General features: G+C 34.9%; 7 protein-coding genes across 9 annotated transcripts; 5 read left to right on the top strand and 2 right to left on the bottom strand.

The window, feature by feature from the left end:
* Positions 1–44409: 44409 nt before the first annotated feature.
* On the bottom strand, positions 44410–46706 carry LOC130946396 (uncharacterized). The gene is made up of 4 exons (XM_057875128.1): positions 46371–46706; positions 46100–46264; positions 45917–45987; positions 44410–44920 (listed from the first exon to the last, which is right to left on the bottom strand). The coding sequence occupies exons 1-4, from the start codon at positions 46626–46628 to the stop codon at positions 44614–44616; spliced, it is 801 nt and encodes a 266-aa protein (XP_057731111.1). The 5' UTR covers positions 46629–46706; the 3' UTR covers positions 44410–44613.
* A 1873-nt stretch (positions 46707–48579) lies between these two features.
* Positions 48580–64164, top strand: LOC130943841 (uncharacterized). 2 transcript variants are annotated; one of them, XM_057871883.1, is made up of 3 exons: positions 48580–49061; positions 56834–57963; positions 63845–64164. In XM_057871883.1, the coding sequence occupies exons 2-3, from the start codon at positions 57504–57506 to the stop codon at positions 63868–63870; spliced, it is 486 nt and encodes a 161-aa protein (XP_057727866.1). In that variant the 5' UTR covers positions 48580–49061; positions 56834–57503; the 3' UTR covers positions 63871–64164. The 2 variants fall into 2 exon arrangements, 1 of the variants encoding a protein (XP_057727866.1); XR_009071898.1 differs by lacking the exons at positions 56834–57963; positions 63845–64164 and adding an exon at positions 56113–56373.
* An 18172-nt stretch (positions 64165–82336) lies between these two features.
* On the top strand, positions 82337–84639 carry LOC130943558 (uncharacterized). The gene is made up of 6 exons (XM_057871481.1): positions 82337–82672; positions 82810–83009; positions 83509–83649; positions 83739–83819; positions 84156–84280; positions 84377–84639. The coding sequence occupies exons 1-6, from the start codon at positions 82447–82449 to the stop codon at positions 84423–84425; spliced, it is 822 nt and encodes a 273-aa protein (XP_057727464.1). The 5' UTR covers positions 82337–82446; the 3' UTR covers positions 84426–84639.
* Positions 84640–87914: 3275 nt separating this feature from the next.
* LOC130943559 (snakin-2-like) lies at positions 87915–88943 on the top strand. Of its 2 annotated transcripts, none has more exons than XM_057871483.1 (3): positions 87915–88124; positions 88244–88292; positions 88420–88943. In XM_057871483.1, exons 1-3 carry the CDS (start codon positions 88047–88049, stop codon positions 88599–88601), a joined length of 309 nt encoding a protein of 102 aa, XP_057727466.1. In that variant the 5' UTR covers positions 87915–88046; the 3' UTR covers positions 88602–88943. The 2 variants fall into 2 exon arrangements, with proteins under 2 accessions (XP_057727466.1, XP_057727465.1); XM_057871482.1 differs by having other exon boundaries at positions 87923–88124; positions 88241–88292.
* Positions 88944–105415: 16472 nt separating this feature from the next.
* LOC130946805 (gibberellin-regulated protein 11-like) lies at positions 105416–106042 on the top strand. Its single transcript, XM_057875656.1, has 3 exons — positions 105416–105578; positions 105668–105710; positions 105801–106042. The coding sequence occupies exons 1-3, from the start codon at positions 105495–105497 to the stop codon at positions 105980–105982; spliced, it is 309 nt and encodes a 102-aa protein (XP_057731639.1). The 5' UTR covers positions 105416–105494; the 3' UTR covers positions 105983–106042.
* Positions 106043–118576: 12534 nt separating this feature from the next.
* On the top strand, positions 118577–119083 carry LOC130946888 (snakin-2-like). The gene is made up of 3 exons (XM_057875781.1): positions 118577–118657; positions 118771–118816; positions 118902–119083. The coding sequence occupies exons 1-3, from the start codon at positions 118577–118579 to the stop codon at positions 119081–119083; spliced, it is 309 nt and encodes a 102-aa protein (XP_057731764.1).
* Positions 119084–120067: 984 nt separating this feature from the next.
* LOC130945259 (phototropin-1-like) lies at positions 120068–124311 on the bottom strand. The gene is made up of 11 exons (XM_057873990.1): positions 124261–124311; positions 123861–123912; positions 123428–123531; positions 123219–123299; positions 123006–123109; positions 122879–122928; positions 122683–122720; positions 122437–122571; positions 122300–122351; positions 121936–121990; positions 120068–120266 (listed from the first exon to the last, which is right to left on the bottom strand). The coding sequence occupies exons 1-11, from the start codon at positions 124309–124311 to the stop codon at positions 120068–120070; spliced, it is 921 nt and encodes a 306-aa protein (XP_057729973.1).
* Between the last annotated feature and the right edge of the window lie 19868 nt (positions 124312–144179).

The following is a 144179-nucleotide window of genomic DNA, read 5'->3' as shown; positions in this document are numbered from 1 at the left end:
CAGTTCCTGATCTATTTTACCAGCAAAACATTACATAATGCAGAAATTCGATATTCGAGAATAGAGAAGCTGGCCCTAGCCCTTATTTTCTCGGCCAGAAGACTCCGGCCATATTTTTAGAGCCATGAAATCCATGTTCGGACAGATCATCCTTTACGACAAGTTCTTCAGAAACCAGAGCTGGCTGCCGACTAGTAAAATGGTCGGTCAAAATTTCGGAATTTGATACCAAGTACGAAGGCCGATCATCCATCAAGTCCCAATTCTTTGCCAACTTCATCGCCGAGTTCTCAGTATCAGACACAACCGAAGACTACATCGAATGGTCTTTATACGTCGATGGGTCCTCCAACCCACAAGGATGTGGAGCAGGTATCTGGTGCACGAAATTGCAATCACACTTTTGCAATTCCGCACAACTAACCAGCAAGTGCACTGGGTCGTCCAAGTAATACCTTACGTGAGTAAGGGTCGATCCCACGGAGATTGTCGGCTTGAAGCAAGCTATGGTTATCTTGTAAATCTTAGTCAGGATATCAGAAATTATCAGGATTAATGGTGAAAAGTAAAAGAACATGAAATAAGTACTTGTTTTGCAGTGATAGAGAATAGGTTGAGGTTTTGGAGATGCTCCATCTTCTGAATCTCTGCTTTCCTACTGTCTTCTTCTTCAAGCACGCAAGGCTCCTTCCATGGCAAGCTGTATGCAAGGGTTTCACCGTTGTCAGTGGCTATCTCCCATCCTCTCAGTGGAAATGTTCAACGCACCCTGTCACGGCACGGCTATCCATCTGTTGGTTCTCAATCAGGCCGGAATAGAATCCAGTGATTCTTTTGCGTCTGTCACTAACGCCCTGCCCTCAGGAGTTTGAAGCTTGTCACAGTCATTCAATCATTGAATCCTACTCAGAATACCACAGACAAGGTTTAGACCTTCCGGATTCTCTTGAATGCCGCCATCAGTTCTAGCTTATACCACGAAGATTCTGGTTAAAGAATCCAAGAGATATCTACTTAATCTAAGGTAGAACGGATGTGGTTGTCAGGCACACGTTCATAGTTGAGAATGATGATGAGTGTCACGGGTCATCACATTCATCCGGTTTAAGAGCAAGTAATATCTTAGAATGGAAGCAAGCATGATTGAATGAAAAACAGTAGTAATTGCATTAATCCATCAAGACACAGCAGAGCTCCTCACCCCCAACCATGGGGTTTAGAGACTCATGCCGTGGAAGGTACACAAAGAAACGTGTAAAGTGTCATGAGGTACAGATACAATGTCAAAAGATCCTATTAATAGTGAACTAGTAACCTAGGGTATACAGAAATGAGTAAATGACGTAAAAATCCACTTCTGGGTCCACTTAGTGTGTGCTTGGGCTGAGCATTGAAGCTTTCATGTGTAGAGACTTTTTCTGGAGTTAAACGCCAGCTTTCATGCCAGTTTGGGCGTTTAACTCCAATTTTTATGCCAGTTCCAGCGTTAAACGCTGGGAATTTTGAAGCTGATTTGTAACGCCGGTTTGGGCCATCAAATCTCGGGTAAAGTATGAACTATTATACATTGCTGGAAAGCCCAGGATGTCTACTTTCCAACGCCGTTGAGAGCGCGCCAATTGGGCTTCTGTAGCTCCAGAAAATCTACTTCGAGTGCAGGGAGGTCAGAATCCAATAGCATCTGCAGTCCTTTTCAGTCTCTGAATCAGATTTTTGCTCAGGACCCTCAATTTCAGCCAGAAAATACCTGAAATCACAGAAAAACACACAAACTCATAGTAAAGTCCAGAAAAGTGAATTTTAGCTAAAAACTAATAAAAATATACTAAAAACTAACTAGATCATACTAAAAACATACTAAAAATAATGCCAAAAAGCGTATAAATTATCCGCTCATCACAACACCAAACTTAAATTGTTGCTTGTCCCCAAGCAACTGAAAATCAAAGTAGGATGAAAAGAAGAGAATATACTATAGACTCCAAAATATCAAGGAAACTTAGCCCCAATTAGATGAGCGGGACTAGTAGCTTTTTGCTTCCGAACAGTTTTGGCATCTCACTTTATCCTTTGAAGTTCAGAATGATTGGCATCTATAGGAACTCAGAATTCAGATAGTGTTATTGATTCTCCTAGTTGAGTATAATGATTCTTGAACATAGCTAGTGTATGAGTCTTGGCTGTGGCCCAAAGCACTCTGTCTTCCAATATTACCACCGGATACATACATGCCACAAACACATAATTGGGTGAACCTTTTCAGATTGTGACTCAGCTTTGCTAAAGTCCCCAATTAGAGGTGTCCAGGGTTCTTAAGCACACTCTTTTTGCCTTGGTTCACAACTTTATTTCTTTCTTTCTCTTTTTTTTTTCAAAAATTTTTTTCACTGCTTTTTCTTGCTTCAAGAATCAATCTGATGATTTTTTTTTAGATCCTCAATAACAGTTCTCTTTTTCCTTCATTCTTTCAAGAGCCAACAATTTTAACATTCTCAAAACAACAAATTCAAAAGATATATGCACTGTTCAAGCATTCATTCAGAAAACAAAAAGTATTGTCACCACATCAAACTAATTCAACTAGTTTCAAGGATAAATTCGAAATCCTGTACTTCTTGTTCTTTTGTGATTAAAGCATTTTTCATTTAAGAGAGGTGATGAATTCATAGGACATTCATAGCTTTAAGGCATAAACTTTAAATTTAATTAATTATGAATTAAGAAAAAGACTCAAAAATAGAAAACAAACAAAAATTTAAATAGGCTCCTGATGAGCGGATAATTTATACGCTTTTTGGCATTGTTTTTATATAGTTTTTAGTAAGTTTGAGCTACTTTTAGGGATGTTTTCATTAGTTTTTATGTTAAATTCACATTTCTGGACTTTACTATGAGTTTGTGTATTTTTCTGTGATTTCAGGTAAATTCTGACTGAAATTGAGGGATTTGAGCAAAACTCTGAAAAAGGCTGACAAAAGGACTGCTGATGCTGTTGGATTCTGACCTCCCTGCACTCGAAATGGATTTTCTGGAGCTACAGAACTCCAAATGGCGCGCTCTCAACGGCGTTGGAAAGTAGACATCCAGGGCTTTCCAGCAATATTAATAGTCCATACTTTATTCGAAGAATGACGACGTAACTTGGCGTTAAACGCCAAGTTCATGCTGCTGTCTGGAGTAAAACGCCAGAAAAACGTCATGATCCGGAGTCAAACGCCCAAAACACGTCATAACCTGGAGTTTGACGCCAAGAAATGCCTCTACACGTGGATTGATCAAGCTCAGCCCAAACACACACCAAGTGGGCCCCGGAAGTGGATTTATGCATCAATTACTTACTCATGTAAACCCTAGTAGCTAGTCTAGTATATATAGGACCTTTTACTATTGTATTAGACATCCTGGATTGTATTTTCTATCCTGTGATCACGTTTTGGGGGCTGGCCATTCGGCCATGCCTGAACCCTTTGCTTATGTATTTTTAACGGTGGAGTTTTTGCACACCATAGATTAAGGGTGTGGAGCTCTGCTGTACCTCAAAGATTAATGAAGTTCTATTTTCTTTTATCCAATTCCTCTTTTATTCTTATTCCAAGATATTCATTCGTACCCAAGAACATGATGAATGTGATGAGTTAATAACCCTCATTATTATTCTCACTTATGAACGCGCGTGATTGACAACCACTTCCGTTCTACATGCAAAGAAGCTTGAATGTGTATCTCTTAGATTCCCCAACAGAATCTTCGTGGTATAAGCTAGATGGATGGCGGTATTTATCTGGATCCGGAAAGTCCAACCTTGTCTGTGGTGTTCCGAGTAGGATCCTGGGAATCCGGAAAGTCTCACCTTGTCTGTGGTATTCCGAGTAGGATTCCGTTCATGAATGACTGTGACGTGCTTCAAACTTTAACCTGCTGGGCGTTAGTGACAAACGCAAAAGAGGAATTCTATTCCAGTAGGAGCGGGAACCAACCGGTGATTGGCCGCACTGTGACAGAGTGCGTGCATTAGCTTTCACTGCGAGGATGGGATGTAGCTATCAACCATGGGTGATGCCTCCAGACTGGTTAGCTGTGCGAGTGACAGCCGCACAGGTTATTTCCCCGAGAGGAATGAAAGTAGCCACAGCTGATAGTGAACCTCTATACAAAGCTTGCCATGGAAAGGAGTAAGAAGGATTGAGTAGAAGGAATAGGAAGGCAGGCGTCCGAGAGCTCTACAGCACCTCCATTCCGCTTATCTGAAATTCCTACCAATGAATCTACATAAGTATTCTATCCCTTTTTATTATTTATTTCTTCCTATTTTCGAAACCCATAAATCAATGTTTAATCCGCCTGACTGAGATTTGCAAGGTGACCATAGCTTGCTTCATACCAACAATCTCTGTGGATTCGACCCTTACTCACGTAAGGTTTATTACTTGGATGACCCAGTACACTTGCTGGTTAGTTGAACGGAGTTGTGAAGAAAATAAACAGTGCCCTAAGAGTAAAATCATACAAGACCAAAAAGTCAATATCATTGATCACAATTTCGTCCACCAGCTCCTAATGATAGAGGTTTTCACAGAGTTAGGACTCAACAACCTTGATTTTGAGAGGTGGATGCTCCCTCAAATTGAGGGGAGAACTTTTGGCGTTTCAGTTCTTGAAGTTCACGCCCCTGCTTCTCTTGTTCCTTCAGCAATTTGCAGAGCTTGCAGTTCTGATTCTGCTGTTCTTCCCTCAGTTGCTCCATAGTTTCTTGTAACTTGATGATAGATGCTTCTAGGCTGGTCCAGTAGTCAATTTTTGGGAATTCAGGGAGGAATTCCTGCGCCCTCCTCTTGATAGAGTTGTCTTGCATTTGTCCTTCCATTGACTTCTTGGTGATTGGATGTTCAATGGGTATGAATTCATCTACTCCCATCTTTACCCCAGCCTCTTTACAGAGCAAGGAGATCAAGCTTGGGTAAGCCAATTTGGCTTCAGTGGAATTCTTATTTGCAATTGTGTAGATCTCACAAGCAATCACATGATGAACCTCCACTTCTTTTCCAAGCATAATGCAATGAATCATCACTGCCCTCTTGATAGTGACCTCAGAACGGTTGCTAGTGGGCAGTATGGAACGCCCAATAAAGTCTAACCAACCTCTTGCAATTGGTTTGAGGTCTCCCCTCTTGAGTTGGTTTAGGACACCCTTTGAATTGGTTATCCACTTAGTTTCAGGGAGGCATATGTCCTCTAGAACTTGATCCAACCCTTTATCTGCTCTCACCATTCTCCTATTAAAGGATTCAGGATCATCTTGCAGTTGAGGCAATTTGAAGATTTCTCTTATTTTGTCCAGATGGAAGTACATAACTTTCCCTCTGACCATGGTTCTGTAAGTATGGTAAGTAGTTCCAGTCATTCTCTGCTTATCTGTTAGCCACAGATTTGAGTAGAATTCCTGAACCATATTCCTTCCAACCTTTATCTCAGGATTGGTTAGAACTTCCCATCCTCTGTTTCGAATTTGCTCTTGGATCCCCGGATATTCATCTTCTTTCAGATCAAATTTAACTTCCGGGATCACTGACCTCAGACCCATTATTTTGTGATAATGGTCTTCATGTTCTTTGGTTAAGAACTTCTCTTGATTCCAAAGATTCTTTGGATTATTCTCTTTTTTTTTCTCTTAAATTGGTTTGTTTTCCCTTAGGAGCCATGATTTTGATGAATCTTGGCTTAGTGATCACGGAAAAGCACACCAAACTTAGAGGTTTGCTTGTCCTCAAGCAAAAGAAAGGTAAGAAGAGAGAGAGGAGAAGAGCAAATTCGAATGGTGTGGGGAAAAGAGGAGGCCGAACAAGTTTTTATAAGGGGGGAAGGAGATTTTGAAAAAATTGAAAGGAGATTTGAGAAGATATGGAGAGAATTTGAGAGAAGGGTGAGTTTTTGAACAAGATTTGGGATTGATTTGAGAGAGATTTGAAGAATGATTTTGATTTTTGAGGATTTGAAAGTGAATGATGAAAGGTTGAAATGTGTTTATGTGGAAATGTATGGGTAAGAAAAGGAAAGTTTGAAAAAAATTTGATTGGAAAGCAAAATCTTTGTCCCCCACCTTTCTGGCGTTAAACGCCCAGAATGGCATCCATTCTGGCGTTTAACGCCCATTTGTTGCCCATTGTGGGCGTTTAACGCCCAGCCAGGTGCCCTGGCTGGCGTTAAACGCCAGAATTCCCTTTATCACTGGGCGTTTTGCTAAACGCCCAGGATGCTGCACACCTGGCGTTAAACGCCCAGAATGGTGCCCATTCTGGCATTTAACGCCCAAAATGGCACCTTTACTGGCGTTAAACGCCCAGAATGGTGCCCATTCTGGCGTTTAACGCCCAAAGTACCCCTTACTGGCGTTTTTTCGCCAGTAAGCTCTTTTTCTCTGCTTTTTGCACTGAATCCTTCTGTAACTCTGTGAATTCCTTCATTTTTGATACTTGCCTTTGTAAGAACAAAACATATAACCTTCTAATGACTGGGTTGCCTCCCAGCAAGCGCTTCTTTACTGTCTTTAGCTGGACCTTTACTGAGAATCACTCAAGTCTCAGTTTTGAGCATTCATGCTCAAAATTGCCTTCAAGATAATGCTTGATTCTCTGTCCATTAACAATGAACTTTTTGTCAGAATCAATATCCTGAAGCTCAACATATCCATATGGTGACACTCTTGTAATCACATACGGACCCCTCCACCGGGATTTAAGTTTTCCTGGAAACAATCTGAGCCTAGAGTTGAAGAGCAGAACTTTTTGTCCTGGCTCAAAGACTCTGGATGACAACTTCTTGTCATGCCACTTCTTTGCCTTTTCCTTATAAATTTTTGCATTTTCAAAGGCATTGAGTCTGAACTCCTCTAGCTCATTTAGCTGGAGTAATCTTTTTTCACCAGCTAACTGAGCATCCATGTTTAGGAATCTGGTTGCCCAGTAGGCTTTATGTTCCAGTTCCACGGGCAGATGACAGGCCTTCCCATACACCAGTTGGTATGGAGAGGTTCCTATAGGAGTCTTGAATGCTGTTCTGTATGCCCACAGAGCATCATCCAAACTCTTTGCCCAATCCTTTCTTCGGGCCATCACGGTCCGTTCTAGGATTCTTTTTAGTTCTCTGTTAGAGACTTCAGCTTGCCCATTTGTCTGTGGATGATACGGAGTTGCCACTTTGTGGCTAATTCCATATCTGACCATAGCAGAGTATAGCTGTCTATTGCAGAAATGAGTGCCCCCATCACTGATTAGTACTCTGGGAACACCAAACCTGCTGAAGATGTGTTTCTGGAGGAATTTCAGCACGGTCTTGGTATCATTAGTGGGTGTAGAAATTGCTTCTACCCACTTAGATACATAGTCCACTGCTACCAGAATGTAAGTGTTTGAGTATGATGGTGGGAATGGACCCATGAAGTCAATTCCCCATACATCAAACAATTCTATCTCTAATATCCCTTGTTGAGGCATGGCATATCCGTGAGGCAAGTTACCAGCTCTTTGGCAACTGTCACAGTTACGCACAAACTCTCGGGCATCTTTATAGAGAGTAGGCCAATAGAAGCCACATTGGAGGACTTTAGTGGCTGTTCGCTCACTTCCAAAATGTCCTCCATACTGTGATCCATGGCAGTGCCATAGGATCCTTTGTGCTTCTTCTCTGGGTACACATCTGCGGATCATTCCGTCTGCACATCTCTTAAAGAGATATGGCTCATCCCATAGGTAGTACTTGGCATCTGAAATTAATTTCTTTCTTTGCACTCTGCTGTACTCCTGGGGTATGAACCTCACAGCTTTATAGTTTGCAATATCTGCAAACCATGGAGCTTCCTGAATGGCAAAGAGTTGTTCATCTGGGAAAGTCTCAGAGATCTCAGTAGAAGGGAGGGACGCCCCAGCTACTGGTTCTATTCGGGATAGATGATCAGCTACCTGGTTCTCTGTCCCTTTTCTGTCTCTTATTTCTATATCAAACTCTTGCAGAAGCAACACCCATCTTATTAGCCTGGGTTTTGAATCCTGCTTTGTGAGTAAGTATTTAAGAGCAGCATGGTCAGTGTACACAACCACTTTGGATCCCACTAGATAGGATCTAAACTTGTCAATGGCATAGACCACTGCAAGTAACTCTTTTTCTGTGGTTGTGTAATTCTTCTGTGCATCATTTAGAACACGGCTAGCATAATAAATGACGTGCAGAAGCTTGTTATGCCTCTGTCCCAACACTGCACCAATGGCATGGTCACTGGCATCACACATTAATTCAAATGGCAATGTCCAATCTGGTGCAGAGATGACTGGTGCTGTGACCAGCTTAGCTTTCAGGGTCTCAAATGCCTGCAGACACTGTGTGTTAAACACAAATGATGTGTCAGCAGCTAGCAGGTTACTCAAAGGTTTTGCAATTTTCGAAAAATCCTTTATAAACCTTCTGTAGAATCCTGCATGCCCCAGAAAGCTTCTGATTGCCTTAACATTGGTAGGTGGTGGTAATTTTTCGATTACCTCTACCTTTGCCTTATCCACCTCTATTCCCCTGCTTGAAATTTTGTGTCCAAGGACAATTCCTTCAGTCACCATAAAGTGACATTTTTCCCAGTTTAAAACCAGGTTAGTCTCTTGGCACCTTTTCAGGACAAGTGATAGGTGGTTAAGACAGGAGCTGAATGAGTCTCCATATACTGAGAAGTCATCCATGAAGACTTCAAGAAATTTCTCCACCATATCAGAGAAGATGGATAGCATGCATCTCTGAAAGGTTGCAGGAGCATTACACAGACCAAAAGGCATCCTTCTGTAGGCAAACACGCCAGAAGGGCAAGTAAATGCTGTTTTCTCTTGGTCCTGAGGATCTACTGCAATTTGGTTGTAACCTGAATAGCCATCCAAAAAGCAGTAATAATCATGACCAGCTAGTCTTTCTAGCATTTGGTCTATGAATGGTAAAGGAAAATGATCCTTTCTGGTGGCTGTATTGAGCCTTCTGTAGTCAATACACATACGCCACCCTGTGACTGTTCTTGTAGGAACCAGTTTATTTTTTTCATTATGAACCACTGTCATGCCTCCCTTTTTGGGGACAACTTGGACAGGGCTCACCCAGGGGCTATCAGAAATAGGATAAATAATCCCAGCCTCCAGTAATTTAGTGACCTCTTTCTGCACCACCTCCTTCATGGCTGGATTTAGCCTCCTCTGTGGTTGGACCACTGATTTGGCATTATCCTCCAACAGGATCTTGTGCATGCATCTAGCTGGGCTAATGCCCTTAAGATCACTTATGGACCACCCAAGAGCTGTCTTGTGTGTCCTTAGCACTTGAATCAGTGCTTCCTCTTCCTGTGGATTTAAAGCAGAGCTTATAATCACTGGAAAAGTGTCACCCTCTCCCAGAAATGCATACTTCAGGGATGGTGGTAGTGGTTTGAGTTCAGGTTTGGGAGGCTTATCCTCCTCCTGAGGAATTTTTGAAAATTCCTTTGTTTCCTCTGGTTCTTCTTGATCAGGTTGAGCATCCTTGAAGATGTCCTCAAGCTCTGATTCTAGGCTTTCAGTCATATTGATCTCTTCCACCAAAGAGTCAATAATGTCAGCGCCCATGCAGTCATTTGGTGTGTCTGGATGCTGCATAGCTTTTACAGCATTCAACTTGAACGCATCCTCATTGACTTTCAGGGTTACTTCCCCTTTTTGTACATCAATAAGAGTTCGTCCAGTTGCTAGGAAAGGTCTTCCTAGAATGAGAGTTGCACTCTTGTGCTCCTCCATTTCCAGCACCACAAAGTCAGTTGGAAAGGCGAATGGCCCAACCTTGACAATCATGTCCTCTATTATGCCTGATGGGTGTTTAATGGAGCCATCAGCAAGTTGGAGGCATATCCGGGTTAGTTTGACTTCTTCAGTCAACCCAAGCTTTCTGATAGTGGATGCAGGTATTAGATTGATGCTTGCTCCAAGATCACATAGGGCTGTCTTGGTGCAAGCACCTTCTAATGTGCATGGTATCATAAAGCTTCCTGGATCTTGAAGCTTTTCTGGTAAGCTTTTCAGAATGACTGCACTGCATTCTTCAGTGAGAAATATTTTTTCAGTTTCTCTCCAATCCTTCTTATGACTTAAGATCTCTTTCATGAACTTAGCATAAGAAGGTATTTGCTCAAGTGCCTCTGCAAACGGAATCTTTATTTCAAAAGTCCTTAGATAGTCTGCAAAGCGGGCAAATTGCTTATCCTGTTCCGCTTGGCGGAGTTTCTGAGGATAAGGCATCTTGGCTTTATATTCTTCAACCTTAGATGCTGCAGGTTTATTCCTTACAGAAGTGGTTGAAGAAGCCTTTTTAGAGGGATTACTATCAGCACTCTCAGGTGTCTGATCCTCACTTGGCGTCTGAACGCCAGGAATGGGTGAAGATTGGGCGTTTAACGCCGACTTCTCCCCCTTTTCTGGCGTTTGAACGCCAGAACTGGGCAAGGAATGGGCGTTTAACGCCAGCTTTCCTATCCTTTCTGGCGTTTGAACGCCAATAGTATTCCTCTCTGGGCTCTTTCTGTCCTCAGAGGGATTTCGGACAGTGGTTTGGTTATCCTCTGTCAATTGTTCCTTATTTGGCTTTTTGCTACTTTGAGCAGAGCCATTTAATGTCTTCCCACTCCTCAGTTGAACTGCTTGACATTCTTCTGTTATCTGTTTAGATATCTGCTGTTTTGCTTGATTCAACTGCAGTTCTATGCTCTTGTTAGCAACTTTAGTTTCATGGAGCATCTCTTTAAATTCTGCTAACTGTTCTGTCATCAGGAGCAATTGTTGATTAACCTCAATCATCTGTTCTTGAGGAGTAGGATCAGTGGCTACCGTCATGACTTCCTCATTTGGGGAGAACTCATTGCTAGAGTACAAATATTGATTTCTAGCAACAGTGTCTATGAGTTCTTGAGCCTCTTCAATTGTCTTCCTCATGTGTATAGATCCACCAGCTGAGTGGTCTAAAGACATCTGAGCTTTTTCTGTAAGCCCATAATAAAAGATGTCTAACTGTACCCACTCTGAAAACATTTCAGAGGGATAGTTTCTTAGCATACCTCTATACCTCTCCCAGGCATTATAAAGGGATTCATTATCCTCTTGTTTAAAGCCTTGGATGTCCAACCTTAGCTGTGTCATCCTCTTTGGAGGGTAAAAATGATTCAGGAATTTGTCTGATAACTGTTTCCATGTCTTTATGCTTGCTGTAGGTTGGTTATTCAACCACTTTTTAGCTTGATCTTTTACAGCAAATGGAAACAGTAGTAGTCTGTAGACATCCTGATCCACCTCTTTATCATGTACTGTGTCAGCAATTTGTAAGAACTGTGCCAGAAACTCAGTAGGTTCTTCCTGTGGAAGACCGGAATACTGGCAATTTTGCTGCACTATGATAATGAGTTGAGGATTTAGCTCAAAGCTGCTTGCTTTGATGGGAGGTGTACAGATGCTACTCCCATATGCAGCTGTAATGGGGTTAGCATATGACCCCAGAGTCCTTCTAGACTGTTCAATTCCACTTATGTCCATGATGGATAAAGGGAAATAATATGGATTGCAAGTAGATAAAAATGTATTTTTATTTTTTTTTTGAATTAACCGAAAAAAAATAAAATAAAAACAAAAGGAAAATAAAAAAATTCGAAAATTAAAAGAAAATAAGATCAAAGCAAATTGAAAATTGAATCAATTAGTTAATTAAGAAGATTTTGAGATTAGCAATTAGAAAGATATGATTGAAAAATTTTTATGAAAAAGATTTGATTTTTTGAAAAGAGGAAAGAGAAAAACAACGAAATGACACCAAACTTAAAATTTTTAGAAAATCAAACACTAATTTTCAAAAATTTTTAAGGGGAAAACACAAAGAGGACACCAAACTTAGAATTTTTACGGATCAAAAAGGGACTAAGGACATGCAAAATCGAAAATTAAAAGAAAAGCAAAAGCATGCAATTGACACCAAACTTAAAATATGAAACTAGACTCAACTAAAAGACTCTAAACCAACAAAAATAAAACAGTCCTAATCTAAGCAACAAGATAAGCCGTCAGTTGTCCAAACTCGAACAATCCCCGACAACGGCGCCAAAAACTTGGTGCACGAAATTGCAATCACACTTTTGCAATTCCGCACAACTAACCAGCAAGTGCACTGGGTCGTCCAAGTAATACCTTACGCGAGTAAGGGTCGATCCCACGGAGATTGTCGGCTTGAAGCAAGCTATGGTTATCTTGTAAATCTTAGTCAGGATATCAGAAATTATCAGGATTAATGGTGAAAAGTAAAAGAACATGAAATAAGTACTTGTTTTGCAGTGATAGAGAATAGGTTGAGGTTTTGGAGATGCTCCATCTTCTGAATCTCTGCTTTCCTACTGTCTTCTTCTTCAAGCACGCAAGGCTCCTTCCATGGCAAGCTGTATGCAAGGGTTTCATCGTTGTCAGTGGCTACCTCCCATCCTCTCAGTGGAAATGTTCAACGCACCCTGTCACGGCACGGCTATCCATCTGTCGGTTCTCAATCAGGCCGGAATAGAATCCAGTGATTCTTTTGCGTCTGTCACTAACGCCTCGCCCTCAGGAGTTTGAAGCTCGTCACAGTCATTCAATCATTGAATCCTACTCAGAATACCACAGACAAGGTTTAGACCTTCCGGATTCTCTTGAATGCCGCCATCAGTTCTAGCTTATACCACGAAGATTCTGGTTAAAGAATCCAAGAGATATCTACTTAATCTAAGGTAGAACGGAGGTGGTTGTCAGGCACACGTTCATAGTTGAGAATGATGATGAGTGTCACGGGTCATCACCTTCATCCGGTTTAAGAGCAAGTAATATCTTAGAATGGAAGCAAGCATGATTGAATGAAAAACAGTAGTAATTGCATTAATCCATCAAGACACAGCAGAGCTCCTCACCCCCAACCATGGGGTTTAGAGACTCATGCCGTGGAAGGTACACAAAGAAACGTGTAAAGTGTCATGAGGTACAGATACAATGTCAAAAGATCCTATTAATAGTGAACTAGTAACCTAGGGTATACAGAAATGAGTAAATGACGTAAAAATCCACTTCTGGGTCCACTTAGTGTGTGCTTGGGCTGAGCATTGAAGCTTTCATGTGTAGAGACTTTTTCTGGAGTTAAACGCCAGCTTTCATGCCAGTTTGGGCGTTTAACTCCAATTTTTATGCCAGTTCCAGCGTTAAACGCTGGGAATTTTGAAGCTGATTTGTAATGCCGGTTTGGGCCATCAAATCTCGGGTAAAGTATGGACTATTATACATTGCTGGAAAGCCCAGGATGTCTACTTTCCAACGCCGTTGAGAGCGCGCCAATTGGGCTTCTGTAGCTCCAGAAAATCCACTTTGAGTGCAGGGAGGTCAGAATCCAACAGCATCTGCAGTCCTTTTCAGTCTCTGAATCAGATTTTTGCTCAGGACCCTCAATTTCAGCCAGAAAATACCTGAAATCACAGAAAAACACACAAACTCATAGTAAAGTCCAGAAAAGTGAATTTTAGCTAAAAACTAATAAAAATATACTAAAAACTAACTAGATCATACTAAAAACATACTAAAAACAATGCCAAAAAGCGTATAAATTATCCGCTCATCAGTATCATACATGATGATAGCCATGGCAACGTCATCGAACATTCCCTCCATTTTTCATTCAAAGCGAGAAACAGTCAAAGTGAGTATCAAGCCCTAATTGCTGGTCTTAGACTCGCTGCCAACCTAAACATCACCAAACTTAAGGTATACTGCGACTCCTTACTCATCGTTCAGCAGGTAAAAAACTTATACCAAGTAAAGCACCCTTTGCTTTCTAAATACCTTGACCTCGTATAAAATTTACTTTCAAAATTTTCTAAATACGAAATTCAGCACATACCCAGGGAGAGTAATGGCCAAGCTGACATTCTATCTAAACTCTCCAGTACTCAACCAAACGGGTCATCCCTTTATCAGTCAACATTGCTTAAGCCAAGCATTGAACTCACAGAAATCTTAAGTGTAACACAGGAAGCAGATTGGAGATCTCCATACATAGACTATCTTCGGATAGGGATCTTGCCAGGCGATGTAAAAAATGTTCGATACTTTTGCCGACAAGCCTCCTTTTTTACAATTTATAACAATTTTCTATATATACAAGGATGCTCTCATCCGTTACAAATATCAAGTCATAACTCGGCATTATGAGTCATAACTCAGCAGAACGTATCATAGTTCGGCGTTACGTCATTAATCAACAACTTATGTTACAACCAGACCTAACAGCTTATATCCTGAAATGCCCAATATAACGGAATGATTCATAAAAGCCTAATTATGGCTCTTCAATTCCGAATACTAACAGAGATATAACCGACCTTACTTCACCTATAAAGGTATAGTATTCTATCTTATAGACACATTGAATTCTCAATACTGACTTAAGCTTCGGAGTGCCTTTGCAGGTACACTCCCCCTTGTTCCTTGCTCATGCTTTGCGTAGTTGGACATCCCCTTGGAGTAAATCTCGGACTTCCACAAAGTTCAAAGGTCGGCATCGAAGATAACAACTCGGCATCAACTCCCAGGGACCGAGCTCTCCCTTCAGGTATCCATACAAGAACAGGATCCAAGCTTAAAAATTGGGGATATTGGATCCGATGATTTTAGTGTGGATCGGATCGAAATTTAAGCCATATCCGATTCAATCCAATCCGTGTTCACCCCTAGATATAATGTTACTTGTTTAAGGTTTTGTTCTATCCATGGAAGTTTGATCGAGTTGTAACGTCTCCTTGCCAGCCGCTGATGGATCCTTTGAGGAGCTATATGTCGACCTGAATGAGCACGATGAGATGGAACATCTGTAAAAGACACTCTGACGCTCAAGTTAATATATCATAATATCAAGAAAGAAAAGCTTGAGATATTATAATATTGTTCCAAATTGACCTGCCTTGCTTAGTATCACCTTCCTTGCTTATATAGGAGAGGGATTTAGTTTAATTGATGGAGTTCAACATACTTTCTTGATTCTCAGTAGAATTTGTTATCGTGAATATTGCTATTTCACATTTGGATTACTGTCTCGTTTATTTTGACTTAGTCGGTATAGGTTCATTATATCAGAGTTTGTTGCGTTTGTGGCAGAAGTAATAGGGATAGTGGCTAAATTATAACGTCCATATCATAGTTTCCAAGCTTTAACTTGTTCCGATGTAAGGAGGTAGGTCGAGCTATGTATACCTCGGCCACTTGTATAGCGTGTGTTAAGGGTATAAGCCCCTAAGCGCGACCTGTCATTGTTCATGGGGAATCAGAACAATTTTTTATTTCTCTCTCCTAATAAAAGTGGAGACGTTTCTTCTATCCATGATGAGTTAATGTATGTGACATGTGGCGCAAATTTCGATGTTCTCTTATCCGTTAGATGAAAAGTGTAGTGATAATTTTAAATCAATGGCATGGATTTAATACAATGGTAAGTTGGAAGTGTAACCGTTTGAATTTTTGATTTGATGTCTTAATGGTCCTTTCCCCAAGTTTTTATTTGTGATTTTAGTGAGGTAATAGTTTTGTAATATTGGTGAAAAATATGAGTTAGAAAGGTAAGTTTCATTTTTTCTTTTTTCGAGAGTTACCTGAAATTCGATTGTTTTTTGACCTGAACGTGAGGTTCAAAGTTCTTTTGGGCAGCGTCTGACTTCCGTTGGTGTTGAGGTGTTGCCGTCCAAGTTTCTCGTGAGACGGTGAGGGTGATACCTGCAAAGGATTCCGATACTTAAGTTAGCAAGAGTCTTAGACATGTTTTTAGTAGATTAGGTCCTGAATATATCTGAAGATGTCAATGTATTTATAATAGAATATAACTACCTTTTAGTGTAGTTTCACCTTTGATGGTGGATAACCGTTCTTTTTTTTTTAAGAAAGTTGTTGACATCTCCTTTCTAAATGAATGAGAGATATTTTAGGAGTTAGTTATTTATCTAGATAAGTAGGGTTGAACTACTGTCGTCACGCTCGACCTATTTGAGGCCAGATGGGTGTAGATAAGGCCAGCTCTCTTGGGTGGACTTTGATTCATTTTGGGCCTGGCTATGCTTTTGGGTCAGGGTATGAATAGTGCCACTGCTTAAATCCGAGCTTGACGAGGTTGGCCTCAAGCATTTGTAGATCATGTTGCTTCCTTATGCGCTTAATAGATCGTGTTGGACACACCGGCTTTTTGGGGACTAAGTTGGGTACTCGATGTGTTTTTGTGAAAATTTTGAAACGTAATGTCTTTTCATTGTCTTTGTATGTTACTTCTGCAGTTACCTTGGTAACCATGTGTGCCATAAATGAGGGGTGTGAAATTACTCCTTTGTCCCTAGCATCTTATAAATACCAAAATTCTTTTTTTTTCTTCTTTTTTTATTCTTTTTGCCGAATTGCTTTATCTTCATTTTCTCTCAAAAAGTTCTTCGTGACCCCTCTTTTTCTTTCAATATTTCTTTATCTTAAATTTCTATTTGGGTGTTTTTGTTCATGTATTGGAGGTTTTGGATCGTTTGTGCTATTGTTGTGCATCCTTTCCGCTTCGCATTTCTTCAAGGTTAGTTCCTTTAATCTTGTGAACTTCTTTTCGTGTTTTGGGTGATGTGATATTGCTTTATTTTTTTATTACTTTGGCAATATTTCATTGTTTGTTCAAATAATGAAATTTTGAAAGTTTGCTTCTTTTTTGAACTTGAACTTTAATTTGTTGTTTCCGCTGTGAATCTGAGTGTGGGATTTTAGTCAGTGTTGCCTCCAAATAGTGCTACTTTATCTTTTGAAAATGGCACCATTTCCATAGTTGATAATGTAATATGTTAGTTTCATATATGAGAGGTTGAAAAACTACAACGGCTTTGGTCTTATTGAAGACGACCCGACCTCTGTCTGAATACTTTTGTTGCTGTGCCCGACTTTCTGACTTGTTGTGATGATCTCCTTTTATTGTGTCGTAGGTATAGCTTTTATGTCTTGGTCAGTTATTATAAACATGTCGTCTAAAGTTTTGTCCGATCTAACCTGTGTAGATGTATCCGTTCTTTCCGCTGTTCCTGTTATTGATAATAAATATGTCGAAACCCTTTGTAGGCACCATAGATTATGTGTAGATTGGGATGACGAGCGTAAGTATGAGATTGTAGTTGTTGATCCCAAGGAGAGAATTTGTTTCTCCCGTCTTGATAAGTCGGAATGCCATTTTATATACATGTACGGATGTTTTTTTCACAAAGTTAGGGGTTGACCTTCCTTTTACCGACTTTGAATCTGAAGTTATTAGGCTTTGTAATGTTGCTTCTTTCCAGCTTCACTCTAACTCTGGGAATTTCTTAAAAATTTATCAACTTCTCTGCTGTGAACTCGGCGTCCTTCCTTTTTCTAAGGTTTTCTTTTATCTTTTAGGAAAAATTTCAAGTGTACCTGGAATACCGGTATTCCAGCTATTTTAACCGTTGATTTTAATTAATGTATATTATATATATTTTTTATAATTCAGATCAACGGTTAAAACAACTAGAATATCGGTGTTCCAAGTACACTAGAAACTCTTCCTATCTTTGATACTTACCAAACCCTTTAGTTCCAAGAAGCATGACTAGATCTCCTTCCGAGCTGTCTAAGGGAGGAAGGTCTTTGCTATTTTTGATGATTCTTTCCATGACTTCAAAAATTACTTTTTTAAAATTCGAGATGTTGAGAGTGTTCGAACTTTCTTTATGGATGAGAGGGATGAGCCTCTTTTTATCTTGTATTGGGAGGAGAACTCTGTAGTCATTAAATATAGTTTGAACGACTTGGATGAGATTGAAGAGAGTGTAATCGCCTTATTCCAGGAGTGTTGGGGCCAGTCTCCTATTCTGGACACCAAAAAATTTTTAGAAAATTCAAACCAAATCCAATCCGAGCTAGGTAGCATTCTTTTTCATTTTGTAGATATAATTTGTTGATTGTTTTGTTGACTAATGTAATCCGACTTTGACGTCATGCAGAAAAGATGGTTGAAAAGTTGGCTGCTATGAAAACTCTTTGTATTGCTAAAAAGAACGTCGTTGCCTGGAGTATACAATTGAAGGAGGCTGGCGGAACGAGCAACCTCTCTTCTCCTTCCAAGTCAGATTCAGGTGCTTTGGCATCCGTTAAGATTATACCTGACCCGACTTCTCCTCCTGCTAGTTCTGGTAAAAGAGAAGAGAAAGTGGTCGAAAAGTTCAAAATGATGCCCGGTCAAACGCTGTCAACACTATGAAATAAGCTTTCACTTATCTCGTTTACACTGTAAACGAGATATACACGTGTCACGTTCACGTGTCTTATCTCATTTATACTGTAAACGAGATAAGAGAGGATGAAGGATTTCAGTAATAAATTTTAAATTATTTAATAATTATTATATTTAATTTATTTATTAAATAAAAAATCCAATGTAAAAGACATCATAATATTATCTTTTTTATATTGCAAAAACTTTTTTTAAAGGATCCTAAACGGACAACATTTCATGAACATTTTATCTTACAAAATTATTAACTAACATGATCACTTAATTTTGTTGCAAATTTTTTTTATATAAATGTTATGTTTGTTGTGGTCAGTGTGACTTGTGAGCATTTTATCATGCATTGGTTAATTTATTTTTAAAATTAATTAAAAGGACAATAATTAGATGCCTTCGTCTACCAATAAAAAAGATGCATTTACCATTTTATTTCTTTTATCCTTAGTTAATTTCTTTTAACATTTCAATAATAACACAAGATATATTTGGTTTAGACCTCCAGGTACATATTCAAAACAAAATTAACACAAGACATGCCTAACTCAAGAAATAATTTAGTAGTCTAAATATATCTATAAAAATTTTAATATACTGACATTATAAACTAATAAATATTTAATGTCATTAATATATTTTGCCTAATTATTGTGTTCAACTGGGTAACCCAAACCTTAATTGCTGCAAGTGCAAGCCTGCAACTGTTGCCAATTGCTGCAGCAATGCAGTAACAAGTCATTTGATGAAGATCTCAACACATAATGTGCACAATTTATATCCACACCATACTGGGCAGAGCTACGCTCAATGTGTGGGAGGGGGCAAAAAATAATTTTATATTTAAAATAAAATAAAATAAAATATTTTAAAAGAGATCAAATTAAATTTTATGTATAATTTATAGAAAAAAATTGATGGTTGGAGGAGGTGTTATTATATATGAGACTCTGTTTTAGACACTATAGACTTTTTTTAATTGCTATACTAATTCTCAACACACCAATATTAAAAGTTTATTTGGGTGAGTTTTTAAGAAAAAAAAGTAGTTGATTTTTTTATTTATTATTTATATTTAGATACAATAATATAAAAATATTTTTTGTTTATTATTTATTATGCTAAAAAACTTTTTTAAATAAAAAGATATAGATTATAATTTTTTAAAAAATATTTTTTTAATTTTTTTAGTATTTTTATTTTTACTATTAAAATTTTGTCAAATACACTAAAAAATAAACTTTTTTATTGAAATAAGATCTATTTTCAACCACTTAGGGGGTGACAATATGCACTCTATATGCGGGTACCTAACTCGGTCGAATAGAGTTGCCAAATCAATCCGTTACGGGTAGTGAGTGCGGATTGGATTGGATGCGGGTTAAATCTCAATCCTACCCAACCCATCCACACCCTATATATGTATATGTAATGTTATATAAAGAACGACTTCTACCCTAACTTTTAACTAGTGAGCGAAGGTTATCATTTGGTAATTTAATGCTTTTGTTTATATAAAAGCCAATTGTACTTGTTGATATATAAATACCCAATTCTAATACACCAATAATCTCTTCACTCAGATCACTCCTACCCAATTGCCAGTTGGAGTCTCTCTTCTCATTCTCTCTGTGTCTCTCTGCTAAAAATTCGTGCTCCATACTCCGTGTGCTCCCCTCTCCAGCTCTCCGTGCCCGTGCTCGCATTCAGTGCCATGATCGCATGCTCCATTCAGGGCCGTGGTCGTCGTGCTCCATTCAACATCATGGTTGTCGTTCAAAGTCTTTGTTCCTGTTGAATTATGTTGTGTTGCCAATTATTATTATTGCTCGAGTTTCTTTTTGGATTTTTCCTTGATTATTTATCAATACATGAAATTCTGTTGTGTTGTGATTATGATTATTATTATTATTACTTATATTGATTAGGTGATTTTTATCTATACAAAGATCATAGACTAGTGATGGTGTTATTACAGCAAATAAAATACTTATGGACTTACATTGATTTTATTTGTGTTTGTGTTATTAATTTAAGTAAAACTTTTTATGTAGAATTGAACATTTAATGGTTATATTGTTTGTGAATTGATTGAGTTTTTGTGTTGAATTTATAATCAGCATGTTCATTAGGTTATATAATAAATTAATAATATTACATCTTTTTGCTAACTCGCAGGTAAGATCGAGTACCGCAAATTATATATAAATAGAATTAGGGTTGACATGTTCTCAATCCACAGGTATGATTAAAAATGGATCCAAATCTTACCTTATCCTATTCATTGTCACCCCTACAACCACTTAATGACATTCAAACTAACTCTAAAATCTTAAATATATCTGTATGTGAAAAAATTTGGGGCAATTTTTTTAAAATATTATTTATCATATATATGATAATTTTTAAAACTTAAATCTAAAATCTCTTAATTAGGATATAAAATTTTTCTTCTTTTAGCTAATCTAAAATTTTATTTTTTAATATAAATAGAACAAACAAAAGGATAAATTAACATAATCAAATTTACTTGTAGGAGATCAAAATATCTAATTTGAAATTTATTGAAAATTAATTTCAATATTTATTATTTTTATTATTTTTATTGAGTCATTAGTGGCCAGTGACTTGCCGCGATACTAGTGGAGGAGAAGGAAGAGAGTCGAAAAGAAAGAATGTGAATGTAAATAATAAAAGTAAGAGTGAAATCTCATTCTTATCTCTAACAATTTCATGAAACTCCTTTCCGTCTCTTAAGAAAAATATAATGCCATCGCTATTCCTAATGACTTACTCCGTGAGACTGTCTCTCTGTTAACGTCTCCGTCTAAACCTAACAGATCTTGCCTACGTAGACTGTTAAGTTAACACGGTCCCTAATAAATAGGTGGAGTATAACTCCAACTTGGCCCCTAATCATCATCCACATCTACCACCATTTTCTGCATTTTCTCTTTCTCCTCTCCATCGTTTTTGGCTACCATCATCACCAACATCTATCACTGTTCTCTGTTTTCGCTACACCACTCCATTGCATCATTCTTCTTCTTTTTGACCGAACCAAAACCACAAAGCCATATCTCTCCTCCTACTTTTCTGTTCACCATCGACAATCCCAATGATGCCACGGTTATTCTCCCTCCCTTTTTCTTTTCCGTATTCTCACAATCCTTTTCTCACTAGCTTGCCCCTTATCTCTATTTGGTTTCATACTAAATTTCAAATTTGCATCCTAAGTAGAGAATCTTATATTGAACAAATTAAAACACCAACATACCTCATAATCATTAAAGGAATTGTCTATGATAAAGAAAGTAAAAACTGGATCTTTAAGAAGTAAGCTCTCAGATTCTATATTAGTGGTGAAAATGACTCCGTACTATTATTTATGGTATTTGAAAGTTTATTTCAAGAAATATAATGAATTGGAAATATTCGTCCTTATTTAAAGATTTAATATTTTTTAAATATTCTGCAATAATTATTAATAATATAATTTTTTTGTGACTTATTTAATAATATAATTATGAATAGAATGACTGACATAGAGATATTGTAAATTAAGTTAAACAAATATATTGTTATTATTATTATTATTATCGTAATTGAATAAATTAAAAAAAACCATTAATTTTGCATCTAACTCTACTTATTATGCAAACTCTCTATTTATATGATTTATTTTTCATTATATCTAGATTAGATCTTATTAATAATTCTTCTTATAGATAATTTTTTTAATAATTTTATTTTAATTTTTAATTATATGTCAGAACTAATTTTTTTTATCTAAAATTAATGTAAAAAATAAAAAAAATATTCATATCAAGTATCCAAATGTTATTAATAATTTTCTCTAAAAATTTAAGTTGCATAAATATAATTAGCTCATTTTAATAAGAATAATATTACACATTTAAATTTTTTTATTAATTAAGTTGGTCTAACATAATAAAAATAAATTATGGCTAGCATTATTCTTAGTTTTATTATTTAATTTGATTGAAATTAATTCATAAAAAAATTTAGATGTGTAGCATTACTTTTTTAATAATTAATAAAATTATTAATAAATTTTATATAATAGTCTTGGATGAATATTAATAAATTTTATTATTAAATTATATATATAAATAATGTATATAAAAATATAACCATTGAAGTAAATAATTTAGTATTTTTACTTGAATGTTTAAAGAATATTTTATCATTTTATAGTAAAATTAAAATTTTAGCCTTTTTAAAACTCAAATTAAAATTATAATGTATAATATAATCAAACATTGTTAAACCTACAAAAATTTTAAGTAAGGTCTTATAATTATTTAAAATTAAGTATAATAATATTTTGTAATTATTTACCGTCTATTTTTTAATTTAAATCGCTAAGCACAGTGTGTAATCACCTATCCCATGAGGCCTGGGATTTTTTATTCTTTATAACGTTCGCAGACACACATAGGTTTAAATATATATGTGGCATAGGTAGTAAGTTAAAATTATAATTTGTGGTACTAAAACTTTTTAGCTTTTCCAAATGATAAGTTTTGGGTAATTAATTAATTACCATTATAATCAAATTTTCTTTATTTTATTAATTTATTAAGTTTACTGAATAATAAATTAGCAGAGAAACAATCCTAGATGTATCATCAATCAACAATTGGCACATGATCACAATTTCTATCATTAACTCAAAATACTCTTGCTATAGGATAAATCAAACTAATGCTTTATTCATTCTTATCAAAAACTCTAAGATCAACTAAACCATTAGTTCACCTAAGCCAATTATAATTTAATCATGATTAGAAGCGACAATGTCAGTCCTTTCTTTTCCATTATTGCCACGGACAGCACTTCTCCCCCTTCTCAAACCATGATTTCATCTCGTGGTTAACTCACCTAGTGAATTCTTAGTCATTAAACTCAAGTACATGTGTTGCCTTATTCACTAACATCAGCCACAAAATACACATGCAAGCTTACACCCGTTCTTCACTACATTATTCTCACTTCACTTATTCATTTGCTCACACACAATATGCAAAAAAAAAGAGAGAAAGAGTGAAGACTGAAGTGACCCAGCAAACACGGTTGGCTTGTCATCTTTCTCTTCCCTTCAATTTCGGTAGGAGCTTGAAGAATGTAGCCCTCCTCTTCTTCCATCAACCCTTGTAGCGTTAAAATTCTTTACTGGGTAAGCTACCCTTGGCTCCCCCTCTCTTTTATCCAATTCGGTTTCACCATTATTGAACAATTCAGCCTTATTTTTTCTTCTAGTTTGTGAAGCTCAAGGGAAGTTCCTCTAGTCTCTCTATTCCACTAAGCCATTCGGTCAGAGAAGGTGAGAGTTGCATCTCCTCTTTTCTGGTAGTCAGGATTCGGCCCCAAGGCCCTAATGATAATGATGAATGAAATTAAATTATAATGCATTAAATGTTGTAGTTGAGAAAGTGAGCTTAGGAGCAAAGCATATCAATTTTTGACATCACCAAGTAAGGGTTAGGATAATTAAATTGTTAATTTTATGGCTGTACCTGTGATAAAAATTGATGAATTATTATATGTTTGACTGATGATAAATATTAGTTCTAGTATGTGTTTGAATGATGGATAGGGTATATGAAATGATCTGTTTGGCATAATGCTGAAAGGTAAAAGCTTGGCTTAGTTTAGGTACTTAAAATTGTGAAAATTGTCGAGTTTAGATTTTTGGGTTATGTTGGCTGTGAAAGCAACTCTAGATAACTGAAGGAAAGTTGAAAATGTGATTTTGGAAGGGATATAAGTTCAAATGTGAGTTGTGGTATATAAGATTGTTGAAAAGGTCCAAGGCAGAATTTTCTGCATAATTGACAGTAGAATAAACCAGTTTTTAGGAGCAGACCAGGCCCTATTTTTAAATGAAATTATTTTTTCATGAAACTTTAATGTGTTATGAACGTCTCCTAAAAAATTCAGAATTTATTGATGAGTGATTTGGAAGAAACGAATTTTTAAAGATTGATGGATTCTGCAGAAACTTCTATTTTTCTATTGCAGAAGCACCAACTTATAACCTACTTAATTTATAATTCTGAAGAGTTTTTGAGCTGAAACCAACAGAAATTTCAATCCTTATGTGTCCAAAATCTTCAGTTTAAATTTTGTGTCAAAACTTTTTTTAACCAATTAGATATATCGCAAAAAGTGTGAGTTGCTCGCTGGATTTTGAAAACAGATTTTTAAAAGGTAGTGCTGTGTTTCTAACCTCATAACTTTTTCATATGATATGATAATGATCTGGAATTTGATTCGTTGAAAAATTGGAAGAGTCTTTCTTAAGATCATAAATTAGATTTTTAGGGCATTTTATAAATTTATTGCCCCTGCTGTTTTTCTGCACTTTTAAAAAAATCGTGACAACATCTTTTTAAAAGAGGTAGTACAAGTTTAAACTAGGAACAAATTACCTCAATACCAAGTTTTAGATTTTAAAACAGCATTATTAATATAGGCAATGAAGGTTTAAGAATAATTGGTGATGCGGAGGTATGTATAATTAGACGGTAATGCGGAGGTACGCTTTATAATATTGGTGATGTGAAGGTAATAAAGGAAGAGGAAAATAGAAAGTCATATATAAAATGGGTAACCGTAACAGATAACAATTTGAGAAAAGTATATATATTAAATGGGCCTTGTATCAGACTGCTAATGCGAAAGTGTCTGCCTAACGGATAGCCTGAGATTGCTAATGCGCGAATATTCGCCTAACTGATAGCACTGTTTCTTACTGTGATGCACATTAAAATGTTATTATAAGGAGGCCTAACTTACACGGATAACCGTGATGTCAAGGTGCCTAACTGACACAGTAAAGGAACCATATTTAGGATTCACTCCGAGTAATGTCGGGTTGCGGATAGACAAGACATGCATAATCTTGTTTGAACATATGAACTTCCTCTAAATTGTTTATTGTCATTTCCTAATTGTTTGTACTATCTACTTGTTGAATGTATATTTGTACCTTGTATCTTTATGTTTGTTCTTTTTCTGTTTCACTTAGAGATAAAGACCCTAAGTTCCCCGTTTACCTTGCTGAGAACTCTAGGTTTTCACCATTCTTCTCTTTCTTTCTCCCCTTCCCAGATGGGATCGACAGAGGAGTCCGTTGAGTTTCGGGTTTCGGTATATCGCCCACGTTTTGATCCTGACATGCCGTACGTGTTCATTCTAGCAGAAGACCATTCCGGAGATTGACCTAGCTGAGTTTTTACTCCTTTTGACGATTAATAGTATTACTTTTCCCTCGTTTTTGTAGTACTTTTAGATGGATAGGACCTCTTAGTAGTTGGTTCCAGTTTAGGAAACCCGTGTGAGGGTTAGGACTGACTTCCTCTTTTGTATCTGTATATAAAACTTGGAGTAGTACTCGACTTTTGATAAATGATATGTATCTCTAAACTTAACTCATGTGTATATTTATATATATGTATATATGTTATTTTCTATTACCATATATTTATCTATGACATAGCTTTAAGAACTAACCTTACGAGCAACTAAATGATATTTCACGATTAATGGTTTATTTATGCTAAGCCGATAAAGGCTTTTATTAATATTTGTTTACAAAATCTGAGTCTAGAGCGAGCTAAGTAGATCCTTACGACGAGTAACACCTGAACGTTTGGCATTGGTCATGACGAGTCGAAGGTTGGGGTGTTATACAGTGAAAATCAATGGATACTATAAAAGGACAGTATTGATCGACTTTTAAATGTAGAATATTTTTATTTTTTGTATAGTGATTATCTTCTTTTCATCAAAAGGTAAATTACAAATTTTCTATGTTTTTTTTATATAGTTCTTCATAGAGTTATGTATCTAATTGAAAATTCTAATTCAATCAATTATAGTTTAGATATTAATTTATTTTTTTATTCTCTTTATGACTTTATATATTTTATTTTATTCTCAATTTATTGATTTTTATTAATTAATTTTTTTAATCTTTTGTTCTATTATATGTAATTATGTTGCATATAAATTTTTAAAGTGAATTGATCAATTTATGAATATATTTTTTATTTTTAGAAATAATAATGAAAACATATTGTAATTACAATACATAATTAAACATATGCATACAATTTTTAAACTAACATTATATTAAAATTAAATTAAACAATATATAAAAAATTTAATTATTTTAAGAAGAAAGAAAGAAAGAAATTATAAATTAAATCTGTATTATTTTATATAAACATATTTTTTTATATACAAGTTTGCTTTTTCTGATATTTATATATAATTCTAATTTCAAATTATAAATATTAGTGTATCATTAGACGCTAACGTGCCAAGTGATTCAGTCTTTTATTATTAGATGTGTATAAAAATAAATAAAAATAATATTAGTTAGGATAATAAGTTATCTATAATTTAATTAAAATATTTTTAAGATCAAGTTGTAAAAATAAAAGATATTTTTTTATAAATTATATATAATAAATAATATTTTAAGAATAAAATTGTTGATTAACTCTTTTTAATTTTTATATCTTTATTATATTTTTAGTATAATTAATAATATTTAAAAAAATTATTTTAATATATAATTTTTGTCTTTATTCTTAAAATTTTTTGGATCCGTCACGAAAGATAGCACAACGACTTTTTGTAAGACTTTAAATTTTTAAAAATTAAATAATGAGTTATTTGTAATTTATTATTTTATTTAAAGAAACTTATTATTATTATTATTATTATTATTATTATTTCCCTTTGGCCGAAGCCTTAAGGGAATTAAGATAAAAAAAGCCAAAACGTGGCTTGCATGCTTAATTATGTACATATATATCATTCTTATTAATGTTTCTTTTATACATATATCATCATGGCACATGTTTCTTTATTTATTCTAACTTTGACACCTATAATGCCTAAACGCCACAAATCACCACTCATCATTAATATTTTTGTTTTGTTCTTCATGCATCACCGAACATGCATTTGGAGAGAAAGAAAAGAAAGAACAGAGAAGAGAGAAACCGTAAACTTCCTTGAGCTTCCGAGTTTGATTTCTTGTAATACGTAACTTCAGTAAAAAATCTAATCCGATAACAGTGTTTGTATCCTCTTTCTCTATATATTGATGTTATTGTTGTCTGGTAGAAGTTGACGGTGACGTAGCTCCTCTTCCCCTTGAGTTCGGCTAACTGGAGTTCTAGAAAGCATAGACGATTTCTGGCTTTCTCCTTCAGCAGCTCGGTCAGAAGGCTTCTCCGGAATTTTCGATGATTTTGATTTCATACGAAAGTAGGGGGTTTGTTTTTAAAATTAAATGTTTTAATTTAAGAATGTCTAAAAATCTTATTGAATAATTGCAAATAATTCATAAGTGTGTAGTATTACTAATCGATGAGGATTGGTTGATTTGTGGTTGTGAATGGTATTTAATTGGCGTGGTTTGTTAAAATGAAACATGAATTGAGTTTGGATTGAGATTGTGTTTGTTGCTGAAATTTTTAATCATGTTAAATAATTTCTTGGTTTGGTTGTTTATCTGAGATTTATTTGATGATAGTGGACTCTGTTGCAAGCTGGTTTGGGAATTGTTGTATTGAACTTTAAGGTGAACCGTTGGTTACTAAATTGAAATAAAGTAAGTTGATTATTGAGAAAATAAAGGAGCCCGAAGGAGTGTTGAAGTCTAATTTTTAAGAGGATGTTTTGTCTGAGTTTTTGTAAAAGTATACAAAAAAGTGATTTTGTTTTGAAAACCTGATTTAAATATGTATTTACGTTAAAAAGTAAATTTTGTATTAAAAATCTGATTTACAAGCTTATTTTGAGAAATGATTTTGAAATTGAATTTGGTTAGCTTTTAGATTTGTAAAATGATTTGGCATTGGATTTTGGACTGACTGATTTATCAAGGATAATTTTTGAGAATAAAAATTGATTTGGTTGGGACCTAGAAGGGTGGCATAGTCCGAATTTAAGAGAAAATGCTGGCAAAATTTTTATAAAACTCTAAGACTTTGTTTAAAGCGTTATTTAAAAGCAAATATGATTCAAGAATAGTATTTGATTTTCGATTTACTAAGAAAAGTATAATGTTTAAATTCAATCTTTTGAGGAGAGATTCTATTTTAAATTATGATTTGAGTTTGGTTTGTTAAGAAGAAGAAAGAAGGAGAAAAGAGAACACGGTACGTGCGATTTATGAAATGAGTAAAAGGTTACGAGAGGGTGACGGAACGTAAATGGTTATGGTGCCAATGGAAGAATGTTAAGTTGTGAGCTGTATATGTGAAACATTGTGCGGGGACGCCCGTGTGTATGGAATGGCTTCCAGGAGAAAGTGACACATGCTTCAGTTGGAGAATCAGCGCCTGCAAGTACTTGCAGAGGTTATGTTCGGCATACTTCAGCTGGAGAATCAGCGCCTGCAAGAAGTAGAAACTTGCAGAGGTTATGACGCTGGAATGCCTTATCTGACTTGCGAGTCGGATTGCGTCGGGTGCGGGTCGAAACCGACAAATGAGCTCATTACCTACGATAAGACTAGACATGCATCATCATTGTTTGCACATTTGCATTTGATTGTGTTTGCTTATCTTGTCTCTTTGTGATTGTGCTGTTTGTCTTATTGCTATTTGTTGTGTGTTGATCTATTTTATGTGTTGTTAGTTTGTGTATTGAGGTGACTGAGAACTGAGGTTGTGGTTGAGATTTGTCTTAAGTTCAGAAATTTAAAGAAGGTAAGTAATTATATAAAGTAATAGTAAAAAGTATTTTCAAAAGGTTTGATAAAAATATGGTTTTATTGAGTAAAGTTAATTATTTGCATTTTATTTCATTACTCTTTCGGCATTCCCACTCCCTACTGAGAACATGTGGTTTGTTCTCACCGCAAATCTTCTACCCTTTCAGTGACACAGGTTCGAAGACTAAGTTTGAAGCTGCGGAGGGCTATTAGTTTTATTGAAGTTGAGTTATTTGTTGAGTTACTTTCATAGAATTCCCCCGCCTTTGTTATAAAGATTTTATTTTTATACAGAGGGATAGGAATTGTATCTAAATTCCTTTTGATTTCTTTTGTACAATATTTATTGTTATTAATAATTATGTGATTGTTATTACTTAGTGTTCTTTGATTATTGGGTTTGATTAAATAAAAAAATACAAATTTTCGGCATATTCTTAAAATTGAAATGCGATATCGAACTAAAGGCTCAATATTAATTAGTAAATAAGGAAAATAGGTTAGTAACGCCTTATTTTTGGTATGATCATGACGTGCTAAAAGTTAAGGTGTTACATTATGGTATCAGAGCAGTTCGTCCCTGTTAGAGCCTTGGGAATGGACTGATTATGCTTCACTGCATACTCTGAGTGTCTGTCATGCAATAGGACTTGTCTTAATGACAAGAGTTTGAGTTTTAGATGCATGACTGTCTGTTGATTAATGTTGTTAGCTTACCATTGCATACCTCATAGTGTTAAGTCTGGCCAACTTAATACTAATGATTTATGTGTATGGGAACACCAACGGATTATCATAGACAAAGTAGAAGTAATAAATGATGCGAATCATGGGATTTAGGAATGATAGAAGTTATGTTTTAGAGATTAGTTCACTTCAACGCAAAATCTATATTCGTTCCAAAGTGACTTGGTGTTATCTCCTCCTTAATTGCTAGCAATGAAATTCTTTGTTTCGAAATATTTTTTGAAAAAAATGGTTCAAATATTTTTGACCATATCATATCGTTCATATATATATTTTTGTCTGATTATGTTCCAAGTCGTTGCTTGAATCTTTTGGAACATTCAACTTTGTCATTGTTCATAAGTTTTGTACTCCTTGACTTGACCTTGAATTTATTTTGGCGCGATAGATAAATGATCTCTGGCTCCTTAGATACATTGTCATTGACTTTGACTGCCGATATTTGTGAACCTTGTATTCCTTGAATTCAGTTTGAATTTGCTTTGACTTAATATACTACATTTTCTTTCATTGCTCCTATCAAAGTTCCTTACCTCATATTTCTTTCGTAAGGTATAGTTTAACTCTCCTTCCGACATACTTCATTATCTATATATCATTTTTTGATTGCAATTCTATTCATCCTTCTGAATTCCTATGACCATTATCTATGATGCTCAACTTTTCTTTCTAAATCTTGGATTTCCTTGTTCAAATTTGAACTTAATTGTTAAAATTTCAAGTTCTCATATTTTAAGATTTAATTCGCATTAATCATATCATACAAATTTTGCACCACATTGCACTTTTTATTAGTTTTCATGTAAGGTAATTTTTTTATGTTTGAAAATTAAACATGTCAAATCTTTCTATTTTTTTATATGTTTGAGAGTGAAGTTGATACAAATCTTTTTTATTTTATATCAATTTTTGAGGACAAAAAATTTTATAAGTGAAATAAGATGTAAGACTTCATATTTTTTAAAATTAAATAATGAATTATTTATAATTTATTATTTTATTTAAAAAAATTATTATTATTATTATTATTATTATTATTATTATTATTATTATTATTTCCCTTTGGCCGAAGCCTTAAGGTAATTAAGATAAAGAAAGCCAAAACGTGGCTTGCATGCTTAATTATGTACATATATATAATTCTTATTAATGTTTCTTTTATACATATATCATCATGACACATGTTTCTTTATTTATTCTAAATTTGACACCTATAATGCCTAAACACCACAAATCACCACTCATCATTAATATATTTGTTTTGTTCTTCATGCATCACCGAACATACATTTGGAGAGAAAAAAAAGAAAGAAGAAAAAAAAGAAAGAAGAGAGAAACCGTGAACTTCCTTGAACTTCCGAGCTCAATTTTTTGTAATACGTAATTTTAGTCAAAAATTTAATTCGATAAAAGTGTTCGTATCCTCTTTCTCTACATATTGACGTTATTGTTGTTCGGTAGAAGTTGACGGTAACGTAGCTCCTCTTCCCCTTGAGTTCGGCTAATTGGAGTTCTAGGAAGCATAGACGATTTCTGACGCTTTCTCCTTCAGCAGCTCGGTCAGAAAGCTTTTCCAGAGCTTTCGATAATTTTGATTTCATACGAAAGTAGGGGGTTTGTTTTTAAAATTAAATATTTTAATTTAAGAATGCCTAGAAAGCTTATTAAATAATTGCAAATAATTTATAAGTGTGTAGTATTACTAATCGATGAAGATTAGTTGATTTTGTGGTTGTGAATGGTGTTTAATTAGTGTGGTTTGTTAAAATGAAACATGAATTGAGTTTGGATTGAGATTGTGTTTGTTGCTGAAATTTTTAGTCATGTTAAATAATTTCTTGGTTTAGTTGTTTATCTGAGATTTATTTGATGATAGTGGACTCTGTTGCAAGATGGTTTGGAAATTGTTGTATTGAACTTTAAGATGAACCGTTGGTTACTAAATTGAAATAAAGTAAGTTGATTATTGAGAAAATAAAGGAGCCCGAAGGAGTGTTGAAGTCTAATTTTTAAGAGAATGTTTTATCCGAGTATTTGTAAAAGTATACAAAAAAGTGATTTTGTTTTAAAAACCTGATTTAAATATGTATTTATATTAAAAAGCAAACTTTGTATTAAAAATCTTATTTACAAGCTTATTTTGAGAAATGATTTTGAAATTGAACCTGGTTAGCTTTTAGATTTGTAAAATGATTTGGCATTAGATTTTGGACTGACTGATTTATCAAGGATGATTTTTGAGAACCGAAAATGATTTGGTTGGGACCCTAGAAGGGTGGCATAGTTCGAATTTAAGAGGAAATGTTGTCAAAATTTTTATAAAACTCTAAGACTTTGTTTAAAGCGTTATTTAAAAGCAAATATGATTCAAGAATAGTATTTGATTTTCGATTTACTAAGAAAAGTATAATGTTTAAATTCAATCTTTTGAGGAGAGATTCTATTTTAAGTTATGATTTGAGTTTGGTTTGTTAAGAAGAAGAAAGAAGGAGAAAAGAGAACACGGCACGTGCGATTTATGAAATGAGTAAAAGGTCACGAGAGGGTGACGGAACGTAAATGGTTATGGTGCCGATGGAAAAATGTTAAGTTGTGGGCTTTATATGTGAATCGTTGTGCGGGAACGCCCGTGTGTATAGAATGGCTTCCAGAAAAAAGTGGCACATGCTTCAACTGGAGAATCAGCGTCTGCAAGTACTTGCAGAGGTCATGTTTGGCATACTTCAGCTGGAGAATCAGCACCTGCAAGAAGTAGAAACTTGCAGAGGTTATGCCGCTGGAATGCCTTATCTGACTTGCAAGTCGGATTGCGTCGGGTGCGGGTCGAAACCGACAAATGAGCTCATTACCTACGATAGGACTAGACATGCATCATCATTGTTTGCACATTTGCATTTGATTGTGTTTGCTTATCTTGTCTCTCTGTGATTGTGCTGTTTGTCTTATTGCTATTTGTTGTGCGTTGATCTTTTTTCTGTGCTGTTAGTTTGTGTATTGAGGTGACTGAGAACTGAGGTTGTGGTTGAGATTTGTCTTAAGTTCGGAAATTTAAAGAAGGTAAATAATTATATAAAGTAATAGTAAAAAGTATTTTCAAAAGGTTTGATAAAAATATAGTTTTATTGAGTAAAGTTAATTATTTGCATTTTATTTCATTACTCTTTCGGCATTCCCACTCCCTACTGAGAACGTGTAGTTTGTTCTCACCTCAAATCTTCCACCCTTTCAGTGACACAGGTTCAAAGACTAAGTTTGAAGCCGCGGACGACTATTAGTTTTATTGAAGTTGAGCTATTTGTTGAGTTACTTTCATAGAATTCCCTCGCTTTTGTTATAAAGATTTATTTTTATACAGAGGGATAGGAATTGTATCTGAATTCCTTTTGATTTCTTTTGTACAATATTTATTGTTATTAATAATTATGTGATTGTTATTACTTAGTGTTCTTTAATGATTGGGTTTGATTAAATAAAAAAATTCAAGTTTTCGGCATATTTTTAAAGTTGAAATGCGATATCGAACTAAAGGTTCAATATTAATTAGTAAATAACAAAAATAGGTTAGTAACGCCTTATTTTTGGTATGATCATGACGTACTAAAAGTTAGGGTGTTACACTTCTCAACTTGAATAAAATTTAATACAATTACAAAAAACACAGTAATCGTGTATATAACATTTTAAAATAAAATGTATGTTTGCAAGTATTTGAATAAAGAAAATGTATTATATAATAATATATTTTTAACAAAATTTACTATAACAACATTTTTTAATTTTAGCAAAAAATATAATTATTGCTACGTGGTATGATTTGGAGACTCTTGCGGATGACAAAAAAGACTTTTCAACCCAAGCATTTGTGTGGAGCCACAGGATGTGGTTATGTGATAATGAAAATTTATGATAAATTGCCATATTAAAAATGAGCCACTAAATTTCTTAAAATTTTATAAATTACCCTGGTCTTTCAAGAATCAGAAAATTCTTTTTCTACATTAAAACTTTTCATCACCAAATCACTTTTTCACATAAAAATCGATACTTTAGGTAAATATCTATACTCAATAATCAAAATTCAAAAAGGCAAACTTGTAAAACTATATCCAAATCAAATTTAAGTATGTAAACAGATAAAATTACTCAATTGAAGAAGAAGAAGAAGAAATCCAGTAAAGGAAAACTCGTACGACCATATTCTAAACCAAATTCAAGTATTTAAACAGATAAAATTACTCAATTGAAGAAGAAGAGGAGGTGGCAGTGGGTTGGTGCAACGAGAACAGAGAATGTAGTTGTTCATACCCTAACCCAAAACATAAGTGAAGCCCAATTAGGCTAAGAGGCCCAATCCAAAAAGATTGGCCTTCATCGTGTATCCGACCTCTACTAAGAAGTCGGGGTCAACATCAACAAGCAGTCAGCACTTATCTAAGTGAATAACTGCTTCTTTAAATCTCTCACCCACTTCTAGAAGAGAGATCCCAACAATCTTAAGATAAAGGGACGGTTATCCACCATCAGAAGTGGAACTACTTTAGCGGTGGTTATTGGTTCCTTCCCTATAAATACACTGACACCGTTAGGTAAATTTAATTTTCAATACATTCAAAACCTGCTTAACCCTTGCTGACTTAGGCATCGGAGTGTCTTTACAGGTACCACCCTCCATTCCTCAAAGCATACAACTCAGACGGAGGCTCTCAAGCAGTAACAGCTCGGACACCACCCTCCTTCAACATTTGGGCCTTTCATTCAAGTCCAATCATCCGGTTCTAGGTAAGCCCTAGAACATTGGCACCGTTATCAGGGACTCGGAGATCAACACAATATGGTGGACAACCAGCATGAAGACAGACACACTGCATCAGAGTTTGATCAAGAGCATCAGGACGCGGTCAACAACGACCGAGCGATAATATCTCTACAAGAAGCGAAAGGACTACACAGTGAAGGCCCCTCGAATATCCAGGGACCGAAAAAAATTTCCTCTAAAGTTCATCAGTCCGGAAAAGACGGGCAGCCTCACTCTACTAACCAAATGGGACTATTACATGGCCACCAAGGTCGTCTCGAACAACTAGAACATGAGCTTAAACGATAGCGTGAAGCGGAGCGAAGCCTATGGAGAGAGATCGAGCGTCGAAGAGAGCTTGAAGAAAAGCTCTCGAGGTTGGAATCCAACCTCCGAAATAAGGATTCTCGCCGTGATCGAGAAGACACCCCGTTAGGGAAAGAATATCCATTTATTGAGGACATCATGAGGGCTAAAGTTTTCAGAAACTTTAAAAGTTCTGACATGGATCTGTATGATGGGACGAATGACCCGAAGCATCACCGCAGTAACTTCAAAAGTCGGAGGTACTTAGCTGACACATCGGACGCTACTCGCTGCAAGGCCTTTCCGATGACCTTGACAAAGGCGACCATGAAGTGGTTCGATAGCCTTCCCCCCAGGTCAGTCACCAGATTTGATGACCTCTCATGCTAGTTCCTCACACGCTTCTCAATCTAGAAGGACAAAGTCAAGCATGCACCTAACCTACTAGAAGTGAAACAGGAGGTTGGAGGACCTCTGAGAAACTACATGGAAAGATTCAACAAGGCGTGCTTGGAAATTCAAGACTTGCCTACTGAAGCAGTGATAATGGGTCTCGTTAATGGACTTCAAGAAGGACCCTTCTCCCAGTCCATCTCAAAGAGACGCTCGACTTCCTTGAGTGATGTACAAGAACGAGCTGAGAAGTATATCAATATGGAAGAAAATGCCAGGATACGAGAACCGAGCTGGCGGCTAGGGCACCCCCCACCAATCAAAAGAAAAGGAGAGAGAACCCAAGAAAAAGGAAGAAGTCAGATCTGAAAGGCCTAGAAGATATCACTCTTACACTCCTCTATGAGTTTCCCTAGTCGATGTATACAGGAAAATTTGTCACACTGAAAAGCTCACTCCGTCATGACCCACCAAGAGTAGAAAGGGGGGAGCCATAATGAATACTGTGAATATCACAAACTGTATGGACATTCCACTAATGATTGCTACGACCTAAAAAATGTGATAGAAAAGTTGGCCAGGAAAGGTTGGCTAGACAGATATCTCATGGAAAGGTCGGACAATCATGGGAAAAGAAAAAGAGATGATGAAGGTCACGGACAAAGAAGTCCACCTCCGTAAACCCCAGAACGACATATTCATATGATATCAGGAGGATTTGTGGGAGGAAGGTTGACCAAATCATCTCGAAAAAGGCATTTGAAGGAAGTCTATCAAGTTAGAAATGAAGGGTCCGACCTCCCAACTATCTTTTTCACCAAGGAGGACGGGCAAGGTATTATGCCCGAACTCGATGATCCGGTAGTAATCACTATGATTCTCTCCAACACTCATCTACATAGAACTATGGTGGATCAAGGGAGCTCAACTGACATCTTGTTCAAACCAGCATTCGATAAGTTGGGATTAGATGAGAAGGAGCTGAGAGCATACCCTGATACTCTCTTCGGACTGGGGGACACTCACATTAAGCCACTAGGCTTCATTCCCCCTGCACACAACTTTTGGAAAGAGAATGTGAAGTTTGTAGTAGGCTTAGAGAAGGGGGTTGAATCTATGTCTTTCTTTTAAGTTACTGAAATGACCCTTTAAAACAAACTTTCAATTCTAATTCTGTTTGAACTCAACAGCAAAAAATTTATGAGACAATTTATTTTTATCTCATGAATATCAGAAAACAGAACGTAGCATAGAAGAGAGAAGCTAACACCAGCATGTATCCTGGTTCGGTTGTCATGTGCTATGCAACCTACGTCTAGTCTCCTCCACAACAATGGAGGAATTTCCACTATAGTTATAAGTATTACATACACCAATTTCACAGGATTGACACAATCCTTTCACACTCAAGTTCTAACCTAACTTGACATTGGCTTTGCTAATACCTAACTCTTCACTCTTAGTGCTAATCCAACTAAGAAAGGGATACCTAACAGGTACAAGATACAAGACACTTAATCAACCTAAAAAAATCTGAAATAACTCTAGGCTTTTCTCTCAAGTGTATCACTCAGTCTTTTTTCACTCTTGGCTTTTACTTGAGCTCTCTCACTATGCCTTTTCACTCAAGAAATTATAGAAAGATAAATATTGAAAAGTAAATTACAATCTGTAAGACATGAAGGAGATTGACTTCATCAATAACCTCTTTGCTATGTGATAACCAGATTTGTAAGCCTCTGATTTAGTTCTTCAATATTGGCCGAATGCTTCTTTGAAAGAAAGCATTATCCAAATAGAGGAACTTCTTCAGGAAACTCTTCATAGAACACAACTCAATAACACTGGTTTTCTCTCCTTGGCTTCTGAACGAACAGCAAACCTCTTTTATCTCCTTGCATGTTGCTGGCCTGCTCTCTCTAGGTCAACTTCTTGAACTCTGTGCTTCACCAACCCATCCGTTCAGTTTCTCCCATCTTTACTCAAATTAGGGATTTTGCTTCTGACCATCTTTTTTACTGAAAGCCTCAATACAGCAACCACAACTAGTCTTCCAATGGTAAACCAGATCTCAGCCATTAAGAAACTACTTGGTCCCCAAGAATCACTTGTGATCGTAGATACACAGCAGTGAAGAATAGAAATCAACTTTTCTTTGTATCCCATTTCGGACTGAGCAGAGAGTTGGAAAGAGGAGAAGAACATATGATGCATGCATAAGGAAATGGGTTACCTTTTAGCTCCTAATCTTTTCTTGAAGTGGTTTGAAATGGTTGATTAGACCTTACCTTTTCTTGCCTATCCTTCTCTTTCTTCCTTCTTCTGTGAATAACTTAGGAAAGAAGCACTCTCTTTCTTTCTTTGAGTTCTGACCAAAGCAGGCAAAAGTGTACGTTGATTTGGTGAAATCAAGTGAGAGAGAATTTGCTTGCTGAATATCACTTTATTTGGCATGTTTTGATTTCTCATCTTTTTTTCCTTTTGGGCTTTATTTGTGTTATTAACCCACCAGCCTTGTTTCATTTTCCATTCAATTTGGGCTACGGTATTGATTTGTTTTTGGCATGTAACAATAAATAATTAGCTTCCTATAATTATATACAATCAACATTTAATTATTTATTTTGCCCAATTAAATAATGTTTGTCATCACTAATTAATTTAGTTAATTTCTTAACTCAACAGAATGAAATCCAAGACCTTAAGCATCGACTTCATTGTCATTGATGTAGCTTCTGCCTACAATGCCCTAATAGGCAGAACAACCCTAAATCGGCTTGGAGCAGTGGTTTCTACTCCCCATCTTTGCATGAAGTTTCCAACACCGGAAGAGATTGCTACCATCAGAGGAGACTAGAAGCTGGCGAGAAAGTGTTACAATGAAAGCCTAAACCTAAGAGGTAAAGGCAAAGAAGTCAATACCATTGAACTCGGAGGAGTCCTAGTTAAAGAAGAACTACGGCCACAGTCCGGAGGAAAGGCCGAAGAGGTACATATCGGGCAAGAGATAGGGAAGAACACCAGCATAGGAGCCAATTTAGCAGAAGACCTGAAGCAGAAGCTAGTATAACTCCTACAAGAGAATTCCAATCTCTTTGCCTAGAAAGCTTTCGACATGCCCGGAATAGATCCCGAACTCATATCACATAGATTGGCTATTCATTTGGGATCCCGACCTGTTCAGCAAAGAAGACGGAAGCTAGGACCTGAATGGGCTCAAGTGGTCAAAGGGCAAGTGCAAGCCCTCCTAGAGGTAAGCTTTATTAGAGAAGTCAAGTATCCAGCCTGGCTGGCAAATATGGTATTGGTCAAAAAATAGAATGGCAAATGGAGGATGTGTGTTGACTATACCGTTCTCAACAAGGCATGTCCGAAAGACCCATATCCTTTACCCAATATTGATACCCTAGTAGACTCTAACTTGGGATATCAATATTTGTCATTCATGGATGCCTACTCGCGATATAATCAAATCCCGATGTACAAGCCAGACCAAGAGAAGACATCGTTCATCACGCCCAGAGCGAACTATTGCTACATGGTCATGCCATTTGGATTAAAAAATACGGGGCCCACATATCAAAGGCTGACAAATAAGGTGTTTGCACCTCGGGAGAACTAATGGAGATATATGTGGACGACTTATTGGTAAAGACTAAGGATGACACCTGCCTCCTGAGCGACCTCACGCAAGTCTTCAACACCATAAGAATGCATGGGATGAGACTAAATCTTGATAAATGCATCTTTGCAGTGGAAGCTAAAAAATTTCTAGGATTTATGCTAACATAAAGGGGGATTGAAGCTAACCCTGATAAGTGTAAGCGGTCCTGGAAATGAGGAGCCTGACCTGTTTAAAGGATGTTCAGCAGCTGAATGGCCGACTTACAGCTCTTTCTAGGGTTTTGGTAGGATCAGCATTAAGATCCTTACCACGTTTTGCCCTACTAAGTAAAGGATGCCATTCTGAATGGACTTCTGAGTGTGAAGAAGCCTTTCAGGAGTTCAAAAGGTTTCTAAGCCAATCTCCAATTCTTACCCAACTAATATCAGGGGAAGAACTTGTGTTATATATAGCTGTCGCCGAGAAGGCCATGGCGTCAGCATTAATACGAGAAGATGGGGTTGGGTAGCATCCTGTCTACTTCACAAGTAAGGTATTACAAGGCCCTGAACTAAGGTATCAAGAACTCGAGAAGTTCGCATGCGCCTTAGTCGTAGCATCTAGAAGGCTTCGGCCTTATTTTGAAACTCATACTATAAGAGTTCGAACGAACCAGCCCATGAAGCAAATCCTTCAGAAAATAGATGTTACGGGTATAATGGTTCAATGGGCTATAGAGTTATCCAAATTTGACTTGAAATACGAAACTCAGACAACTATCGAAGCCCAATGCCTCACCGACTTCATGGCCGAATACGCAGGAGATCAAGATGAGGCCTCCACAACCTGGGAATTATAAATGGATAGCTCCTCCAACAAAGTCAGAAGTGGTGCAGGCATAATACTAGTTAATCAAGAAGGAACTCAAATAGAGCTCTTGTTGAAATTTGAATTTCCGGCCTCCAATAATCAAGCAGAATTTAAAGCCCTGATTGCTGGGCTAAATCTAGCCAAAGAAGTCGGAACTACCTTCAGTGACTCTCAAGTCGTGATTTCCCAGATTAATGGAGAGTATTAGGCAAAAGATCCCAACATGAAGAGGTACTTGGAAAGAACACTCGAGCTTCTTAGGGAGTTCCTCGAAACTGAAGTCAGACACATAACAAGGGAGTTCAACAGCAGAGCCGATGCCCTTTCCAAACTGGCAAGTACCAAGTCGGGAGGAAATAATAGAAGTCTGATACAAGAAACTCTCCAGGAACCCTCGGTCACAATGACGGATAACAGGCTGAACATCTTGCAAGTCTCCGGCCTAGACCTCGGGTGGATGACACCTCTGACCAAATACTTAAAATTTGACATCCTTCCTGAAGAACAAAAGGAGGCTCAAAAACTTATAAGGGAAGCATAGAACTATACCTTGGTGCAAAATGTTCTTTAGAGAAGAGGGATATCAACACCATTGCTGAAGTGTGTCCCAACCTCTAAGACGGCAGAAATCCTGGAAGAAATACATAATGGCATCTGCAAAAACCATCTCGGAGCCAGATCCCTAGCAAGGAAAGTAATCCGAGCCGGGTTCTTTTGGCCAACCCTACAAAGAGATGCCACCGACTTTGTGAAAAAGTGTCAACCATGTCAGATGCATGCAAATTTTCACGTCGCTCCCCCAGAAGAGCTCATTAGTGTGACTTCTCCATGGTCCTTTACAAAGTAGGGACTGGACCTATTCGGACCTTTCCCTCAAGCGCCAGGACAAGTAAAGTTTCTCATTGTGGGAGAAGACTACTTTACTAAGTGGATAGAAGCAGAGCCATTAGCTACTATTACGGCACAGAGAAGTTGGAAATTTCTGTATAGAAATATTATCACTCGATTTGGAGTCCCACACTCCATCACAACTGATAATGGTACACAATTTACTGACTCTACATTCAGAAGCTTGGTGGCTAGCATGAAAATCAAGCATCAATTCACCTCGGTCGAGCATCCCCAAGCAAATAGACAAGCAGAGGCAGCCAATAAAATTATATTGGCAAGGTTAAAGAAAAGGCTTCAAGAAGCAAATAGAGCTTGGGCTGAAGAGCTTTCTCAAGTATTATGGGCCTACCGAACCACACCTCATTCAACTACTGGCAAAACACCTTTTTGACTTGCTTACGGCATCAAAGCCATGATCCCCATAGAGGTCAATGAGAAAAGCCCAAGGATGAGATTTTACAATGAGGTCAAAAACGTCCAAGCACACAGAGAGGAGCTCGAATTGCTCCCAGAAGTCCGGGAACAAGCCCAGATAAGAAAAGCAACAATAAAACAAAGGATGGCAACAAGGTACAACCAAAAGGTCATTCGAAGAAGCTTCACCTCAGACGACTTAGTACTCATCCGAAATGACATCGGAGTGAGCAAGTCGGGAGAAGGAAAATTCGCTGCAAATTGGAAAGGACCCTACAAGATAGTTGAGGTCTTTGGAAAAGGCTACTATAAAGTGTCCGATCTAGGAGGATCCTAGCTTCCAAGGTCATGGCACGCTTGCAATATGAAGAGATATTACAGCTAGAAGCGAACCTCGCTCCCTGATTTACTATTTTTCCCGACTTCATGGTTTTGTCCCAAAAAGGGTTTTTCTAGAGGGGGTTTTAATGAAGCATCAAAGCGAGGGCTAGGGGTAGAAAATTCAATCCCTTAGTAGCAAAAGCACCCTTGTAAGGCCACAGTGCATTAGTAATAATATCTCTCTTTTAACTATTTATCTTTCTCTTTAGAAATTCCATTATTACTCTACGATATGCACTTACTTAAACTCGAAAAAGCGCAAAAATCCGTTGACCAACCTAACATAGTCGGCTAGATAAAGCCACGAGGTACAGGTCGGTGTAAAGAGGTTATAAAAGTCAATCATAAATAGCTCGGAAATAATATAGCTAATGACTTATAAGTCGGAAAGCCCGAGTAAAATAAAATGCATCGCAAGAATAACCTAAGTCATGAAAACGATTCAATAAATTAAGTAAAATTGAATGTATAACGTCCAAATAATGGAAGCTAAGAGATTCGAAGATTCTTTAAGAATTCAAAGGAAAAAAGGATTCCTTGGAGAAACTTTTATCAAAATCACTCAAGAAAAAGTTTTCTCAAAAACTTCACTGAGCAATGAAAACATTGTCCTCAGACAAACGTCTGAGCCTTCTCAAAAGCTTTACAAAACTAAAGCAGCAAAAGGTTTAACAAAAAGCCTCGACTACTCAACAAAGTTTCATCCTATAATAAAAAGAAGCTTCATAATAAACAAATTGTTGTTAAAAGATCCTATAAAAAGGACCAAGTGTCAAGGAACCACAGCAAAATATACAAACAAATATAAAGAGTTCATAAAAAGGACCCACAAGTCGGGCCTTTAAAAATATCATCACTTGGGACCAAGAAGGGGGTTTGAGTCATCGGCAGGAGAAGAGGTTGGTTCGGCCACAAAAGTTGGAGGGGTCGGTGGGATCTCTTCAGCAACAGGAGCTAAAATCACATCGGGAGCCGCAGAAGAAGACGACATATCTACCCCACGGAGAGGGGATTCAATGATGCATTGCCCCGCCATCTTCAGCTCGGAATCAGTCTCGGGACGAGGAGGAAATACTATCTCACCATTAATAACCACCTTGTCGGGATGAAGACGTGACAGGTCCAAGTCGGGAGCAATAACTCCGACCTGCTCTTTTAGGACCCTAAACGCCTCTTCAGTGCCTTCAACAATAGAATCCTCTAAATCCTGATAGCCCTCCCGAAGCTTCTCCACTTCCTTTTTCAAATCAATATTGGCCGAAAAGATCCTAACATAGTTCTGTTCAGCCTTCTCTTTCAGACCCTCCGCCATTACACGCTGGCCTATTAAATTTTTCTCCCCCTCCCTGGTCTGGGCGAGCTCTTCCTTCAGCCTGTCATTCTCCTCCTGCAACCTGTTTTCCTCCTCCTGATACATGACAATCCTCCCTTGAAGATTTTCTAAAGATTGTTGAGTAGCACTCAAGGGTGTCTTGTCAAAAATATCAAGGAAGGAGGTGCAAACCCCAGCAGTCCGAATTCCTCCTCGGATTAAGATTTGAAGATGATTTCGAATAGCAGCATCATCCATAGCAATTTGGCTGTATGGAAGGATGTGCTTCCTAGTAAATTTTGGCCCATCAAAGCCGGCGTCCCCGACACTAGAGGCACCGGCTTCCGAGGTCTTGCGTTTTTTCTTCTCAGGTTCCGAGGAGTAATGAACTGGGGAAGTAGGGGCATGAGGAGGAAGAGGAGGGAAAAGTATTTATGAGATACCAGGGGCATAATCGTAAAATGGTTCAATCATTAAAGAATACATCGTTACCAATGTAACTGCCCCCCACATATAAACGCAAAAGTCAAACGGACGCGACGGTTGATTAGACACGATGATTGAAAATTCAAAATCACTTCAGTGTCAAAACTAAAATCACGTCGGTTTTCCGACTTGAAAAGAAATATTGACTTAAGCGTCCCCGAGTTTAATTAATACTCGAATCCAACTCATAACTAAGAGATTGGACTCGAGTAAGGGCATTGTTTATACCCTGGTCCAAAACATAAGCTAGGTCCAATCAGGCTAAGAGGCCCAATCCAAAAAGATTGGCCTTCATCGTGTATCTGACCTCCACTAAGAAGTCGGGGTCGACACCAATAAGCAGTCAACACTTATCCAAGGGAATAACTGCTTCCTTAAATCTTTCACTCACTTCTAGAAGAGAGATCCCAACAACCCTAAGATAAAAGGACGGTTATCCACCATCAGAAGTGGAACTACTTTAGCGATGGTTATTGGTTTCTTCCCTATAAATACACTAACACCATCAGGTAAACTTAAGTTTCAATACATTCAAAACTTGCTTAACCCCTTGCTGACTTAGGCATCAGATTGTCTTTGCAAGTACCACCCACCATTCCTCAAAGCATACAACTTGACGAAGGCTCCCAAGCAGTAACAGCTCGGAGACCACCCACCTTCAACATTTGGGCCTTTCATTCAAGCTCAATCATCCGATTCTAGGTAAGCCCCGAAACAATAGTGGATGATGGTGATGATGGTGGCTAAAAATGATGTTGAAGAGAAGGAGAGAGGACACTTAGCCTGTGGTGTTCTAGTTCATAAAGAGGAAGAGAGGAGAAAAGAGAAGAGGGGGCGATCCGTTAACTCTAGACGGAGACATTACAGAAGGAACAGAAGGTCTCATAGAGTTAATCATTAACTTTTCTTAAGGAGCGGAAAGAAGTTTCGTAAAATTGTTAGGAATGGAGTGAGGTTTCACTCTAAAATAAAATTAAAAAATATCAAAATTAGCTCATAATCAATTGGTTCGCGTTCTAGTCATACTTTCAAGTAATCATCAAATCATGTATTTGATGAACAACCAAAGATAGTTTTGGCAATTGACCGTATAGACTAATAATTAGTTACTAGAAACCCTTCCAATAAGGGAAAGGCTATATAAAACTATCAATTTGGCAATTGACAGTTAAGAAATCCTTCAAATATGAATGCTTCTACGAAGTCATATATAACATCATCCACTCGAATACCTTACAAGTCTGAGATTAACCTAATCAATGGTGGTACAACTAAGAATTGGATAAAATTCAACTAGAGCACAATTAATTTGTTTTCAATTTCTTAGCCTTAGAAGACAAAATATAGTCATCGTCAGAGTCATTCTCAGAGCTTGCATCCTCCGCTTTCCGCTTCTTGGACTGCTTCCTTGTGGAGTTTGGGGTCTTCTTCTTAGCAGAAGGTACAGGGGAGGTTGGGCTTTTCTTCTTGACCGTGACGGATCGTGTGCTTCCCTTTGCTGATGCTACAGCTTTAACCGGAGAAGTGAGCTTCGGCTGCAGAGCTTTCTTTTGCTTCTTTTCAAATATTTTCATTGCCACCTCTTTAGGAAGTAAGCCTGACTCCATCAACCTGCAGTTATATTCAATAAGAAATAAACAATTCGAATCCAAGATTCCAGATTAAAATGCAACACCAAACTCTTCAACATTACGCTAGGTCAAGTTTGCAGTAAAGGGGGGGGGGGGGGGGGGGGGGGGGGTTGAAAGATAGTGATCAGTTCAACTGGATGGAAACTGTTGATATTGCAACTTTAAGGAATATGCTATGAATCTATGGAATCATTAATCTCTAGCAGGCAATAGCAAAAGAAAAACCAGATACACAAATGCCAATTTGCAGATGCATTAGCAGACATCCTACAACCAATTACTGGTTCTGGGTTCACAAATTAAAGAGGCAGTGCATGTTTATAAGGTTAGTTAAAATTAAACATACACATCCTCCAAAATTTGACACGATTCAACCTGATCTGGAACACTACTAAGACAACCTTAAGATACTTTGCTTTAAGGTCAGTATTGAAAGTTAGTTCATCACAATGACCCTTTATGAAGGATGCATGATTACTCAAGCACAATATTGCAGGGGGGAAAGACAGGGAAAGCCTACCTCTACCTTTTAAAATGGATTCTCAATGTAACTGAAATTTATATTTCGTATAAAACATAAATTATAACAATATTAAAGAGCATGGTGCTACTAATACAAACTCCAGTTGGTTAGCAAGGGTCTTGTATCTAGCCTAATTTCGTATCACTTGATGACGCTGCAATTTTATAGGAATTCAGGCAAATGAGGCCCTAAATGAACTTGAAATTTCAGTAGTTTGAGACATTGCTATATATTCCAAATATAAATTGTGACAAAAATTTTAAAATTAGAAGCATTCTATGTATTTCTTGCATACACAGACACAGACACAGTTGATTCGTCAATTTCCTTTTCAACTCTATACCGATCTGTTGCTTAAAGGCAAAACTACACTATCAGTAGTGTCTCAGTTGCATATAAACAGTAATGTGTCTCCCACCCTTGACAAATCATGGTAAGGAAAGAAAAACTCACCAGACTTGTGACATTTCGCTTGTGGGAACTTGCTCATATAAACTCTCATAGAAAATCCTGAGAGGATCTTTCTGAAATGTCACAAGGAAACAAACACAACACACTGATTATACAAAACTGGAAAAGCTATAAGGAATAGGAGAATAAAGCATACATGTATAATGTATATAATTGTATATCTACCTCCTCAGGTGGATCTCGTTTCTGGCCAGGTAAATCATACACCTTTTTCGCTCTCTTCTTCTCCTGTTGCTGCTGTGAAGCAGAAGAAGCAGCAGCATCTTCCCCTTTCTTCTTTGTCTTCTTAGTTTCTTCCTCCTTGACCTTCTTCCTTTTCTTCACTACTTCCTTCATCCCCAAAAAACAGTACACATTTTAAGAGAGTAAAAAAAAAAATAAAAGAAGCAAAAATGGCCACATAAATTGTAGGAAGAAAGCTTCAATATTGAGAAACCTTGGAATTGTTGGAAGCTCTTTTGGCAATGGGCACGTCGTCGTCGTCGTCGGAGTACTCTTCCTTCTTGGGTTTGGAGCGAGACACAGCAGCGGAAGGCTTGGGCTTGAGGGGTTTGAAAGAAGAATCATTGTCAGAATCTTCTTTCTTCACATTTTGAAGCTTGGAGGTTGTGGCTTTTTTGGAAGACGAAGAACTCTTATTGTTGCTGTGGTTGGCGTCCTCTTTCTTTACCTGCTTCGATTCTTCAGACGGCATTCTTCCGGTGAAGGTGGCAGCAGCGCCACACTTTCCCTTGAGCAATCGCAGCAGAGTTGGGGTTTCGAGCTCCAAAACTTTGCGTTTTGAATTTGTTTGACTTTGACTTATTATTACTGAATATAATTGGGCCCCCAACAAGGCCTTCAATTTGACCCATCACCCTTGGGACTAGAGTTTATTTTTTTTTTTCTTGAAAAAGAAGAAGAATGCAGAAGCATATTTAATTAATTTAATATTTTAAATTTTTTTATAGTAACTAGTAACTACGTGTGTGTTTGGATTACAGTTTACAAACGGGAATTTATATAAGATTGATTTTGCAAACTTAATTTTGATGAAAAGTAAGTTTGTATTGAAATGATTATAGTAAAATAAATATTGTTTGGATTACACTATTCAAAATCACTTTTAGATGAAAAATTACTAAAATAAACATCAACTTAAATAATTTTTTTTATATTATCCAGTTATTTTAATTTAGATATTTGAATAATTTTATTAATTAATTTTATAATAAAATTAATATTTATTTATTAAAATAAAAATAACATATAAAAATTAGCAAAATATATTTTATATTAAAAATAAGAAATATGAATTATATATAAGAGTATTTAATCAAATATATTACATTTTTTCAAATTTTAAATATTAACGTGAAAATATTAATTTAGTATTTTTTTACATTTTATTTTTGTTTTAATACTCTCAATAATCTTATTCTTAATATTATTTTGGAATTCAACATATAATTTTATTAATACATATGATTAATTTTTTTATTTAATTTATCTTTTTTTAATGGGATCATAATTTATATTATAAAAAATTACAATAAAAAATTATATATACCAGAATTATAATTATACAAAAGAATACTAAAAATAATAAAATTAAATATTTATCCTGGTAGCGATGGAAATAAATCTAAAAATTCTTGATGATATATTTTATATAGTATATTTTTAGTTCTTTTAGTACTCTTTTTTAGTACCTATAGTTTTTTACTATTATTATTATTTATGGTTAATTTTTTGTTTAATTTACTTTACCTAATGTGATCAATAAATCATATTATGAAAAGATAATAATAAATATAATATACAAAAATCACAATTATAAGAGTGTATAATGTTAAATAAAAATTTAACAAAAAATAAAAATAATAAATAATAAAAAAAGAGAGTTCATATATAAGGAGAAATAATAAAAATTCCATAAATAATACAATAACATGTTTCAAGGATAAAATTGGTAAAGAAAAATAGATGTTTAATGTAAATAGCTAAAAGCTCGTTAGTGAAACGCAGAAGCTAGAAATTGTTGCTTCTAGCAAACTTGGGTTTGACATCAAAATCACTTCTGCGTTTGCCAAATCAAAAGTTAGCCAAACAAAAAATTAAAACTTTCAATAAGTTTAAACGTGCTTTTTCTCTTCAAACGGGTTTGCCAAACACACCCGTACGTAACTACTGATGAATGATGATCATTCGTTATTTTATCATGACTCTAGTTTAATTGAAAATATAGGTAATTAATATTTTATTTTTATTTTTATTTTTTTATATTTGAACTAACGTTAAATAACTTTTTTATTTTTTACTAAAATTATTGATTTTTTAATATTCTCTGATTTAATTTGGCCAAAAAGAATTATGAGTATGAGTATGAACAAAGAGTGCATATTATTCTTCTTCTAAAATAGACGGGTACAAGTTGTTTGGTATCAATCCTGGGTGGCGAATGATATAACTCGGTGGGCAATTGGGCATAAAAGCTCAAAGGAGAAAAAAAAGTTAAAAAATAAAAGAGATGGTTCGAGTTTGAAGTGGAGATAGAATCAAGAATCTGATCGAGTCAGTACCATCTCGGAATCTATTCTAAAGCCAACATAAATCAGAGAGTGACACACAAAGACAACCTTTTTTCTTTTCTCTTTTGCCTGCATTATAAATTCCAACTAGAGAGACTTAGGAGTTAAGAGAAAAAATGGTGTGGCCATTGAAGGAGAGAAGGGGTCCAGCATGAAAGCAAGGGTGGACAATGAACACATTGTCATCCATATCGGCGCCTCCATTTCAACTAGTAGCCATAGTTGGCATTGTGATGTTTTTGCTATTACTCCCTTCTTACATTAAATTGAGGACAACCATGCAAACAGCCACCATCAACCTCAACTTTCTCCTCTTGTTTCTTCCACTTCTCTTAATACTCGTTGCACATTCCATATCAAAGCATGGCTCGCGCCTCGTCCTTCCGGCCCCTGTCTCGTCCCTTGCTCGAGCCATGGGGCGAACTTCGTCAGCAGGAACCGGAGGAGGGTCGCCGTGGGGCGTGGCCGCGCTGGTGGTGTTGCTCTTGGCATTGGCCTTCTTCCGCTCCAATTTCAGGTCTATGTGGTCGCCACTGGTTTGGAGATCCTACTAATTGGTAATATCTTAAATATGTTACTTTAATTATATAGTAATTATTGTATTGTATTGTATACACAAATGTTACTTATTCCTCAATCGGTCCTCACTATATTCATAATTTTTTTTTTTGCCTTTTTTTTTTAATGTTCATGTATTAGTAACGGTAGTCAGTTTAGTCGGACTAACTTTCAAAGTTTTAGAGTTAGCATTTTTATTAAAATTTAATTAGTATTTAACCATTAAAAAAAGAGTATATAATTTTACACTATTAAATATAATTTTATATTATTAAAAATATTAATGATAGATAATTAATAACTACAAATCACAAAAGATATTGATTCTCGGCGCCTGATTCAATACTCCTAAAAGGTTTGGAGTATTAAAACTCTTCTTAAAGAGTTAAACAAAAGTTAACGTATTTGGAGTTTTAGTACTCCTTAATTAAGAAGAGAGAGAAGAATCATCATTTAATTATTAAAGAAAGAGAAAAGAATTAGCATTAAATTCTATTTGGGTTAAATTTTTTGGTTTAATTTAAATTTATTTTATTTTTAGATTGATATTAAATTATTATAAAATTATGATAAAAATAAAAATTTAAAAGAATTAAAAAGATATAATACTCTTACTATTCTAAATTTTTTCTATTTAAACAAGCATATTCATATTATTTTAAAATTAATACGAATAAATTTATTTAAAATTTTTAAATTTTAAATAAATATATTCATCTTATTTTAAATAAATATTCTCGTATTATTTTTTTAAAGCGGTTAAACATGATTTTTAATATCTCAACAAAAGAGATAGATATATGTAATCTTTCAAATTAATAATATTAGAGTGTATATATAAGTACATAATATCTGAAAAGATTAATAAATCTTACCTAGAAAATATAGTTAGAGATATTTTTTGCTTAAGATAATAAAAATAATACGAATACGTTTATTTTTATTAAATTAAATTATTAATTTAAATTATATCTATCTAAATTTTAAATAAAAAATTTTAAAAGTTTAAAATTCAAATATGTGAATAAAATTAGATTAATAAAAAAATAAAAATATACGAATACGATTTAAATTGTACAAAAATAGGAATAACTTTGTCGGTGAACAAATTCATTATTTTCAATGAACAAAAGAAGATAGTATATTAAATAAACTTTATGAAATAAATTATCATTTTAAATAAATAATTAAAATAAATAAAATATAAAATTATTAATTAATTAGATTTTATTAACTAATTAAATAACTTATATACTAATAGAGCATATTAAATTTCTTATAATAATTATAATTATCATTTATTAAAAATATATTTTATAAGTTGTAATTAATATGTTTGTAGTTTTTCAAAAAAAAATATTAATTGTTTATTGATTTCATCGGTATGCATTAAATGTTAACCTAAATCAACGCAAAATAAATTAAATTTTAATAGTATTTTTTTGTTAAAATTATATGGAGTTTTAAAACTCCAAATATTAAGGGAGTATTGTAATGTACGTTGGCACAATATCCTAGAGAATTCTATTAATGAAGTTTTTTATGTATATTGACAAAATTATTAATTAATTAATATATATTTTTTTTGTAAAACTACCAATACATTAATTATAACTTTTAAAATATATTTTTAATAAAATAGCAATTATGATTATTACAGAAAATTTTTTTGATGACTTACTATTGAAAATTTAATATATTCTATTGGTATATAAGTTATTAAAATTATTAAATTCATTTATAAATTCTAATTAATTAATAATTTTTATTTTTATTTATTTTAATTATTTATTTGATATTATAATTTATCTCATAAAATTTGAAATTTTTAAATAAATAATTTAATTATTTTAATTATCAAAATAAATAATTTATAGCGTACTTACCAATTTACACTACATTTATTTATTTCGTTTACATATGTATATTTTTGTCAATTTTTATATATCTTGTTTACATATAAAAATTATCTCGTTTATAGTATAAACTAGATATATGTATTTATAAATAATTAAATATAATTTTTAAAAATAATAAAAAATATTAATAATTTAAATTGGATTAAACTTTGTAACAAATTTTGTACAACCAACTTAAATAGAAAAAATTTTATATTCAATGCCAATAGAGTCGTGATCTTCATTAACTGTGTCATCAAATAAATCACCTATATTTAAATTATATTTCAAACTTTTATACACTCTCATGTGACAAACAAAATTTGAAATATATATAATTTAAATTTAAAAATTAATATTCAAGAGAGTACATAAAAAATTTAAAAATTTTGTCATTTAAAAATTTGAAATATTATTGAATTGCTTTAGAAAGAAATCTAAGAATTATTATTAACTTTATTGAAAAAATAAAAAACTTTAAATTTCACAAAATATTTTTTTTTAGAGTTTGGGATTCGACCTAAACTAATTATCCTATATATTAAAAATAAAAATAAAAATTTATATAATTTTTACCTAACCTTGATCAAACTTTAACTATCATTCACATTTTTTTATTCTTATTTTTTTCTTTGCAAATTTTTTTTCTTTTTTTTATTAAAGAAATTTAATTCTAATTCGATATTCAAATCAATGCAAACTGATATGATCCATCTGGGTTTAATTACAAAAACATATTTACACCCTAACTTCATGAGTTAAATATCAGAAGCAACAACTCTAGTTACAAATCTGACGATAATTTAATACTATTCTGCTCTTTGGTTTGTGACTACTTATTTAAAATTATTTTTAAATTTAGTTTTAACTATAAAAATTTAAAATTAAATTTAAATAATAACCTAAAATTGATTTAAAATAACACTTTAAAAAAATATTAATTCTGTTCCTAATATATATTTATATATATCCTAATTAAATGGTATGTTATAATATAGTTAATTTTTAAAATCATGATGTTATAGATAAAAAAAGTAGTATACGTGATAAGTTTTATGAAATAAATTATAATATTAAATAAATAATTAAAACAAATAAAATTTAAAATTATTAATTAATTAAAACATAAAAATAAATTTTAAAAGATAAAAATATACCAGTACGATTTAGATGGTACTGTAATGAGTTTATGAAATTTTAAAACAAAATAAATCTTAAAGATAAAAATAAAAAATTGTTATGGAAAACAATCATTTTTTTATTTTATTTCAATAAAAAAATTAACACTAATAAAATACTAATTAAAAAAAACGTTGCTTAATAGATAAAGATATATTTTATGATTATTTTATGGTTTTTATTTAAAAGTATAGTTTTATGTTAGTGTTAATTTTTTAAATATTAATTTTTTAAAAAAATATAATTTATTGACATTAATTGTTTGATGATGTTATTAATATATAATAACAGTTCTATTAATAGAATACCTATTAGAAAATTGTGCCAACACATATTACAATATTGATAATCTAAAAAGAGTTTCAAAACTCCAAACATAAGGAGAGTATTGTAACATCCACCTTGATTTTCTAACACTACTATTATAATTAAGTTTAACTTAATTAAAACTCATATGGATCATACCCAAATCAAAAGATGATTGATGGAAGTTTTCATTTTCTGAGTTTTAAATAGGTAAAGACTACGAGATGTTAATTAAGTTTTATTAGATAATAAATTAAGAAAACTTTTATGTTTGAAATTTCAATTATGTAGTTCTTGAGATGTAAATTAAAATAATATGAATGGATGTGATTTCTTTAAGAATATTAGGATGTTCTATAGTTTTATTTAGTGTTGGAAAGATCGTAACCTGCAATTCTCTTATATTGAGAGAATGCTTTGTCGATTACGCATAGATACATAGAGTGCAGCTAATGTTTGGAGGCTGTGAAGCCAAAGCCAAGACACGGTTACGTAGCTAATGTGCATAGCCGACCTAAGTTTTTAAAAGAATGACTAAGTGGGCTTCTATCTCTCAGATAATAACAAACTTCTTTTGTTTGATAGAGGGCCTGAAGCCACGAAAAGAAGTATTGGCCTATTGGGTAAAGTTGGTGAATAAGAGAGTAGTGTGTAACATCCTGTTACCCTAAGCCTTACCTCTAGCCGTAAAGCGAAGGATAACAAGACGTCACGACAGTTCTAAAGCTCATACATCAATAAATATAGAAGGAGATAATAATACTAAAGGCCCGATGAAGGAATAAAGTTCAAAATCGCATAAAGCAGATTTACAAGCGTGAGACGTCCACACACGATAACTAAAATGTAAAGGCACAGGGTACAACATGAGACTTAATATAATAATAGTCAAGATAGATATACATAAGTGTAATAAACAAAAGAACTCTAGTCGTAACCCGCAGAGCTTAGGCCAACTAGTTACAATAGAAAAATACAGAGTCTTTGAGTTAAAACATCTTATACAACTTATTTCTCAAGTAAGCCTCTAAGGCCATAAAGTCTAAAACAAAAAGGGTGAGAGATAGTACTACAACAAAATAAAACAAAAATAAACCAAGAATAAACCATACTCCGCTCTGTCACCATGTCCGCAATTTCACCGAGGTGAATTACGACCTGTATCTGAAAATCAACAACATATGGTATGAGAACCGGAGGTTCTCAGTATGGTAATAGTGCCCAATATGTAAGATGTAAGACTCCGAGACGCCGAAGGCAATCCTATAACTTCACATCGAATATGGATATTCAAGCTTAGAATAAAATAAATAAATAAAGAAATTAAACCATAAACAGGGTTATCTAAACTTAGGGGAATTCTAACTAATACTAATCACACCGCTGTATCCCACAGCCTTCGCCAACCTAACCTCCGTACAATCCCATCGCCACCGCCTACCTAACCTCCTCAGCACCAGACAATCACAAATAATGCAAGCAAGTAATACACAGGTAGTAATCATATATAACAAGTAATTCAAGAAGCAAGTAGGCATATCATATAACTAGGCAAACTCAAGTAATCAAAGCAAACAAGCACATAAGAAATGTATATGATGAATGCCTGTCCTATTGGCTCGTGATATCACTAGTCGGTCTGTAAATGCCAACCCGACACATCCTTCCAGATGTAGCCTTTTCTGCCACGCCAGAGATATAATGCCCTGCACACTCATGCAGCAGCGAATCTGCTATGCCAGAGATATAGTGCCCTGCACACTCATGCAGTAAAGAGTCTACTACGCCAGGGATATAGGCCCCGCACACTTCATGCAGCAGAGAAGGAAACAACCACAACAAATCATGCAGCAGAACAATCTACCACGCTAGGGATATAGACCTCCCACACTCTCAACAACAACTAGTCATGCAGTAGAAAAATCTGCCACGCCGGAGATATAGGCTCCGCACACTCCCATATAATCCAATAATTTCTACATTATTCATTTCCAAGCCCTCAGCTCATTATAACCATCACTAGTTTCCAACTTCTCAAATAATTGAATTGAATAGCTTGTTGATTATAGATTTGAGAATGTAAATTTATAGTTGATGATGCTTGATGAATTAGTAGTGATTTGGTGAATTTGTGGATGATTTGAAATATGATTATTGTGGTCATTGTCATGGTAATGAGGAAGGATATGTAGTGTTGAATTGGTAGGTTTGAAAATGTTTAAAATGAAACTTTTGAATTGAAAATGAGGTATAGAAGAGAATTGCAAAAATTTTGGTTTTGGGCCAAATTTTGACAGGCTATAACTTGACTTCTGAAACCCCAGATTGATTTTAACTTGTTTTAAATAAAAATTGGATTTGTGAAGTTTATGCCATTCGAAGAACGAAAGAAAAACGATTTAAAATGATTGAGTTATGCCCGTCGGAAGTTTGGATGTAGAATGTGTAATTTTGCAGCTAAACTTACCATGGATTTGCAGCTTTCTAGTTGATTTGCCAATTTTTTTTAAGAAACGTACGTCCACGCATATGCGTGGGACGAAATTTCGGCTGCGCAAATGCAAGGAACTCTACGCGTATGCGTGATGGACCAGCAGGCATGTCCACGCGTACGCATGGCCCACACGTACGCATGACATGATATACTCACTTACGCGTACGCATGACAAGGGGATGCGTGCACGAGCTACATTTTTACACTTCCACGCACACGCGTGAGCCACGTGTACGTGTGACCCCTATTTCAGCAAACATGGTTCTCAGCAATTTTAACTGTATTTCAAACTTCTAAACCTTTATTTTCATTCCTTTAGTCATTAATAATAGTATTAAACCTAATAATCATTTGAAGTTAGGAAGTGGGGATAACTTGGAAGTGAAGAAAAGCTGAATATTGATGAATTGATTATGAAATATTACAGATGATCATGTATGATACTTGGCTTGATAATTAAATGATTGATCATGTGTGATACTTGGCTCAAATGATTAAATGATCTGAGATACAAGATTCTCTGGGTAAAGTACCATGGCTTGCCACCACAAGTACCAGGTTGAAAATTCGATACTCTGTTGACCCTATGACGTAAGGATGACCGGGCACTTATAAATTCCCGAGAATGTTAACCCCCATTGAGCAATATTGATTATTTGAAAAAAAGCTATGCATAGACTCTTGGGGATGCACGTCGAGGGATAGTCTAAGGTTTTCGGACTTGTCGGGTTGGCTGGATAACCGACATATGAGCCCCATCAGCCATAGGACAGCATGCATCATATGCATACTACTTGAACAACTTGTTTGTGCATTAACTGGGTGTGCCTAAGTGTACTTGCCATGTTAAATGTATATTTGTTACCTGCAGTATTTGTAACCTTCTTGTACTTGCCTTTATCTGTTTATTTGTCTATGATATGCTGACGGAGATGGAGGTATGGAGGAATGGTAGTGTGGGACTTAGATTTAATATTAAATTAAGTTAAGCTTAGATACTCTTAGAAAACCACCTTTTATGGCTTCTGTTTAATACTTTAAGCTCTCTGATCTGAGTGTCGGCGTTCTAGGATTGTCTCTGGCATTCTCAAGACCTTATATATTATGTGTGTGGCACCTTTACCATATTGAGAACCTCTGGTTCTCACCCCATACTATGTTGTTGTTTTTCAGATGCAGGTCGAAAGGCATCTCGTTCGGCGTCTAGACTTCTGAAGCGAAGTGGTTTCTGGGTTATTTTGTTGTACAATGATGTATAAATATGTACTTAGCTTTCTCTCCGCATAACTTATTCTTTTGATCCTCTTAGAGGTTTATGGAGAGACAGGATTTTGTTTATGTACATTTGGGTTTTGGATATGTATATATATGTGTGTGTATATTCTCTGGCCAGTCTTGACTTCGCGGGCTGAGTTAGGAGCTTGTTATTTTGTATCTTTAACCCTCTGTTCCTGGTTTTGGTTACTTTATATTTAACAGTTATAGCTTTCTTAGTATGCAAGATAACTCGTTACTTGAGCATTGCGCTTTTATTTCGCGATTTTTATTTTCTTTATTCTTCAAGGCTCCTAGTATATTATAATCCTTCTGCTATAATATGTACACATTTTATTTTACAGGTCGTAATACCGCTCCACCTCTGTTTTACGACTTAAGCGTAAAGCTCAGTTTGGTAGGGTGTTACATTATGGTATCAGAGCAGTTTGTTCCTATAGATCCTGAAAGACGGACTGATCATGTTTCTGTGCATTCTCTGTATATGTGTTAATGTGCATTAGGATATCTGACTGATATATATGGCATAAATATTTGTAAACATGCATTTGGAACTTAAAGCATTAGACCTGTAATATTGAAACTGATCAACTTAATATCACTTGTTTGGTGTATATAGGAACCAGATGTTGACTCGCGGACGCGGTAGCAGGTGAGGTAGAGGTAGGATAGGCACCGTTACTCCTAGCACGACAGGGAATCCAGTAGATTTTATGGCTGCTCTGGGAAATATGGCTGCAGCTATGCAAGCGACAACCGAGGCACTAGGTAATCAGATAAACTAGGATAATCACGGGAACAATAATGATGAGGACGGTCCTATAACACTTGCTACATTTCTGAAAGTTCACCCTCCAACCTTCAGGGGAACCTCAAATCCCACTGATGCAAATAATTGGATTCAGGCTATAGAACGGGCGTTGCAAGCTCAACAGGTTCCTGAAGAGCAATGGGTTGAATTTGGAACTTATCAGCTGCATAGTGAGGCTCAGTATTAGTGGCAGGGAACACGACGTATCCTGCAGCCTTATGGTGCTGCGATTCCTTGGGAGGTTTTCCGAACAGAGTTTTATAAGAAATACTTTCCTAATTCAGTCAAAAATGCCAAGGAACTTGAATTGATGCAATTAAAGCAGGGCCAAATGACTGTTACTGAGTATAATAACAGGTTTGAGGAGTTATGTCGCTTTTCTTGTATCTGTCAAGGTGCGCCTAAAGATTTTGCTGAGTGAAAGTGTATTAAATATGAGGGAGGTCTTCGGAGCGATATTTTGCGCTTTGTTGCCCCAATGGACATCAGAGTATTTTTTGAATTGGTGAATAAGAATAGGGTGGTTGAGGAATATGTGAAAAAGGTGGCAGTAGAGAAAGGAAGTCTAAGGGTACCTTTCCAGAGGCCTTCAGGGAGGAACTTTGCTCCGAGAGGTAGAAATTTCAAGCGTGGAGGTTTTGTTCTACAGCAGAATCAAGGCCAGGGTAATTACAAAATGTTGAATACTAATGTTAATCAAGGGAGAAGGTTTGGAATGCAGCCACAGCAGGATTTAAACTGTCATAGGTGTGAAAAGTATCATCCTGGAGTTCCGTGCAAATCAGGACTTGGGGTATGTTATTTTTGTGGACAGCCCGGGCATTTGGCCAATAATTGTCTGGAGAAGAAAAAGTATGAGACTGGTAGGGCACAACAGCTAGGGAGAGTATATATTACTTCTGCAGCAGGTACTGAGGGATCTGAGACACTTATTAGAGGTAACTATGAAATGGTTATTAAAATCTTAAATGCTTTATTTGATTCAGGAGCATCTCATTCCTTTATTGCATTTGAAAAGGCTAATGAATTAAGATTGAGGATGGTGGTTTTAGGTTATGATTTGAAAGTGCATAATGCTACTCATGAGGCTATGGTGACTAGGTTAGGATGTCCACAAGTTCCATTTCGAATACAGCAACGTAAATTTGTGCATGATTTAATTTATTTGCCGATGATTGGTCTTGATCTCATTTTGGGATTGGATTGGTTATCTAAGAATCATGATTTGCTTGACTGTTCTGAAAAGTCAGTATAATTTATGCCGGAAGGGTCGAAAGTGCCAGTTGTGGTGAATAGTTATTATTTGAACTCTATGATAGTAAACTGTTCTGGAACTGAATGTCAGGGTATTATGTTATTAACTGCGGGAGTATCAGGTGATGATCAGAGTTTAGAGCAGATTCCGGTTGTATGTGAATTTCCAGATGATATTAATGAATTCTCACCTAACCGGGAGGTTGAATTCGTAATTGAGTTGGTGCCTGGAGCTGGTCCAATTCCGATTACTCCGTACAGGATGTCACCTTTAGAAATGGTTGAACTGAAGGCTCAGCTGGAAGATCTGTTGAGTAAGTACTTTATTCGACCAAGTGTTTCTCCGTGGGGAGCGCTAGTGTTACTGATAAAGAAAAAGGACGGAAGTATGCACTTGTGTGTTGATTATCGGCAATTGAATAAGATTACTGTGAAGAATAAATATCCGCTACCTAGAATCGATGACCTAATGGATTAGTTATAGGGTGCTGTGTGTTTTCTAAGATTGATTTGCGATTCGGGTATCATCAGATAAGTGTTAGAGATGAAGATATTCTGAAAACTGCTTTCAAGATATGTTATGGTCATTATGAGTATACGGTGATGTCTTTTGGATTGACTAATGCTCCGGTAGTATTCATCAATTATATGAACAGGATTTTCCGGCCGTACCTAGACAAGTTTGTCATTATCTTCATTGATGATATTCTTGTTTACTCTAAAGTCTGATGAGGAGCATGCTGATCATTTGTGAACTGTGCTGCAAATTTTGAGAAACAGGAAGTTATACGCTAAGTTATCTAAATGCGAGTTCTGGAAGAGTGAGGTGAAATTTCTTGGTCACGTAGTGAGCAAGCAAGGAATAGCTGTGGATCCTGCTAAGGTGGAAGCAGTGATGAAATGGGAGCGACCAACTTCAGTGACAGAGATTAGGAGTTTCCTAGGTTTGGTGGGGTATTATCTAAGATTCATTAAGGGATTTTCACAGCTCACCTTACCTTTAAATAAGCTGACTAGGAAGGATACGCCTTTTGTCTGGACTTCAGAGTGTGAAGAGAGTTTTCAAATATTGAAGCAAAGGTTGACTACTGCACCCGTGTTGGTATTGCCTAAGCTAAGTGAACCGTTTGAAGTGTACTGTAATGCATCATTAAAGGGTTTGGGGTGCGTTCTGATGCAGCACCAGAATGTTGTAGCATACGCCTCATGGCAATTAAGACTGCATGAGATGAACTATCTGACTCACGATTTAGAACTTGCTACTATTGTGTTTGCTCTGAAAATCTGGAGGCATTATCTCTATGGTGTCAAGTTCCACGTCTTCTCAGACCATAAGAGTTTGAAGTATCTCTTTGAGCAGAAAAAATTAAATATGCGTTAGAGGAGGTGGATGGAGCTTCTGAAGGATTATGACTTTGAATTGAATTACCATCCAGGAAAAGCGAACGTTGTAGCGGATGTCCTGAGTCGAAAGTCTTTGTATGCAGCTTGGATGATGCTATGAGAAGAAAAGTTATTAAAGGAATTTCAAGGTTTAAACCTGGGAATTAGAGAAGAATATAGAATTCTGTGTTTGAGTCAGTTGCAGATTCCAAGTGATTTTAAATCAGAACTACTGAAGGCTCATCAAGATGGTGAAGCGTTACATAAGGTATTGCTAGTAATTGAACAGGGAAAATAGTGGAGAGTGTCAGAAGGTCAGGATGGTTTGTGGAGGTTCAAGAACTGGATTGTTGTGCCAAATGTCAGAGACCTACGATAAAGTATTTTGAAGGAAGCTCATAAGAGTGGGTTTTCAATCCATCCAAGAAGCACTAAAATATATCAAGATCTGAAAGCGATGTTCTGGTGGTCAGGAATGAAGATTGATGTAGCATTGCATGTATTTAAATGTTTAACGTGTTATAAGGTTAAGGTTGAGCATCAGAGACCATTAGGAACCCTTCAGCCTTTAGAGATTTCGTAATGAAAATGGGAGAGTATTGCAATGGATTTTGTGACATGTTTGCCTATGACTTGGACTGGTTGTGACGCTATTTGGGTAGTTGTGGATCGACTGACAAAATCAGCTCACTTCCTCCCCATTCGAATAAGTTGCACAATAGAGGAATTGACCCAAATGTACATCAAAGAGATTGTCAGGTTGCACGGCGTGCCTTCTACCATTATATTTGACAGAGATCCTCGTTTCACATCAAGGTTCTGAGGAGCCTTTCAGCGTGCATTTGGGACTCAGTTGAGTTTGAGTATCGCGTATCACCCTCAGACAGATGGTCAATCAGAGATAACTATTCAAACCTTGGAAGATATATTAAGGGCTTGTGTCTTGGACCAGCCGGCGAGCTAGGACCGGTATATGCCATTAGTAGAGTTTGCTTATAATAATAGCTACCATGCAAGCATCGGAATGGCTCCATATGAAGCTCTGTATGGCAGAAAATGTCAATCTTCACTATGTTGGTATGAAACTGGAGAAAGAAGTATATTAGGGCCTGAGATGATAACTGAAACTATTGAGCAGATAAAGAAGATTAGTAGCCGAATGCTTATAGCCCAAAGCCGTCAGAAGAGCTATGCTGATCAAAGGTGAAAGCCTTTGGAGTTTGAAGAAGGGGAGCATGTCTTTCTGAAGGTTACACTAACTACCGGAGAGGGAAGAGCTATTAAGACTAAGAAACTGAATCCCCGTTATATTGGACCGTTTGAGATCCTGAAAAGAATAGGGCCGGTGGCTTATAGAATTGCCTTACCGACGTATCTTTCGAACTTGCACGACGTGTTACATGTGTCATAGCTTCGGAAGTATACTCCTGACGCAAGTCATGTTCTAAAACTGGAACCATTCCAAGTGAGAGAAGATCTAACACTTCCAGTAATTCCGGTGAGAATTGATGACACCAGCATTAAACGATTACGTGGGAAGGAAGTAATTCGGTAAAAGTAGCTTGGAGTCGAGCTGGTATTAAGGAACATACTTGGGAACTCGAATCAGATATGCGGAAAGACTATCCACATCTCTTTTCAGGTAACTGAATTCGAATTTTGAGGACAAAATTCTTTGTTAGGTGGGTAGGATGTAAACCCCATTAAATTAGTAAATAATTAGTCGATAAATTAGTTTTTAATAAAGAATATTAGAAATGCAAATATTATATTAAATTAGGATAGAGCTCATCGAAACAAGAATTTTGACACTAATTTCGAAAAAATCGGTCCAAAATTGGACCGAACGGACCGAACCGGTTGAACCGGGCCCAAACCAGCCTAAAAGGACATTAAATGAAACTCAAACATTTCCCCTTTCTTCCCTTATACACGTTCCAGCGAGCAGAGGGAAGGGAAGAACGGGAAAACGTTTTCAACCCTTACGGTAAATTCAATTTGCCGTAACTCCTCCGATCGCCACACCGTTTGCAGCCACGCGACCACCGTGTCGAGCTCTACATTTCTACTGGAACAATTTTATAGGTAACTCGCTTTATTTTTCTCAGCCACTTCTTCCCCCAGTTTTGGAAAATTAAGTGGAGATATTGAATTTCTTTTCTTTTTGACTTTTTATGATCCAATTAGCTTGAGAAAAACGTTCACTCTTGCTTATGTAAAGCTTGGGTAAGGTGAGGATACCATAATTCTATTTTAATTTCATTGAATTTGAGCTTTGAGTATTAAATTGGGTATATATGTGTTATAAATGTGTATTAGGTTGTGAATAAATAATTGGAGCTTGAAATTGTGAATATTGGAACATGGAGGAAACTGATCCTAGAGTTTATTGAGCTTTTGAGGGGTTGTCTTAGTTTTAATTAAATTGCTTTGGTCGCTACGTGAAAATCGGCCAAGGTATGTTTTAGATTTTTTGCATTTAATATATAATGTTCTGTGAAAACTTAGGCTAGATGACCATAGGATAGGTTGGAACGAATGTGTATATAATTATTGCTTAGCATCTTGTAAATTAGTTGGTTTGGTTTGGTGTATGTGTGAATTGAATAGCTTGTTGATTATAGATTTGAGAATGTAAGTTTATAGTTGATGATGCTTGATGAATTAGTGGTGATTTGGTGAATTTGTGGATGATTTGAAATATGATTATTGTGGTCATTGTCATGGTAATGAGGAAGGATATGCAGTGTTGAATTGGTAGGTTTGAAAGTGTTTAAAATAAAACTTCTGAATTGAAAATGAGGTTTGGAAGAGAATTGCAAAAATTTTTGTTTTGGGCTGAAATTCGGTGGGCTATAACTTGGCTTCTGAAACCCTAGATTGACTCTAACTTGTTTTAAATAAAAATTGGATTCGTGAAGTTTATGCCATTCGAAGAACGGAAGGAAAATGATATAAAACGATTGAGTTATGCCCATCAGAAGTTTGGATGGGGAATATGTAATTTTGCAGCTAAACTTACCATGGATTTGCAGCTTTCTGGTTGATCTGCCAATTTCTTTTTAAGAAACATACGTCAACGCGTACGCATGACCCACGCGTACGCGTGGGCCAGAATTTTGGCTGCACGAATGCGAGGAACCCTACGCGTATGCGTGACATGAGATACTCACTTACGCGTATGCATGACAAGAGGACGCGAGCGCAAGCTACATTTTTACACTCCCACGCGCACGTTGAGCCACGCGTACGCATGGCCCTTATTTCAATAAACATGGTTTTCAATAATTTTAACCGTATTTCAAACTTCTAAACCTTTATTTTCATTCCTTTAGTCATTAATAATAGTATTAAACCTGATAATTAGATGCAGTTAGGAAGTGGGGATAACTTGGAGGTGAAGTAAAGTTGAAAAGTGATTAATTGATTATGAAATGTTACCGATGATCATGTATGATACTTGGCTTGATAATTAAATGATTGATCATGTGTAATACTTGGCTTAAATGATTAAATAATCTGAGATATGATATTCACTGGGTAAAGTACCGTAGCTTGCCACCACGAGTACCAGGTTGAAAACTCGATACTCTGTTAACCCTATGATGTAAGGGTGACCGGGCACTTATAAATTCCCAAAAATGTTAACCCCTATTGAGCAATATTGATTATTTGAGAAAAAGCTTTTCATAGACTCTTGGGGATGCACGTGTCTAAGGTTTTCGAACTTGTCGGGTTGGCTGGATAACCGACAGATGAGCCTCATCAGTCATAAGACAAGCATGCATCATATGCATACTACTTGAACTACTTGTTTGTGCATTAACTGGGTGTGCCTAAGTGTACTTGCCATGTTAAATATATATTGTTACTTGCAGTATTTGTAACCTTCTTGTGCTTGCCTTTATCTGTTTATTTATCTGTGATATGCTGACGGAGATGGAGGTATGGAAGAATGGCAGTATGGGACTTAGATTTAAGATTAAGTTAAGTTAGGCTTAGATACACTTAGAAAACCACCATTTACGGCTTCTGTTTAATCATTTAAGCTCTCTGATCTGAGTGTCGGCGTTCTAGGATTGCCACTGGCATTCCCAAGACCTTATATATTATATGTGTGTGGCACCTTTACCATACTGAGAACCTCTGGTTCTTACCCCATACTATGTTGTTGTTTTTTAGATGCAGGTCGAGAGGCATTTCGTTAGGCGTCTGGACTCCTGAAGCGAAGTGGTTACTGGGTTATTTTGTTGTACAGTGATGTATATATATGTACTTAGCTTTCTCTCCGCATAACTTATTCTTTTGATCCTCTTAGAGGTTTATGGAGAGATAGGATTTTGTTTATGTACATTTGGATTTTGGATATGTATATATATGTGTGTATATTCTCCAGCTAGTGTTGACTTCGCGGGCTGAGTTAGGAGGTTGTTACTTTGTATCTTTGACCCTCTTTTCCTGTTTTTGGTTACTTTATATTTAACAGCTATAGCTTTCTTAGTATGCAGGATAACTCGTTACTTGAGCATTACGCTTTTATTTCGCGATTTTTATTTCCTCTATTTTTTAAGACTCGTAGTATATTATAATTCTTCTGATATAATATGTACACATTTTAATTTAGAGGTCGTAATAGCACTCCATCTCTGTTTTATGACTTAAGCGTAAAGCTCAGTGTGGTAGGGTGTTACACTCAGCGTATTTTTCAAGAGGAAAGAGTCCATCTGAACAGTGATTTTCATCGTCCAATAATATTTTACCACATGACAAGTTATTATAAAAATAAATAATTATATACATTTATAATTAATAAATAATTATATTTTTATTTAATTTAATTTATATTAATTTTTTAATAAAATTATTTAAATAATAATTAATTAAATAATTACATTAAATAATTAAATCGTATTTAATTTATTAATAATTATAATATTTAATTATATTAAATAATTATATATTTATTTAATTAATAATTTATATTAATTATCTCAGTTAGGAGAGGAAGATTTTGCACTGTACCATCAATTTCTCTAAAAAAATGCCCAACTTCAGAATATGTAGCAGCATCAACCGTTGAAAGAAGACTTAATTAAACACATATGGCAATTTCACAATACTTGTCGTTAACTATAGAGTTCTACTATGCTTTTTGTCTTATATTGCGTATTTCACAAATTAGTTTGATTTCGAATTACATATTGTGCACTATTGTTATATATGAAGTTATTAATTTTTTAAAATATTAATATTTTTATTAGTGAATTTTTGAATTTATACATTTTAATAATATTATTACAAAAAATAGTAACTATATTAATTTTAATTATTTTAATTAATTAATTAATTAAGTGGGGTCACAATAGGGACTAAAGTTAGTTCTTCCTAATGGAGAAGAAAGAGATGCTTTGAGTTCCTATTTACTGTTTATGACGCAAAAACTTATGTGGAGTTACTTTTTATGAAAAGTGACCCATAAATGAGTTCCCTACTGGAAATGGTCTTAGATTAATGGGAAGGTATGATGAGACGTTCTAAAATGACAATACTTATTTCCACTGCATATCTAACAAGAGGCGAGAGGATCATTTCACTCGTGAAGGAAACTCTAATAAAGGGTCTTGTGTGTTGGTGAAAGGGTGTTTCTCCATTGAAAGCTTCTTTCGGTGGTTCAATGGAGTTAGAGAGATTTTCTTATTATGCTGTAAGAAAAGAATTCATTCCTAGCGTATACGACAAATGGGAAGATTGCAGGAAGCAAGTTGAAGATTTCAGTGGCAACGAATACAAAGGTTTTAACGTCCTCACTGAGGCAAAGCAGTAGATGTGCGGTGAATTGTTAATGGGAGGCGGTAGTCGTTCAAGGCACAGGAGGATTGGGGTTTCTCAATCACCAAAGCCCTTGCGGTTGCTAGCGAGGGTTACTTTTCACCCACTTAGTGTCAACCAAAAAGGTAGTAGTACATGGAAGAAATGGAGTTACTTTTCGCCCACTCAATGTCAACGCAAAGAGGTGTACTGTACATGGAATTCTGCTCTTCCAATAAGTACACCTTCATACCAGAAAGTCTTCCAATAAATTAATAAAATATATTAAATAGTTATTCTCTACATCCAAGCAATTTTAACATCCAAGTTCATCCAAGTGATTTAGATCATGCGCTTTCTTTTCCGGTTTTTTCTCCCCTCACGCTACTTCTTCTTCTTCTTCTTGCTTCAAATTCACGCATGCGTTCTTCTTCTTCTCCTCCTCCTTTTTTATTATTTTTTACTTTAGTTACTGTCATCAACAACACCATCACCTCTTCCTCCTCCTCTTTCTTCTTCATTTCTCATTGGAATTTCTTCTCCTCCTTCCTTTTTATCCCTCTCCTCCATCATCATCATCATCATCATCATGATCATCATTGTTATCGTTATCGTTATCGTCATTGTCGTCTTCTTCTTATACACATCGTTGTTATCGTTATCGTAGTTATCGTTATTGTTATTGTTAAATTTTTGCCATGTTGATTATGTTGTCTGATCCAAAATTGATTTTGGATGTGTTTCTGTTCATGATTCAATCTTGTTTGTGTGCTTATTTTCGAACTAATTTTATGTGTCGCAATCATTATGTAATTTCGGTTCATTTCTGAATAAATTGTGTCACAATTGTTATATAGTTTTGGTTCATTTCTGAGTTAATTATATCGCAGTCCATTATGTAATTTCGGTTAATTTTTGAGTTAATTCTGCCGCAATCATTTTATAATTTTGGTTCATTTCTGAGTGAATTATGGTGTATTTTTACTCGTTCTCCTACACAATTCAAAACTCTTTCTGCTCATCTTTTATTGCTTCTCTTCTTTTTTTTTATCATCTTTTTCTTCTTTATCTTCACCTTCTTGTTTTATTTTCTCAGAATTCTTTTTGATTTACTCTTTTGATAGGAATAAAACCAAGAAAAAGAAGAGAAAATATCAAACAAAAAAGAAGAAAAAAGATATTAATGACGTTGTCTGATTTAAAATTGACTTTGGATGTATTTTTTTTTATGATTCAGTCTTGTTTGTGTGCTTGTTTTCGAACTGAGTTTATGTGTTGCAATTATTATGGTAAATTTCGGTTCATTTCTGAGTTAATTGTGTCGCAATTGTTATATAATTTTGGTTCATTTCTGAGTTACTTGTGTCACAGTCATTGTATAATTTATGTTCATTTCTGAGTGAATTATGATGTATTTAGACTCGTTGTCCTACATAATTTAAAACTCTTTCTCCTCTTCCACCTCATCCTCTACTGCTTCTTATTCTACTTTTTCATCTTTTTCTTCTTCATCTTCTCCTTCTTATTTTATTTTCTCAAAATTCTTCTTGATTTACTCAAATTTAATACAATTTTTTAGTTTATGTGTTAAATTTGAGTTTAGCTCTTGGACAACCTTAGAAAACTAGTAAAATTAAATAAAAAAACATAAGAAATAATGAATACAATGAATATTTTCCAAATATTCTACAAAGGCAAAGAAAAAGCATTTCATCAACTTTCACAATTCGAAAAAATAAAATCTCCCAAACAGTTCTGATATGAATTATGAATTTAATATAAGATACCAGGAATATACTCTTTTTCTCTAAAAGGCTTTTTTTTCTTCTTCTTCTGTTGTAGCTAAATTCTTTTCAGTTGAACTTGAAATTCACATGCAAAAATCTTTAAGTTCATGTTGAAATCTTTTATTATTAACATCCATTACTTCTCAAACCTGCAGATTCTTTACCATTTTTCTCTGCTTCTCTTTTTTTCTGAGTTAATTGTGTCACAATCAATTATGTAATTTCGGTTCATTTTTGAGTTAATTGTGTCGCGGTCATTGTATTATGCGAAATCAAGGAACTGAATTATGCATGAACAGTGGTTGAAAGGAGTCGAGGACTCTGAATGAAGTGATGGATCCATCTTGTACTACAAATGTTTTTGAAAACCACTGTATCACTTTTCATTGAGATTATGAGACGTTATGCACCAGGCAAGGGCTGAGGTTGGATCCCGCCTGTCGAGGTAGCGGCGGCAGCGTAAGGGCGGTGGTTCGTCCCGCTTGCACTTAGATGTGAGGTCAGTAGCAATAGATCCCACTCACATCCCTTCGGATCATCAGAGCGTACAGGTGCAAAATCCTGGATAGTGATCCGAACACTATATCTCGAGGGTTCCCACACCATAACTCCGAAGGGCAGACATTCATCATATGCATTTTTTACCTGTTTGTATGCTTTGCCGACTTGATATTATGTTCCCTATCTATTTAACATGTCTAATTGCTACTTGTATTAATTGTTGTATATGCCTCTACTTGTGTTTTACTTGTATTGTATATACTTGTGCTTTTATTGGGGTTGAGCAGGTTCGAACGGCGGTGACGATGGGATCGCATGGCGGATCGATTGGTGAAGGCTGTGGGACAGCGGTGTTTGATTAGAGTAGAAATTCACTAAGATAGATTACCCTGTTATAGTACTACGGCTTAAGTTGTATTAAGGGATTACATATTATGCTGTTTTGGTTTAGTATGCTTTAAGCTTGAATTCTTGTGATGGATATGGAGTCTAGGATTGCCTTTGGCGTCCCGGGGTCTTATATCCTACATCACTAGGCATTGTTACCATACTGAGAACCTCCGGTTCTCATACCATATTTCTGTTGTATTTTTCAGATGCAGGTCGCAACCCACCTCGGTTAGTTATCTAGTTGGTGACAGGAGCGGAGGATCTGAATATCTTTTGGAGTCCTTTTGAGTTATTATATATATATATATATATATATATATATATATATATATATATATATATATATATATATATATATGTCTCTCACTTTTGTATTTTGCTTTAACCTAGAGGCTTGTATTGAGAGAACAAAACTTGTATAAGCTGTTTTTTACTGTCTAATTTTATACATGGTCTGTATATGGCTAGCCAGCTCAAACTCCGCGAGTCGTGGCTAGTATTTTATGATATTATACTATTATACTATGATGTTTTGTTATTCTATACATGTTTCTTATGTTTTAAGTTAGTAGCTTCGTTAGTACGTTTTGCGCTTTTGAAATCCTGTTTTTGAGCTATGTTCTTCATCGGGCTTCTAGTTATTATTACTTCCTTCTATATAATATATGTATAAACTTAGAACTGTCGTAACCTTTGATTAACATTTGCTTTACGACGCGAGGTAAGGCTTAGGCTAATTAGGGTGTTACAATACTTGTAGAATGGTTAGTAAATAAATTTTCGGAAAAAAAAGCATGGTATATATATAATAAAGTACATAAAACTCTTTTAACCTTAAATTTAATTAAACTTTATTTTTAACTTTTAAAATAAATTTTAATTTTTTTCAGTAATTTCAATTTGCTTATGATAGATAATTATTCAATTTATTTTTTAATTTTTTTAATGAAAAATAAATTTACTTAAAATAAAAGTAATGTGATTAAGAGTGAAGTTAAACAATAAATATATTTAGAATAAAAGTAATGTGATTAATACTGAAACTAAAAAATAAATTTATTTAGAATAAAAAAAGGTGATTAAGAGTAATTTATTTAGATAAAATTAAAAAAAGTAATTGAACAATTATCTATCGTAAAAAATTGATATTATTAAAGGATAAAATAAAAATTAAAGTTTAACTAAATTAAACATTAAAGAATTTTGATATATTAGACATAAAAAAAGTATAATTTATATTTTATTATATATACATCATACTCATTCTTTTTATTTTTAAAAAAGTTTATTTACTAATTATTTTATAAATATTCTATGATGAGCAAAAATCTTAAATTATAATGTATTTTATTTTGTTAAAATTTACTTTCATTTCCTTTAATTTGATAATTTTTCTATGAATAACGTATCATTTTTGTCTTTAATATTTCTATTCTATTTAAGTCTCTAATATTTTAAAATCGTTTTAATTTTATCACACTGTTAATTTATTAACAGATTACTAACTAAAATAATTTTAAAATGTGTAAAACTTAAATAGAATAATTTGAAAGTTAGCAATGATTTATTGATTTTAGAATGTATTCTAAATACCGAGGACAAAAACTGTTTTTTATGACCCACAGTCTTTTTTTTATCACGACAGACTAAAAACTATGGGGACAAAAACCTACTTTCTATTTTTCTTATAATTCTTATGGTTTCGGGCCGCTTTTCCTTATCAGTGAGTGAGTGAGTATCGAAAGCAATGGACTCTAATTACCCAAAAAAAAAAAAAGAAAAGCAATGGGCTCTAATTTGAGGATAAGGTGAGTAGACGTGGCATTACGTTGTAATATTTTATGGTTGACCAAATCTCGGATAAACTGGAATTAAAAGGAAGTCAATAAAAGCTTTAAATTCTATAAATACGAGTCAATATGAGATGTTAAAATTCTGGTTATGCTTGACCAAAAAAAAAAAAACAAAATTCTGGTTATGAAATACTATTTAATGATGATAGCAAATATCTAAAAATGGCCAATAATTAATTCAATTCCGCTATATAATTAATAGCGAATCTAGGCAACAATAACCTAATAAATATTTTTAAATTATATTTTATTTTTTTAAATTATTATTAATTAATAATTATTTAAAATTTATTTTTTAAAAATATAAAACTAATAATTATTAATTATAATTATTTAAAATTGATTAATTAAAAATTATTTACTTATTTTTTAATTAATTACGGTAGAGTTCTGACAAAAAATTTTGAACTAACTCTCAAAAAAATACTTTTTATATAAAAATAATTATTAAAAATAATAAAATATGATAAAATAATGTTATTAGAGGTTTATTCGAATAAAATTTGGTGTAATTCTTTAATATTAAAAATTATCGTATTTTGCAAAATTATAAGAATTGTACAATTTGCAAAGTACAGATTGTCAAATTAATTTTTTTTAATTTATAAAGACAATACACAGTTTACGTATTATCAGTGTAATACATATTCTACGTATTGTATTTGTATAGAATAGCGTCATCAGAATACTATAAAACTCCATTTTTTGTAACATTAATAAGTGTGTCTTGGTTGCTGTACAAGATGTCTCTGGTACGGGTTGAGAGATAGATCGAGAACTTGCGGGTTGAGGCAGATGCCGGATCACTTGGCTGGAGCAATGGGGGGAGGTACCTGCAAAGACACTCCGACGCTCAAGTCAGAATGGATCTAAGAGGTATAAGGTGTGAGGAATGAATGAATACCTGGAGGGACCTGGGTCCTCTATTTATAGGTGATGGTAGTTATCTTATCTTATCTTGTTTGGCTAAGATAAGGGAGACGTTTGAATTCAAAAGTTGGTTAGGAGCTCTAGAGGGCCGGTTCCGGGCCTTCTAGAAGGGCGAAGCGGGTCGGACCCGGGTAACCGGTTTCGAGGACCATTCCGGGCGTAGGATCCGTGGGTCGGATCCGTAACAGTTGCCCCCGGAGCGAGAGAGTGAGGGTGCTCGGTCTCATCGCTGGAGGAACCATTTCCTCGCCGTTTGTGGTTTGGCAAGGAGATCGTTTATTTGGTTTTTCCAGTCAAGGTCGAGGATTTGGGGAGTTCCTGGCCGTTTCATGGTCAAGCGAGGAGCACGTTATTTGGGCGTCTCATCACATGCCGGATTTGATGACCGTTCAGAAGAAGGGTTCGGAGATCGGGTCTGGAACAGTTGTCCCCGGAGCATGAAAGTATGCTTTCTTGGTCTCAATGCTAAGTCGTTGGGGATTCCAATTCTCTGTAGTTTGGGAGACTGTGAGGGGCTTGAAAAGGGCGTGACATCATCCTGCATTTATTGGTAGGATGTTGGTTAGTCTGGCTTTCCGCAAGTTGGAAGACCGTCAGCTCATGCTTGTTTTGTGTGGCCTTTTTTGGGTCGTTATTGTGAACTTATTTTAGGCCTCTCGGTGGGCCGATTTCAAGACTTTGCGGGTGATCGATTCATGAGTCACTATTTTTGTTATTTGGATATCCGTTTTGTTATTTGGATATCTGTTTTATTGGCTTCGGGGTGATCGATTCCTGGGTAGCCGTTCACTTATTTGGATATCCATTTTATTGTTTGGATATCCGTTTTGTTGGCCTCGGGGTGATCGATTCCCGGATAGCTGTTTACTTATTTGGATATCCGTTTTATTGGCTTCAGGGTGATCGATTCCCGGGTAGCCGTTTGCTTATTTGGATATCCGTTTTATTATTTGGATATCCATTTTGTTGGCCTCGGGGTGTTCGATTCCCGGGTAGCCGTTTACTTATTTGGATATCCATTTTGTTATTCGGATATCCGTTCTGTTATTTGAATATCTGTTTTATTGGCTTCGGGGTGATCGATTCCCGTGTAGCCGTTCACTTATTTGGATATCCGTTTTTATTGTTTGGATATCCGTTTTGTTGGCCTCGGGGTAATCGATTCCCGGGTAGCCGTTCACTTATTATCCGTTTTTATTGTTTGGATATCCGTTTTGTTGGCCTCGGGGTAATCGATTCCTGTGTAGCCGTTCACTTATTTGGATATCCGTGGGTAATCGATTCCCGTGTAGCCGTTTGGATATCCGTTTTGTTATTCGGATATCCGTTTGTTGGCTTCTGGATAATCGATTCCCGTGTAGCCGCGTTTGGTTTGTGCCGTCGGACGGGGCAATGTTTTTGAGAAAATGAATTCCATTTATGGTTTGGGCCTCGTCAAAACCTCCCAATGTGGGTAGGAAAGAGTGCCCAGTAAGAAAATATACGATTAAACGACTTAAGCAATAAATGCAAGTAAAAAAGGCAAAATATAAAGGGTAAAGAGATAGTCTTAAACGACCTCAATCTTTTTGCTTTGGAAGGATATAGTAGCACCGTAAGTTGGTGGAATTTCAGGATCTTGGAAGCTTGGTCCCGTCTAGTCTTTCGAGCATGTAGGCTCTTTTTTCGATTACCGTCCTAATTTGGTAGGGACCCTCCCAGTTGGGCGTGAGCATCCCTTCTCCGGGAGTGGGTGGACCGATATCGTTTTGTCGTAAGACGAGGTCTTCTGGTCCAAAGTCTCATCGTACCATGCTGCCATTGTACCTTAGACTTATTCTTTGTTTTAGGGCTAGCTCCCGTAGGTGTGCTATGTTCCTGACCTTGTCTGCAAGGTCCCACTCTGCCTCTTTGTCGTTTCCTCGCACGGTTCTGCGCGGACTTTGGTCTTGGCGTGCATCGAGGTCGGCGAGGAAGATGCCTGCTGCATCTCGGGATCTCTTACGGAGGGTCGAGCTGGTGTTCTCACACTCTACCGCGACTTTCCGGTCTCTATGTATTGTGCCGATAGTCCCGTCATCGGCTTAGAACTTCATGAGTAAGGATTTGGTGAAGATGACCTCCGAGAGGTTGTTAATGGTCTTTCTCCCGAGGATGATGTTTGTAGGTGGTGGAGTTCTTGAGGATGACGAACTCGGACGTGATTGTCTTCCTCTGGCTTCCCGTCCCTATGGTAAGGGGAAGAATGATGGAACCGTCTGGCTTGAGGAAGTTGTCTCCGAGTCCCGTGACACCGTTGCAGTGTGTTTGGAGATTTTCGTTGCGGAGCTGGAGCTTTGTTGAAGGCACCTCGGAAGAGGATGTTTGGAGTCTGCGCCGGTGTCCACCAGTATTCTTCGAACTAGTCCTGTTCCGATTCTCGCCGAGATGACGAAAAGTGCGTCTTCGGCCGAGGTGCCGTGCTGGCAATCCTCGGGCAAGAAAGTTATCGTTTTGTCGGCTGTGGTAGCTGGGGCTTGATCTCTGACGGCCAAGACTTTGAGGTCCTTTTTTAGTGTTGATCTTGACTTGCCTGACACATCCTTGCCCGTGATGACATTTACTACTATGGCCGGGTCGTCTTCTGGACTTTCCCTGGGAGGTTGTTTTTGTGTTCTCGGGTTGCGTCCTTCCCTCTCAGGCGACCTATCTTTTTCCGCGCGTTTTGGTTCTCTGATGAATTTGGCAAACTTTGGGAATTTGCCGTCTCCTATAGCTTGTTCGAGGGCGTCTTTAAGGACGAAACAGTCTTGTGTCCTGTGCCCGTAACCTCGGTGGTAGTCGTAGTAAAGGGTCTTGTTGCCGCCCGTTCTTTCTTTGAGTTTGTCGGGCTTTCGGGATAATACCCCGATCCGCTATCTGGTGGTATATCTCGGTAATCGGAGCTTGTCAGGGGGGTGTAGTTCGAGAATTTCCCGATCCTGGGTGGTCGGTTTGTGTTGGTTTGTTTGGGTTGGTCTCTTTGACTTTCTCTGGGCATCGGATTATGGCGGGAAGTCGGGTTGCCGTGTGGGGTGTTGCCGTGTTGCCGTGCTGCCGTTTATTGGCGGCTACGACTTGGCTTACTTCCTTTGTCGTTTATGTACTCCTTTGCGACGCTCTGGATCTCGTGCATGGTCCACACTAGTCTGGTAGTTAGGTGTTTCCAAAAGTCTTCATTCCTGAGCCCGTTAGTTAGGCAAAGGCTTGCAACTGAGTCTGTGAGTCCGCCGACCGTTAAACATTCATCGTTGAAGCCGATCGAGGTATTTTCTCGTGGACTCGTCTTGTCTCCGGGTGACTCCCAATAAGCTGATGGAGTGTTTAGCTTTGGTGATTCTGGTGGTGAATTGGGCCATGAACTTCCGTGAGATATCGTGGAAGCCAGTTATGGATCCGTTGGGGAGGGCGTTGAACCATTTAATCGCTGGCCCGGCTAGGATTACCGGGAAGGCCCTACCTCGGACCGCGTTAGCGGCTCCTTTCAGGTTCATCCTGGCCTTGGAGGCTGTTAGGTGCTCCTGGGGGTCTTTAGTTCCGTCGTACTTCATATCCGTAGGGTTGTCGAAGCCTTTAGGGAGTTTTGCTTTCAGGATTCTTTCAGTGAAGGGAGTGGCTCCCATTATCACGTGGTCACTTCTTGTGCGTTTGGCCTCTCGATGTCGTCAGTTGTCGTCCGTGTCATGTTGATGAGCCGGGTTGCGTGAGACGCTGCGATCATACCTTTTGCCGTGTCGTCGTTCAGGCATCCTGTCGTGTCCGTGGTCACGGGAGATGCTGCGATTGTATCTCTTGGCATGTCGCCGTTCTGGCGATCCGCCGTGCCTGGTTTCATGGCGAGATCTTGATCTGGAGGTTGCGTGACTTCCATTTTCAGCATTGTGCTTTTCTTTGGGTGTAACTCGGCCTTTGAGGTCTTGCACCCTGAGGCACAGCTCTTGGGTTATCTGGACCGCCTTCTCTCTTAGGTCGTCGGGTGGCCGGGCTTCATGGCGCTTGGAGAGACAGATGAGGGAGTGGTGAATGAGAGGGTCCAAGAGGTGGAGGTGTCTCACTAAAGGGCTGCGAATGTGTGTTATCGCTGCAAAGGTGATGCAAGTTAAGGAAATATTATTCCTTTGGGATTTCGCCGTTTGGAGTAGGGCGAGGGTGTGTTATCCCTGCAAAGGTGATGCAAGTTAAGGAAACATTATTCCTTTGGGATTTCGCCGTTGGAGTAGGGCGAAGGTGTGTTATCCCTGCAAAGGTGATGCAAGTTAAGGAAACATTATTCCTTTGGGATTTCGCCGTTGGAGTAGGGCGAATGTGTGTTATCCCTGCAAAGGTGATGCAAGTTAAGGAAACATTATTCCTTTGGGATTTCAGTTACACGCATGAAATCTGAGTTTGATGATTGCTCTTCTGGATTATCCGCCATGCCGCCACAACGTTGCAAAGTTCCCCACAGACGGCGCCAATGTACAAGATGTCTCTGGTACGGGTTGAGAGATGGATCGAGAACTTGCGGGTTGAGGTAGATGCCGGATCACTTGGCTGGAGCAATGGGGGGAGGTACCTGCAAAGACACTCCGACGCTCAAGTCAGAATGGATCTAAGAGGTATAAGGTGTGAGGAATGAATGAATACCTGGAGGGACCTGGGTCCTCTATTTATAGGTGATGGTAGTTATCTTATCTTATCTTGTTTGGCTAAGATAAGGGAGACGTTTGAATTCAAAAGTTGGTTAGGAGCTCTAGAGGGCCGGTTCCGGGCCTTCTAGAAGGGCGAAGCGGGTCGGACCCGGGTAACCGGTTTCGAGGACCATTCCGGGCGTAGGATCCGTGGGTCGGATCCGTAACAGTTGCAATCCAATTGCTATTCAATTCTAAGAGTTACAAGCATTGGAAATTGGTGCATAACTTGCTGAAATCTGTTTCTTTTTAGCTTTGACCACCAATATTAAAAAATTCACAACTCCCAATCCTCAACTCTTAAAATTTTGAAGTTTTAGAGCAACAAATCTAGTTAATCAAATTTTATAACAAAATTAGTTTCGCTCCAAAACTCAACTCGTAGAAGTCGCAGCAAGACAAATAAATTGCTGCCCTGTTTGACCCTTTCTGCTGCAGGACAGATTTAACAACCTAACTTCAAAAATTTTCTATATATTGTATATTTAACAAAAAGTTCCAAATTTTTTAGTTTAGTTCCTTATATTTACAAGTTTAGCCCAAACTTGATCTCATACAATTCCAATCATTACATAATTAATTACAGCATAATAACATATGCAATACCACCACAAAACAACTCTACATCCTTATTAACAAATACCCATCCTAATCCATAGTAAATAAATATAAGATCACACTATTAATAAATAACATAAAACTCTATTCATTCTTCAATCAATATTAAAATAAAAAATCCCTTATTATAATGAATATCTATCTATCTATCTATCTATCTATCTATCTATCTATTCTATCTATATCTATATATCTATTATCTATTATTATATATAATAGGAGAGTAGTAGTAAATTTATTGTTCGACAAGTGTTCAACTCCCATGCTCGACAAGTGGTACGTCTGTGTTCATGACAAGTGGCACACTAGAAAAACTAATAATAATCAATAAACAATATATTATATCATGAAACAAAAACATAAAAGAAACAAAATGCTGAAAGTTGCGTGTTCAATACAACAGCAGAAACTAGGCGGCAGATTTAAAATTAAAATAAAATTTGGATTCTTCTCAGATCTCACTCATTCTATCTTCTTTGAATATCAAATCAATCTCATATCTCACCGGCGGGCGCGTTCTTTCCCTTTTGGATCAGAATTTGAACTTGGGCATTTGAAATTAGGGTAAGAGTGAACAAATTTAAAATTAGAGTTTTAAAAATCAAATCTTTCCTTGATTTCTTTCAATCTCTCTTTCTCTTCTTTCTTTCTCGCGCGCTCTCTCTGGTTGATTTTCCCTTTATCATCTTCTTCGTCCATAACGAGGACGTGGTAGAAGAATTGGACCAAGTCACAAGTGAGAGAGTTGAAAACCTAGAAGATGAGAGGAAGATCAAGAGACGAGGAGGCAGGGGAGGAGAAGCAAGCTTCAGGAGCAGAGGCGAACAGAGCTTTCACGGTGATTTCAGAGGCGGCAGAGTGGGGAAGAAGCAGCACAGCAAGGATAGGACGTTCATCGCACCTCCTTCAAGTAACTTCCTTTCTGTTGTTGCGCGTAACTACTCTCCCTCTAACTCTCCCTAAACTTTCTCCTTTTACGTTATTTATCTCTTCACCTTATACTTTTTTAACAATTCAGGCTTACATTTACTCCGCTTGAATATCCGGTGTGCACAACTGATGGGAGTATTTTCGATGTTAATGTCAGTTATTGTAAGCCATCACAAGTGTTTTTTTTTAATCGAAAGTTAATGCGCTGTTATATGATAAATTGGGTTTGCAAATTGGGTGCAGGAACATAATCCCGTATAATAAATATGGGTAACACCCCATCACTGGAGCTCCCCTCAAGCAGGAAGATATCATTCCACTAACTTTCAACAAGAATTCTGAAGGTTTTTGTCTTTGGAAGATTTTTGTCGTCGCACACTCTCTCTCACTTTCACTGCATTGAATTGCTACTCCTGTTGCTTTTTCTGCGTTGAGATGCATTTGGTTGAGAAACCTCGAGCTTGAGCTGAATGATGATTTTAATTGCATGTTTCTTTGTGTATCGTTTTCTTCATTTTTTTAGGAAAGAATATTCATGATTGACGAATCGAGTTGTGTTTTTTTCTTCTCCTGTTCTTTTCTGCCATTAAATATTTTTTTCATTGAAATGCAGCGTCTTGAGTAAAATATTAACAAAGTTTATACTGTATGAGAAGGCCAAAAAACTAGCGTTAATAGATTTTCTCACATTGTCGATGATTTTGTTTAATTTCCTTCTCTTTTATTTGGTGATATAAGCTTCAGGTTTCCATCAAGATCCCGTTTTCTGGAAGAGCGTATTGGCAGAATGGTGTGCCGCACTTGAAGAGGAGAAGATTAGGAGATCTTGATGTCGGCAATGGTGGAATGATGCGACAAATGAGGGGAGCACACAAACAAGCTTTTGTGGTTTGAAGTCACTCCCTGAAAGCATCATCAAAATGAGTTTCCATCAGTTCCTCCTGTAAACTCAGCGTACTCTATCCTCATGGATTAATGCTGATTTTAGAGGGTTATTTGATACAGTACATACAAACTCTGGAGGGTATTTTTCTTACAAAGAGATCTCTTTGTATTTTACAGTCAATTTTGTCCATCATTTTAGATTGCAATCACGGTGGTGATAGAAAAGTTGGTTTAATTTGTCTCAAGATATATACATAGATGATGTCAAAATGTGATCTTAACTGTCTATTTTGTAGTGTTCAAGTTAGTACTTTGTTGTGGTTATGTATGAAAATGGCAACTGCAAATAAAATAGAAGCTTTGTAGCTAATAAGTTAATGGCTAAATGCATGTTTGAGGTTAAATGGAAGTAGCTTGATTTATTCCATTTTTGCATAGTTGTCATTGTAAGTAAAGCATTTTAATAGGCTACAATATAGGTATTTCTTAAGGTCCTTTATTGATTTGTTTTAATAAACATTTTTAAATACGTTCACTGATAAAGCGTTCTATGCTGTGCTGATCAATGATATTGCTGCAATATAGTTTAATTGAGTTCTATGCTTAGTTTTATCTCTACATGTGTGTAATTCTAAAATTAAAATTGATAAAGTTTAACAAAAAAAATACATTGTTGTTGCTCAATCTGAAACATGATCTATTGCTTTCTTTTTTCATGCATCAGTTTTCTTTTGTGAAGCTATCTTTAGCACTGTGATGCAAAATTTTTTAAGTCAACATAATACTTTTTCTTTCGGACAGTAGTCTGTTCACAAACTCTAATTGTTTTGCATTCCAAGAGGATAGAATTGACCAGTTGCCACTGCCTGTATTGATGTAGGTTTTGATGTCATATGGATCAAATTGTGAGATTGTTCCATCAGCGAAACCTCGACAACTTAAACTTTGATGGAAGGCTTTTCCTCATTAGCTTAATGAGTGGAGCTAAAGGAGAAGTAAATATAAACAGTATGCTCAATAGGCACCTTACAACTCAGTGTATGACAAATATTTTCATTGTTTTATTGACATTATATTAGCGAAGAGAATTTTTTAGTGTTATCTTTTTAATGTTTGGTTAGTTCGTTTAAAATCATATTCATCTTTATAAACTTCAGTGAATCTTATAATGTATTTCATCTGTGTTGCCTATGCAAAAGATTTTGAGTTTCTACTCTACTTGGTAGTTTTGTTTCAATTAGAAAATGGTTGCTTAAGACTTGCTTTTTTGTTCCAACATTTAGACTAAGGTAAAAGTTATTTGCAAATTCTTATTTCAATTTCTGAAGTCATTGCTAAAATTTTCTTTTTATCTTTTAGGGAGTAGCAATATATTTGTGCAGCTATCCCATAACTATACGTGATTAATTTGTGATAAACTATTTGCTCATAAGAAGTTTGTGTATTTGTCTATGTGAACTTTGAGGAGGAATTAATGCCAATGTTTCATTCTGAACCATTAATTTCTTTTTTTTCTTTACGGACAGAAATGGATGGTGAAACAGTAGTGCATATCAGAGGTTGCGTTTGCCAGAGTGTGGTGGAAAATAGTTGCTCTTTCAAATGTATTCGCAAGGGAATGCAACTGCTCTTATTACTCCATGATAACTGATACTCATTTTGTTGTGCCTGCTGATAAATTTCGGTTTTTAGGGGATTTTTACAAGTTTATTACAACTTATACCTTAGGCACTCATATCAGCACCACTTGCACTTTGCACTATGAATGCATGTTGCGTTTTTAGTCCTTTTATATGAGATCTTATTTGATGTTTGTGTTCTCCATTTAGATTTGCTCTTTTGGAAATCACTTAACACGGATATTTTTATGCTTTTTGGCTAGGAGAGGTGGTTTTTGAGTTGTCTTTGCCATGATTTGGTTTGTTTCCTTTTGCTGCTGTTCATTATTTTTTTAAATCTATTTTTGTTTATTTTAAACATGTAATTGAAGCTTAAAGTTTATTTTGCTAGCTGTAAAAATATATACTTACTTTGAAACTATTGATAACAACTAGAAAGGTTTTGGTTTCATTAAATTAAATTTTGGTAAACATGGAGCTGTTTTTTTTGTTTGCAGCTTAAATATGTGATGCTTTGATGAGATAGTTTCATTGTGATTTTAAGATTCATATATTTTTAAAAACTTTTGACATCTATGCATGCTCACTTTTGTTAAGTTTTGTCAATTTTTTTTCTATTTTGCTCTAGCAGCCAATCTGGATCATAACCTGCCCCCTTTGAATTATCTTATTTTGCAATTGAATTTTAATACATTTATCTTAAATTTAGCTATCCAGTAAATGTTAGAAGATACTGAAAGATTACAGAAAAAATTGGTGATTTTGTTTCTGTATGCGTTTGTTACTAATGAAAAAATAACATGGTTTGGCTAGATTTTTTTTATTCTTTTTTGTAAAATAAAAAAAAGTCTTTTCTGTTTCTTTTAATTTGTACTTTATGCATTTTATTACAGTTCAATATGTCATCGTTTATGTTTATTTTGCTTGCTTGATTGTTTATCTGTGACCAATACCAAGAATGAACCTCTAAATAAGAGAGTTGTTGAGGAATTTATTATTGATTTAGGATATAATTTTAACTCAGAGTGTTATAATCAACTCTTTATAATTAGGAGTACCGAAAGTGCAAAGAAAGAAAGGTACAGTTTAGTGGGAATTTTGAAGAGGACGTCTTAAAAATATGTTAACTTTACATATTTAAAAAAAATAAAATGGAGTTGTGATTATTTGTAAAAATATTAGTATAATACTAATAGATATGGTGCCAAAAAGATCTTATTTTGTTTATACCATTTATTTGCATTCAATATATAGTTGTAGATAGTAATATTTGAGTTTTAGTTTAAATATATATTTTTTTATTTAGAATTAAATGTACAACGCAAACTATTATTGAATAAGTACACAATCTAAGCATATTATTAGTAGTATTCTAAACTATGGAAGAATAATATTATTTGGCTATGAATGCTAACTCTAGGAAGCTTTGTGAGCACTTAAAAGTTTATTTAACTAATAATTTATTTTATTTTTTCAATTTATTTAAATATTGTATCTTGAAACTAAAAGAGTTCAAGTGTCCTGTAAATGTGATTTGATGATCTTTTGTATAATAGTGATAAAAATTTAATAATTAGACTAAAATGAATATAAAAATTTTAAATTTAAGTATATAATTAGTTTCTTATATAATTTTGAGTATATTTTTTTTTGTCAATTCTATCAAATAGCTAGAGAAAAATTCGAGCGACATGAAGATTGGATCATATCAAAATTCTTTATTTTTCATTAATTCACTATTTTTTTATAAGTATTATTTTTTTTTGTATTAATAGTGATCTTTTTTATAGAATTTAAAATAATATTTGATCTCATATAATTTTTTATTTTATTTTAAGATTTGTGTATTTAATGATGGTGGTGTATATTATTACTACTAATTTTGTTGGGAGTACTTTTTGTCTTTTTATTTTTAGATATTGTATAACATTTTTTTATGGAAGAATTAAACAAATAAATAAAACATACAGTTTTGACTGTTATCATGGTAGATAATATTTCAATCTTTTTTTTATTTTATTTAAAATTTCGGTAGAAAAAGACATATTACAATAAAAGATAAAATATTTTTATGAATTTAGTAATAATAAATATTTAAAATAAATGTATTAAGTGATTAATTTTTTTAATTCTCTCAATGTGCACATTTTTTTAATAAATACGTTTTTCATATTGGTATTTTCTTAACAATTATATACGGATTTATTATTTTTGTTAATTAAAAAATTTAGATATGTAATTAATAAATAATTATATTTTTATACGGATATAAAAAATATTTGGTATACGAATAATATTTTTTTATGTATTTTGTAATTTAATTAATGTAATTAATCACTATTTTTCTACTAAAATATTAACATTTTTTTAAATGATACATGATATATTAGAATACATAATAATATTTGTATTTTATAAATTTACTTAATAATGTATGTTTAAAAATTTAAAAACTAACCTCAATTATTTAAATTATACTTATAAATTATAGTATAATTTTTACATTAATAGATAAGTACTAACAAATTTTTATACTGAAACAATATTTGGTCCGGGCTACGGTTTTACACTAGTTAAAAAGAAAAGACAAAATAAGAGTGTAGTTGAGCAACCCACCCCACCCGTCGCGTTTTTCATGTTAAGAAACATGCAGGTGTATCCGAAATTCCACGTGTCCCACAAATTCCAAAGTAGTACTCCAACAACACACTCTGATATCTGAATGCCTTAATTCCAAACCCATTTTCATTTTGCAAAGTTCATCAGCTTCTATTGTCTCAATTATTCAGAAGAGGAATGAAGGGAAACAACAAGAGGCCTATATACGCCGTGACAACATGGGTTCGGCGCCAGCCCCCAAAAATGAAGGCCTTTCTCGCCCTTCTTTCCGCCATTGCCGCCCTTGTCTTCCTCAGGATGGTAGTCAACGACCACGACAACCTCTTCATCGCCGCCGAGGCTGTTCATGCTTTGGGAATCTCCCTCCTCATCTACAAGCTCACCAAGGATAAAACTTGTGCTGGTACCCTTTCTTATCATATTGGGTCTTCCTTATCAAATTGATTTCCTTTTTATTCTTGTTGAGTCAAATGTTGTCATTGTGATTTTAGGAAAAGCAATAATCTATCTTAGAATAGTGTGTGTTTTGAATATTTGTAGGTCTGTCACTGAAGTCGCAGGAACTGACGGCTTTGTTTCTAGCTGTTAGACTGTACTGCAGTTTTGTGATGGAATATGATATACACACAATTCTGGATCTGGCAACACTGGTAACCACCCTTTGGGTTATCTATATGATCCGCTTCAAACTCAAATCCACTTATATGGATGATAAGGATAATCTCGCTATATACTTGGTCGTAAGTATGCCTTTTCACTGTGTGTTAATACTTTTTGTCTCTAAAATTTGGCAAAAAATTAAAAAATGCCTCTAAATTTTATTTTGTTTCAATTTTGTCTTAGAAGTTTTCAATTTGCATCAAATATACCATCGACGGCTAAATTTTCAAAAAATTTAAGACTAATCTAACAATAATGCACGAAAATTATGTTTGATTTGCTTGTATTGAAGGTTGTTCTTATAAAATTGTTGTTGAATTGGTCTTTAATTTTTTGAAAAATTAGCGGTAAGAGGTATATTTGATGCATATCGAAAACTTTTGGACAAAATTGAAACAAAATAAAACTTCGGAGTATTTTCGAAACGTCAGGAACAAAAAGTATACTTCACTTATAATATATCTCATTTCTTACATTCGATAACAATAATTGCTCAGAGTAGCATTAAGTACGAAACTGTCATTGTTTGAATAATGCTTGTTCTATGATTACCTGAGTGCTGTGAGTGGCGAAATGCAGGTGGCACCTTGTGCTGTAGTGTCCTTCTTTATCCATCCAACGACCCGGAATTCTATTGTTAACAGGATTCTCTGGGCCTTCTGTGTTTATCTTGAAGCCGTCTCTGTTCTACCACAGCTTCGGGTTATGCAGAATACTAAGGTCTCTTACAAAATATATTTATGCCTTTTACTTCTTCCTTTGCATGTCATTCTTTATAACTCTAATTAATTCCTCAATTTAACTTTCAGATTGTTGAACCAATCACAGCACATTATGTTTTTGCACTTGGAGTAGCAAGGTTCTTGAGTTGTGCACATTGGGTCCTCCAGGTTCGGTCAAACTAACATGTCTCTAACTTTGTATCACCTAAATCGTGGAAGGAAAAAGTGATAAAGTAATGAGTTAATCACCTTTGAATTCGTAACTTTTATCATGTGTAAGTCCTACTACCTTGAGTTAAAGGTGATTAAACTCTCACTTTCGCACTTTACCAATTTCGGATCACTTTAGAGGAACTTGTTCTATTCTGGAAATACTTAAAAGGCATTATGATCAGATTATTAACTGATGCTAAGAATTTTCATATCCAAGACCTAAGGGTAAGCATATTTAATCAGAAACCCTTGGTCTAGTGACCTTTATATGATTATGCATATCTTCCTCAGGTAATCGATACACGCGGACGCCTACTAGTTGTTTTGGGTTATGGATTCTGGCCTTCAATGGTGCTTATATCTGAAATTGTCCAAACTTTCATCCTAGCAGACTTTTGCTACTACTATGTCAAGAGGTGCATAATATAAACTCGCATCAATTGAACAATCTACATCTGAATTTTTATGCTCTTGTTTAAATTCCTGATCCTTTGTGTTTTCTTTCGGTGCAGCATTATTGGGGGACAACTTGTAGTTCGGCTTCCATCAGGAGTAGTTTAAAACTAAAACAAATTATCATTAAGATCCCCAAGAGAAGCTTTTTATGTGGGTCTGTAAAACATGTAACCTAAATAAACTTAATTTAGTACTTTATCAGTAATTGACTCAAATTGATGTGTGCATGCCTCGCTAGCTATAATGACAAGTCAATTTGCCTGGGAATATTATTATATATAATTAATAAAGAGAAAGCATGCATTTAAAAAGGTCGTTATCAACTTGAGCTGGATGTAAACAACAGGGACTTTTGATAAAAATAAAATGCTATGTATGAAAAACAACAGCTATCATATATTTATATATATTGTTTTATATATTTTTTATTTTAATATATATTTTATACAGATATATAGATAGCTGGCTGTTTTAATACGAATAGTTGATTTCATATGATTGTATTCTTATGTGCATTGCATCAGTTCCTGTTTCAGGGAATCTGAAAATTAATAGTTTTATAAATTCAAATGTTGTATAATTTTATTTGAGTTTTTGAAAGATAATTGATAAAATGGCATGCAAACGGAGCGAGTACAGTTGAAAGAAAAGTTAAAAGAATAATGTGACATAAACTATAGTTTGATCTTGCAACAGAATGCATGAACTGTGATCCAAATATATCACCATCGATCTACGAAAGCCTAACACTACGGAGGGCACTTGGTAATGTGTTTGGTTGTTAGGATAATAATTCAGCAATCGTAATTTTCCATGTATCCGAAAAACCGAACCCACCCTTCATCCTTTACTATTTCCCCTGCCCCAAAACACAATAATAATGCAACTTGCTCCTATAATTTGACTCTCCTTGGGTCGGCCATATTCAATTATTATTCATATATATTAACATTGGGTTTGTAAACACTGATTCCCTTGGAATAATGAGGATTACCATTGCGAGAACGGAAGAAACCAATTGCTAATTTATGTATGGAATTTATGTATGGGGAATGCTAGGGACAATAATTTTGTTAAACAATATGAATAATTATCAATCAAATTAAAACACACTATACTTTTAAATTAACCATCTAAATTTTAATATTAAAATAACTATTCGTACACTAATAAAATAAATATCTGATATATTTATTATTTATATTGTTTAATATTTTCATTGTCTACCTATACTTTTTCTTTATGTATTAAGCAAATTAAATAGTGAGTAGGGTTTTTGTCGCTTGGTCTTACGAAACCCTTTTCCCTACAAACTCACATACTTGCATGATCTCTCAATATCTCACATCTCTTTTCCTTATAATAAGCACCGTCACAAATTATGAAATATTATTAGGCAATTCTATCTATCGATTACTGAAAACTTCTATTTGAATGAATATCCTAATCTTTTTTTATAAAAAGATAATATTTACACTACATGTTTTGTGTATTTTTTTAAGAGAAGTATTAGAGAGACATTAGAATTTATTGTTTTTTGGCTAGTGTTTAAAAATATAAGATAAAATATATGTATTGTTAAATTACTAAATTAAAAGAACTAAACTAAAAGAATTGAGTTAATAGTTAAACGATGGCAAAAAATAATAAATTCTGATAGTCCATAGTATTTTTCTTTTTTTTTTAAATATTTTTCTTGTTATAAATTTTATTTTTTTAACTTCTTATTAATCATTTTTAATACAAATATATATATGGAAAAGTCTAGGGGACCAGCAGTTTTATTGAATTTTGGCCAACATGTAACCAGTAGAGGAAGGTGAGCCATTGGATGAAATTTCACATCAATCTCACACCATCAAATTATCATTGATGGCTAGTTGATGGCTAACAATCACAAAAATTGCTGGCCCCTAGCATTGCTCTATATATATATATATATATAAGCGATGTATATAACATTTTTTTAATATAATTCTTGATTTAGTCATGATAACTAAGTTAAATTCAAGATATATCTCGGACAAACGATCATTTTAATCTATAAGTTCGTAACGGATAAAACTACATTATAGTCTCCATTGTATTCATTAATCTTCACACCAGTAACTAAGATTCAAAATGTTAATTCACCAATCAACTCTATTAGGAAGAAAATGAAAAATTTAAACAATGTAAACAATGGTCTTAATACAAGAGAAAAAAAAAAAGAAAATTTCTTAAATTACCTAAGCCAAAAAATTCAAATAGTTATTTCAAAAAATTAACCATCCCAACACTAATTTACCAAAGGAACTCACCCATACACCTTTTCCGGCGTTAGAAGTTCTCTTACCGGCCATCATTGTCCACTTCTATAACCCCTCTTGAGATTGTCATCAAACAACCATCCACATAGTTATTAAAATAATCATTTGACTGCCTAGTGAAATGATCATCCAATATTTGTTAATTATATATACTTAAACTGAATTGAACAAAATAACCATTCAATTAAGAATTAAAAAAACCATCTACATATCTAGTGAATTGAACATCCAGCACATTTGTAGGGTGGAGAGAGTCGACAGCCACATGGAGGCAAGGGAGGAGATCTGGCGACGGAGCAGCCATACAACGACAACTTCGACTAGGCGAGGTTGTGAATCTGCTCTGTGAGCTTCGAACCCGAATGCGCAGCAGCCAGAGATGAAAGAGGAGGAGGAGGAGGAGTCGAATCGGTGGGAGGAAGGACGACGTCGATGAGGTGCGGCATAGCAGCAATAACGGCGCGACGGGGAGGACAGACAACAGGGATAACATGCGTCTTGAACACGCGACGAGAGGCGGCGGCCTACGGTGGAGCCTGCACGGGCGGCGGGCGGGTGGACAACGGTAACGAGGATGCACGGGGCTGTTACGACGCGATCTTCTGTTGCTACGGCGCGTAAGTGAAACGCGGAAAGGCTGGACGTTGTCGGACCAGATAGCAGGGAAGTGCAGTGGCGCCGGGGTGACTCTGTGGTTCGAAAATCGCAAATGGAGAATAGGAGATTAGCGTGATACTAGGAGAAACTGTATGTGCCAATTGTGATTTGGTTTAATTGTAAATCTTTATTTTTAAAATTTTAAAATCTGAAATTAAAAATAATTAATTCATAATCTGATTTATGATTTTAATTTTTTTTATTCTATTGTTCATGGTATTTAGTATTCTCATTGTTTCTTTATATCTTTTTTGCCAATTATAAAATATATTTTTAAGAATGTGTAAAGTATGTTTTTATTTTTTTTTTCTCCAAAAATCCAAAGTATACTATGCCTTCAAACATCAAGAACAAAGTTCGAGTTCTTCAAGAGCTAAATTATACTTTTAATACAATATTATTATAAAAATACTATGTGTTTATAGAAAATCAGTCCACTAACATTTATTGTATATAAATATATATATTGTTTAATTTATTTTTAATATATATTTAATATTTCAATATGTATTTTAATTTATACGGACGAGTGACTTAGTGGCTGTTTTGTTATGTACCCCTAACTTGGTTATGTTGTATAATATATATACAAACAACATGATTTAAAGTCAATTATCTTAACCATAATAATAATAGAGCATTCTTTTGTTTACGGACTTCTCTTTTTAACTATAAATAGAACTCTTTGTTTTCCATTATTCTGCGAACTTGTGAAGGAGAATATATATATATATCTACTTTTTAACAACCATACTAAGTCATGGCTCTCTCTAAGCTTCTAGCTGCTTCCCTTATTGTGTCTTTTCTCCTCCTCCATCTTGGGGAAGCTTATGAATCGGTAATTAAAGATTATTATATTTATACTTTCTTTTTGCCTTCTTAATTTCTGCATTATAATTAATATTAGTTCACTATGATTATACTCTCTTTTACTTTTTGATTCCTAACATGTAGCAGGAGGCACCCCAGCAGACAATTGAGGATTCTGTTAATAATAAGAAGATAGGTACGATAAATTTAAGTTTAATTTTAAATTTAAAAGGCGAAGGCTAATTATTAAGCCAGGTTTAAGGGAATAAAAAATGATATATATATATATATATATATAATAGCTTGATGGTTACATGGATCAGATTGCAGTGGAGCATGCAGTGTGAGATGCAGCAAAGCATCTCGTCAAAGGATGTGCAAGAGAGCGTGTGGAACATGCTGCCAAAGATGCAACTGCGTACCACCGGGCACTTCCGGCAACCAAAAACTGTGTCCCTGTTATTACAACCAAACCACCCACGGTGGCAGGCGCAAGTGCCCTTAAACCTTATTAACAGCTTCCATGCAAATGAAATCATCTCAACTGCCTACAAATTAAATATGAAGACAAGCAATTAAGGATGATAATAATCGGATATACCCCTTTCAACTTTTAATAAGATAAACGTGTATGAGATTTAATCAATAAGTTGTTGACTAATAATTAATTGCTATCTATGTTGTTTGTGTTTGCTAATTGCTATTATATATATATGAGAGGTCATGAAATGATGTGGTCACGAGACCAGCGTCCTGTAACATAATAAGCTGTGTTTTGATTTCAATAATGCGTGTTGAATCCTTGTGAGTGTTTGTTTTGGAGTAAAAATAAAGTTCATCTTATGTATTTTATTGTCTTTTCTTGTAATTTTCATTTATGTATACTTGTTATGATGTATGTTTCTATTATTTTTTATTTTTTTTGACCATCTATAATAATGGATAATGATGAGTATATATTAAAATTAGTTATTAATATAATATATATTTTAGAATATAAAATATACGTTGAAAATGAATTAAACAACATATATATTCATATATAAATATATGATAATTTATTTTAATTAATAGTTAATTTTAGTGTACAAATAACATTGTTATTATCAATAATATTATTTAAAAATAAGAAAAACAATAATTTATTAATTTCAGTACCAGAGGACTAATAAATTATTGAATAATACTTGTTGGTGGACAAAGTGATATCGATAATGAAGCATTTAACCGAAGAAGTTCGTTGATGATTGTCTCGACAAAGGTAAGATTTTTTAAGAGAATTGGTAAACGTTGGGTATAAGATGTAACACCTAATTTTTAATACCTCATGATCGTACTAAAAACTCAAGCGTTATTTACCTCTAACTCTTTTTATTATATACTATATTTATTTAATATTGAACCTTTGCGAACATAAACCAAAACTTTAATCAAGAAAATAAAAGATCTTTACTTAAATCTCTTAATCACAAAAATACATATATATTCACATAGCAATATATATACATAGACTTGTTCAAATAATCTCAATTACAAGTCCTACCCCTCTAAATAAAACTCTAACTAACAAGGCGAGGGAAAAATAAACTCTAACAACTCAACTCGTAAACAGAATCTTTTATGCTCTTGTAGTTCTGCACTAAGCCTTCGCACCTATAGTTGAAAGGGGTGGAGATAGGGGGTAAGAACTGGAGAGTTCTTAGTAGGGTTGGGGTGTAGAGTTATATTCGTTTTATATATATTTAGTCAGCAATAACAGTCAACAAAGTACGATCCAATTCAACAATTATAGAACACAAAATCCAATCACAAGCACACACACAATCATAGAAAACACACTCAGAAACAAATATGCGCAAACAAGTATGATGCATGTCTAGTCTTATACAGGCCATGAGCTCATGTGTCGGTTTGTTGCTTGATTCTCGATACTAGTCCTGATATAAGCGTTTCGTACCACCGTCCTTATGGCTTATCTCAGCCAACGTCCCCTCCATGAGCGTTACGCACCGCCGTCCTCATGGGAGAACCTTCCTTTGGGTCTCCAGTGAGTATTACGTATCGCCGTCCTTACTGAGCCGTTCTTATGGTATCAAGTGAGCATTATGTATCACCGTCTTCATTAGACACTTGGTACTAAGGCCGAACAATACTCAATTTCTTTTAATCTTTGTTCTCTGCTCTCCTGTGACAGAGATTCCTTTAATTAATACTTTCTTTTTTATCTGCTCTACTGTGGTAGACATTCATTAAAATTTTTCAGTCACCACTCTCTGCTCTTCTGTGGCAGAGATCCCTTTACTTAATACATCCTTCTCTTTTTGTTCTTTTTCTTTTAAAATCAAAACCACCTCTTTGTGACATTCTACAAAATTTTTAAAACAATTTCACTTAAACTAATTCTTCTTTCAAAGACAAAGAAAAACCATTTATTATTTAAACCTATCAACAAGGCCTCTAGACTTTAGGGGAGTGACAACCAATCTCATTTCTTAAGTTCATTAGAAATCCTTAACAATCATTGTTTTCTTAAATTGAATTTAATCAAACAAAATTTCTAAATCAAATCAAAATCAAATCATACAAATCAGAAGTTCCGAACCAATTTTAAAACCAAAACCAATCCCAGTTTCATCCTTAAAACTAATTCTTTAACTTTTTCCAAGACGTAGCAAAATGAAATCATTCAATCAAAATTCAATTACTTTTAAAGTTCACTAAGACTCCTTCGAATGAAATTCTTAAGTTAAATTCAAAACATAAGCTCTTTTCATATTTAAATCAACCTTAAAACATAATACTTTTCTTAAATAATTTAAAGTCGTAAAATAATTCTTTTCTAAATAAATCAAACTCAAAACATATACATTTCTTAAATGAATTAAACTCGAAACATAACTATTTTTTTAATAAATCAAATAATATAATTTCTCAAATCCAATCTTTTTCTAAATAACATTTCAAACAAAGTTTTAAATTTTAAAACAAAACTTTGGCAGCATGTCCCCTAAAACTCGGACTTTGTCACCCTTCTCAGGTCCCATCCAAACTATTTCTCAAACTCTTTTAAATCGTTTTCAATAAATCAAAACCATTTCAATATCAAAACATTTATAAAATCAAACCAATCACAAATCAATATTTCACAAAAATTCAATATAAATTCAGTCAAATTCAATCAACAATCAATCACAACATTAATTCACTTATCCAATATCAATTTAACTAGTGAGAAATTATCAAAACCTTACTTTCGTATAAAATCAAAATACTCGAAGCTCTGGAGAAGCTTTCTGACCGAGTTGTTGAAGAAGAGAACGTCAGAAACTGTCTATGCCTCCTAAAACTCAAATTGGTCGAATTCAAGAGGAAGGAGAGCTACGTCACAGTTACGGTCCGACCCAAACCTCATGTGGGTCGCCCGACCCATACCCGACCCGAACGGTTAGGTGCGAGGCGCTCGACTGCCGACCCAGACATGCGTCATTGCCAACTCTGCCACAGTTGTATGGGGAAATTTCGGGGAAGGTGGGTCTGCTCTTGTGGGACCCACCTCGGACACGGTATATATGGGGAGGATCCTACCCCTCTCCGAGGTACGTCACACATCACCTTATTCCTCCTTTTCGCCTGCACACTCAACTGACTTGGGCATCGGAGTGTCTTTGCAGGTGACACCCCCTCTCCACACCAAGAACTCGGGAAGTCGGCAGCTCCAGCTCCATCTCCGCAACCCTGAACCAGGCAGAAACCCCACCTTACTATCCGAGGGATCTCCCTGAACCGTCCGGTACCTGAGCTACCGAATATTGGCACCGTCTGTGGGGACTACCTAAATGGACATCGTACAGGGTCCCGAGGGCCATGGCCGCGGAGCAGGCCTTGAGGGGGCAGCCTCCGTCGCTTCTCCCCGGGAGCGGTAGAGGTCCCCCCGCGACGTACCGAGCCACATTCAAGAGCCCAAGAAAGACGCCCCTTTGGGGGAACTAGCATTAATAGCGCTAGGATAATGCAGGAACTACGCCATAGGGTGCAGAACCTGGAGCGCCAGCTGGCGGATCAGGAGTACCATCAACAAACTTTCGATCCCAACTACTCCTCGTCTCCCAAGAGCCGGGGAAGAACCTCCCACAGAAGCCGCTCCCAGTGCACTCCCACCTCAAGATCGGAATCGAAAAGTAACCGGGAGAACCAGGAACAACCGAGAAGACAACACGACCCCTTCATCTACGCCCGACCTCGAGGAACTCGCGCCACGAGGCGAGGTCGGGAGGATGACGGAGAAAGAATGACGAGAGCGCGACGACCTGTGATCATGGGGGCAACCCCTTTTTACCATTCCATCCTCGAGGTCTGGCTACCAAAGCACTTTGATAAGCCGACGGATATGAGGTATGATGGAACTCAAGATCCACAGGAACATCTGACGGCCTTCGAGGCCAGAATGAATTTGGAAGGGGTAGGCGACGAGGTCAGGTGCCGCGCCTTCCCGGTCACCTTGGCGGGACCTGCAATACGGTGGTTTAACAACCTCCCGCAGGGCTCGGTGGCTAGGTTTTCGGACATTAGCCGCATTTTTCTAGCCCAATTCACTATCCGAATCGCGAAGGCGAAACACCCGATAAACTTACTCGGGGTGACACAAAGGCACGGTGAACCGACTAAAAAATACTTGGACCGATTTAACGATGAGTGTTTGGAAATAGACGGCTTAACCGATTCGGTGGCCAGCCTGTGTCTGACGAACGGACTTCTGAATGAGGATTTTAGGAAGCACCTCACCACGAAGCCGGTGTGAACAATGCAGGAGATCCAAAGTGTAGCCAGGGAATACACTAACGATGAAGAAGTCAGCCAGGTCGTGGCTGCCAACAAGCGGCAGCCCTCCTACAATCAAACCCGGCAGCACAGTAGCAGAGAAAGACAGAAGGAACACGCCAGAGACGGTGGTCCGAGCAAGACACAAAGGCCGTTTTCTCGAGTCAGAAAATTCACCAATTACACCCCCTTACTGTCCCCATCATAGAATTTTATCAACAGATAGCCGAGAAGGGAATTTTGTCGAAGCCCCGACCTCTGAAGGACTGAACCGGGGGAAACAAGAGCCTCTATTGTGACTACCACAAAGGCTATAGACACAAGACACATGATTGCTTCGACCTGAAGAACGCGCTGGAACAAGCGATCCGGGATGGAAAACTGGCCAAGTTTTTCCATCTCATTAGGGAGCTAAGGATGCGAGATTGCGACCGCGAGAGAGAGGACAAGACCCGCGCGGTGAAGTGATGTCACGAGCCGGAGGACAACGAGCACTGCCTTACCATAGTGAACGTGGTAACGGCAAGAGATGCACCTCCAAGGTCGAGGTCGGCATATACAAGAAAGACGCCAAGGTCCTGACGGTCTTCTCATCATTCGCGCGAGGCTCCAAGAGGCTCCCACCCATCTCATTTGGTCCGGAGGACCAATGGTTTAATGAGGCCACGGAAAACCCTCCCATGGTCATCACGGCCAGAGTGGGAACTGGCCTCATCAAGCGGATCCTCGTGGACACTTGGGCTGACTCGAATATCATGTTCCACAACGTGTTCGATGCCTTGGGTCTACGAGATGCCGATTTAAAGACGCACTAACACGGTGTTGTGGGTTTGGGCGACCACTTCATCAAGCCAGATGGGATAATCTCCCTACCAATATCCGTAGGGTTAAGACAGGGGCGAACGTCAGTAATGGCCGAGTTTGTGGTCCTACGAGACTCCACGGTCTACAACGTCATCCTAGGGAAGAAGACTATCAATGACCTCGGAGCAGTGATCAGTACGAAGATGCTGGTAATGAAGTTTGTCACTGATGACGGATCCGTAGGATCCATAAAAGGAGATTTGGAAACGGCAGTCGCTTGCGACAACGCTAGTCTCTCCTTAAGAAAAAAATCTAAAGAAGCTTCAAGGGTTTTCCTCGCCGACCTAGATGCTAGAGTCGGCGACAAGCCCAGACCCGAACCAGAGGGGGACCTGGAAAAGTTTAGGGTCGGGGACATGGAGGAGAAGTTCACATTCGTAAACAGAAACCTCTCACATGAATTGAAAGAGCCTCTAGTGGAAATGATTAGGGTCAATGGCGATTTGTTTGCTTGGACGCCAGCCGACATGCCGGGGATAGACCTGACGTAAGGAAGTCGGCCCAAAACATAAAGTTATAAAAGTAATCCCTGAAAGAGACCCGAACAAGGTCCAAGAAAGAGGATTACAAAATAACTTGGAAGGGCCCGACATGATGAAGTCGGCCCAAAACATAAAGTTATAAAAGTAATCCCTGAAAGAGACCTGAACAAGGTCCAAGAAAAAGGATTACAAAATAACTTGGAAGGGCCCGACATGATGAAGTCGGCCCAAAACATAAAGCTACAAAAGTAACCCCTGAAAGAGACCTAAAACGAGATCCAAAAAAGAGGGTTGCCAACAACAACTTGAGCAAAAACCGACCTGACAAAATTGGTAACCTCAGCGTTATGCAAGGTAATTCCTAACAAAGACCTGAACAAAGTTCAAACAAAACGAATTGCTGAAAATAACATCAAGCAAAGGAATCAAGCCAATCAGGTCAGACAAAGTTCCAACGCTCCCAAAAGCCTACAAAGGTACCAAAACGAGTGCGGACAGACATGATATAAAAACACAAAGTTATAATAATAGCAAGCTTCAGAGGCCACCAAGGTCAGCCCAAAAAGCCTGAAAACTACTTTGTTTTTCAAAATAAAGTTGCTAAACAAGCAACTAAGAGAGTGTCAACAGTCAACAAATACCATTTACAAAAGCGAAAGTTCAAAAGCCCACAGGCAGGGACATACGCAAACATATCAGGGATAACTAAAGAGGATCTAGAGGTTTCCCAGTAGCTGCATCAACATGGGGTGAAGGAGGACGAGTTTAGAGAGGCACAGCATCCACTGTCCCATCCTCCCGGTTCAAAATTTGACAATCAGGTTCTGGCTCAATTCCGGCTGAAGGAGCTGAAGAAGTCGGCACAACAGAAGCCTTGGCGGCAGGCGCAGGAAGAGGTTTAACATCATCATCGTCAGGGTCGTCAGGAACAATCTTACCGTCCCTCACAACATTATCAAGGCTGAAAAGAGTGAGGTTGAGCTTGGGTGCAAGGAGCCGAACCTGCTCCTTTAAGTTCTCATAAGCCGCAGTCACGCTGCCCACAAGGTGACCTTGGAGCTCGGTATAATCATCCCGGGCAGTCGCCAAATCACCCCTGAGACGCACCACTTCTCGGTAGGCCGAAACATAACTCTCTTGTGCTTCAACGCCGTGTCTTCAGCTAACTTCACAGAAGCCGCCAAAGCCACAGAGCTAGCCTTTTCACCCTCTAATTATTTCTCCACCTTTTCCAACTTTACCTCCAGCTCCTCCTTCAAACCTTTTATCCTATCAAACTCTGACTTAGCCTCCATCATAAAAGACTTTGTAGCATGAACCGAGATACCCTGAGCAGTTCGAAAAAGAGCCGCACCCATACGAGCCATCTTCACACTGCTTCTAGTTATGAACTCCAGGTGATGAAGAATGGACACATCATCCATTGAAAGACCTCCATAGGGGGCAATTTGCTGGTCGACAAACTCAACGGCATCAAAATCAGGGACATCAAGGTTAAAAGGCTCAGATGTTTTTTGCTTTTTTGGAGGAGGAGCGCCAGAAGCAGCAGCTGAAGTTTGTGAAGGGTAAGCCAGACGAACCCAGGGAGTAGGGATGACCCTCCTCGGCCCGGGTGAACTCGGCACGGGCGGCTTCACCTGAACTTGAGAAGACCCCTCTCCTGCCACCTTAGCCGATATGTTTTGAGCAGCAGCAGCCTTCCTTGCCTTTTTGAAGGCCTTCATGGAGTCATTATTTTTTGACATCTCTGAAAAACAGAATCAACCACAGTAAAGAATTACAATCGCAAAATAAGAGGAAGCAAAGCTAAGAAATAAAGGATAAAAACAAGTTAGACAGTACCCAACACAGTTCTGACCAGGGACGATTCCCCCAGAAACATTTTGGTATCAAGATGGGGAGGTTCCCCCTATATGTCCTCTAGAACAATCACGAAAGCCCGTTCAACCTCGTCAAGCATCTCCCATGTATAACGAGACTGTCACATTCTTTTGCCATTCCAGAGGGAAAGCAGGCTCATTATTTTTGTCAAGAAAAAAAGGGGCGGGCCCCCTCAACAGCTCAAACTTTAAAGAAATAGTTCTTAAAGTCCTTAAAGGACTCTATACATAGCAAAAACTTTATGCCCCTGAGCAGATCTAAAAGAAACCCAAGAAGCTTTCTTTTTGGAAGAAGCCCCAGGCTTGGCCGAAACGAAGAGATAAAGAAAGAGAATCTGAGAAGGTTTGACGCCTAATTCATGACAAAGCAACTAAAAGATATTGATAAAATCCCAGGAATTCGGATGAAGCTGGGATGGGGAAATGTTACACGACCACAACAAGTCGGTCTCAAAAGCAGTAAAAGGAAAGGTAATGTTTAACTAGCTGAATAAATATTCATAGGCGTAGAAGAAGGGACGCTCTCCCTCGACTGAGGTTGGAAAACAAACCCTCTCGTCAGAGTCAGGCGCTACAAGCTCATAATCCCTCTCCTGGGCACTACTACCACAAATCCAATGATGTTTTCTCAGCTCTACACAAAATTCAGCATCCACCACAGAAATACACATTAAGACAAGGGAGTCCAGCCAATCAGATATCCCCTCAGGAACTTTAGAAGACATCTCTACAATATTTTTGCGAGAAGACATGGCCAACTAGTTCTACAACCAAAGAAGAGACGGATTACTAAAATTACTCAAGATCAGACAAACAACTCAAACAGCAAAAATAAAACAGCAGATGGCAAACTCAGCAGTAAAAAAGAAATCCCCAGGACACAACCCAAGGACCAGGGGCATCCTTTGGAGGCAATAACAGAGTGAAGACCCACACCATCTCCCAAAAAAGAAAGCAACCCTCTTTTTTCTTTTAACAAAGTCATCAAAGGAACAACAAAATAGCAGCATAAACAAACAACAACAAAAATGACAAACGGACATCAAAGATGCAACCATTTTTATGAAGAATCAAATGAAGCCGAAGCCATTATCCCAAAAAAGTAATAGCAAGGATAGTAAAAATGTGCAAAGCCCTAGGAAACCCTAATCGTCGGGAGGAATACTAGAAACATGCATCATAGCAACCAAACATAACGACGCGAAAAGGATCAAACTTTCCAGCATGCATTCAAACAAAATCAAAGCTTTATCAAAGGATCAAAGGAAAAAGCGACGAAAGAAGTAAAGAAGCAGAAGGTAGAACCAACCTGGAGAAAGGAGAAAAGCTCTGAAGAAAAAGCTGAAAGGCAAAGCGGAGCAATGAAGATCGTCCCTCGAAGCAGAGCACCAACAAATACCAAGACAAAGCGTCACAGAGAAAAAACGAGAATGCAGGATGAAAGAAAAGAAAAAGAGGAAAAGTTACAGAAAAGAGAAAACCGCCTCTTGGATACAAAATTCAAATAAAAGAACCAAGAGAAATGGGGCATTAAAAGCCAATTAATGAGGGTGTTAAACCCTCGCACGTTTCCAAAGCTAGAGCGCTAATGCAAAAGCGCGCGCTTTTAAGAAACAAAACGTTTCACATTCAAAATAAAGAAGAACACCCTAAAAAGAAGAAGTCGACAAAATGATCGAGTTCGGCTTCATCCAAGAAGGATTGAAGTCCTCAGACTAAGACCCGACCTCAAGAAAAAGACCGAGCTCGAGCAGGGGCACTGTTCATACCCAGGGTCGAGCTATCCGACTCGGGATGTTCTACAGACAAAGCGACCGACCTCTTCAGGTCAGGAAAATCCAACCTCTTCTCAAAGAGCTCGGCCAAGTCACCAGGAAAGTCCAAAGAAAGGCCTAAATGGAGGACCGCGCACCAAAGCCCAAGGCAGTCCAAGCCTACAGGGAGAAGGGCGGTTCCCTTGAAGATAAGGTGACCTCACTCAAAAGATAAAGATAAGATAAGATAACTAACTTATCTTATCTAAGAAGGTCGCTCTACACCATTATAAATACACTGGAGCACCCAGGTATAACTCATACTCTAATTCTATTAAAAACCTGCTTATTACCCTTGCTAACTTAAGTATCGGATTCCCTTGCAGGTACCACCACCCACCGGTGACGAAGGATCAGCAGCATTGCCAGTCCAACAAGTCGGACACGATAGCTCCAGCCGCCACACGCAAGCCGGACCCGTCATCTCCGACCAGTATAGAAGATCTCGTCCGAGATTGACCTATAATTTCAGGTAACCCTCAGAACACAAACCAATTTGGTTCGGATGGTTTTGATTAAAAAACCGAACTAAACCGAACTGCAGTTTAATTAAACGATTGGATCGGATGACTTTTCTCTATAAAACCAAACCAAACCGCACCGCGAACACCCCTACCTTCTATAAGATTTTCAGGTTGGTTTTGTCAGAAGATTCTTCAACTTTCTCTTTACATTTGCTTTTGGCTGGGGACGACTTAGATAGGGTGTAAGAAGCCATTTCTACAATACATGTGTGGAAAGAAGCAAGAAAGAGAAGGTTTAGCAAAAAGAAGCAAGAAAGAGAAGGTTTAACAAAAAGGTTGAAGTCTAATCACCCACATCAAACCCATCAAGTTAAGTCAAAAGTTAAAGGTGATTTATTTCCATTTGCATGCATGTTAATTTCTTCACTTCTTCTTCAACTTTCTACGATACCATTTTTGGTTAGATGATGAAAGAAGCCTTTGATCTCCGCTACTGTAAATCAATGGTTCACAAAGTTTTTTGGAGCCAAAGCACATTATTAATGGTTCGAATTTGGGCTTACCACTGAACAACTTTCTCTTTGCTATTCAAATGCTTCAGTCAAGCAAAAAGAAGACAGCTTGAAAATCCCTAATTTGGGGGTTAATTAAAGAAAGTAAAATGACAAGCTTGGGAAGCACACAACTCAAGAAGTTGACCAAGGAGAGAGAAACTTAGCAACATGCAAGGAGATACAAAAAGAAAAATCTTGTTTTTGCTAAAGTAAGGAGAGATAACCAGAATTTTGTGAGTTGTGTTCTGAGAAGAGTTCTCTGAAAAAGTTCATCAACTTGGACAGTGCTTTCTAGTCAAAGGGGCATTCTGCCAGAATGAGGAACTAAATCAGAGGCAAGTAAATCTGGTTTATCACATAGCAAAGAGGCTGTTGAAGTATCAATCTCCTTCATGTTTTACAGATTGTAATTTACTTTTCAATGTTTATCTTTCTGTAATTTCTTGAGGTAAAAGGCTGAATGAGAGAGTCACTGAAAGAGCCTAAGAGAGAAAAAAAAGGCAGAGAGATACACATGAGTGAAAAGTCTAGAGTTAATTCAGATTTCTTTAGGTTGATTCTGTGTCTTGTAACTTGTACTTATGAGGTATCCCTTTCTTAGTTGGGTTAGCACTAAGAGTGAAGAGTTAGGTATTAGCATAACCAAGTCAAGTTAGGTTAGAACTTGAGAGTAAAAGAATTGTGTCAATCCTGTGGAATTGGTGTATGTAATACTTTAATTATAGTGGAAATTCTACCACTATTGTGGTAGAGACTGGACGTAGATTGTATTGCACAAGGCAACCAAACCAGGATACATGATGGTGTCAGCTTTTCTCTCTACTCTATTCTATTTTCTTATATTCATGAGACAAAATAAAATTATCTCATAAGTTTTTCGCTGCTGAATTCAAATAGATTCAGATTGCAAGTTTGTTTTAAAAGGGTTATCTTATTAAAGTAAAAGAAGGTCATAGATTCAACCCCCTATTGAATTTATTTAGAAAGTGAAAGAGTGTCATGAATTTATTTAAAAATAAAATTAATTGTGGCAAATGATCGATCATACTCTATTGAAATAAAACCTCAACAATGATGATGATCCTAAGGTGTAATTTGTTGGTTGACAAAGTGATATCGGTAATGTGTCGTTCGACCAAAAAAGTTTGATGATGATCGTTTCAATAAAGACGGGGAATTGGTGAACGTTGTGTGCAAGATGGTTATCAGTTCTGCATTTGATGAAAACAGTTACTTTTTGTAGTACTCTAGAGTCAACACATGGCAAACCAAGATTGGTTGAGAATGTTTTTAAATATTTTAATGAACATACAAGGGGTTGGAAAATTCTCACTTTAAAACACACTTTCTCACAAATACCAGTGACTTTTTGTAACTTGTTTAAGTTAGTTTTCTGCGTAGGTTTCATTTCACATTTACTTTATGTTCTTGTCAATTATGCACTCTTTGTTTTTTTATGCAAAGATATTTTCCTTTTTTTTAATTGTAATTTATCAAGTTATCTTCTTTTGTAATTTGTAATCTTTAATCCGAAATTTTGTGAAGTATTACTTATGTTAAATTTATCAAGTAAATTTATTTTTTTTTACTTTTTATTGATTTTCTAAAGTTATTTTTTTCTTTTTTTTCATTGACAAAGTAAAGACTTTTACGCATATAAGATTGGTACTCACAAAAGGAATAGGTTTCGCTCCCAAATATTAGATTTCGAACCATTCTAAATGTTTGCAATCGTCAAGTTGGTCATAACTTTCAATTGCTAAATATCTGCATAACAATACTACTCTAAATTTTTCTTTAATAATTTTTAGAGTAAACTCAAATCAGTCGTTTAAATTTTTAAAATCAGACACTTTGATCTCTCAAATTTTAAAATACACAAAATAGTTCTAAATATTTACTTCTGTTAGACAATAAAGTCCCGTTCTGTTAGGCACTAACGGTGACTATTGATGTGGAATGTAAACTCGAACACATGGACGTTAAGTGTCCACATGTGCGAGCTGTACAAATCAATCCTTAGGGTGAAGTATAAAACATTCACTAAAAGATTTAAAAAATCTCAGAGTTTTCCTAAAAAATTTAAAAAATTCCAAAATAATTCGTTCAAATGTTTTTATTTTTTTTGTTAATCAGAATAATAAAATATTATTGAAAAATATATAATAAATATAGAATATAAAAAATAACAAAATATGTACTAAAAAATAATTTTATTTATTAACACTAAAATACCATAAAAAATAAAATTATTTAATCATTAATTTATGATACCTACATCGAGATAATATAGAAGCCATAATAATAACAACTAAATCTAAAAAGTCATTTCATTATCAAGTTACTATTATTTAAACTCCTAAAATATTGACACTAAATAAACTTAGAAAATATTCCTAAGTGATGACATAATTGCTATCTGTGGTAGCACAAAAAACTTTAGCTATAAGGCTATGTTGTTCAACATTACAACTAGTAAATCTCAAAGTTTTCTAAAAAACATTAACATAACATTTGGATTTGCCAAGACATTTTTTCTTTAAGTATGGCAAAGTATTAGGAGCTACGCATTGGAATTTTATAAACCATCCACGTTGACTTTATAATTGACCAAAACTTACAAATTTAACTTCATAGATGACTTAGATCGTATTATATGCAAGTCTCAAAGTATTGCTTTCCTAACCATTAGCATAAATATTTTCAATTAATTTGTGTGGAAAATTTAATGTTAAATAAGAGTTCTCTTATCACTTTAAAGAACATACACTATAAAAAAGTTGGATTAAAATGACACTAATTTTATGACGATTTTACATAACTCCCATTATTTTTTATAATTTAGCGGTTTCAGTCTCTGTCATAATGTTAATTTTTGTGGCGGTTTTAGTTTATCATGGCGGTTTATAACCACCACTATAATTCTTTCCTTTATCTTTTAACTCGGAGTGTCATTGCATATGAGAGACTGAAAGTGATTAGTGTTGTTACATATATGGGTGACAAATAGGGAAGCCCGCCCTACCAAAAGCCTGCCATCTGCCGAGTTGGCCTACCCCACCTAGTGAGGCGGTCCTAAATTCCTCTCCCACCCCGCTTAACAGCGGGCTAGCGGGCCAAGCCCACCAAATTTTTTTAATCTTTATAAACTATTAAATATTAAACAATATATATAATGTCACAACCATTTCAATAAATTTATAATTTTTAATAATATAAAAATTATAATTTCTAAATTCACAAACATTAAAATCTTTATAATGATAAATATGTAACAAAACATAATCATAAACTAAATTTTTTGAAACAAAATAATAAAACTAACATTGTTCAAAGCAAAATAAATATTGTCTAAAACATATAATTAAACATCTTCAAATTTATAATCAATCAAACATAAAATATAATCCAAAATATAACTTATAACATTTTCAATTATCATCATCATCCTCTTGTAAATCAATAATATCATAAAAATTTGTAAAAAAAAAGCCCTGACAAAAAAATGTCTGGCCTGTTGAGGAAGCCGCCCCGTCCCGCCGAAGCCCACGAATTAGGCGGTGCGGGTTAAGCAAGCTTTTTAAGTTTGGCGATTTCAAATTTTCAGCCCAACCCGTCTTTTTTGGTGGGTTACATGGGCCAGTCCGGCGGTTTTCGACCCGTTTGCCACTCCTAGTTACATATCAAAAGGTGTGGGTGATGTGAATGATGAACTCTAATCTCTTGCTATCTTTCATTTCCCGTTGCTGTCATTCATCTCCTCACTGCCATTCATTCCCTTGTCGCAACTCATCTCTGTGTTGCTACCTTCACTGAGCTTCTACGATCTGGTTCTCGATCTGGCTTTGATCTGAAGGTTTGTCAGTGGCGCTTATCTCACCGCCGTCGTTCATCTCCTTGCCGCCTCTGATCCCTTCGCCATCGCAAGCAACACCGCGTTACTGCTTTCAAGGAGCTTCTATGATCTGGATCTAGCTTTGATCTTAAGGTTAGTCACCACCGTTCCCTTTGTTTATCACCTCACCGCCGTAAGCAATGCCGTTGTTATTGCCATCATCGAGCTTTTAATAGATAAAAAAATTTCCATTTTAAATGGCACAAAATTGCCATTTTAATGAGATAAAAATGATGGTTAAAATTGTGGTTTTAAAATGAGTAAAAATTACTTTTTTAACCGATAAAAATGACGATTTTAACTGCCATTTTAAATAATAAAGAATTACTATTTTATCAAGTAAAAATAACGATTCTGACTGCCATTTTAAATATAAAATATACTATTTTAACTAGTAAAAACGGCAGTTTTAACTGCCGTTTTAAACAAAAAATTTGTCATTTTATTCGATTAAAATGACAGTTTCAACCACCGTTCTGAAAAAATCGTCATTTTATCTTATTAAAATGGTGGTTTCAATTACCATTTTAAACATGAAAAAAACCGTCATTTTAAATTATGAAAATTGTGGCGGTTTTTGATATCCCAAATGGTGTAAAAAATTATAACATTTTTTGAAAACGCTATTTTAGGAATAAAGGCAATTTTTGTAATTATCCTAAAAACTGTCATTTTAACCAACATTTTTTTGTAGTGATAACTTATTCTCTTTTTCATCGTTAAAGAATGATAATGGAATATGATGCCTATAAATTAAACTGAGTTAAATTAATATCTTGTATAGTAAAAATAAATAGGATTCGTTTATTTTTTTTTAAAAAGTATCTTTTCAAAATTAATTTATAACTTATTTTAAAAATACATAAAAAGATTTTGTATATAAATAATTAAATTTGAGATAAAGAGGCCAAACATTTTAGAAATTAAAATTATTAATTTAAAAAGAATTATATATGAATAATTCGAAAGGACCAAAAATTTTAGAAATTAAAATTTATTAATTTTTTATGCTATAAACATTCTCTCCACCCGAAAACCACGCTTAAGTAACGGTAGTTCTACTAGAAAAGGATATTACGTTAGCTTTTTTATTTATATCTATTAAATATATGAGCCTTTACAGCATTAATTTGTTGACGATTAAAAACAAAAAGTGCGAGTTAATATTTCACTAATGGAAGGAGATTGTAAATTAAACATTAGAGATTGTTTTGTATATTTTAAAATTTGAGAAATTAAAGTGTCTAATTTTAAAAATGTCTAGAACTTATTTGAATAATTACTCTAATTTTTATTTTTAATTAATTAATTTCTAAAAAAAGGATTAATAAATAATTTCTAATATGTAAGAATAATATTTTTGGATGGATTAATTACATACATTCCAAAAATATAAGTTTCCAATATTAATCAATGCTGCTATTGGATGGATATGTCTAAAATGAGCACATCAATTATGTGCTTGTTAGATGCGTCACATTTATATAGACCATTAAATTTGATTAGATGAAAATCAAAGGCTAATATGAAAGAAGAACATTGATGGACTTTAATAAATATAGAATATCCTAGTATATAAATAAATACTTTAAATGACAATACTTTAATATACAATACTTTAAATAGTAACAGAATCTTTTATTTTTAAATAATTAAATATAAAATATATAAATACAAAAATATGAGTATTCTTTATTCAATAAGATTAATTATTATGCAAAAAAGTTTTATGATATTAAAAAATAATATTAAAATAAAATTTTAAATTGTAACATAAAAATATAAAATAATTAAAATTTTATTTCATATTAATTGACAAATAATTAGATAATTAAAATTTATTTAAATATAATTAGATAATTATATTTAAAATTTTGAATATAATAATCTAATTATTTGTCAAGTAATATAAAATAAAATTTTAATTATTTTATATTTTTATGTTATAGTTTAAAATTTTATTTTAATATGATTTTTTAATATCATAAAAATTTCTTGTTTAATAATTAATTTTATTAAATAAAAAATACTCATATTTTTATATTTATTTATTTTATATTTAATTATTTAAGAATAAAAGATTCTATCACTATTTAAAGTATTGTGTATTAAAATATTATCATTTAAAGTATTTATTTATATACTAGGATATTCTGTATTTATTAGAGTCCATCAATATTCTTCTTTTATATTAGCTTTTGATTTTCATCTAATCAAATCTAATAGTTTATATAAATGTGGCGCATCCAATAAACACATAATTATTGTGTTCGTTTTAGACATACCCTATTGGATATCTAAATTAATTGCTAGCTATACTAGCGCCTAATTTTTATAATTAATTGCTAAGTAAAGCCACAACTTTGTGTGGATACCACCTTTGTTTTCTCCTACAAAGAAGAGAGAGGAGAAGGGAAAACAAGAAACAGAGAGGAAAAAATGGAGCATATCCAAAATGATAGGTTCGTAAAGCACTTCCCTTCGGTTTATGGCCTTCTCTCTTTTAGTATAAATACAATGGGTTCTTGTCGTTTCTTCATTCCACGCACTTATCAATAATTATTTATTTATTATTCGAACTCTTATTTAATTTGGCATATACTTACTATATATAATAAAAATAAGCCATGGCCCTCTCTAAGCTTCTAGCTGCTTCCCTTATTCTATCCTTTCTCCTCCTCCAACTTAGCGTCGACGCCGCTGATAAATCGGTATTAAACATTCATTGATTTTTTTCTATACAATAACATGAAGTTAATTTCATATTATATATATGATCATATGTTTTCGTGTTATACAGGAGGTACCAACAGTGGAGGGGGCTGTTCCCGGTCCAAAGATAGGTACGAATTGAATTATTAGTTAAATACGAAATATGCATATATGCAAGAGATAAAGTTAATAATAATTAAATTGATGATGAATTTAATCAGATTGCAAAGGGAAATGTGATTTTAGATGCAGCAAATCATCGCATCCAAATCTATGCAAGAGATCGTGCAACACATGCTGTCAAAGATGTAACTGCGTACCACCAGGCACTTCTGGAAACTATGAAACCTGCCCTTGCTATTACGCCCAAACCACCCATGGTGGCAAACGCAAGTGTCCATAGAACTACCTATATATAGATGCATCCGAAACTGTAAATATATATAATGGGAGGGAGGGCAATCAAGATGTTGTTTTTTATTAATTGTATATTTCTATTAAAAAGATAAAATTGTAATAAAATGCAATTGTATATAATGCATTGATGATATATATAATATCTTACATTATGAATTTCGGTTTAGCTTCTAGTTAAAGCTATCTAATTGACTGTTCATACAACCAATGTTCGAGGGCTATATATACAGAAACGGAGGTTCAGAAGGGTTCAGTGTGCAGTGTGTGTGTTTTAAAAGATAAAATTGGTAGAATTTTATATTTACATGTCCTCCTATTTGTTAATATAAAGATTAATTTAAATAGTATTATTAATTACTGAATAATTGTTTATTTTAATTATCCGTGTTGACAGTTAATTAATTTTTTAATTGGTTTTATTTCGATTGGTGATTCAAATATTTAAAATTTAAAATTTAAATTAAGAAATTAAAATTGATTATAGCTAAAGGTATATTGAATACTAATTTAATGTAATTATTAATATGAATTATATATATATATATATAATATTTTTTACATTGTGAATGCTTTGGATATGTAAAAAAAAAAAATTCACAGAATATTTAATTTAAAAAATGATGAATTATAAGATAGGCATGTAACAGATTTACTTATAGAATGAGATAAGAATTTGTTGTGGTTGATGTTGATATTGGAAAATAAATGTCTATACAATACAGTCTATATTTTATATGGTGAACACTATGTATGAAGAGAAAATTTGAAATAAAAATATTGCATTTCACCGGCTAAAGTGCAAAGTTAGATTTTGATTTTTTCTAGAATAAAATAAAAATTATTTTATTTTCAAATAAAAATGAATCCCACTTTATTTTTTCGTATTCAATTTTTTGTGTCTGGAACAAGTTTGTTATTTTTCTCGACAAACCTCGTTATTTTCACAAAGTTTGTCGTATTTCTTGGCAAGCTTTATATAATCCGTAAAATTTACTGTATTTTTTGGTGAATTTCGATCAGGTTCGCCTAAATATATAAATCCGTGGTCTTCTTCTTTAGTTTTCACTTTTTACTTTTTACTCTTCACTTTTTATTTTTATCCTCTCTTACTTTTTATTTTGACTCTTTTCGATTTTTTTATCTTTACAATTCGTTAATTTTAAGTAATTTTGTTCTTCTATTCCTTTTAAAGTTAATTTATTCTTTATTATTTTATAATGTTAATATATTTATTTAGTTAGAATGAATTCCATGTAAAAGTAATTGTTATAAAAATAATTATTTCGTTTAATAATTAGAACATATAGTTTGTTTAAATAGTATTCTATTGTTAGATAAAATAAATAGTGTTATATTTAACTTAAGTAATGTTATATTAGATAATGTTAATCGATTATGCAATTGTGGTAGGAGATTAATAGATGTTAGTTAATACAAAATTTTATTTAGATTAGTGTTTTATTTGAATTAGTTATAGTTTAGAATTAAATTATATATGATAGGTATTTGGATTTATTTCTAATATGTTGGATAAAAAGTTATTTAATGTTAAATTAGTTTATTTTAATTTATTTTTATTATAGTGTAGTTTGATAGCACAAAATATGTTAGGCTACAAGGATACTTTTTATAGACGAGATCAATTTGACCATATTGTTAGCAGACTTGGTTGAGTGGTATACTTTATAACTTATGTTTTTTATATGTTTAAAATTTATCTTATTATTACTTGTGTCCTCCATTTCATTTGCCTCATTAATTTTTTTTTTGTTTGGGTCTCCGAATCTTGTGTATGACAAATAATTTATTACCGCGTCTGCCCAAGAAAATCAGGACACACTTTAGATACATTGGATTTAAGCATGTGGCATATATATTAGAGTGAGACCATGACTGGACATTGGTCTTTGTTTTGATCGAGAGATGGCATCCTAAGTCTCATACTTTTCACCTATCCTGTGGGGAGATGGCTATCAGTTTGCAGGACGTGGCGTATCAGTTGGGACTCAACATAGATGGAGATCCAATCAGCAGCTGCATCGGTGGGTGGGAGTAGTTCTATAAGGAATGTTCTATTGAGGACCTTTGTCAGCAACTGCTAGGTGTTGTACCGGGACCCAGTGACAAACAGTCACCGAGCAAGTAGATTTCAATCTCACATGGTTTCGTGATATTATTTGTGGGCAATTAGAGGCTCAGTGGTACACGAAATCATGATACACAACTTCGTGCAGCTGACCAGCAAGTGCACTGGGTTGTCCAAGTAATACCTTACATGAGTAAGGGTCGATCCCACGGAGATTGTCGGGTTGAAGCAAGCTATGGTCACCTTGTAAATCTCAGTCAGGCAGATTCAAATGGTTATGGGATTTTGATAATTAAAAGATAAATAAAACATAAAATAAGATAGAGATACTTATGCAATTCATTGGTATGAATTTTAGATAAGCGTACGGAGATGCTTTGTTCCTCCTGAATCTCTGCTTTCCTACTGCCTTCATTCAATCATTCATACTCCTTTCCATGGCAAGCTGTATGTAGGTGGATCACCGTCATCAATGGCTACGATCTATCCTCTCAGTGAAAATGGTCCTCTATGGTTTCCCGCATGGCTAATCATCTGTCGGTTCTCGATCATGTCGAAATAAGATCCATTGATCCTTTTGCACACTGTCACTGTGCCCAACACTCACGAGTTTGAAGCTCGTCACAGTCATCCCATCCCAGATCCTACTCGAAATACCACAGACAAGGTTTAGACTTTCTAGATCTCAAGAATAACGCCCATTCGATTCTAGCTTATACCACGAAGACTCTGATTGCACGCAATGGAAGCTCTGTTGTTAGGAGATGCAACCATGCGTCGTGAACCAGGAGGCCAAGAAATATGCATTCAAGCTTGTTTTCAGGTAGAACGGAAGTGGTTGTCAGGCACGCGTTCATAAGTGAAAATGGTGATGAGTGTCACTTGATCATCACATTCATCATGTTGAAATGTGAATGGATATCTTAGAACAAGAATAAGCTTGAATTGAATAGAAAACAGTAGTAATTGCATTAATTCATGAGGAACAGCAAAGCTCCACACCTTAATCTATAATGTGTAAAAACTCCACCGTTGAAAATACATAAGTGATGAAGGTCCAGGCATGGCCGAATGACCAGCCTCCTAAAAGTGATCAAAAGATCAAAAGATGATCCAAAGATGAAAAATACAATAGTAAAAGGTCCTATTTATAGAGAACTAGTAACCTAGGGTTTACAGAAATAAGTAAATGATGCAGAATTCTACTTCCGGGGCCCACTTGGTGTGTGCTTGGACTGAGCATTGAATCTTTCACGTGCATAGGCTTCTCTTGGAGTTAAACGCCACCTTTGGAGCTAGTTTGGGCGTTAAACTCCAGCTTTCATGCCAATTTGGGCGTTTTACGCCAAAATTTTTATGCTAACTTGGAACGCCTATTTGGGCCATCAAATCTCGAGCAAAGTATGGACTATTATACATTGCTAGAAAGCCCAAAATGTGTACTTTCTAACGCAATTGAGAGTGCACCAATTGGGCTTCTGTAGCTCCAGAAAATCTATTTCGAGTACAGGGAGGTCAGAATCCAACAGCATCTGCAGTTCTTTTTCATCATCTGGATCAGATTTTTGCTCAGGTCCCTCAATTTCAGCCAGAAAATACCTAAAATCACAGAAAAACACACAAACTCATAGTAAAGTCCAGAAATATGATTTTTGCATAAAAACTGATAATAATATAGCATCTATCTCACCGAGCTCTTCAATTTTATCTAAACAAAGTGATGAGTAACTAGAATCCCTTGCTCCAGTTTTCTCTCCTAACACAAATTCAAAATTTAGTTTTGGGGAAATTGAGATTTTCATTATTTTGGTTATTTAGGTGTAATCTAGCTTGGGTGATTGTTGGGTTTCACCTCAGGTACTAGTAGGTAAGGTGAGAAAACTCTAAATCGTTGTAGTTTGTTGATTTTACAAACCTTAGTGTTGATGTTGAGTATATTGCTTGAAATTAGTTTAAATTCATGTTGATTGGAGTTTGAATTGGCAAATTGGAGTGCTTGGAATTGAGCTTTGGTAGCTAGAACTTGTTGATTTGATTTGGTGGCTTGTTTGAAAACTTGGGAGAAATCGGCTAAGGTATAATTTTGATTTTCTTTAGGTAGTATGTAATATTGTGTGAAACTTATGCTAGTAGCCTTTAAGATAGGTTTGAATTGCATGCTTTGGTTAATAGAATGTGTGTGACTAGTGGAATGGAGGTTTGATATGAGCATGTGAATAAAATTAATGTATATGATTGAGATTTGTTATGAGGCTATAGAATGAATGATAAATTATGATTTTTGGTGATGATTGATTATATATTTTGAATTTGGATGCTGATTGAGGAGGTAAAAATGTGAAGGTAATTGATAATAGAGGATAAGGGTGATTTATTTGAGAAGTATGGTAAATTAGGTTTGGATGATTGGAAAATAATTGAGGATTAATTGTTATGTGTAAAAGTGTATAGTATTGAGATTGTATGGTAAATATTGACTTGGTTTGAGAGTTTTGGAAACTAGAAGATTTTGCTAAAATCTATTTTTAACCAACTTTGATGGGTCATAACTTGGTTTTCAGACCCTCAAATTTTGTGAAACTAGTTTTTAATAAAATTGGGTTCGTGTAGTTTATGACATTTGAAAAACGGATGGAAAATAATTTTTAACAAAAAAGTTATGCGCATTTGAAATTTGGTTGAAAAATTAAGTTTTCTGCAACAAACAACTTTCCTGAAATTGGTATGCATGCGTACGTGGCAGTGTCACACGATGTGAGTATAGGGCGCTGCCCAGTACTCTCGCGTATACGGCATTGACCTTCATACGCGACATTGGCGTTTTTGAAAATTTCGCGTACGCAGCAGGTGCACGCGATGTGGGCTGGCCATTCTGTTTAAATGCTCGCATACACAGGAGGTGGCTCGCGTACACGGCACATGCAATTTCAAAATCCATGCGTACGCGGAAGGGATGCATACGCATGACCACTTTATTTTGCAAAAAATTATATTTTTGAGTTTTTAACTATTCCTCTAGTCTTCTAAACCTCCGAAACATTTATTTAAGATTCCCTAACTAGTGTTTAGGCTTTGGGATGAGCGAGAGTGTATTGGGTGGATTAAAAAGGGTATTTTCTTTTATGAGTTTAGAGACGGTGACTTAGGTTTGTAACGTACTGTGGATGGAATAACTAGAGTGGGTTGGTGAAGCGGTATGTTGATGATGATTTGAGAAAAGGAAAGCTAATGAGGTATTATTATTGATAAATCGTTATGTACCTCGCAAGGACAGTGGTTAATCCTGCTTGTCGAGGTTGAGACTCCTAAGATTATTGATAAATTGTTATGTACCCATCAAGGATGGTGGTTAATCCCGCCTGTCGAGGTTGAAACTCATGAGATTATTGTTAAGTCATTATGCACCTAGCAAGGACGGTTGGTTAATCTCGCTTGTTGAGGTTGCGGCGCCGTTGTAGGGACAGTGATTAATCTCGCCTACATTCAGATGTGGGGTCTAAGGCAATCTCCCACCTGCATCCTTTCATGTCACAAGAGTGTGCTCGAGCACTATATCTAGTTAGAGTGTACTAGAGCACTATATCCCAGGGCGCTTATTTATATATATACGTGACAGAAAGGCGACATTCCGAGGGGATGTGTCGGGTTGGAAGTTGAACCAATAAGTGATATCACGGCTAATAGGACAAAAATTCATTGTGTGCATCTTATGTATAACATGCTTAGTTGCTACTTGAGTTACTTGCTGTATATGCAACCTACTTGTGTTTTACTTGTTTGCATTTACTTGTGTTTTCTTCTGCCATTGAGGAGGTTCGGTAGGTGGTGGCAATGGGATCGCATGGAGGATAGGTTGGCAAAGACTGTGGGACATTGGTGATTTGTTAGAGTAGAAATCCCTTAAGTCAGATCCCCCCTTTATGGAATTAAAAATGTATCGTAATGTTATACTTTGGAAAGTTCTAGGATTGCCTTTGGCTTCTCGGAACCTTATATCTTATATATTGGGCACTGTTATCATACTAAGAACCCCCAGTTCTCATACCATATATTGTTATTTTTTATGTATGTCGCAACCTACCTTGGTGAGTTTTGCGGATGGTGACAGAGCGGATGATGGCTCCAGTTTTACTTTTATTTCTTTTGTTGTAGTTATCTCTCTCCTTTTTGTGTATATGCCTTAGAGAATTTTATTTTGAAAACTTTAAGAGATAGGATGTTGCTATTTCAACTTAAAAAATCAGTTGTATCTTTTGTTTAATTAGTCGATCTAAACTTTAATTAGTCTTTTGTTTGTTTGTTTGTGTGTGTGTGTGTGTGTGTGTGTATGACTTGTTTATCTTATATCTATTACCGTGTATATCTTTGAGCTTTTGCAAGGTTTTATATACTTTGTTTATTTTTTGTGCCGTCGCGCCTTAGTTATTTTTGTGTGAACGCTTTGCGCTTTGTTTCTTCTGTTTTTACCCTTTGATCTCCTATTCTTCTTATCGAGCTTCTAGTTTATAATATATCTTTGACTATATACTATTGTATGAGCCTTAGAATTGTTGTGATGCTTTATCACATTTACTTTACGACTATATGGTAAAGCTTAGTATAATAGGGTGTTACAGAAGCCTATACTACTGTAGTGTGCCCGCTGTTGTACTTTGCTATTGTTGTGTGGCACCAAGTAGACTGCCTGGTTAGATAGTTTTGTGGCCTGCAACACATCCCAACGAGGCCACTGAATATTGACGAGATGCACAAGTACGATGGTTGATTTGGCAGAAGCGAGTGGTACGCTGAGTTCTTCAGGGTTGGTATGAGATGTGGGAAACTCGGGTGATCATCAACTTCAGATACATCATGCCTTTGATCTACACTCATCGCAACCATATTTAAGATGATACTTCTAGTGTGTGTACATTGAGTTAGTTGGTCAGGGTAACCAGCGCTTAGCGGTAGGGAAATACATACCCGAGGATCTCCTAATTCATCACTTGAAGGCTCTACAGTTGCATCAGCTTGAGGATGGAGAGCTTCTACTAATGCGACCTTAAGGAGAGAGACGAGGTAGATCTCGTCCTAGGCATGGGGTTGCTATAGCTCATCATGATAGAACATCTGTTAGCACACCCAAAGGTAGACACTAGGCACATGTACGTTCCTCAAGTGTAGCAGAGCTTATGGAGCAGGTCGTTGGTCGTATATCGGAACTCATCCCTGGAAACTACCTGACACTCAGGCCACCCAGCACTTAACATTCATTAAAGGTCAGGCCTAGTCATCAGGGGCATGCGGCAGGGGTAGGGACCAATCAGCAGTGGGAGATTCCATTTGATCCATTGTTCAGCCAGACAGATTTTGATGTGGATTAGCCCTTTTGTCCCACTTTGCATACACATGACTTGGATGCAGTGTCTGGTAGTTGGCCAAAGTGGATTCATACTTTGCTTGACACGGATGCAATGGGTTTTTAAGGTGATATGACCGGGGGAGTCCAGACATATCCATTTGGATAGATGCACATGTCTCCATCACTGTCGCCCTATGCCCTACGACACATGGATGATCCATTTACCAGTTCATCATCAACAGAATCACACGGGAAACTTTGGGGCGAGTTGACGACATTCGCTTTTGGTGAGGTCATCGATCCACTAATAGTTGAGCCACCTCTTGGTAGAAGATAGAGGGAGCCTTGTCCTCCTCTTTGTGGGATAGGTGGATGTCTTGATGTACAACCTCTTTGACGATGAGTTAGACCACAGGGCGGCTGACATGAACGTGGATAATAGTGTAGTTTATTATGTTTAGTTTATTATTGTAATGTTGCTTTCGGTTATTATGTTTAGTTTTTAATTTTTAGCATATGTTATGGTAGAATGATCACTCATAGATTTTGAGCAGATTTTACTATATTCAAGTCCAATAATGTTTTCGAAATTCAAATTATCAAAAGTAATGGGATACCATAACATACTTATCCATCACACAATGGTGCGGGAAATCAAATTTTCCACAGCTTAACCGGCAAGTGCACCGGGTCATCCAAGTAATACCTCAGGTGAATGAAGGTCAATCCCATAAGGATTGTCGGACTGAGCAAGCAATGGTTGTCTTGTTAGACTTAGTTAGATGAATCAAAAAGGGTTTGGTGAGTAGTAATTTGCATAAACAATAAACAATAAAATAAAGAAAGTAATAAATAGTTTGGTGTGAAAGCAGTGTGAGAAAACAGTTAAGGTCTCAGAGATGTTTATCTTTCCAAATTAAAATTTCTTACCAACTATTTTAACAATGAGTGATTCATTCTATGGTAAACCATAAATGTCTAAACCTTAATCTCTTAGTGATTTAGCTTCCTCTAACCTTCATTAACTGCCACTCTCGTGGTCACTTAATTCGGATTAGAGGGTTAAGTTCAGAAAACTAGTTTAGCGCCACAAAAATCCTAATTACCCAAGACTAATAGGATTATATGTCACATATCCGAATTAGTTCATGCAATTAGCGATTTAAGAGGAATTTGTTTCCAAGCTGTAGTTCAAGCGAGATAACTCTCTCGAGAATCACAAGAACTCATGTAGAAAATGGTCATACTCTCGTTCCACCCAGTTCATAAGATTAAGAATGAAAACAATCCTTAGAATTGAATCAAACATAAATTAAAATAGAAGAATAATAGTTCTAATCCATAGAAATAAACAGAGCTCATAACCTTAACCAGGAGGCTTAGTTGTTCATACTTACAGAGAAAATAAGGTTTTGAAAAAGTGCGAAAGAAAGAAGATCCTAAACCTAAGTGATCTTTTCCTTTAAATACTAACCTAATAATAAATGCTAGACCTAAAAAGACATTGTTTGTAAATAAAATTACAAAAAGAAAATAAAATAAAACTAAGAAGTGTTAAGTCTAATTGGAAGCCCAAAGAGAAGGTGTCTTCGGCCTGCTCTTGGCGTTTCATGCCAGAGATGGGCGTATAACGCCCCATGGGGAGTAGAGTTGTGCACGCCTGAGTCCTCTGCTGGCGCTAAACATCAGGTGGGCGTTTAGCGCCCAGGGAGGGTGCTGCAACATTTCTTTCTTTTTGCTCCAAACTTCGCCAAATTGCTCCAAATTTCACCTGAAATCATAGAAACACCAAATTGCTTGAGATTATATTGAATTTTTGTGGAAATTTGATAATTGGTGATTGATTATATTGTAATTGTTGAATTTTTCCCTCGCGTTCTTAGTTGAAATTTTATTCAGAATGGTAGGTTTTATAGTTGGTTTTGTATGTAATATTACAATGTATTATTAATATTAAGTATGTGAATCTGTGATATTTGTTCTTGACAAAAAAGTTTTAACTTTTTAGAAAATTGTCGGCAGATTATTGTGTAAAGGCTCAATATTAAATAGATAATAAAGGAATTAGGTTAATAACAGCTTACTTTTAGTACGATCATGATATATTGAAAGTTGAATCGTTACAAAAATGATACATTATTTTTAAAAGAATTACCAAATCAAATAAAATAAAAGTAACTTTTAATGGAATGAATTACTTACTAATTCAATATTGTTACCCATCATAAAATACTTTTAGAATGACAACTAGATAAACTTCCAGAAAAAGAAAAAAAATGAGTATGTTACATCTATATAATAAAGTATAAATGATATATTTTTGTCTCTAAAATATCAAATTTTTTTAATGTTTAATTTAAATAAATTTTATTTTTAATTTAAAACTAAAATTTAATTTTATCCTTTAATAATATCAATTTTTTACAGTACATAATTATTTAATTATTTTTTAATCACGTATGAGTAAGTTACTCTTAATCACATTACTTTCGTTTTAAATAAATTGATTTTTTTTAATTTTTCTCCTAAAGATTTTTACTCATCATGAAACTTTGTAGAATGACTAGTACATAAGTTTGCGAAAAAAAAAGAGCATGGTACATATATAACAAATTATAAATTATACTTTTTGTCTCTAATATACCGAAATTCTTTATTCATTTAATGTTTAATTTAGTTAAACTTTATTTTTAATTTTAAAATAAATTTTAATTTTATCCTTCAATAATATCAATATTTTTATGATAGATAATTATTCAATTTTTTTAAGTTTAATTATTCTATTAGTCCCTATAGTTTTGTAAAATTTTTAATTAGGTTCTTATACTGTTTGAGAACCATCAATGAATGGAAAACATTATGTGTGAATAATAGGGTGATGCCAATTCTTCTGTGCATCCTAGTAGCTAAGGTTTTGTAACAATTTGGATCTTCTCAAGTCCGAAGAAAATATGATAAGGTCACTCATCTATACCATGCAGTATGGAGTCACTAAAAATGGCGGCAATAGTTAAAATATTGGTGTGTCTAATGTGGCATTTACTACTAAAAAGTGGGTTCTGATGATTAAAGTTAGCTCATTGTGATTTCAGCATTTGATATTAAAGTTGGCTCATTGTGATTTTAGCATTTGGTCTAAAATTTGGAGATTGATAAGTTTTAAAATATGAAAAAAGAATGGAACTAGAAATGTCAGTGATTTCCAGCTGTAACTCCTCCATTGTGATTTTGTCGATAAAGGACAAGTAACATTTATTGATTAAGACATTAATTTTTGCTGATTCTGTGATTCATTGTGAAAACAACTTGAAGAGTACATGGGATTTGAACTTTTTTACATACTACAAGATTTGTTCTATTATGTTTTAATTGAGAGTAATATGTTAGTTGCAGGTGTTCTCTTTGTTGGAGATTTAGGAAGAGAATGTCCTTTTGGAACATAAGTATGGAATCTAAGTCAAACTTCTATCTTTATGAGGGTTTAAAAGTTTGATTCAGCTTTGTACAAAAGCATGCATGAAGCAACTTGCTATGGTGAAAAATCTTTAAGTCAATTTTTCAGTTGAAATGTTATACCAGACTTTACAAGTTGAGATAGATACAATTGTTTGGTCTAAGTAGATATTGAATGGAGTATAGTTATGTTCATGAATTATTTTTACCATATTTTAGTCTAGATTGTGGATCATAAATTTAATGTATTTAGAAATTTTCAATATGTTAAATTCTATATTTCTATGGAGACATTGTAAATATTGTGGTATTTATTTGAAAAATTAATCTATGCTCAATTCCTTTTATATTTTGTGAAAATATAATTATTTATGAAAATTTAGTTTTAATAGTGGTTAATCTGAAATTAGTAAAAATCCATAATTATAAAATTAGGAACAATGACCGAGTTAGTGATCGATTTAGATTTTTAGTTCAGAAATTAGCGGCTAAATGGTTCAGCGACCGATTTTCAAGAAAAATCAATCACTAAATCGGTTGCGATTCTGGTAATTTCTTGTAATGTGAATGGGGATTATAAGAATATCTTTCATTGAATATTTATAGTTTTAATAAATTTTCAATTAGGTCCCTATACTTTTTTTCTTTTCAATTAAGTCCCTAAGGGTATACAAGTAATTTCACAATTCACTAACATTTTTTTGACGTTTAACGTTAATATGGACTAAATTGAAAAAAAATTAACGTATAGGGACCCAATTAAAAAAAAAAGTACAGAGACCTAATTGAAAATTTCGCGAAACTATAGGGACCAACAGAATAACTAAACCTTTTTTTTTAATTGCATCTAAGTAAAACACTCTTAGTCACATTACTTTTATTTTAAATAAATTTATTTTTTAATTTTACTCTTAATCACATTATTTTTATTCTAATTAAATTTATTTAGGTTTAAAAGAAAAATAAAAAATAAAAAAAAACAATTTTCTACTGTTGTAAAAAAATTGAAATTATTAATGAAAAAAATAAAATTTATTTAAAATTAAGAATAAAATTTAATTAAATAATTAAACATTAAAGAACTTCAGTATATTAAAGACAAAAAGATATAATTTATATTATTGTATATGTTCATGCTTTTTATTGTATATACGTGAAAAAATCTTGAATAATTTATTGTATATATGAGTAAAAATTTTGAATTTGTAATGCAATTCTTCCGTTCAAATTTACTATCATTTTACTTGATCCGATAATTCTTCAATTTTAAGAGTAATGTATCGTTTTTGTTTCCAACGTTTTCGTCCTATTTAAGTTTATAAAGTTTCAAATCGTCTCGATTTTGTTCTACCGTCAATTATTCTGTTAACAGATCACTAACGGTAGGACAACAACATTAAGACGATTTTAAAACATTATTAAAAACTTAAATGAGACGATTTAAAAACAACTTTAAGATTTACCCTAAATATTAGAGATAAAAATGATCCTTTACTCAAAAAAAAAAGAAAAAAAGAAAAATGGTTTTTTCCCACACAAAATGTGCCATATATGTTTCGTTTATAACCTGCTCTCTTTTGATCGAGTATAAAGGGTCCTTGTTTTCTTCATTATTCAGCACATATGTACACTTACCAAAGAAAGTTGTACTTGTTCATGCTCTTTTCGTTTCTTTAGTTATCTATCTACAAGCATCCGCCATGGCTCTCTCTAAGCTTTTACCTGTTTCCCTTATTCTCTCTTTTCTCCTTCTCCAGCACCTTATTGAAGACAATCAATTGGTAATAACCATATATGGATGCTATGTTATTTCTCATCAATTATTAGCATTTCGTTCTATTTATATATGTATAACCTTTTCTTTTTGTGTTAAAAATTTGTGTAATACATATAGGTATCTTCAGAGGGACTACATGGTTCTCTTAACGTTGAGAAGATAGGTACAAATTGATTTAATTAAACACCGTATAATTGAAATTTCGACCTATCCATGATATTTTGATTGAATGAGTGAATTAATTTCAGATTGCAATGAAGCATGTGACGTAAGATGCAGCAAATCATCACGGCCGGACCTATGCAAGAGAGCATGCGGAACATGCTGCCAACGATGCAACTGCGTTCCACCGGGCTATTCCGGCAACCAACGAGCGTGTCCTTGTTATTACAACCAAATCACCCATGGTGGCAAACGCAAGTGCCCTTAATCACATCAACAACTTAATTACAATTCTATATCTGTGTCACATTAGATATATAGGTTATAGGTTATTTCATAACTGAGATTATATTTATTTTGTTTGATATACAATATGCCAGATACAAGGAGAATGATAAACTCATAAATATTTAAATAAAAACTTAGCATATTGTACTAGTTGATATGAATATCCACGACAATAATATATAATATATGCTATATATTTAATATTTCTTGAAATCAACCGTTTCCTAGATTGTATTGTTGTTTTACTTTGGTGGGTCCGAGGAAAAGACTAGATCAGAGGGCCAACACATTCAGCTTAAAAAAAGAGTGAGTTTTGATTTAGATGTAAAGTAAAAATAAGGAAGAAGTGTAGGAATGAATTAATTTTGTTAATGAGCGATGGTAGAAGGTAGATTGTGATAGGATCAGGTGCAAGTTATTATTGGGAAGATTCAATTTATGCAAAAGAGCTTGTGGAACATGCTGTGATCGTTGCAATTGTGTGCCTTCTGGGACTAGCTAGCAGTAACAATTCCCATGTTTATGCCAACACCAATGTCCTTGATTACCACTTCATTTTTATTTTTATCAGCCTGTGAAAATTTTTAATAGTATAATATTGAATTGAATTTTATCATAAGAATTGAATTCCAGTTAGAATTAAATTGAATTCTAGTGTTTAGAATAAATTAATAAAATTATAGAATTAAACTGAATTATTATAGTATTTAAAATATTTATTAAATAAATTAAAATTTTATAATAGATAACTTTATCTTTTATTAATATAACATTATATTTAACTAATAAATATAGTTATTTATTAAATTATATAAAATAATTAAACATTTGTATTTTTTAACTAAAATTTTATTCAATTAAAATTTGTTCACCTCTTTTAAAGAAATAAAAATTAGATTAATCTAAAAATATTAAATTTAAAAATATTATTATTAATTAAAAAAATTAAATAGTTCTTTATGCACTACAAGAGAAATAGAGCTTTGCAGCGGTTATTTCTCCAATTTGCGGCGGTTTCAAACCGCCGCGAAACAGAACGCCAGCGAATTAGGGACCGCTGTCCATAAGGGTGCGGGGAATGCATTTTGCGGCGGTTTTCAGCAACCGCTGGCATAACCGCCGCTAAATGGAATAGGTTATTTGCGTCGCTCTTAAAACCGCCGCTATTTGGAAAACAGGTTTTCAAAAAAATTGCGGCAGTTAAAAAACCGCCGCAAATTTGACGTGGGTTTTTAAAAAAAACTGCAACGGTGTGAAACCGCCGCAATTTTATGCATGAATTTAAAAAAAAAATACTACCAGCAGTGGTTTGTTCCATTTTTATTTACTATAAAAATCCATACAAAACTTGTAATACAACTTGCATTAAAAAATATATCTGCATTTGGATTGTATATCTTCTCAATATTCTCATTCATTTCTGACATACAAACATTGGTGTATCATTAAAAATAGAGCTGATATTTTTTATTTTCTTGGCACTAGGCTACAGAATAATAAAACAAAGCCAAACTATAAATATTTCAAGCTAGCAAAGTGAAATACAAAGGTAAGTGAAAATAATAACCATTTAAATGTGATGAAACCTTCTTTACTTTTATGAAAATTCCTGAAGATTCAATAACAAGATTAGCCCAAAATCACCCAAGTGATGTCCACAAGATCTCTAAATACTAAAATAAATAATTACTCAGTTAAATCAAATAATGAAATAATCATATAAAAGAAATAACAAAGCAAAAACAGGAGATAACAAATTACAAAACTATCTCTAATGGAAAGGACAAGTGAAAAACACCGTTGAGAAAAAAAATTAATCTGGTGAATATCCTTTCTAAGGGTAAATACTGCTCTATCTTAGAAAAAAATATAATATATAAATTAAATTAAAATTTAACAAGCAATGCACTACTACTTAATAATGTAAAAATGAACATGGTTCAATTGATCAAAAGTACAAAAATTTACTTGATATAATGACCAATAAGATCATCATGGGTCATGACTCATCTCTTCACATAATTTTTGGAACCCCCGCCAAACCTGAAAAGAAATAAAAAATAACTTGTTGAACGAATAAGTGAAATAAGAAACTCCCAAAAACACATAAGATAGAGAATCTTACCATCTTGAGAATCAGTATATACGAAGACATGATATGAGTCTCAGCCCAAAAGATTCCCAAAGATAACAACAAACAGAGGAAACATTTCCATCTTAGGAAAAGACATAGTTTCTCAATATCTCTCAAGACTTGTTTCTTTTTCTTATTGTACAAAACAATTTAAAGCATCAAAATATAATTGAGTATGGTTAATGGGCATGTTGAAAATGGACATAAACAACTAAAATGGACATAAACAAGCACATTTAGCATTTAAACTATACAATCAATTAAAACCTCCAAAGATAGAACAATTTTTAAAAAAGAGAAAAGAAAAAAAATTCAAATAAATTATAAAACTCAGCATCTTTGCTCCTCTTTGAAGAAGAACGTGGATATACTTAAGAGAATTGTTACCTTTATTTCTTTTATTCCTCAATTGAAAATTCTTCTTGAGCATTCTGTATTTCTATCACTTGGACAAGAGACTTAGAAACTAATGATGAGAGATCTATAATTTTGACAATGGAGATATACCTGCAACAGAACAAAATTAAATTGTTAAAATTTCAAAATTTATACAAAGTACTAAAGGGACAGTATTAGTGTAGTTTCAAACACACTATTTTTGTGATACTAGAATAATTGAAGGGAGGGAAAAGAGAATGGAGTTTCATTGCACTCCCTTTTATTCTTGATCAAGGAATTCACTGAACTCCTTATACTACCAATTCAAACTTAAACCAGGATAACCCATAAAATGCATTTCATATAGAAGAACACCTGAAAAGAATAACGCAACTTAGTTAATGTCAATTAAACACAACGTGTTAAGTTTTAACATTATCTTACATGCAATATATAGGTTCAAGATTTTATTTATTTATTTAGTATTTGAATTGCCTATTGATAACTTTTTTTTAATCTATAATAATGTCCAATGCATAAAACGGGATGTGTATAGATAAATTGAAAATAAATAAAGGCCAAAACAAAAGGTGACATTGGAATAGGATTAAACACAATAATAACAAAGCCAATTATGCATGCTAACTTGTGCCTAAAATCTTAGGTATGAAAATTAAAAATTACCAAGAGCCCACCAATCCACAGCACTAGTATGGCCTGAACCAGATATAATTTTCTGCACAAGTGTAACTGTCAATATCCAGAATAGAAAAAGAGAAAAATATTTTATTCTCATTAGAATATGTCAAAAAATAACAAACCAGAGCTATGTACTCTTCTGTGCTAACAAAAGAATTTGATGCTCTCATGGGTTCAGCCATAAACACTGGAACCTGTTGACCTTTTTGTTGTTTATTCTTCTTTTTCTTCTTGTCATCCGTGGCTGGTAAAAGTAGCTGCAACAAGTATAAATCAGACATAAACAAAATTGTTATCAGTGGTTGAGTTATAAGTATTGCTTATAATAATTAAAAACTGCATTATATGAAGTTTCATCTCAGAGATACCTGTGGCTTGCAAGATGTTAAACATGACAAATCAAAATCTGTTAGAGCCACATGACAAATCTTTTGGTCAGTTATTGCAGCTTGTTAACTTCATACCGGATTTAGAGAAACATTTTGTGAGTCTTATACTTCCTAAGTTGTATTTCATGGGTTAATAATTAAAATTGTTAGGCCATACGAATGCCTAATAACCTACCTTGACAATGAAGATACTCCAATGCAACCACTACCTTAGCAGCATAAAATCTATGAATATTGAGAACTTAATGTCAGTTAGAGAAAAGTAGGAGCCATGTGCATGCAGTAGCATAATATTATTATACCTGGCAGCCTCTTCCTTAAGAACTTTTGTTGGCTGTCGATCAAGAAGCAGGAACAGTTCTCCACCAGGGCAGTAATCAGTAATCAAACAAACATGTGATTTGGTCTGCAAATCAATCAAGTTCTAATGATTTTGACAAATTCATTATATATAGTTAAAAATAATGAGGACTACTATGTTTTTCTAATTTGAAAGTGATATGTGAGCATCAAACCTGAAAGGAAGCATATAGTGCAGGTAGAAAAGGATGGTCCAACATGTCAAGGATTTCTCTATCTGTGCAAGCTCTATGCACCTGCAGAAAGTGTAGAAATTTGAAAGATCTTGATAACTGGAACCAGATATGTGGGATATGACATAATAGACCCAAAACATAACAGAAAAGAAAGAAACAATTGCGTGCTTCATAATCATATTGAGAACCTTGTTACGATTAAGCATAACACCCTTATCCATAGCCTTCAAGGCAAAATGGTGACCAGTTCCACATAACTCCGCTAGATGCAATTGGAATGCAATTGGCTCTTCTAAAAAATTTTGATCAATAACTATTCTCGATTATCAAATGAAACCAACTTGAAACTTCCCTTTATCCCCATACAAGTTTCAAGACAACATAACAACCAATCTTAACATATTGTTCTTTTGAAAAGAACTTCAAGCACAAAGAGCACCAAATAAAATTGTGTTATCAAAACCAATTAAAGGCATCTTTACCATCCAATACTCATTCATCAGGACAAAAGCTCTTAAAACTGACAAAGAGGGACAAAAAAATCTTACTAACCTTTTTCAAATGCAAGTAACGTGAACCAATTGTTAAAAAATCTGAAGCACATAACTTGAGTTCAACAACCCCCAAAATCATCTGATAATTGACATGAACAAGCAGCAAACTTTATCTGTTTCTGAAACAAATTTCCAAAAATCAAAAGCACCCATCATCAATAACCTAGCAAAAAGCATATGTTTAAGATGTAAAATTGAAGTTATGAGAAATGTTAGTGGAGATTTATGTTAAAATATCGATAGAGAAGAAAAAAGGCATAAAATGAAAGTTAGAATTGAGAAATCCATGAAACCTAAGATGAGAATGAGTGAGATTCAGAAGTGGCACACTCACCGAATCAGAGTACTTGTTTCGCCGGTAGAGTCCAGTGTGAGAACTTGTTCTTGATAGTGGTGCTATCAAGCTTCTTGTTATTTTACTTTTTCAAATCGCACCAAATAAAAAATAAAAGGAAAAAAACACTAACCAGGGTCCTCGATAACGGAAAGGAAGCACGACAAAGAGACGACGAAGCCATGGCAAAGCAGCAACGAGCAACGATTGGTGAAGGACGGTAAAGGAGCAGCAATTTCGGAGAAGAAGCGGCAGAAAATTGTCAGCTTCCAAGATAAAGTGGCAACAACGACGACGACGTCACGTTGAGTGATGATGGTGACGCCGCAGTGAAAGACAACGGATTGGTAAGGGTTTGTGGGAGAAAGAGGATTTGTGGATTAGGGTATTTGAGAGAGGTTCAAATGTACAGGTTCTGGAAAAGTCCCAAATTAAAATGGTCTTTTAGGCTTTAGTAAGTATTAGGCTAATTTATCAAATGTTGCTGCGGTTAATAAAATCGCCGATTAAATAGTCGCAATCTTTCAACTTAGCGGTGGTTATATGAACCGACGCTAACTGGCCGCCGCAATCTTCCGTCTGTGTTGTAGTGATGGTTAATTCTAATGATAAACTAACAATAAAAAATAAACATGAACTATCAAGAACTAACTTGCTATGTGATCTAATGATATAGCAAGTAAAAAAATTAGTTATTAATAGTAAATTATAGTAACTAATTCATGTTATTAAAATAAAATAAAATTATACTACTTTTTATTAGTATCATGATTGATACAACTTTACTTAAAATATTCAGATATATTGACAAATGTTTGGTATCATTAATCTAAATACATAAAATTTATATGTGTGGATAATTTTTTTTATCTACATAGTATACTTTTTAAAATATATATATATATATATATATATATATATATATATATATATATATATATTATACTAAATGAGTTGAAAAAAAGAGAAGAAAAAAAATGAAGGCAATGAAAAAGGAGAGAGTGTGTGTTGAAAGGTGAGAAGTGTTGAGAAAAAATGAATGAAAAAAATTAATGAAAACTAATTAAATTATAAACATATTTTAAACTTTTTAAGTTTTTAGTGAAATTCAAATGAAATTAAATTTTAAATTGGATATATTTGAGTTGGAATTAATTTTGAGAAAAAATAATGAAATTGAATTAATTTCATCTAAACAATTTTAATTATTATTTTTGTTTCAAACACTGAAGTTGAACTCAATTTCTATAGAAACTGAATTTTAAAGAGTTTTTTAACACCCTGTATATATATATAATAACTAATATTTTTACTTGTAATAATATTACGGCAATACTTTAAAATTATGTTAGATTACTTTATCTTGACATTATAAATTATGGTACAAAAAATGAATTTTTTATTTTAATAAATAAAATAAATATAATAATTATTGAATTAAATATTTTAAAAAAATTATCGAAATTCGCGACTCTGGTTTATCTCGTTTACAGTGTAAACGAGATATGACGTGTCTTATCTCGTTTACACTGTAAACGAGATATGTAGAAAATTATTTCGTTTACAATATAAACGAGATATGAGAAGACAAATTTTCAGCAGCTATAAAAGGATGTGTAATCCTTGGTATTCTCCACACACATTTCATATATTTTTTTTGTCTTGTTTTTTTTTTCACAAAAACAAGGCAACAATAATGGCCAGTAACAGCGTATACATAGTTGTGTGTATTTATCCTAATTGTCGTATGATAAATGGCGACAACGAGGTGACATTTGAGTGTGAGAATCCGAAATTGTTGCGCACTCAATGTGTAAGTACGTTGTCGGGGTTGAAGAGTTTGATATTGAGTGACTTTGGTATTATAGAAGCGAGGGAGGTCGGAAGGGTGAGTTATAGGTTACTAGCACCCATAGGTAATGGTGTTTTCAGTTTTGACTATTTCGGCTTCTAGGGGACGAGCATGTGCGATTCATGTTCGACATCCATGGGAGGATCATGTGGTGGAACAGATGATGGAGTTTTCTGCCGAGGTTGGATATATTGGTCGTGGTGGTTCTGTACACTCGACCTATATATAGGATGATCGACCTCTCACACTGTAAATGAGATACGTGCAAAATTATCTCGTTGACGCAAATTTCGATAAATTTTTTTAAAATTATTTAATTCGATAATTATTATATTTATTTTATTTATTAAAATAAAAAATCCTATAACTATATTTCAATTTTAATTTCAAAATTTTAATTTAATTTGAATGTAATTAGAAAAGGATAATGATATATAAAAGAGATAGAATGGGTGAAAGAATGAAGGATAAAAGATAAAAAAAAGGAGGAGATAACTCTTTAATTTTAAAAAGAAAATTTTAATTTTAATTATAATAAAAAATAGAGTGACATGTGATATATTTTAGTTGTAAAATTAGTATATATATATATATATATATATATATATATATATATATATATATATATATATATATATATATAATTTAACAGATTTAACTAAATTATTATTAAATAATTTTCAATTATTAACTTTACATAATAACAACTATACCTGAGTTCTTAGGGGTGTACACGGATCGGATCGAATATGATATCCGCGTTTTTTAGTGTCGAATCTGATCCGATCCGATCCGTAAATGTGCGGATCGGATCGGATATTGGATATATCCGCATAATTGAACCTTCTCTGTTTAATCATATTTCTATATAAAAAATTCAATAAAAATATTTCTTATTTTCTTTCACATTTTTAAACTTATTTATTCCTAAAATATTTTTAATCAAATTTTTCTTAAATAATAAAAATAAAATAATACAATATATGAATAATAATTACTAACTAAAACATACAAACAAGTAAATATAATACTAAATATATTTATTTATTTATTTATTATTGTGTGAATCTGCGGATCTGCAGATTGAATATACGTATGTAGAGCAGATATTCGCAATGTGCAGATCAGATCCTATCCGATTCGATCAATGTGCAAATTGAATTGTATCCGCAATTTTCAAATTGGATACGAATATTTATCGTAGATCTGCAGATACGATCCGATCCATGTGTTGGGAATAAGACACCATTCCCCCTCGAGAAAACACCTTTGACAGAGAAATAAAATAAACACAATCACAACACAAGAATTTAACGTGGAAACTCCAATTACCGGAGAAAAAACCACGGCCGTTGTCAAATGACAACCAGAGAATATCACTATGTGAAAATTGTTACAACACATAGACTTCTTTCTCTCACCGGCACCCCAGTACACCCACACTCTCTCAAAGCAAATATCTAACTACACCTCACAACACTCTCTAAAAAAGAGTACAGAGGAAAAGAAAAATCAGATACAAGCTTAAAGTGTTTCTGACAGGTGCAAAAACAAATAGAGAACTTAGCCTCATATTTATAGCCTAGGCCACCCACTCCATTTGCTATCCTAAGTAATGTGGGACTAATTCAACCAAATTCTAACAATCTCCACCTTGATTGAAATAGTCACACATCTTCAGCTTCCATTGTCAACACCGACAATTCTTTGCTGCCATTGTCTATACCGACAATCATAGTTCAGAGAACTATCATACTCTACCATGAAAGTATACTCACTTGGAATTAGACCACTCCAAGCATTTCGCCTTGGTACAGATCGAAACCTTGCTGAAAGTTCATGGTGCAACTTCCAAATTGGCTTTTCCTGGAAGTTCTTCAGCCATCGACCTAACTCCGCCACACACCTTGCATCTCAACGCCAACCAATGCCCGTGTGCAATTGTGGACCCGATTGCCACAACTTATCCTTATCCATGGCAGTGCGGTAATACCATGAGGATACTTCTTGTCTTCTAGAGAACATCATCTTCTCTCATAGAGAGAGCAACCAGAGATCTTCTCCTCCAACGCCTTGTGCAAACCTGATTGTATCAACACATCCTTGACTTGTATTTGCCACAAGCCAAAATTGATTCTTCCATCAAATTTCTCTATTTCAAGCTTCACATCACTTGAATATCCTGACATTGTTGCAACCGTATACTGGAATAGTATAACTCAACTGTAGATCATGCACTAGGAAGGGTCCCCAGGAAAGAGAGGTGGGTCACAATGGACACACTTAAATACCAGGTCTTTCCTTAGCCAGAACCTTTTCCAAACTGCACTCTCACAGTGTCACATTGCCTTCCAGCAACAACAACAGCAACCAAAGATCAACCTCAAGCCACAGGAAAAAATTCTTTTCTGATGTGGAAGGTCAGACTAGGCTGCAACCACAGAGCATACTAAGAATAAATCCCACCAAACCGAAGCTCTGATACCACTTGTTGGGAATAAGACACCATTCCCCCTCGAGAAAACACCTTTGACAGAGAAATAAAATAGACACAATCACAACACAAGAATTTAACGTGGAAACTCCAATTACCGGAGAAAAAACCACGGCCGTTGTCAAATGACAACCAGAGAATATCACTATGTGAAAATTGTTACAACACATAGACTTCTTTCTCTCACCGGCACTCCAGTACACCCACACTCTCTCAAAGCAAATATCTAACTACACCTCACAACACTCTCTAAAAAAGAGTACAGAGGAAAAGAAAAATCAGATACAAGCTTAAAGTATTTCTGATTGGTGCAAAAACAAATAGAGAACTTAGCCTCATATTTATAGCCTAGGCCACCCACTCCATTTGCTATCCTAAGCAATGTGTGACTAATTCAACCAAATTCTAACACCATGAACGTCCCTATGAGTTTTAACCAATAATATATGGTTATCAATTAAGAATAGGGAGACCTTTTTGTTACCTATGTAATCATTTCCATTTGAGTAAAATACTAAAGATTTGTACGACTTCCCAATCAGATTGCAAGCGTATTCTCGTATTTACGTTTGTAAACTGAAAAGGCAGTTGAGAAACGCATGACATGGGATCAACCAGGAGTTTTTGTTTGACAAGACAGTAGCACTAATGCTATTTGGCGAGGAACAAAGTTGCTGCCTTTAATGCAACTTATGCAACGCTATTTTAAGTTAAAATAATAATCCTTTTTTCAACTAATAACTAACTTTTTTTTAATTATTTTTATTTATCTTAATCTTTATATTTTAAATAATAAATATTTAATTATAAATTATAAATTATAAATTTAAAATTTAAAATTAATTAATATTAACTAATTAAAAATTAATTTTTTATATTTATATTTTAACAAAATATAATCTTTTTTTAATTTACTACTAAATTGTTATGCTTTTAGAGTTGAAAACTCTTTCGTGTTGTTATTATTATTATTATTATTATTATTTATATACTTTTTTGTGTTATTATTTTATTTGTTTGCGTTCTTCTTTTTATTTTATGTTTTTGAACGAGGCCCAAGTTGGTTAACCCAACCCGCACCAAGATCCAACCCAAAACTCACACAACAAATACTCTTAATTCTATCCACTCTAACTAACCCCGATACTCCTCTTTTCCTCCTCTGTACTATGATGACAATTTGAAAGTAGCCATTAACACATATGAAAGCAAAGACAAAAACACGATAAAGGGTAGAGGACAAAATCTCGAGCGCACTAGAAATACTATAAAAATTTAATAAATTAGCGAAGAACTAGTGACGCACTAACGATAATATTAATGAGCAGTCACAAAATTATTTGAACTTGAGACAAGTTGATTAGCGAGAGATTTACGAGTAAGTTTATTTCTTGCAAATTAAGTTTTGTAACTAAAAAAAGAGCGAAAAATTTTCGTTAATTTGTCACAAATTAATTAGCGAGTCACAATGTAGCAAATTAATCACTTAAGAGTTTAATCAAATAAAAGTAAAGTAACGAAGAATATTATTGTTATTATTCTATCACATGTGTTTAATATACAATTAGCAAGAAACAATTCACACACTAGTTAATCGCTAAATAAATTATATGTAAAAAGGCTAATTAGTGAGGAACAATGTTCCTAGCTAATCTGTCACAAAGACTTGAAATGCATTTTGCAATGAATAATTTTCTAGCTAATTTGTCACCAAAGTTTTTATTTTTGGAGAGCAACTAGTTTCTTGCCAATTTGTCGCATAGTATTTTAAAATTCAAATAAATTAGGTTAGCGATGAAAAACAGTCGTTGCTAACTCGTTACAATGGATAAATCATTCAATTAGAAAAGTGTTCCTTGCTAATTCGTCGCTAAAGCAGAAATATGGATATTGAGCGCCTAGGACCTCAATAGCAAAAAATTTACGACCCTTTAACAACTGACACACTTTGTTCACTAATTTCAAGTCGCTAATTAGTGAGCAAAATACATTTATCGCTAAGTTGTTGTAATTTTAATTTAGCGAGCGACTTGGCAACTGCAATCTTATCGCAAAGCAAAAGCTATATCCTATCTATTTTGTAGCAAATTACTCGCTAATTTCGTTGGAAATCCGTCGCAGAGTTATAACAAATCTAAAGCTAACCGAAATTTTTTTGGAAGTAATTGGTCGCAATTAAGTCATTAATCAGAAGCTTATTTAGTGAGGAATTAGCAATCATTTAACAATTGATAGACTTTCCTCACTTATTTGATGTTGCTACTAATTTGTGAGAAAAAACGTTAGTCCTTATTCTGTCTTTATTTCATGTTGCTACAAATCGTTAACCTCTATATAAATTCATGGAAAATTAATGAAAAGTCTGAAGCTAATTTGCCAAGCACGTACGCTAATGTAATTTGTCACAATTTTGTCATTAATCTAAAGTTATTTTAAATGAGAGAATAATTAAAGCCTAAAATCGTGACTAATAATTAGCTAGCTAATTTTTAATAACTAATAACTTACAATATTCTACAAGATATCGGTTTTCAAAAATTTCACAAACAACTCAAATCAAAAGCTTTTCCTTAAAAAGGATTTTTTCTCCAATTAAATCACAAATTTATTGTTATTTTTAATGGAAAGTTTATTGTTAATTTGAATTGAAATTTAAAATTAATATAATCGAAAGATAAGTTTAAAAATTCAATATTTTTAAAAATGAGAGCAAAATGTTAATAATTTTCAATCACAAAGTATACTAGAAAAATATATAATAGGTAAGATAATTAAATTGTTATATATGAGGATTTATTTGCATATGATCGCACAAGTTTTATTATTAATTATAATTATTTTAAATTTATTCAATAAAGATTAATCTGAGTTGGATCTTGAATTAATTAGGATTGTCAAAATGAGTCAAATTCGTCGGATTAACTCGTTTACTTAACTTAAATAGATTGGTATTTGACTCTAAAATCAAACTCATAAAAATGCAAACCTAACGGATGCCTTTTTAAAAAAAAAATAGCTAATTAAGTTGGCCGATTCTCAGGCCAAACGGATACCTTTAAAAAAAAAGCTAGTACATTTATTTTTGTGGATCTGACTTAAAATTTGACCAACTCCTAAAAGAGTAACACGGTAAACTTAAAATATTATTTTGTGGCTAATTTTTTTTAAATTGTTCATCCCCAAAAAATTAGAGTTTTTTTTTTCAATATTCTTCTCTCAAGTTTCATGTGATCGAGATCTATTAAAGCTTTTAGAAGCTTGATTGTTGCTCCAAAATTTTAAAATTTTAAAATTGAACTTGTTATTGTCGTTTTCGTAAGGATATTGGGAGTCCTTCAATTTTATAGGAGGTCTAGTAGATCTCGGTCTCATAAAATCTAGGTGAGGTGTCCAAATCTTGACAAATTAATGTGCAAAATAAATATGTCATTCACAGAAATTAGTTCAAATACTAATGTAAAGTCACCATTATAAATTTTGGGGGTCAAATTGAGTCAATTATAATTTTAGAGATCAATTTAAATTCGATCTCAAATTTGAGAAGCCAAATTAAATATTAACTCAATTTTCAATAACTAAACTACATTTGATATAAGAAGTAATCAATACCAATGTATAGAAATAGATTCAAGAATATATATATAATGGCTATATTTGCATAGACAAATATATGAGTGCTATTACATATTTTATATGGATGATTGAGATTAAATTAAAAAGGCATAACATATTTTAAAGTGATCATCCATTCATTATATATACAAATTTATATATATATATATAACTATTTTTGGTTTTTCTAATGGTATTTCTTAACTCGACAATTCAAAAATTAATCTATTACGAAATTCTGTTTAATAATTTTTTATTAGTCAATAAATTATTGCATATACAAGATGAGATTTGAATGATGAATACTTGCTTACTATTTGTTTATATGATATATATTGTGCTATAAATTATACTCTAAATAAATTTTATTATATACAAAGTATTCAATAATATATATTTAAATTGAATTTTATATGTAAGATTTTGGTTATAGAAACATAAATTATAAAATATAAAAATATACTTACATTAAAAGAGTAATACAAATTATTTTAGTTTATTTATTTTAATATAAGATTATTCACATTTACATAAATATTTTTGTATTTATTAAAAAATCTTATTTATCTTATAACTTTTTAAAAAAAATTAAAATAAAAAAACAATATCTCAAAAAATAAATAAATTATATTAATTTAAAAAAACGTTTAATTCCAAAATTTAAAAACGCAATTATAAGAACCCTTTTCATTATTTCAAATCAAAAATGGCATATAAGCGCCATTTCTTTTGTCATTGTAGTCACTATCATAGAAAAAGAAAGACAAATAAAAATTGTTGCTTGAAACAACTCCAAGTGACCTATTTTCTTTGACATTATTTCCTCAATACTTTCTGCGCCAAAAATCAGTCTCCCACACCCACAATCATAGACTTAACATCCTCTATCCTCTTCCCAATTGAGTTTTGTTATGTTCTTATCTCCATTTTCTTCTCTCTTCCTTTTGGTTTTTAGATTATACTACATCCCTATGCTCAAAATTTCTTTCCAAATCTTCAAGTTATTGTTGACTTAATTACTTTCCTTTGATTCCTTTTCCTCCTTGTTACGAGTTCGACATAATAAATTTACCTTTTATTGTTCTTGTAGCATTGTTTCTCTTTGTGTTTTTCAACATTAATTCTCTTCTCTATCTCTTCTCTCATGGTTCATTTTAGGTCAATCTCATTTTTTTTCTCATTTTTTGATTTTTTTTTTCACGGACCCTTGTGATGAGTTTTGAGAAGTTTATCATGGTTAGAGCAACTTTGAGAGTTTAAATGAGTATTGTGACCTCTTAAGATGGTGGCTGGTGTTGTTTGTGGTCCATTTGAGAGCTCTTTAGATGAGTCCATTATGTTAGCCTCTTTGAAGTAGGTAAGTTTGTTTGCTCTTTTGTTTTATTGTCTCTTTTAGTGTTAGTGACTTTGGGCCTTTTCCAATTTGATGGTCCAGCAGTGAATGTTGCCCCTTTTGTCATTTCTTTTTCAGCACCACTAACTTCCTCTTTTTGTGTGACTTCTTCTGGTCTTTCTACACACTTTTTTTTTGCTCTCTTTAGGTTTTGTATAGCTTCTTTGAGGTGATTGAGGAGGCACACTTCTTGATCCTCTGAGTCGTTTCCTTGTAGTAGTGTCCTAACTTCCCTCACTTCTTCCGTCCCTTTGTCATCAATCATCTCTATCTCTTGCATTCTTACTTTTCTAGATGGCACTTCATATCTGGGATGTCTAATATCTGTTGTTCCTTAGCCATGTCTTCTGATATCCAGTTTGCCATGGTTGTTGGTTTGCTACAATTTTTCTTTTTATGTCATATGATTTCGCATTTAAGGCAAAAGCAGTCCTCGAGTCTTTCGTATTTGAAACTGATCCAAGTCTTGGATTTGTTGTTCCTGTTGAGCCAAAATCTTGTTTGAGTGACTGAGTTATGTTGATGGCAGCTCTAAAGCATAGAAATTTTCTTTTCAGGGTTCTATTCTTCATGGGTCTTCCACTTCTCCTACTATTCCAATAAGGTTCCTGATTATTTTGGCTGTTTCTTTACTTAAATACTCAATTGAAAAACTATGCCCTTGAATCCAAAACCCCATATGGTCATGGCTCACCTCAAGAATCAATTTGCCATACAACCATCTTTGAAGGTTCATCAGATTTTCTCTGACGTTCCAAGGACCATTGTTGAGAAACCTCTTCCTGATTTTGCTGTACTTAAAGCTTATAAGCACTTTATTTCTCCCTACTTTGAAGATTGAGACATCTCCGGAGTTACCCCACATGCCAAATATGGAGTTTTTGATTGCTCTAAACTTGAGTTCTTTGTCTGTGATAATTTTTCCAATCAAGTTGAAGCAAGCTATCTTGAAACCGAGACTGAATTGTGGATTCAGGATTCTAACATCCTACCACACAAAGTCTTACGCAATAGTCATAAATCAGAGGCGGTAAGGAATTATGATGTCTAAAAGCGAAATACATACATATATTCAAAAGATAGTAATATAGCTAGGAGCCTGTGAAGAAAGAATAACAAAACAACAAGCGCATCTCACACGAAACGTAAAGGATATACAACGTCAATATACAAATACAAAAGATATATATATATATATATATATATATATATATATATATATATATATATATATATATATAAAATCTTCAAAAAGAGATACATAGCAAATACTAGTCTCGATCTGCGAAAATAAGGCCAGCTAAAAAGCATTACAAACTAGAAGTATACTCAAAATACAATCCTGTTTCTCCAAAGTAAAACCTTTAAAAGGGATACACAATTACTTATACAAGAGTGGAGAATAACTATACTAGATATAAAATGCAAAAGAGTCTTCGTTTTTCAAAGAGAGTCCGGCACGCTCAACGAGGCGCGTCTCGTCTTAAATCTGAAAACAACAAAATTCAACAATGGGTGAGAACCCAAAGGTTCCTAGTAGGGTAATAATTCTAAATAGAGATTATGTAAAAAGATATGAACCCGCTAGGTAATCTTATACTCTAATCAACACAAGGTCCAAGCCTAGGGTTTTGCTAAATCAAACAAGGAAATAGACTAAATCTCATCTATTTTTAGCGATCTCTAAATCTCAGTTCTTCCCAATATAAGTCATCATCTCTCTCTATATCATAATTGCCCAAATTCAGTAATTCTATATCAAAACTCAGTCTCAATGGTATCGATTCATTCTCAATGTTTAGCCTCAACCTTTTAAATTTCTAATTCATCTCCAATGATTCATTCAGTAGTAGCAACCACAAGTAAAGCAATTCAACCACAATCAATAAATCATATTACATCAAGAACAACCCTCAACATTACTATCGATAGTATAAGGGATCTCACAGTTGTTTAAACACATACAAAACAATACAAAGAATACACAAATAGAGAAAACAGATAAAGTAATTAGCTCAAATAGCATATAGATGCAATTATTCAACAAGGTAAGCCACATATAAGATGCACACCCAATTAATACACACAAATGCAAATGATGCATTCCTGTCGTACCAACTATGAGCTCACGTGTCAGTCATAATGCCAGACCCAACACATTCAGTAACTAACCCAGACATAGAACACCATAACACGGAGCAAGTCGGAGTAACCGCAATTCTTGCATTTATCCATGCAGGTACTTTACACCGTAACCCAGATGCAAGTGGGACAATGTCACAACCCTTATTATATCTACCCAGGTAGGAGCCTTTCACTACAATCCTGGATGCAAGTGGGACAATGCTACAACCTTTATATCTACCCAAGCAGGTGCCTTTTACCACAATTCTAGATGCAAGTGGGACAACATCACAACCCTTTCATCTACCCAGTCAGGTGCCTTTCACCACAATCATATTCGTAGTCTTTAATCAAATTCACATGTTGTTAGATTTATTAACCCCAATTCTTTACCAATTATTTCAATTCTATTAACTCGTGAACGGGATGAAACCACTGTCCTCATCGTGGGTGGAATAAAACCTCCATCCTCACAACTACACCGCAACCATAGAATAAGCGGGATGCGACCTCCATCCTTCTTCGGTGCAGGTGTCAAAGCAAAATCAAATCAGTGCGTAAGCAAGATAACACCCGGACCTTGCCAATCCAGCCAATCAAGCCATACTCAGTCATTATCAATGTCTTTTAGTAATTCATAAGTGATTCAACTCATTAACCCACAATTAGTGACATTTCATCAATTTGAATTTTGTAAACCCCCAATCATGTATCAATTTTCTAATTTCTTTAACATGTGATCACGATGGAAGCTCTGTCCTTTTCGCAGGTGGGATAAAACCACCATCCTCACAATAATTTCATCCAATTTATCAAGTGGTTATCTGGGAATCAATCAGTTCATCTCATTATATCACTGTCCAATGTATTCGAAGCTTAATTATCAGTTATTCCACTCCATACGGAGGTTAGAAGGGTTTATAAACAGACTGGGAGGGCTAAATAGTCTAAAATCATCATTTCTGAAAAATAGGGTGTTATACATATGCATGGATCATGCGTACACATGGTTTTAATTCTGTTTTCATGTCATGTGTACGCATGGCCCCAGCTTTCTGCATAATTCCGTTTTTGACACCAAATTCTAAACATGCATAACATTTGTTATAAAATTCAGTTTTCACCAATTCTTGAACAATTTTAAATTTCTCTTCCTCAATTTCATAATTCAATATAAATTTTATCCAAATCCAAACTCCGAGCACCATGTTATGACCCGTCAAAGTTGGTCAAAATTCATTTTTTACACAAAATTCTACACCTTTCAAATTACAATTTTCAAACTCCCTTACTTTTCAAAGCAATAACCATTCTTCCTTTTCAATACCCAAATTTAAACCATACTCCATACACTAAATTCCTCTTCATCCATCAACTTTCATCCTCAATTAATCTTCCAAATCAATACATTTAATCATTCAAAAAAAATCCAATGTTCACACATCATTTACAAGCAATCCAATATCATAAACATACCAAGAGAAACAATTCACTTAATCAATTCCACCAACTTACCATAACTTACCAAATAGAGGACTGGTGCGCGAAATTGTGAACAATACTTTTTCACAACTCTCATAATCCCCGGTCATGAACTCCAAAAACTTGGTAGCTCAATTCCATGGCATTACACAACTTCGCACAACTAACCAGCAAGTGCACTGGGTCGTCCAAGTAATAAACCTTACGCGAGTAAGGGTCGATCCCACGGAGATTGTTAGTATGAAGCAAGCTATGGTCATCTTGTAAATCTTAGTCAGGCAGACTCAAATGGATATGGTGATGAACGAAAATAACATAAAAGATAAAGATAGAGATACTTATGTAATTCAATGGTAGGAACTTCAGATAAGCGCATGAAGATGCCTTCCCTTCCATCTCTCTTGCTTTCCTACTGTCTTCATCCAATCCTTCTTATTCCTTTCCATGGCAAGCTCGTGTAGGGTTTCACCGTTGTCAATGGCTACCTCCCATCCTCTCAGTGAAAACGTTTGCAAATGCTCTGTCACAGCACGCGGAATTCAGCTGTCGGTTCTCGGTCAGGCCGGAATAGAATCCATCGATTCTTTTGCGTCTGTCACTAACGCCCCGCCTGCTAGGAGTTTGAAGCACGTCACAGTCATTCAATCATTGAATCCTACTCAGAATACCACAGACAAGGTTAGACCTTCCGGATTCTCTTGAATGTTGCCATCAGTTCTCGCCTATACCACGAAGACTCTGATCTCACGGAATGGTTGGCTCGTTTGTCAGGCGAGCACTCGGTTGTCAGGCGATCAACCATGCATCGTGCAATCAGGAATCCAAGAGATATTCACTAGAGCCTTGGTTGCTTGTAGAACAAAAGTGGTTGTCAGTCACCTTGTTCATAAGTGAGAATGATGATGAGTGTCACAGATCATCACATTCATCAAGTTGAAGAACAAGTGATATCTTAGAACAAGAACAAGCGGAATTGAATGGAAGAACAATAGTAATTGCATTAATACTCGAGGTACAGCAGAACTCCACACCTTAATCTATGGTGTGTAGAAACTCCACCGTTGAAAATACATAAGCATAAGGTCTAGGCATGGCCGAATGGCCAGCCTCCCAATGATCTAAGATAGCATAAAATACGAAGATAGCTACCCAGATATCTCAATACAATAGTAAAAGGTCCTACTTATAGAAAACTAGTAGCCTATGGTGTACAGAGATGAGTAAATGACATAAAAATCCACTTCCGGGCCCACTTGGTGTGTGCTTGGGCTGAGCAATGAAGCATTTTCGTGTAGAGACTCTTCTTGGAGTTAAACGCCAGCTTTTATGCCAGTTTGGGCGTTTAACTCCCATTTGGGTGCCAGTTCCAGCGTTTAACGCTGGGATTCCTGAGGGTGACTTTGAACGCCGGTTTGGGCCATCAAATCTTGGGCAAAGTATGGATTATCATATATTGCTGGAAAGCCCAGGATGTCTACTTTCCAACGCCGTTGAGAGCGCGCCAATTGGGCTTCTGTAGCTCCAGAAAATCCACTTCGAGTGCAGGGAGGTCAGAATCCAACAGCATCTGCAGTCCTTTTCAGTCTCTGAATCAGATTTTTGCTCAGGTCCCTCAATTTCAGCCAGAAAATACCTGAAATCACAGAAAAACACACAAACTCATAGTAAAGTCCAGAAAAGTGATTTTTAACTAAAAACTAGTAAAAATATACTAAAAACTAACTAGATCATACCAAAAACATACTAAAAACAATGCCAAAAAGTGTATAAATTATCCGCTCATCAAGGACACCTCATCCTATCATGGCCTCCGGCCCAATTCTCATCGCTTAGCCTTTCATAGGCGAACATACCACAAAACTTTTCAATTCAACCATATATATGCATCATTACTCAAATTCATACTAACACACGTCATCATTTCAATCATCAACCAACACAAAATCCATACTAAGCATCAATCATCCACAACAACAATTATTTTCATTCAACCCTATTCTAGGTTTTCAGATAGTGTTACACAATGTTTATCCGAAACTAAGACCTGTACCTTCATTGATAGCAATCTGAACCTCAGAAGAACTCTTCTCTGGTAATTTCAACCTCTATCGGTCCAAGCTCCACCAAAATCCATACCAAAGTGATCCTTGAATTCAATCCTGCACCAAATACAAGACAACTCAAGCTTATACCAATCAACGAGGCGCCAACCTGCAACAATCAACTCAACAATTAAGCTATTCACAACAAGCTTCACAATTTTCTCAACCTAGGGCTTGGAAAAATCCAAAGAAAAAAAGCTTCCTTACCTTAACCCACTCGAATTTGGGATAAAATCTACTTGAAATCCATGCTAGAGTATTCCTAAATAACTAAAATCACAAGATTTCAACACCATGTATTCCAAAAATACAAAACAAGAAAGAATTTAAAAATAGAGCAAGGATTTTAGATTTACTCATGCAATATTTACATAGAATTGAAGAGGATGAGAAGAGCGACATGTGGCTACAAATGGCTCGTTAATCAAAACTACGGATTGAAAGTTATAAGGATTTAAAGTTTGTGATGAATAGTGTCAAAAGGGTTTCTTTTCTTACCTCTCTTCTTCCTTCATTCAGCTGCTGCCTCACTCAAATGAAAGGGAAGTATGATGAATTGGCTATCAAGGGGAGTATTTATATCATCGGCTTCGGCTTTGGGCCCAACATGGGCCTGTTTGATGATTTTTGGTCTGTTTGGTCCTATCTTGGGCCAAAATCTTTAAGATAAGTATCTGGATTTGTATTCTAAATCTTTTTCTCGTCATTTCTACAGTTTTAACTCTCTCGCACGCAATACCAGACAGACGTAAGCCGTTCCAGCTAATCCTAACATCGGAACACATTTTTCAAAATATATAGTTTATTTGGGTTTTACATCCTACCCACCTTAATGGAAATTTTGCCCTCAAATTTTCGACCATGAAAAGAAAAGAGGCGAGAGCAAATCTTCTTCATCTCAACGTATAGTTTCTCAACCTTTGCTAACTTTTGAAATAACTTTGTATTCCATACCCCTCTTTCACATCACAGTAGCCTTAGAGTTATTCAAAATTACCGTGCTTCCGCCGCACCACTCTGATCGTTTGCCATAAAGAACCTAACTATTCATATATACTAACCAAAGCCTCTCTATCTCAATAACTTAAAGTCATTGACCGATAATTTATATGAAAATCATGATTCTCATAATTCAATCATGTGTTACGAATGAATGCCATGCTCTAATATCATGCAAAGCAATTAAAGTTCGGTTACCAGTTTCATAATTACATCGGATCAGAGATTCAGATCTAGCTACATCCTGAGTCCTCCCACGTGGACAATTCTAGGACATATGTCTCGAAAAACTGCACTTATAACATACGCCCGAACCAAAACGGCATGGCTTATTCGGGTGGTAACTTTCGCATCTCTGACAGCTCAAGTCGTCTAAAGCAGCTTTTGTCTATTTTCCTCTATCATTTCCTTAGTGACCATCATTCTTTCTGCAATTGTTCTGACCATGAGAGATTTGTTTTACGTACCCACTTCTCTTAAATTCTTGGCCCCTTGGTGCGTAACTCTTGCCTTGGTCCTTTTCATGGTACTCCCAGCAGTCACTCCCCGCCATTGTAGTTTTTCTCGAGCACTCTTTCACCACTCGGCTCTTGTTAACTAGCTCAGAAAAGCTTCTAATTTTCATGAAGACCATAGTACTCATGATGTCATCTCGGAGGCCACCTTCATACTTAATCCACTTCCACTCCTCATAATCATCTGGAGCACCTTGGCAAACCTTTGAAAATCGACACAACTCCTTAAACTTATTCGTGTATTCAGCCACAGTCATGGATCCTTGCTTTAGTTGCAATAGTTCCAAATCTTTCACCACCATAATCGAGTTCAGAAAATACTTCTTATAAAACTCCACCCGGAAGACATCTTAAGTGATCACAACATCACCTTGCTGCAGTAAACAACGACCTCATTGCCACCAAAATTGAGCTTTTTCTTCCAAATGGTACATGACAAACTCCACATACTGATCCTCTGGCACATGCTGAGCTTGCAGTGCTCCTTTCATGACCTGAAACCAGTTATTCGCGTTAGTAGGGTTGGTCGTACTCCTGAAGGTTGGTGGATTCACCTTCAGAAAATCGGCCAAGGTCATCGGCCCTCAATTTCCCCATTTGGGCTATTACCTTGATTTTCATTCCCAGCATGTTGTCCCAAAACCTCAGCAGTAGCTTGCATAGTAGTAACCATATTCTCCAAGGCAGTCATAAAGTCAACCGGATTGCTCGTCGATTTGCATCCCTCATTTTTCTCTCTATCCTCCTCTATGTCCACGAGACGACATTTGGGCCCTATTCACACAAAATAATTGATATCAAGGTGATCAGTCTCAATATCTCAAGTCTAGTGTTTTGAAGTCCAAAAGCATACTCATGAACAATTTTGTTACATTTATCAGTTAGATATCCTAAATAGCATATACACGCAATTCAGAGTATGCTCTAAAGCATAGTCAGTCCGTCCCTCAGGCTCTACAGAAACGAACTACTCTGATACTATGTGTAATACCCTACCACATAAAGCCTTATGCTATAGTCATAAATTATAGGTGGTGAGGCATTAAAATGCCTAAAAGCAAAATACATGCATATATTCGAAAGATAGTAATATAACTAGGAGTCTGTGAAGAAAGAATAACAAAACAACAAATGCATCTCACACGAAATGTCAAGGATATATATATGATTCAAAAGAAGATACATAGCAAATACTAGTCTCGACCTGCAAAGACAAGGCCGACTAGAAAGTATTACAAACCGAAAGTATACTAAAAAAAATCCTGTTTCTCCAAAGTGAAAACTCTAAGAGGGATACACAATCACTTATACAAAAGTGGAGAATAACTATGCTAGATATAAAATGCAAAAGATTCTTCGCTTTTCAAAGAGTCCAGCACACTCAACGAGACATGTCATGTCTTGCATCTAAAAACAACAAAATCCGACAACGGGTGTGAGAACCTGAAGGTTTCTTGTAAGGTAATAATTTCAAATAGAGACTATATAAAAAGATATGAACCCGCTAGCAATCCTATACTCCAATCGATACAAGGTCCAAGCCTAGGGTTTTGCGAAATCAAACAGAGAAAAGATACTAAATCTCAGTTATTTTTAGTGATCACTAAATCTCAGTTCTTCCTAATACAAGTCATCATATCTCTCTATATCATAATTTTCCGAATTAAGTAATTCTATATCAAAACTCAGTCCGAATGATATCAATTCATTCTCAATGTTTAGTTTCAACCTCTTAAATTTTCAATTCGTGTCTAATGATTAGTTTAGTAGTAGCAACCACAAGTAAAAAAGTTTAACCACAATCAATGAACCACATTGCATTAAGAACAACCCTAAACCGTCACCATTGCCAGTGTAAGAGATATCTCAATTATTCAAACACATACAAAATAATACAAAAAAATATACAAATAGAGAGAACAGATAAAGCAATTAGCTCAAATGATGCATGCCTGTCCTACTGGCCATAAGCTCACATGTCGATTATAATGCCAGACCCGACACATCCGGTAGCTAACCCGGACATAGAACATCATATCACAGAGCAAGCGGGACTAAATGCAATCCTTGCGTCTACCCAAGCATGTGTTTCACACCATAACCCGAATTCAAGTGGGACAACGGCATAACCTGTACATCTACCCAGACAGGTGACAGAGAAAAAACGTCAGTAAAATTTTTTACAAAAATATTGTATTGCAAGTATAGTTCTAAACCGAAAATTAAACTTCAATCAACATTTAATGTGTTTGTCACAATACAAATCCAATAAAAATAAACCAAAGTATTTAAACCTCGGGTCGCTCTCAAGGGATTGTAGGGAAGTGTATTTATTATTGGTTATGAGATTGTATCTTTTTGCGTTTTGAGTTTAATAAGAAAGGAATGTAAATAACAAGAAAATAAACTAACAACTAAGAAAAGTCCTAGCAAGGGTCGAGAATCGGAATTCCTATCCTTATTGTCATTGTCAATTGTGATGGTAATTGCAAATTGCTCTCACTTAGTTAACCTCTAATATTTGAAGGAAAGTCAAGTGAGCAAATCAACTTGAGTTCACAAGTCCTAATCAAAGACTAGAGTTAGTGAAGCTCAAGCCAACTAGTAACTTTCAATCACCAACTAGCAAGAGACTTTGACAATTCAAGAGTCTCCAAATTACTCAATCCAAGCTAAGAATATAAAAATCTAATTTAAAATCCTACCAAATATTTTATCAAATACTTGGTAGGCACAAAATAAAAGCATGATAAAATTAACAAGGAATATTAAATCTAAATAACCAATTGCAAGCATCAATGACTAACAATTAAAGAGAGTAACAATAAACATGAAAAACAAAAATTGCATTAACAGAAATCAAATGTAACAAGAGCTCATAAACATAAAAATGGCAAAAAAAAGGGAAATTAACAAGAGAAGAAGGTGAACTAAAGTGCTTAAACAAATAAAAGTAAGAAAAAAACTAAATTAAAGGAAGATTGAACCTAAACTTAAAGAGAAATTGAAAGAAAAACCCTAAACCTAGAGAGAGGAGAGAGCCTCTCTCTCTAGAATTCTACATCTAAAACCTAAAATTATGTGAATGAAAAAAAAAGTAAATGATTCTTCCCTTCCAGCTTCACTCTGCAGCCTCTAATCAGTATTTTCGAGCCTGAAACTGGGTCAAAAGTAGGCCAAAAATTGCCTCCATCATTTTCTGTAAATTGTAGCACGTGATGCTCGTCACGCGTACGTGTCGCTGGACTTTTCACTGGCCACGCGTAGGCGTCAGCCACGCGTGCGCGTCGCTACCAGATTCTCAAAACATCAATTTATTGTGTTCCTTCCACTTTTGCATGCTTCTTTTCCATCCTCTAAGCCATTCCTGCCCTAGAAAATCTGAAATCACTTAACACACATATCACGGCATCGAATGATAATAAGAGAGGATTAAAATTAGCAAATTTAATGTCAAAGAAGCATGTTTTCAATCATAG

The sequence above is a fragment of the Arachis stenosperma genome, chromosome 8, assembly GCF_014773155.1.
Source record: "Arachis stenosperma cultivar V10309 chromosome 8, arast.V10309.gnm1.PFL2, whole genome shotgun sequence".
NCBI lineage: Eukaryota > Viridiplantae > Streptophyta > Magnoliopsida > Fabales > Fabaceae > Arachis > Arachis stenosperma.
Note: the sequence above shows the minus strand (reverse complement) of the source record. Positions and strands in the feature narration are given on the sequence as shown.

Coding starts and splice junctions, on each gene's coding strand:
- LOC130946805 (XM_057875656.1), top strand. CDS start 105,495: ATGGCCCTCTCTAAGCTTCTAGCTGCTTCCCTTATTCTATCCTTTCTC. Junction 105,579..105,667: donor TCGACGCCGCTGATAAATCG/GTATTAAACATT, acceptor CGTGTTATACAG/GAGGTACCAACAGTGGAGGG. Junction 105,711..105,800: donor TGTTCCCGGTCCAAAGATAG/GTACGAATTGAA, acceptor GAATTTAATCAG/ATTGCAAAGGGAAATGTGAT.
- LOC130943841 (XM_057871883.1), top strand. CDS start 57,504: ATGGACATCAGAGTATTTTTTGAATTGGTGAATAAGAATAGGGTGGTT. Junction 57,964..63,844: donor ATCTGAGACACTTATTAGAG/GTAACTATGAAA, acceptor GTTGTTTTTTAG/ATGCAGGTCGAGAGGCATTT.
- LOC130946888 (XM_057875781.1), top strand. CDS start 118,577: ATGGCTCTCTCTAAGCTTTTACCTGTTTCCCTTATTCTCTCTTTTCTC. Junction 118,658..118,770: donor TTATTGAAGACAATCAATTG/GTAATAACCATA, acceptor TAATACATATAG/GTATCTTCAGAGGGACTACA. Junction 118,817..118,901: donor TCTTAACGTTGAGAAGATAG/GTACAAATTGAT, acceptor AATTAATTTCAG/ATTGCAATGAAGCATGTGAC.
- LOC130943559 (XM_057871482.1), top strand. CDS start 88,047: ATGGCTCTCTCTAAGCTTCTAGCTGCTTCCCTTATTGTGTCTTTTCTC. Junction 88,125..88,240: donor TTGGGGAAGCTTATGAATCG/GTAATTAAAGAT, acceptor CCTAACATGTAG/CAGGAGGCACCCCAGCAGAC. Junction 88,293..88,419: donor TGTTAATAATAAGAAGATAG/GTACGATAAATT, acceptor TACATGGATCAG/ATTGCAGTGGAGCATGCAGT.
- LOC130943558 (XM_057871481.1), top strand. CDS start 82,447: ATGAAGGGAAACAACAAGAGGCCTATATACGCCGTGACAACATGGGTT. Junction 83,820..84,155: donor GTGCACATTGGGTCCTCCAG/GTTCGGTCAAAC, acceptor TATCTTCCTCAG/GTAATCGATACACGCGGACG. Junction 84,281..84,376: donor TGCTACTACTATGTCAAGAG/GTGCATAATATA, acceptor CTTTCGGTGCAG/CATTATTGGGGGACAACTTG.
- LOC130946396 (XM_057875128.1), bottom strand. CDS start 46,628: ATGCCGTCTGAAGAATCGAAGCAGGTAAAGAAAGAGGACGCCAACCAC. Junction 45,988..46,099: donor AACGAGATCCACCTGAGGAG/GTAGATATACAA, acceptor GTGACATTTCAG/AAAGATCCTCTCAGGATTTT. Junction 44,921..45,916: donor AGCGAAATGTCACAAGTCTG/GTGAGTTTTTCT, acceptor ATATAACTGCAG/GTTGATGGAGTCAGGCTTAC.
- LOC130945259 (XM_057873990.1), bottom strand. CDS start 124,311: ATGGCTTCGTCGTCTCTTTGTCGTGCTTCCTTTCCGTTATCGAGGACC. Junction 123,532..123,860: donor ATTATCAGATGATTTTGGGG/GTTGTTGAACTC, acceptor AAAATTTTTTAG/AAGAGCCAATTGCATTCCAA. Junction 123,300..123,427: donor TTATGCTTAATCGTAACAAG/GTTCTCAATATG, acceptor CACTTTCTGCAG/GTGCATAGAGCTTGCACAGA.